This window comes from Dermochelys coriacea, chromosome 2, assembly GCF_009764565.3.
Source record: "Dermochelys coriacea isolate rDerCor1 chromosome 2, rDerCor1.pri.v4, whole genome shotgun sequence".
Classification (NCBI taxonomy): Eukaryota; Metazoa; Chordata; order Testudines; family Dermochelyidae; genus Dermochelys; species Dermochelys coriacea.
Genome location: NC_050069.1, coordinates 91,185,663 through 91,329,841, shown reverse-complemented (window position 1 = coordinate 91,329,841; position 144,179 = coordinate 91,185,663). Strand labels below are relative to the sequence as shown.

General features: G+C 41.8%; 1 long non-coding RNA gene across 3 annotated transcripts; it reads right to left on the bottom strand.

Annotated features, from left to right (window-relative positions):
- Window positions 1-51,917: 51,917 nt before the first annotated feature.
- On the bottom strand, window positions 51,918-104,646 carry LOC122458722. Of its 3 annotated transcripts, none has more exons than XR_006278912.1 (5): window positions 104,482-104,646; window positions 76,409-77,030; window positions 60,994-61,063; window positions 55,586-55,688; window positions 52,009-54,403 (listed from the first exon to the last, which is right to left on the bottom strand). It is a non-coding gene; the product is annotated as an uncharacterized LOC122458722 (long non-coding RNA). The 3 variants fall into 3 exon arrangements; XR_006278913.1 differs by lacking the exon at window positions 104,482-104,646 and adding an exon at window positions 84,555-84,598; XR_006278911.1 differs by lacking the exon at window positions 76,409-77,030 and having other exon boundaries at window positions 51,918-54,403.
- Between the last annotated feature and the right edge of the window lie 39,533 nt (window positions 104,647-144,179).

Below are 144,179 nucleotides of genomic sequence, written 5' to 3'. Positions count from 1 at the left end.
TTAGCTGCTAAAATAGATGGTTCCATCTTGAGTTAAAAGTGTTTCCAATGTTTTTTGAAGATAAAATCAATATCCTGCTTTCTTAGAACTATGTTATGACTTTGAGGGGATGAAATATATATATATACTTGGAGTGTATATAGCTGGAGAAAGAGCACATGCATCCAATGAAGTGAGCTGTAGCTCACGAAAGCTTATGCTCAAATAAATGTTAGTCTCTAAGGTTCCACAAGTACTCCTTTCCTTTTTGCTTTCTTATGGTCACACTGAGTTATTTACTCTTACCTGACAAGCTTCTGCTTACTAAAAGCTATATCAAGTGTACAATAAAGTCAAGTTAATATCCTGTTTTAGGATATTGATGAGTCAAATACCTCGGTAAGATTGACAAGAAGATTAGACACCTAGCAGAATAAGAATATTATCTTCATTTATGCTGGCCAGGATAAAAATGATAAGTTGGCGGGGGCATCAGTCTTCATGCTTCAGGGCATAAGCTGATCACCACCTGGGGTTAGGAAAGTATTTCCTTTGCCATGTTAAACTATAGCACAACTGGCTGGGTGCATCATGGATTTGGGTTCCTGACTCTGGAGCATCTATGATAGGTCACTGCCAAGTTGCAGAACACAGGTCTAGATGGAGGGTAGGTGTAATCTGGTGTACAAAGTCATATGTGCCTTTGCTTCTGTATTACTAATGTAACATTGCTTTTGTTCTTGATCAGGTTTTAACACATGCTTAGCTATCTCTAATGGCACCCACTGCGTTAGGTCACAGACCCATGAGGTGCTGAGAGCCTTCAGTTCCCATTGACTTCACTGGGATGGAGGGTGTTCAGAACCTTGCAAGATCAGGCTCTTAGTGATCCTGCTTGACTTAATCCTTGTTGTTTTGCTTGAGTAAAGACTGCAGAATTAGATCCAAAGAATGGTGGGGGGACAGAAGTTCTATAAGCACAGACCCAAAATAATTTTGAAATCAGTAAACAGCTGAGTGCTTCTGAGAAAAAAAAATTGAAAGACTACTCTAGAACAAAATGCCAAAGAAGGAGAATGTGCCAAGCACATTCAGAGAGGTTGAGGCTCTCAGTGTAGCTGTCTTGTGTGTGTTACCAGATCACACATCAAAAGAACAGAGAAGAGGACAAAAGCAGCTCATGCAACGGTGAGCTATACTTCAAAGTAAATAAATTAAATACAATGAAAAAGAGAATAAAGAAGGAATGGATAAAACTGCTCTGCTATCAAATAAAAAATGTGGAATGGCAACACTGCCTGAACCCACCAGTAAGCAAGTACTAACCCAGCAATCTGATATACCCTATAATTGAGTGTTAATAATGTAAAGGGGAAGCAACTACAAATTGTGTCACAATAATTCTCCTTATTATCTGCTACAGACCTACTGAAGTCCTTACTTAGGGTTCAACTGGGCCTGGTAAGCACAGGCCATAAAAACAGGGTGACCAGATAGCAAACGTGAAAAATCGGGACGGGGGTTCTTATTCTTAGTCTATGCACAATGTGCCTCAGGCGGCATGTGACAAGGATTCATCACCGAATTTGGTCCGCTGGTTGGATCATTAGCTTCCTCTGCCTACACTGGGTACTGACGAGGAGTGAGACATGAACACTGATCCATGCCCCACAATGTGGGGGGGGGCATTAATAGTTGCCTATATAAGACAAAGCCCCTAATATCGTGACATCTGGTCACCCTGCATAGATAGGTGTACTTGAGGACGCATCGGGGGCAGTCAATTCCTGTCTCCACAACAGACTTCCCGTATGACCTTGGACAAGTCACTTAATCTCTCTGGGTCAGATTTTAAAAGGTATTTAGACACCTAGTGGGATCTTCAAAAGCACTTGGGTCCCTAGCACCCATTAAAATCAATGGGAATCAGGAGCCTAGGTGCTTTTGAAAATCTGGCCTCCCGTGCCTCAGTTCCCCCTCTGTCAAATGGGGTAATATTCCTTTCCTACTTCACTAGTGATGCGAGGAAAAATACATTAAAGATTGTGAGACATTCAGATACTACAGCAGCAGCGGATGGGGGGTACAAGTATCTAAAATAGATTCTGCCCCAGCAAGTCTTCACTTGCACCCTTCAGGGAAAGACTTGATCTGTGGTGCCTTATCTACTATTGGACTTATGGTATGTTAACACCTCCAGCTAATATCATTGTATTTTACTCCACAGAGTTTTAGGGTAGGAATTTCAAAGCTGACTAAGGGATTGGGAGGCCATATTCCCATTATAATTCATGGGAATTGGACATCCAAATCCCTTAGTCTAACTGGTGAGTAGTATACATGATGAAGAGTTACAGTGTGAGTTTCAGTGTAACCTCCGCCACAGACTCATGAGGTATGGTAACACATGACCCCATTGCTATCTCAAAATTGCAAGAGTTAAGTCATCTGCACATGTCAGATTTTAGTTATCCACACTGAGAGCTGGATGTGCACATTCTAACACAGCACATGAGGACCTAGCAATACTAATTATGAATTTCAAATCATGCTGCACACTGGCATGTGTAATTCCTGCACCCTGTGATGAGAATATGCCTTTTAATTCGATAGTACATAGTTCAATTGAAAACTGTGAATGTGAGGCTTTGGGGCACATGGTTAGCAAGCTTAGCAAAGTGTGATCCCATAAAGGTCAGAAAATACGTGCAAGTACTCAGGCTAATCACAAGCATGTACAGCTCACAATCAACCAGCCCTCAATCATCCACTGAATTTCATTTTGTGCTGCTCCACTTTATTTTTAGAAACCTCTCCCTTCGTTAGCTAACACACAGATTGTGCATTCCATTTGCAATGGCCTTATACTTTCGCTTATTAGTACAAAGACAAAAGTAGGGCCCTAGAAAAGATTTGTTGCCACTAAAGGATAGGCTGAAAGCTTACCAGAGTGATTGTCGGGGGAAAAAAGAGGCCATGCCATTTTGGTTTGAAAAACTGAGTACTCTTGATATCTTTGGACCAGGACTAAGTCACCCCCTTCAGAGTGCAAAAGGGTGTGCAAGAGGAAAAGATATTCCAAAATGAGTCCACTCCAGGAAAGTGTAAACTGGACCCCCTCATTCCTGCAATTGTGTCAACATTTGCAATGGTCTAGAAGTGTTTCTCAACGACCGGTCCATGGACTGGCAGTGATCTCTGAGAGCTCCCTGACACAGTTTAGGAAGGCAGCAAGCCAGTCCCTGGTATCAAAAAGGTTGAGGAAACACTGACTATCCCTTTTGCACTAAAACCCAAGGAAGAGGCTTTGAAGGAGGAAATCTTATGCCATGTCTATACATACAGCTGCACCACTGCAGCATGTGTGGTGAAGATGCTCTATGCCAATGAGCTCTCCCATCAGCATAAAACACCCACCTCTGCAAGCAGCATGTCAAGAGGAGAAGCTGTCCCGCCAACATAGTGCTGTGTACATGAATGCTTATGTCGGTGTAACTTATGTCACTCAGGGAAGGTGGAATATTCACACCCCTGAGTGACATAAGTTTTGCCTACATAGGCTGTAGTGTAGACATAGCCCTAATGAGGAAACACTCTCAGACAATTCCTTCCTTATTGTTCCATTTGTGCTGAGTTGTCCCTTCATGGAATAGACCACAAAGCCTGTCTCCAAACCGTACCTATGCAGAGGCCCTGGAATAGACCTGTGTGGAGAACAATAATTTTGTTTCACTAGAGATGTTTGGAATTTAAAAATTCCCCCAAAAACAGAATGCAAAAAAACAACAACCCTGTTTTATAGAATTGAAATATTTTGATAATGTAGACATAAAATTCAGCTCAATGGGCTGAAGAGGATCCAGGAACCTGGAAGCACCATCACCAAGCTCCACGGCTCCTGGCTTAGCCGGGGCTTTCAGGGCTTCCAGCATCTCAGCTCCCTGTCAGTCTACCAGGCAGGTTGCCAAAGAACGGGGATCCTGGAAACCTGGCCTCCCCAGAAGCTCTCCAGATAGGCTGTCATGGAGCCAGGGAGGGGAGCTGGCAGGAAACCAGACAGGTTTCCAGCAGGAATCTGGCAGGTAGAGTTTTGTTGGAGCCCTGCCTGGGTTGCATCGGACCTTCGTTGAATAGAACCATCTCCGCAAAACATTTAGATTTAGAAGAATCTGCATTCTCTGCCAATAAACCTTTCAGTTGGATAATTTCCAACCAGTTCTACCCTGTACCTTTAGTCCACCTCTGGCCTGCAGCATCCCATCCAGCTTACTAGCAGCATGATTCCCTTGGAGCAACGCTACCAGGGATTTTCACTGACTATAATTTCTTCTGCAGAAGAGTTAATGCAGCTTGGGATGTATTATCTTTATTGGGAACATCCACTACCCAACCTACTCTCCCCAGTGCAATGTGTATGTTCTCTGGCTTGCCCACCATTCCCCAAACAACCTCCCCAGAGCAGACCCGCAAACCTCACAACATCCTATCGTTGGATCCAGAAAAGGGAGGAAAATGGTGCTGTGGAGATGGGTGATCTCTGACCCCAACCTCTTCTATGTGGAACAAGGAAGATCAGAGCATAAAGGTTCTGAAAATCTATGAAGGACGATTCACTTTGTGTGTGTGAGTTCACCAAGGAGACATTTGTTGTTTAATTAGGTAATATTGAGTGAAGCCCTGCGGACTTTACCTCGAGGAAAGCTCTCACTGACTTCTGTGGGAGTTTTGCTTGCGCAAGGAGTCCAGGATTCTGCAAAAGATTATATTAAAAGAGAAGCGTCCTGAGTGTCTTCTGTATCCCAAAGATTCAGTAACCCAGCAGGCCATGGCAGCATTCGATAAATAACATTTTCCTCCTAATTTGTTAACACATAAAAGCTATTAAACCAAAGTTCATTCTTTCCTTTTTGTTTCTGTTTTTATTTTAAATGATAGCAATGTCCGCAGCATTGAAACAATGAGGACCTTGAATCAAGTTCTGAAGGCTTTTCTCAGTTCTTACTCTGGCAAAGCTCCCATTGACACCAACAGACTCCGTAAGAACAGAGAAAGGACTTCTTGGGTTAGTCCTAAAAAAATCTAAACCAGGATTGCTTCAAAAGGTCTGTGATAAATGTATGTGTTATAGCTCAGGGCTGCTGGTTAAAATCCTACCCAGAGCAGTAGAGACCACAAGTTGTTACCATCTAATGGCTACTCAGTTCTCTGTGCAATGAGTTTGGTGACCTCAGTCCAACTGCCAATGGACATCTGTCTACATCACAAGTTCTATTAGCACCATTGTTGCTATTCTCAGCACAGAGACCAAGGGACGAATGGAAGTAGGGCCTGACCCTACTCTCATTGGAGTCAATGGCAAATTCCCATTTCCCATAAGATCAACTGTGGCTTTGTCACCAGTCCCAAGTAAGGCCCAGCTTGTGTGCTGCCCAGAAGCAGACCAGGAACTCAGAGAATCACAGTCTGGTCCCACCTTGCTCCTATATTTGGTACAGAGTCCTTCCCCTACCAACCTGGCTCAACTGCGCTGGCCAATACATTAGGTGGGGAGTTGAACCTACTCCCTGACTCCAGGCTCAGCCACTCCCAATCCACATATGTGGGAGGCTGCGCTACCTCCCTCTATTACGACCAAACATACGGATAGCAAATGCTGGGGAGAAAGTGAGCCCCTTGATCACAGTGGTACAGGATTGGGCCTATAAACACTATCCTCTCACCCCTAGAAATGATGCAACAGGGTTGGCTACAGAGGTTCTCTCAAGGGAAGAGGTGAGGCACTTTGGGATGCGGGGGCAACGGGATAATGGGGGAAGCCTGCACTATTGCTGCCCATTCTGTGCTTTGTGGATAAAGAGAATTTCAGGTCCAGATCCTCAAAGGATTTAGGTGCCTAACTCCTATTGATCTGGGTATCAGTCCCTTTGGGCAGTCATTCTAGCATTCTTCATGGACATTAAATTCACACCAAACAGTTGAGAGAGAGAGAGAGAGAGAGATCTTGCACAATGCTGAGGTCTCATTTTGTAACAATCCTTGGGAAAACATAAAAATTTTGGGCCCAGCTCTGTCCTCAGAAGTGCGCTTGTGGCTCCCATTGACTTTGCTGGGAGCCCTGCACATATATGATGGGGTCTGCATTAAGCTCACTGGGCACCTGCCACTTAAAGAATCACAATAATAAAGAAAGCCACTAATATCAATGTTCTCTCTTCTATCTTCATACAACAGTTGGTGCAAATCTGAAGATTTGCATTCATTAGAGAACTAAAATCATGAGGTAACTTGCTTCCAGCAGCACATTGGAACAAAACGTAATGCTAAAGAAAATGGTGAAAATGAAGTACTGGAACAAAACATGCCTCCCATCAAACAATCTTGATTGAAATTCATCTTATCTTTTAGTGTGAAAAAGTATCTCCCAGTTAACAAGCTTTTGTGCTAAATTCTGCTTCGGTAGCATCATGTAAATCTGGAGTACGTCCACTGAGTCACTGAAATCTGGAGTCACTTCACTGAGCCATTTGAGTCATGACAGAGCAAAACTGGTGTTAGGAAGATCAGAGTCAGGCTCACCCACCAGTGTGACACTGGTGTAACTACACTGATTTATAGAAGTTGTGTCAGATTTCATTGGCATTACTTCAGATTCACTTGTGTAATTGTGGTGAGAATCAGGCTTATTATTATAGTAATTCCTTGGGATGGACAGACATCAGGCAATATTGGTGTGATCTCTTTGTATTTCATGTGAGGAAAGCAAAAATGAATAATTTAACACACACCCCCGCACTATTAGCCAGTGTGTCTGAGAGAATCTTGCAGTTGTGTCTTATCTTTTCATAACTGCAAGTCAGCACATTTAAAATTTAATTATTTAGAGAAGGGGGAGGGGAAGGATGCCTTTTGAAGAAAGTCCCACAAGTTTCCAAACACTTCAATATTTCATCCTGGCAATCAGCCAGATGCCAAACAAAATGCTGGTTTCCAGCAGGGATCTGACAGGTGACCTTTCCAAAGTTTACATGCTAGAGTGAGAGCTGATGTTCTGCTGCTTATTTTTCTGCCTTTTAAGATATTCCTTTATTGGAACCAGACTGAAGATTTCTTTCCATGTAACGAAAGATAAGATCTCCCCCTGAATGTTTTGGGATTTTAGATGTGCTTTTCTTTTATCTATATTCATGTGGTGGATCATAATTCACACTTTCAGATGAAGAGATGTTGAGTGAGAGTGAGAGACATATATATATATATATATATATATATATATATATATATATATATATACATATATACACACACAGAGAGAGACTAAAGGTAAGCAATATAAAACAGCAATAATAACATAGAGCCGGACTGAACACACCTACAGGCCAGGAAACAATCCAAGGTTCCCCACAAGGAGTTTCCTCACCATTCTTCTGCTGAGAGTGGAATCCATCTCTGCAGAGGAAAGCAAAGGTCTGGCCCACAAAACCTGTGGATTCCCCACAGTGTGGCTCCATTGAAATTATATTACCTTGGACTTCCCAACCAGTATCTTTCTCTGGGACCCTCATTTAAGGGGGCAGGGAGCCTTCACCACAGAGACGGACTCCCGGGGAAGCAAATACAGGTTCTTGCTGTATTGAACTACCTTTATCTCTATTGGATACTGGATTCCCTCCTCACTTCCCTTGCCCCCTTCACATGTGGATTACCAGACCCACAGACAGCCCTCTGCAAGGTCTAGGAGACGAGGAGGGCAAAGCTGGAAATTCCTCTGTGGATGCAACTGACCCACACTTTCCATGCATAGGCTCAAAGGACACATTCTGCCCATAAGGTATGGAAACAAACATTTCCTAGCAGGGCTGGTTAGTCCTCATTTATGCCCAGGTGCAACTCTCCTTTTACACAGGTGTAACTCCCTGAAAGTTAGCGGTGTTACTCCTCTTATGCAACAGGCGAAATGAGAGGAGACTCAAACCCACTATACCTAATTGAGGATAAAAGATCTTTACTCAGGTTGCCAGATTCTTATCTCACTTGACACCAGTGTTGTAAATTGGACTAACTTCACTGAAGGCAATGGAGTTGCTCAGGAGGAGATACGCCCAGAGTAATGAGATCAGTGTCTGACTGAAGGTAATCAGGCACATAGAATCAAGTTCTGAGGCCAGCTTCTCCCAAAGCCAACAAAAGTTACTGTGTCTTCCTGCAGGAAATTAGGGTCCCTGCTCTGATTTGCAGCCCATTTGATCACAGTAGAGCTAACAGGATGGCAAGGGACATGAAAGTCAGGGCCAGATTTGCCCCGTTAATTTTTATAGCTCTGGGGGGAGATTTTGGCAGTTAGGCGCCTCTTGAAAATCTCCCCCATTGTCAACAAGAGGAACATACAATAGTTTAAAATCCTGTCTTTTTATTCTATTCTATATCTATTCTCTATAGGTTCTTATGCCACACTTGATACTCTTCCAGCAGTTCATAAAGCCACACAACTAACATTGTCACATGCTGTTTCTCCAATCATCCTCTTCCCAGGAGGAGAAGTGTGTGCAGTGGAATGTCTTGCTTGATAGGGTTTTATAAATATACCTGTAGATATGTATTTACATTAGACAAGGCACATTTCTTTGACCTTGCCTTGCACTTGGAGTGGAAGGTGGTGAGGTCTGAAGTGACCCTTCTTTCCAAGGGGCGTCCATTCCCCAGTCTTGGACTGGCCTGTTAGAAAGTTTTGTTTCCTGTCCAGATGAGCTTCACCCTTTGTGCAGAGTGTTCTGTTGTTTCAGAGGAGCAAAGTTTTTGGCCACAGTCTACATCCCTAGTTTTCTCTGCTGACATTGGGAGCCAACAGCATATTATAAATTAAGGCTCTTGCTCTGATATGATGGTAAAATATTCCTTCTCTGAAATCTGGGCTACACATTTTTTTGCGGTTACTGTCCTTACTCTCTTTAGGAAGCTCATGAAGTAGGCTATTATTATTTAGAGCTTCAGATATAAAGAAAAAGAATCTGACAGCCAGTCAGGAGACTTTGCAAATTAGGGCACTTTTACAGTGCCAGCATGGTGTGAAGGGACCTTAGTGTGAATGAGAATCAGGCCCAATGTCTTTTCATGTAGTTAAGTCAATGTGGAAAATGAATTTAGTAAATATGCTGTGACACACATTTACTTTATTGCTATATGTTCTGTATGTAGAGCCACATTTAAGGCACTAAACCCCAGTTCCCTCCCTAAAAGAGACTAAAGATTCTCTGCATCTCTTGTGAGTGTCATGGGTATAGGTATCTTCTTGGAAATTATATCTGGTTACCTGCTTCCTCCCTCCCTGCATCAGAAACACTAAGTTTTGTGGAAAAGTCTTTATCCTCCTGTACTATCCACCCCCATTTTTTGTGATCTGCCTCTGCCTTTTTCTCATAAAGGGTAAGCAGGGGTTGGGAAACATGCAGCTGGACATGTGTTTAGTATCAATAAAAGACCTCCCCAGGACTGCAGAGTGCAAGTACACTTTCATTTCCCATTGTCAGACGAAGCATGATCCTGCTTCCATTGATGTCAGGGGCAAAACCACCACTGACTTTAGTGGTGCAGATCAGGCCCATAATAAAATAAACAGAGAGTTATTTACAATTGTTAGCAACATTTTCTAATGCTGACAGCAGATGGAGAAATGCTTGAACTCTAATGTGAAAGGAAAATAAGCCAATGAGGTCTCTCTGAATCGCCTCTTACCCTTCTCCCATAAAAAACATTTTTAGAAAAGAAATGTAGTGAAAACAACTCAACAAAACAGCCAATTCTTAGGAATTATCTTCTATTCAACATCTCTTTCAAATTATCCAGCAAGTAAACCACAGCCCTCCACTGGGTCTTTTGCTCCTGCGTAACAACAGCAGACAGTGTTCTGCTCAGATAAAGAAATTGAAGGCAATGTATGCAGAGAAAAGTAAGCAATAAAACAATATCAATTGCGAGTGCCAAGCACGTGATTGTGCATCCAATAAAGGTAATTACAGGACCAAAAGATCAGTCCAGAGCTCTAATCTTCGCCAATTGTTGTTTATTTCTGCAGGGCAAAATGATTATGACAAAAGTAACAATAACAATTTTAATATTTGTTTTGCATATCGCACCAGACCTGAACAACCCACTTGAGATGTTTGAAACCTACATTCAGAGCCAAATGTTGCATCTTGGGCTCATTTCTAATTCTGAAAAAGTCTGATCCAGATCCCAAAGAAGGCAATGGGAAGACCCCATATAATCCAGGCCATTTTTCTAGTGCCCCAGATGTTTAGGACTCTTGTGATCTACTTCTTCAGTGTCACTGAACATCCTCACAAGCAGACATGGTGAATGTAAGGGCTAGGCTCTGAGGGTATCTGGAGAGCTGCATAAGTGCAAATAAACATAAAAGGAGATCATGTGTGTACTGCTCTTCAACTGTCATGGCGGTACAAGAGAAAACCCACTGTCTCACTGATATTCAGAGAAAGAGCATCTGGTCAACATTTATGGCAATGGCCATTAAATATCTTGGTTTTCCACCATCCAGACTCTGCAGGGAATGTGATCTGGTCACTGCCATGTGGATGGGTCCCCTCCACCAGGTCTAAGATAAAAAGGGTGAAGTGCTACAGCAGAAGAAGCTGTTCCCTTTCCATGTTGGGAGGGGGAATCTATGTGCAGAAGGCTCACAAATCCTTTGGAATATTATAGAATCAGAATCGTGGGACCTCAAGAGGTCATCTAATCCAATCCCTGCATTCATGGCAGGACTAAATATTATCTAGACCATCCCTGACAGGTGTTTTTCTAATCTGCTCTTAAAAATTTCCAATGATGGAGATTCCACAACCTCCCTAGACAACTTATTCCAGTGCTTAACTACCCTGACAGTTAGGGAGTTTTTCCTAATGTCCAACCTAACCCGCCCTTGCTACAATCTAAGCCCATTGCTTCTTGTCCTATCCTCAGAGGTTAAGGAGAATAACAAACTTTCATATACTTAAAAACTGTTAGGTCCCCTCTCAGTCTTCTCTTCTCCAGACTAAACAAACCCAATTTTTTTCAATCTTCTCTCATAGGTCATGTTTTCTAGACCTTTAATCATTTTTATTGCTCTTCTCTGGACTTTCACCAATTTGTCCATGTCTTTCCTGAAATATGGCCCCCAGAACTGGACACAATATTCCAGTTGAGGCCTAATGATCATGGAGTAGAACAGAAGAATTACTTCTTGTGTCTTGCTTACAACATTCCTGCTAATACATCCCAGAATGATGTTCGCTTTTTTTGCGTCAGTGTTACACTGATGACTCATAATTAGCTTGTGATCCACTGTGACCTCCAGTTCCCTTTCTGCAGTACTCCTTTCTAGGCAGTCATTTCCCATTTTGTATGGTGTGGAACTGATTATTCTTTCCTAAATGGAGTACTTTGCATTTGTTCATATTGAATTTCATCCTATTTTCTTCAGACCATTTCTCCAGTTTGTCCAGATGATTTTGAATTTTAATCCTATCCTCCAAAGCTCTTGCAACCCCTCCCAGCTTGGTATCATCTGCAAACTTTATAAGTGTACTCTCTGTGCCATTATCTATATCACTGATGAAGATATTGAACTGGACCTGGAACTGATCCCTGCGGGTCCCTACTCGATATGCCCTTCCAGCTTGACTATGAACCATTGATAACTACTCTCTGGGAATGATTTTCAAATCAGTTATATTCATACCTAAGAGGAGCTCCATCTAGGTTGCATTTCCCTAGTTTGTTTATGAGAAGGTCATGCGAGACATCATCAAAACCTTACTAAGCCGAGGGGCACTGGAGGTGCTGCTGAAACTCCTGGCTTGAAGTGGTTTCCATCATATACAGGGTTTATAGTCTGGTTCAATGACTCTCAGCACCCCCACTATGAAAGTTGTTCCTCACCCCTGTACTAAAGTCAAGATATACCACATGTACCACTTCCCCCTTATCCACAAGGCTTGTTACCCTGTCAAAGAAAGCTATTAGGTTGGTTTGAAATGATTTGTTTTTGACAAATCCATGCTGATCTTATCATCTTATTATCTTCTAGATGTTTGCAAATTGATTGCTTAATTATTTGCTCCATTATCTTTCTGGGTACTGAAGTTAAGATGATTGATCTGTAATTCCCTGGGTTGTTCTTATTTCCCTTTTTATAAATGGGCACTATATTTGCCCTTTTCTAGTCCTCTGGAATTTCTCCCATCTTCTAAGACTTTTCAAAGATAATCACTTTTACAGTGCAAGGGTGGTGATACCTCCTCATTCAGCTCCTTGAGTATTCTAGGATGTATTTCATCAGGCCTTGGTGACTTGAATAAATAATATGTGTCAATGATATCACTAAGCATATGTACAAAAATACATCAACAAAACACCCAGTTGCACATTGACCTCACTCCAGCTAAAGCATTCAGCCAAGAACCTCATTAAAGAAATTTACTAAATCCTTATCCCTGCAAGGACTTCAGCTTTCTCCAACCATCACTAAAGGAAAAGCCTGTACAAACAGATAGGCAGTCATTTATCACACATTCAATGCTTTTTTCAAATCTAATGCTCTCTATACCTTATGCCAGTGTTTGGAAAAATAAAACAAGTAGAAACCTGATTGATTTTACTGTTTTCAGTAGCTCTGGCTCTCAGGAATCAGACCTCAAATAAAAATCAGAATTGGGGATTAGTGTTATTACAGCAGCCTTGTATTAACAAATTTCTTGATAAAATTCAAGGGGTGAGCAGGTTTAGGGGAATCAGATTAGGATTATGCACTCTGAAGTTTGTATCTGTTCAGCAGTTATTTGGAAGAACAGGTCTATGAAATTAAAACAGTTTACCCAGCCTATCAAGGGGAGGTTCACAAGCCAATGAAAGCTCAAGCCAGGCTTGCACTGAATGCCTGGCTTAGGCTCCACTCTGCATTGGTGTGTCAGGCTGAGCCAAGGAAAGCCAAGCCAGCGAGAATATTCTGGCGTTGCTTCCTGGCGGTCACAGTGAACTCATATATCAATTATGTATTTTCTTTTTCATACTCTAGGTATTTAGTCAGCTTCATTAGCCTGAGTTATATCTTTGGCTTGCTTTGCTATGGCTTGGCTGCTCCCTCAAACTGTCTGGTTTACCCAGATCTAGTATCACTCAGTTTATAAAACAGCTTTATTTTCCTAATTGGACAATTATAGATTGGAACCCATTGATGAAGGTTTGTTGTTACCATTTCTTCCTGTGTGTAAGCCTTATTTATGTATCAAGCCATTCAGCTGGCTTGCTCCTTTTTTAAAGCTGAACACACAGCAGGAGCTGATCTAGGAATTTGCTTGGGGCTGAGCAGGAAGGAGCTGACTAATAGCATCATGACACCTAATTTAATCCCTCCTCAAAGAGTGCTCCTTCAATTACCCACACCGCACAGCAACAGGGCATATTTTCTCATGGGTTCATGACAGGTTTTACCCCACCCTTTCATTAGGGGTTACTAGTTTTCCTTCTGTATGGTAGTTGAGCCATGTCTCCATCAAACAACTCACACCCTGCTGCCTTGCCTCCACCTGAGAATACAAGCAACCGTGTTCATCTGAAATAATGGTCCTGGCTGCCCCGGAGATCAAATAATGAAAAGGAACAAGTACATTGGATACACCATCCCCTCCCTAGCCAAACTGATCACACCTCCCCTTCAGAAAGCCCAACTGCTCAACTTTCATAGCCAACCTCAACCCAACTGTCCATACATCTGAGACTAGCAGTTCCTTCTCAACCTGGATCTCCCGACTAGTCCCTCTGCACTGTTGTCTTATGAGATACTTACACTGAGGCAGTCTCCAGAGACCCTGATGAGAATTGCGACCCTAGCATGCCAGGCATTGTACAATCACAGAGGCAGACCACATTCCTACCCTAACTAGTCTGCAATCTAAGAGGTCCTGTCTCTTATTTCCACCTTTTCCTCTTCCCTTCCCTTCTCCAAATTTTCCCTTTCTCTGCCCTTCCTCCTTCTTCTCCTGCCTCTGTAGGTATCCTTCCCCAAGCCAAACTTCCAAATCTGATTCTTTCCACTTCCCTTCACCTCCTCTGTCATTTCACTTCCCATCTCCTAACAAGAGTCTTAACCTTTAATCACCCTTGGATAATGTGGAAGAAAGAGAAGGTACCTTTGGAAATTCTCAAACTCTGTAGGTGGCAAGGATGAGATCCTTGGCACATGACTTTATAACCTGCTCACAAAAGTAGCTGTTTATGCTCAACAGCAAGTCCAGATGAAAGGCTGGTGTGCAGCACATGTCAGGTAAGGAAATGAACCTTCTTTTGGATCGAATCACATAATACAGTGGAAAATGCTTCAAAGAGACAAATATTTGCTAAGATTTCTGTTGCCCTGTGATCCCAGTCTTAGGAGAAACTTTTTCCAGCTAAAAAAGCAGGAGCTGCAAAGAACTCTTCCACCCTAGAAATTTTTATTTCAAGGTTTTGTCAGGACTCTTTCAATGAAAAAAAAAATCCACTGGGCTAAGTTCTGCTCTCAGTTACACCTGTGCAGGTTCAAGACAGAATGAGTATAACTGAGAGACCTTTTCCAGGCCTGAAGAAGGGCTCTGTGTAGCTTGAAAGCTTGTCTCTCACCAACAGAAGTTGGTCCATTAAAATATATTACCTCACCCACCTTGTTTCTATAACTGAGAGACAAATGTTGCCCAACATATGTGTTTCAAACCCAAATGAGTGTATTCTTCTTAACTACCTGTGGGTTACTAGATTATCACGTAAACGGTTCCCAAATAGGCTTTGAAGTTATTACTGTTCACAGCCATTTAACTGCAGCTGGTTTTCTGCCAGGGTGAGATAACAGTGCAGCAGCACATTGTGACAGCTATCTCTGTAATGCCATAGGGCTGGTTTGTTTTGAAATGAAAGCTCAGATGTGGTGGAAGACATAATAAAACACAAAATCTTGGCAAATGCTATTGGACAGATCGTGAGAGGCCCAAGCTTGATCAGGCAGGAAACCTCTCCCCTTCCCTACAGAGTTGGGCAAAGGTCTTCCACAATAGCAGAGCCCGTATCCCTGTGGCACCGGGTGTGCAGGGGCTGCTCATTCCTGCTCACCCCCAAGGAACAGTACACCGAGAAGGGGGAGGGAAGAGGGACGCCTAAGTCTCCAGGCTTGTCCTAGGTCTCTGTGAACCAGCCATTGGGGCAGGCTACCAACCTGATATGAATCTTGCAGCACTAGATTTCAATTAATCAGTGGGGAAATCAGTGAGGTGGCCTGGGTGTAGGTTAATTTATTATTAGTGTTACAGTAGTGCTTAGAGGACACTCCAAGCTTGGGACCCTGTTGTACAAAGCACTGTACAGACATGTAGTAGGAGACAGTCCCCGGCCCAAAGACCTTAGAATCTAAATAGATAAGATCCAGCGGGGAAACAGAGGTGAAGTGACTCCCAGGGTCACACAGCAAGCCAGTAGCAATGCCAGGAATAGATTCATAGATTCCAAGAACAGATGGGGCCACTGTGATCTGCTAGCCTGACCTCCTGTATAACACAGGCCCAAGAACATCCCCCTAAATAATTCCTAGAGCAGTTCTTTTAGAAAAAACATACAATCTTGATTTGAAAATTGTCCATGATAAAAGATCCACCATGACCTTCCATAAATTGTTCCAACGGTTAATTACTCTCACTGTAAAAATGTACACCTTTTTTCCAGTCTGAATTTGTCTACCTTCAACCTCCAGCAGTTGGTTTGTGTTATAGCTTTCTCTGCTAATCTGAAGAGCCCATCATTAAATATTTATTCCTATGTTCTTCTTGCTTGTAATCAAGTCATTCCTTACCCTTCTCTTTGTTAAACTAAATAAATCTGTTGAGTCTTTCACCATAAAGCAGGGCGGGGCAAACTTTTTGGGCTGAGGACCACATCGGGGTTCCAAAACTGTATGGAGGGTTGGGTAGGGAAGGCTGTGCCTCTCGAAACCCTAACCCTATCTGCCCCCTCCCACTTTCCACCCCCCTCCAAACCCCTGACCCATCTAACCCCCCCTACTCCTTGTCTCCTGACCACCCCCTCCTGGGACCTCCTACCCCTAACCCCCTGCCCCGGGAGCCCATACCCTATCCAACCCCCCCCCGCTCCCTGACTGCCCCAACCCTTATCCACACCCCCACCCCCTGACATGCCTTCCGGCACCCCACCCCCTATTCAACCCCCCCACAAAGCCCCTTTCAGAATGCGGCCCTGCGATCATGGGCGGAGGACTCAGGAGGAGCAGGCGCAGCCGTGCAACCGGAGAGAAGTGGCAGTTTCCCCTTCAAAGCGCCGCTTCTCTCCGGCCGGCTGCGAGACCGCCCGGTGCTTCCCCTGAGTCCTCCACCCGTGTTCGCCACCCTCCCAGCACCCGCACCGCCCACCTGCTCCCCTGTGGCTGCAGGTGAGCCTCCCTCCCTGCTCTCCCCTGCCCCTGCGGTGCAGCCCCCTCCGACGCTGGTGGCACGGCAAGCTGAGGCTGCCAGGGAGGGGGGATGGCAGACGTGGGGCCGGGGGCTAGCCTCCCCGGCTGGGAGCTCAGGGGCTGGGCAGGATGGTCCTGCAGGCCGGATGTGGCCCACGGGCTGTAGTTTGCCCACCGCTGCCATAAGGCATGTTTTTTAGCCATTTAATCTTTCTCTTACCCTCTCCCATTTTTCAACTTCCTTCTTGAATTGTGGCCACCAGAACAGGACACAGTATTCCAGCAGTGGTCACACCAGTGCCAAATAAAGAGATAAAATAACCTCTCTAGTCCTACTCGAGATTCTCCTGTTTATGCATCCAAGGATTGCCTTGGCTATTTTGGCCACAGCCTCACACTGGGAGCTCATGTTCAGCTGATTGTTCGCTGCTTTCCAGGATAGAATCCCGTATCCAGTAAGTATGGCCTATATTCTTTGTTCCTAAATGTACACATTTACATTAAGCCATATTAAAACACACAATTTGCTTGTGCCCAGTTTACCAAGTGACCTAGGTATCCTGTATCCCAGTCCAGAGCCCTAACCACTGGATTACATTGCCTTGAAATAAGAAAGAATAATTTGGCCAATCCTATTTATAATCTCCTTCCCCTCTCTTCCTCCCCATTCCATCATCCTGATAGGTATTTGTGGGAGGAGACAAAACTGCAAGCAGTAAAACCAGTGAAAAAATTAAAGGTGTTTTTATTTGGTGGTTTATTCCTTTAAGAGTTGTCATTATAACTGAGAGGTAAATAAAATGGTGTGGGCTATAGAGGATTGATTTTGATAAACAGTTTGTTATTTTATCAATTTTTATAAACTGGCTTCATCCAACTGTCACAGCCTTCATGCCTACTACTGTACTGGTCCTATGCTGTGTCATAAATCAGAATGAACACTAACAAATCTCTGTATGAAACCATCTAAGTGTGTGCCATCTCATACCACACAGCAATGTTGGAAGGCAATTGCATAATAATGAAATAGCTTATTGAGAATGGACACCTTACTCTCCAACCACAGGATACATTTGTTGCTTTGTATGCAGAATTTCTGCCCAGAAAAAGAATGATCGAGCCAATTGACACTCCAATCAAGGGTTGACAACTGGTAAAACATATCCAGGGTCAAGACCACCAGCATTTCTCTGATCATTGCTATGCTGTTGATGAATAGTGTAGTGGGAGGAAGAAGACTGTCCAAATCAATTCCAAGTTTAAATAAAACATAAGGTCTTGCACACCTATGCCCAGTAATATTATGGATATGGAACATTTATTCAGCAGCTCACATGCTTCTCAATATACACCCAACAAAACACCTTAACATGTATATTTTGGGAAACAAGCCCTATAAAAATAGTAGGCAAAGAGATCTGCAGGAAGACTTGGCATGAGAAGAACACAAGGAATCTAGCTGAAATTTTTAATGATGGAATATTAATATCATATGAAGAATCCAGAAAAAATACCAAATTTGCTGTGAATTCTTTGATGTTAGATAAGTACACTAGGTGGCTCAGATGAGATCCAGGTAACTGTGCATCTAGCTCAGAGGTGGGGAAACGACGGCCTGTGAGCCACATCTGGCCCACGGGACCATCCTGCCCAGCCCCTGAGCTGCCAGCTGGGGAGGCTAGCCCCCGGTCCCTCCCCTGCTGTTCCCACTCCCCTGAAGCCTCAGTGTGCTGCACCACCACCACTCTGGCCCGCCGCTCCTGCTGGCAGCATGGTGGTGTGGCTGGCTCTAGCCAGGCAGCGGGGGCTGCAAGCTCCTGCAGCTCTGAGCGGCATGGTAATGGGGCAGGGAGTGGAGGGTGGGGTTGGATAAGGGGTAGGGGTCCCAGGGGCAGTCAGGGGACGGGGAGCAGGGGGTGGTTGGATAGGTGTGGGAGTCCCGGAGGGGCCATCAGGGGGCAGGGTGTGGACAAGGGTCAGGGCAGTCAGGGGACAGGGAGCAGGGGGGGTTGGATAGGGTGGAGCTTCTGGGCCAGCGGGGTCAGGGATGGGGAACGGGGGCGGGGTTGGATAGGCATGGGAGTCTCGGGGAGGGGCTGTCTGGGGGAAGGAGTGCGGATAGGGTTTGGGGCAGTCAGGGGACAGGGAACAGGGGGGTTGGATAGGGGATGGGGTCCCGGGGGGCAGTTCAGGGCAAGGGTCCTGGGAGGGGGTGGTCAGGAGACAAGGAGCAGGGAGGGTTGGATGGGTCAAGGGTTCTGGGGGGGGCAATCAGGGGATGGTAAGTGGGAGGGGGTGGATAGGGGGCAGGGACCAGACTGTTTGGGGAGGCACAGCCTTCCCTACCCGGCCCTCCATATAGTTTTGCAACCCTGATGTGGCCCTCGGGCTAAAACGTTTGCCCACCCCGATCTAGCTGCATTGTTTAGCCTTAAAAAATATGTATTTACTATTAATTTGAAACAAAGAATATTTGAGACAGGAAAATATTCTGTAACATGGATCTAATTTATTGTGTCATCCCATAACTGATTGGTAGCTTAGGAGAAGTGAGTTCGGTAGACTCATTTCCATGTGTATAGGAATCCACATCACACAAACTAATGTCAGTAGCAGAGTTGACATTAAATTTAAAACCTTGGGTGTGGCATCAGAAAAGCCAAATACAGTTCCTGCCAGGAGACAAAATTACCCACTCATGCTTAGCATGGTCCTTCTAGAACAGGGTTGAGGAACAGATGTCATCCTGTAGGGCTAAGATTTGACACTAACCCTACAAATACCAATCCTGATTTATGGATGAATGAAGGGCGTACCACACTGGGACAAGAATCTGGTACTTTTCAAAAGCACTAAATACACTTTTTAAAAAGCAGAAGGCTGATGTAAATGATGAATCATTACAGTTTTTTTCAAAGCAAGGTAAAAATGAACAGTAACTTTTTTTTGGTGGGGAGGGATCGTTTTGTTCTGTTTGTGCATACCTCATCGGAATGTTCCTTTAATAAGCACACCATAGATCATTGGCCTCCAAGATTGTTTTTTGTTCCAAAAGTATGGGGCTAAATGCTATCACTGATAGAATGAGAAGAGTGGTCATAATGTTCATTCTTACTGCAGTAATCCATTAATACATATGTGCAGCATTGAGTGGAATCAGCCTCTTCTGGAATTCAGGCAGTTAAGCCAGACCTAAGAGCAGTTTATCTTCTTTGATAATAAAGAGAAGAAAAATCTTTCTGCTGCTCCAGAAAGCCAAATGCAAGCATTGTATGAAGCAACATCATGAAAATTTGTTCCTATGTGCTATTTCTATGTTTCCTGATAAATATTTATTAGTACAATTGTGAATGGATTATTCACTGGTGGGGAGCAATGTTAGTTTGGAAACAGAAAAATAATGCCAAAAAGGAGGCTTTCTTCTTTGTAGTTTACTTAGAATCTGTGCTCAAATTAAATTTCAAAGCTGGTGAAATAACAATGAATAGAATGCCTGAAGTTTACAACCTAAACTTTCATCCTGCCATAAACCATATTCCTGTCATTTCAGAAAACAAATTGGGTCCGATTTTACAGACAACTAAATGATCACCATAACGAGTGTGTGCATTTGGGGCTGATCCACAGCCCCCTGAACAATTGCCCACCAGTCTCAATATAAAGATTCCCCATCAACTTCAACAGGTTTTTCATGCAAATCCACTAATTGCACATGCAGAATTCATTCTTCTATCTGCATAACTGCATGTAATTGCACCTGCATTTGCATAGCTAACAGTATGAAAAATTGAGCCTATTGTGTACTACAGTCTCATGGTGGTTGTGGTTGAGATGGTACATTCATTCTAAGCCCCTATGATTTCTGTTAAAATCATCTCCTTCTATCTAAGCATTTAGTCAGTGTCCAGATGTGATTTTTAAAGTTTTGTAAAATTTCATCTGGACATTTTTTAAATCATCCAAATGTGAAAAGGGACGCTTGATCTGTCTCGTGAATATTCAGTGGTCAGATAATTTAAAAAATAGTTCTGCTTTATAGCCTTAAATATTCCTAAATCTATCTAGGTTCTTATATGGCCCTCATAAATGAGGAATGCATGATTTGCTGAGTTACAAAATGTTGGTTAAGTAATAAAGTAGTTATAAAGTAGTGAAAATAGAAAACTGTTTTGTACGTAGTACATCATTTTCTTTATTGAGTCAGGGAAAGCTCTCACACAGCACCTTGAAATCAGTCTTACTGAGCTTATTTCAAGATGTTCACTCCGTGGGTTTTTTATTTGTTTAGTTTATTTTTGCTTTGTTTAACCAAGGAAATTAGATGAAAAAAACCCACCTCCATGTTAACGTGATATTCTGATTGAGATTTTAAATTTACAAAAGTAAAGAAATGCAAAGCACTGATCCTGCAATTGATTCCAGTTAGGCAGACCCCTACATCCTCATCTGTTTGCCTGTGTGCAGTTATTGAGCCTATCCTTGTAGAGAGGACAAAGTGTCTTGTGGTCAAGGCAATGGACTGAGACTCAGGAGATCTAGGTTCAGCCCCCTGAGGAGTAACTCAGTCTCAGTTCCCCCTCTCAAGGCCAGCTGTAACATTTCCTTTCTCCCACCCTTCATCGAGAGTGTAAGCTCTTCATGCCAGGGCCTGTCTCTTACTATGTATATACAATGGCTAGCACAAGGGGGCCCTGAGTCTGTTCGGGGCCTCTTGTCACTAATGTAATATAAATAAGAAACAAGACTAATAATGTTCTCATATCAGTCAAAGCTGTATATAAAAGAAACATCATCAGACAGCATAATTGAAAAAATCTGCATATGTGGAAGAGGACCATGTGGGCGTTAAAATATCCATCATAAATGCTACACTACATTTTATTCCCATTTAATTACAAGATAATGCAACTCTCCTGCCAGATGTTGTCAGCAGGAAGGGTCGGATTCAAAAGTCTCAGGGTTTTTCTTAAACTTAACTTTAACTCCTTCAGCTCAAACTCCCACCCAGAAAGCTGGGTAAAACTACATACCTTCCATGGGTATCCTGAATAGGCAATTCTTCCCCCATTCACAAGCACTGAGTCTGTATATAAAATAAGACAAACTTCACTGGGAACAAGACAACACCAGTCATCATCATCTTGGGAAAGCGCAGCGACGACACATAAATGAATGATAAGTAAAACCTCCATCCCTATAGCATATTTGGCAGTAGTCCCTTAGCTCAGTTCCCCACCCACTGGTAGGAATGTCCAACAAGCAAATGTCCCTTTAATATGTCATTCCCCCTCCTTCTCTGCTATAACCCACTCATGTTTGGTGTCAGTGGATAGCATAGTCCCAGAGTCTGTAAGGGCACCTGGGAAGGCCTGTCACCAGCCCCGAAGGGAAGAGCTGCTTGGTCTGGTCCTCGGCTCCACCACTTAACCCAGTTACAGTGATCTCAGATTTATGTTGCTTACCAGAGTTCACTCAGTGCTGTTGCTGCCCTCTGTGGCTTCAGCTAAGTAAGTGCCACCTCTTTGGTGTCTCTCACTGTGAAGCTACTTCTGCATCATCTTTCGCAGCTTGTGTGTCACCTTTTTGCACAATCTGCAGTGAAGGAGGATCCCTAGCCTATAAGACCCTTGAACAGAGTCCTTGTCAGGGGATCCTTTTCTTTCCCTCTCCTCACAGTTCCATCTCACTACCCAACCAAACTGGAGTTTGTATACAGCTCTGGTGATTCCCCAAAGTGTCATTTGGAGGATTTCTGTGTAGAAAGCTTATGCAAATGAAGCTGTCTCTGTAGCTGTACTTCCCCTGTTCACCAGTACAGGGTTGCAGAGAGCTCCTTCCTTATGGAGCTTCCGTTTATCTGGAGTTCTGGGTAAATAGCTGGGAAATCAAGCAACCCTCGGGCGTCTCCCCCCCACCTCCCCCCCGTTCACTAAAGATTGTGGTAGAGAGCTCCTTCCCATATGGAGCATCTCTCTGTTTACCCCTGTTCACCAACAGATGGTGGTAGGGAAGGCGCTGCCCTTGATAGCTTCAGGCTACAGGGTTTACAATAACATGAAGCAAAGATGATGCAGACTCTAAATAAAAGCAGTGAAACTTCCTGTTGGTGTAGCAGCAAAATGTAGATAACCCTTCTTTTCTGCAAACTACTGTGTCAAAGACTGTCGTCTTCGCAACAGTCACCACTGTATCCAGTTCAGAAGATTGTGTTTCCTTATTGTGACCTACAAGCTTAAGATATTAATTCACTTTCCCTCTGCTTAATATCCCATGTAAAATTAGTAGGAAAGAAAAAAAGAGAATGATGTGCTAGTTAACCACCCAGTCCTTCTCAGCGGGAGGATGTAAAAGTTGAAGGCAGAGATAATATTACCTCCCTTGGGCATTAGACGCTTTGGTTTGGAGCACATGCCTTTGATAATCAGCATCAGTATCTCTTTCATGTCACTGAACAGAAAATAGGGCCTCTTCAAAGAGACTAATTCAGAAAAGAAATCGTTGAACAGGCCTGAGTGGGCTGAGCAATACTGGAAATTAAGAACCCTGAAGGGCCAGGATTAGTGGGAAGGTCAGCACTTTTAGGCAGGGCAATGGAATAAATTAATAGGCCTCTGTGCTGCATCGGAAGCTCTGGTGGTTGTCACAGAATACCCATGTGTCTCTCCTTTTCTCTTACTCCATATGCTTCCATGATGATTAGAGTTCTGCCATCTTGTCAGACCACAGCATGTATTAGTTGGTGGCTAGGAGTTTATTGGCCTAAGCTTTTCAACTGCTCGGAGCTTCAGTTACACACCCTCACTGATTTTTTTTTAATCCTGACTTTTTCTTAATGTTAATCTGCTAGTAGATACTTGTCCTTTATCTGAGCCACCAGGGCGTCCAAAAAATACATATGAAAGAATGGGGCTTTGTTCTTTTGCCAGCAGGAATCTGGCCCAGTGTCTTTCACACAGGGAATTAGTTTATAATGATTGAGGTTTATTTGCTTTAACCCTCCAGAAGCAAGTAACCAGCTGATCTTGAAGTCCGTACATTTCTGACGTAGTATTATCTGAGAGAGAAATTAAAATGCAATCAACCTTTCCAAATCTCTTTAGAAAACCATCTATCATTTAGGGCTGGTGGTGTCAAAGGAACCTAAGGAAATCAGGCTCTAAGAAGCAAGATGCTTGATTCTCTCAGGCATCTTTGATAATCCCAGCCTTTCTGGATGCGAGGGGCAGTTTTGTCAAAAATTTCTATGGGGTGAGCAGGAAGAAGAGGAGGTGTCTCAGTGTTCTGGAAGAAGAAGAACAGTGACACCTCCCCAGTTGACCCCTAATGAAAGAAAAAACACAAGACCTTTTTGCTTAGATGATTTAGAGTCTGGTTATTAGGATCTGTGCACACTGGGTTCAGACTGTTTGCTTCAGAACCATTCTTATGTATTTCAGAGTAGCAGCCGTGTTAGTCTGTATTTGCAAAAAGAAAAGGAGTACTGGTGGCACCTTAGAGACTAACAAATTTATTAGAGCATAAGCTTTCGTGAGCTACAGCTCACTTCATCGGATGCATCCGATGAAGTGAGCTGTAGCTCACGAAAGCTTATGCTCTAATAAATTTGTTAGTCTCTAAGGTGCCACCAGTACTCCTTTTCTTTATTCTTATGTATGGTTCTTACTAGCAAGGTGCTAATTTCTGTCTACTGTGAAGATGTATGAAATACTTGTTATAACTATTCCGCTTAGACTTTGTAAAACAATTCATTCCAGTCTACGTTAGCCAAGGAAACCTTATTAGCTCTTTGCTAGCAAGCGCAGTATTGAAAAACAGTTCTGACTGACACAGTTTGAGTTCTAGTGTAGACACCTTCTGAAAGAGCCACTCTTCACCTATAGATGTCTGTGCATATGCTGATTGAATTGATCTTAGGCAATTCAAGGACTTCTTGAGTAGACAAGCAAAAGTGCAAACTCTTGAAAGTAAACCTTAGTGGAGTATGAAATGCTTTCTAAGGTTCCCAACTGTTTACTCTCTCTCTCTCCTTCTCTCTTCTGAATTATTTTGCACATTCTGTCTCCATTCTCCCAAACATCAATTATTTTGATTTATGCCAGGAGCACCTTCTTACTTATAACCACTCTCTTTGGTTTCCAAGATTCCAATAACCAATTATCAAGCTTTGTTCCAAAGAGGCTCTTAAAACCAAGAGGAAACATGTTTTAAAATAACAATAAAATAAGTTCTCCATAGGCTCACAAACCTGGTGAGGCTGCTGAAGAAGTGGAGAGCATATCACAGCTGGCAGGTTCTTTACAATGCTGTGCAAAATGCTATACACATAAAAGACTAAATCCCAGTTCCTATGCTTAGTGTAGGGGAGCTCCAGAGGAATTAGGAGAGACTGAATCCCCATCACAAGCCCTAGAGCAGCAGCAGTGCCACGCAACTGGGGAGGGAATTGGCTGGTGGATCTGCATGGCCCAGCTGCACTGGGGGGCTGCTGCAAGGCACAGTTTTGAGGTGTACATATGCGTGTGAAACCTCTGCATGGGCTTCCCTCCACTTGTTGCCTTGCTGCAGAGTGAGTGGCATGATTTCCCTCCTCAATTTATAGTTCATGTAATAAATACCCAATCTTTAAAATAATAAATATCTGTTTAGCACAGAAATATATTTGACACTTCTGCAGTGTCCTTTCACCTGAAGATCTCAAAGGGCTTTACAAACAAATAAGCCTCACAGCATCCATATGAAGTAGATAAGTACTCTATTTTACAGATGGGGAAACTGAGGCATGGTGAGGCTAAGTGACTTGCCCAAGACCACGCAGATGGTCGGTGGCAACACAAAGAACAGAGCTATCCTCATTTCCAGTCTACACCACTGTAACCATTAGAATCACTGGCCACCATAAAGCTCAAGAGATTTCCCAGTGAAATCTCGACAGTTGTTTTTTTTTATCCTGTCTAACATAACTGTGGAAGTTCTTCATTATCCATATACATATTTAATCCTTGTTTGAATCCCACTAAGGCTCAACGATCTATTATGGCTGTGGGTTCCATAGGTCTATTACTATGGACTACGAGGGTGTTTATTTTAATAAGGGCAAAGCAGCATGCAAAGTGCAGCAAATTCATCTAAAGTTCAAGAAAACGCCCACTGTATGCCTAAGCAATGCAATGCACCCCTGTGCAGAGGGCCAACACAAGACCTGTGCTCCAGATTATCCCTGGTTTCAGAGCATATGCGTAATGTAAGCAGTGCAGAGGACTTGTGCTAAGTTTCTACAAGGGTGAATTTAATCCAAAATGATGACTACTCATTTCTTTCTTATGTTACATGAAAGACATCCTGTTTAGGAGCCAGAAGAGCTATTAGGGGACTGGAGTCTGATGGGCCACCTGGCTTTGTTTTATCCTCTGCTCTGAAAGGAGACACTAGGGGGACAGCACTGTTCATTTTTTTCCTTCACAGCAGATCGCTTTAATTCACTATTGATGTCAAATCATAAATGTTCCAGAGCTCTATATGTTAATCTGCTGGCACAGTAACTTGAGTTCTTGCAGTACTTACTGGAATGCTGTTACAAAGAGGTGGGTATCACAGTCAAATTAGAAACACACAGGTACTCCAGCAAGTATTTTAATATTATCTGTCTCCTTTGTATAGCTTTAGATGGATCAAAAAGGCTTTTAAATAAAAAGAACAGGAGTACTTGTGGCACCTTAGAGACTAACAAATTTATTTGAGCATAAGGTGTCACAAGTACTCCTGTTCCTTTTGTGGATACAGACTAACATGGCAGCTACTCTGAAATCTTTAAATAAAAAGTTAGTTAATACAATTAATAGTTGCCCTCCCCTTCGTGATGCACTTGTTACAACAAATACCACCCATTTTGTGATGAGAGCTCTGTTTACAATGCCAGGTCTGAGTAACCAGGCAGACAGCACATACATTTCTATTATGTCTAGTTTACACGGGTTGTCATGCTTCTTCGACTGTCATTTGTCATTTTGCCTTGCGCAAGAACAGCAAACATTGTTCTCCCTTTAGTCTTCCCACCAATTTCTCCCTGAGGGGAAACAAAAGAAAAATGCATTGAGTAACTAGCATTTCTGAGTAAAGGGCTTCATGCCGATGAACTGGCCTGGAGTCCTTTGTCTTTAGGTCAAAAGTCCAGCACTTTTGTGCAGTGGTTTAAGAAGCTGTTTTAGCAGTGGTAATTCTGTGTTTTATATAAAGCGCATTGGAGTCATGACCCACTTGTGGAACACAGCCAGTTTTGGGGATTGCTGCGGGTAGTACTTAACTGTCCAAGGAGCCTTGATGCTACTGACATATTCACGAACCAGAATGTTGTTGGAAATGATCTGTTTCCAGCTATCATTGACTTTAAAAAAAAATTATATAAAAATATCTTCTCTTCTCAAACACAGTTGGCTGTTGGACATTACACTCAGATTCCTCACACAGTTATGGGAATTCACAGGCAGGAGATGTCAAATGTCACTAGTGTTATAGATATACAGTAGATCAGATCATCAAATGCAATAGACAAGATCCTCAGCTGTTTTCATATGGAGATTGACTTCAGTGGACTTATGCCAATTTACACCAGCTAAGGACTTGGTCCACAAAATCAGGCACTTTCTGTGTTATGGTTTCCAGTATATAAGAAAAGTGGTTTTAAAAACAGATTCTGCTAACACAGGTGACAAAGAATTTTATAAGAAGTTTTCAGATCTCCTTTAATAAAGTTATGCCCCATCCACACCACCTACTCATTCATGTCTTCAGGAACTGATTTTACAAACTGTACTTCAAAATGGAGTAACTGATATAGATGGGACATAAATATAAACTTAGGTCAAAGTGTGAACTCAGCCAGGGTCTGATAGGGAATGTTAGTCTAGCAGCCCATTATACTCCCACCAGGGCAAATTCTGCCCCTTTCTCAATCTGGTTCCATTTTACAGGGAGAAATACTTAGGCACCCAGTCTGACCTCAGATCTTCTAAGGCTCCCTGCATGGTGTTGGATAGCCAGTTGGGATTTGAAGGCAGGATAGGGACAGGATGGGAAGGGAGCAGGACTGGGGACAGTGGAGCTACAGATCCACCAGCCATTTGGCCTTCTGTAGGCAGTGCACAAGCAGTGTGGACGCTATTCCAACCCTGACCTGAAGTAGTGGCCGCAGAGCTCTGCAATCTGAAGAGGAAGACTCCTTTCTGTCGCCTCTTGGAAGGACTCCCCCATGCTGCTTCATCTGTGTGCTGAGGGGCAGGATTTTAATCAATGAGAGGCTGTGTTTGTTTGTCTTTATTGGGGGTGGTGTGAGTTAAGGAGCCGAAATCCAAAGGTGGAGGAACTGATTCTAGGCTAGATTCACAGCCCTGCCTCTTGCTCTTTGCACTGCTCAGCCAACACAAAGAGAACTGAAACCTCCCGTCATTAATCCCCTGCTGAGGATGCCCCCAGCATATATAGAGCTGGTTCCTATGGTGCTGTCTCCACAGACTTCAGTGCCAGGGGTGTATTGGGGTGGGGTAAGGGGTGGAAGGAGTTGGTGGAATGGTTCCCAGCTGATATATGGTCCCTAGGGGCACCATAGCCTGCTGGAATGGTTTACAGTCATGGAAGCTAGGTCCAGCTGAGAAACTGGACCTGTGTGTTAAAAGACCAGGACAGGTCCGAAATTTACTGAGGGAACTTCCTTCAAGTGAGTCAATGTAAATCATTTAATCTACCTGGTAAAAGTTCACCTAACAGGGGGCAATGTTCACAGTTGTCAAGAAAGAGAATCTACAGCCTTTCTCAGCTGACGGGTTTGTTGTACGGTAAATGCTGCTCTGCACCCAGCTGGCTGCAAAATGCTAGTGTTCAAAGGGTTAAAAATCAGAATGCTGCTGAAATCACAGCGCCTCCTACTGTCTGTCATTGCAGCATGATCCACGTATCCACCATCACTACCAAACCACAGCACTACTAGCACATCTGCACAAGGAAACGTACAGAGTGACTGAATCTATGGCTCAGTGTAAGCAAATCATGCTCTCTTCTTCTGAGACAGCCTGACTATACAATGCCTCTTAAACAGTGAAATCCCAGTACTTTTCCTTTTGGGGGTAGGGACTTCCCCTGTCCTCCACCCCCACTAACCCCTCTGCCAAAGTATACACACATGCACTAACATTGATGAAATAGTTCAAGTCCTACAAAGGACTAGAGCCATTCAGCCTAGCCCTCAAGGGCGAATTGACCCCGAAAAGGAATGCTAAGGGGTTCCAAGATAAATCTGTCCATGCAGCTTGCGAGGAGGATTTGGTGCCACAGTCTCTGTTCATCCTTACTTATTATTGCCTCTTAGAGCAGGATGAGTATCAGCACCGGGGGTGGTGGACCTTTGTCATGCACAAGGAATGTTAACATTATCCAGATTTAAATGGCTCTGTCTGAAGAGTGGCTGGCGTCCTGAAATTCATTTTTCATGTGTACATCCTGAGCTCTCAATAAAATCTTTTTAAAGCCTTCTTTGTTGTCTTCTGTTCCCCTACAGGGCTGTCTGCTGGCATTTTCCATCACTGTTGTTGCATGTGGATTAGGCCTTGAAGTTTATGGTACCAGCCCTACAAAATGAAAGGGACTAAAAAAACCCAAACCAAACAAAACAAAAAACCCAAAGAGAAGATTCATGTCTAATTCAAAAAAAGGCAAAAACATTCCAAGCAGCAACATAAAAAGAAGTGGGGACTTTTGATATTTTGTTGTTTTGTTTTTGTATTCCCTGCCTAATTATAGGGCATAGCACCGGATTTTTTAACACACCTTTTTCTAACTTTATTTAATTCAGTGATCCCTGTGTCCTGAGCAAGATTAACCAGGGCGGACGGGGAGGGGGTTGTTTTTTTTTCTTTAGTTGTTCCCTGACCTGTCCTTATTCTAAATTGTACTAAACCATTTTAGAAAGTGCTGGAGAGCAGAACTTCAGTGAACTCCAGCCATGCTCCTTGTCCCAGCACCACTCAGTGTGGGTCACCTTACGGGATGGCAGCCATTATTGGCAAGGACACCAGAGTCAATATCCCATCTCATGCAAAAAGCGCCATGGAATCTTCAAAGACTGGAAGAGGCCAGTGCCTGGATTTTACATCCCATCCAGGAGACTGATCTGGGGCACATTAAACAAAGTATTGTTCAAATCAGAAACAGAAAGCCTAATTCTAATCTCACATCATTTTAAATCAGTGTAACTCCTCCAAGACCCAATACTTTTAAAAACAGGCTTAGAACTGGAATGCTCTGACGCTTTGGAGGAGGCTGTGTTCTGCGGAGCATGTTATGGAGGGCTGGTTTGTGGGTCAGCTAAGCAACTGATAAAAAATGAGACCAAGTACCCATGAGCCACATGATAAAACGATTGTGAAACAAAGATCTTTGCTCTCGTCCCTCAGGTCCAGATTCTGCCACCTTTACTCACATTAAGTAGCAGTACCTTTGAAATCAATGGGACTTCTTCTAGAGTTAGGACTAATACCCAACACAGAAAGATGGCAGAATCTTGCACTCAGTTGGGTGGTCGTACCCAGCATTTTTGTTAAACTGTCTTTGGGCAGCTGCACCAAGTTCATGCATCTTCCCATCCTGTGAGATTTTTCTTCAAAACAGACATTTAAACAATATTGCTTGAAATTCATCCCCAGATCTCTTCTCCTCTTGAGTCCCACTTAAGTCCTATTACGAGGACCTAAGTGGAATTTAAGTGGTACATTAGCCACATGGGTGAATTTTACCCTTACAAACGTTACGTGCACATCTTTTTCCACTCTGATAACAGAAAGGCACGGTTCAGGAGAGAAGCAGCAATTAGCACAACAGAGGAGAAATGGCAGAGCCACAGCAAGGCAACTTCTGACACTGACCACCTCCTAAGAAAATTAAACTTTCCATTCACATATTTAATGGTTGCTGTATGTGAATGTTAGTTGGCCCACAAAATGTGTTTGCACACTGGTGAACATCAAACACCAAGAATATTCTGCCAACATAATGTAGCAGGTCATTTATATATCCTGGAAAAAACATTCTTCACATGAAACAAAAATGTTTGTTTTTTTAATTACAATATACCCTGGTTATTAAAAGGGAATTCCTCTGTTACAGGGACTCCCAAATTAATTCCCTTTACATTATTCTGTTAATCCTCGTACATATGAAGCCAGCCCCAGGAGTAGTAAACTCAAAAATAATGTTTAAACTGGGAAAATGCAACTAGAAATTCAATTAGACGTTGTCCAGAGAGCAGTCAGGGGGAAAAGGCCACACCTCAGTGTGCCAAATGGTCTTTATCTACCCTGGGAGATGTCTGCTGTACTTCCTTGAAGTCTCATAATCCAATTTACTGCTACACCCATCAGTACCTGATTATGCAACATGAGGATGGTTGGGCCTATTACTGGCATGTACCTGTATTCTTAGGACATTAATTCTTAGAACTCCCTCTAGCTTAACAGGAAACCCTACTGAGTGGCACACAATTTAATGAGGAGAGCACCCTGCCTTCCCTTTCCATAATCCTGGTCATGGTCCTGAAGTCTGGAAATGGAAGCCAGCAAATAGGCAAAACATCCAGTGTTGCTATGTTGTTTTTACCATTCGATTGAAGTGAAGAATCTAAATGATTAGATACTAGTCTGGTCTCATAATTATGTAACCTCTCATCCTGGAGGACTTTTTCCACACCCAGAGGTCTCCTGTCCTCTTAAATATCACTAGCTAACGCAAAGCTGATAACTACCAAATATGCATTAAAAATCCTTCCTCACACATTAAGAACAATCACAGCAAATTATTGAATAAACCAATTATATGTCCTTCCATTGCACTCTGCAGTGTAGGTTTATCACTGAGCATCCAAGGTGTAAAGCTTTTTTAAAAAAAAGCTTTCAGTGCATTTTGCTAGTGCATTCTCCTCCTATATATAAATGTAATCATTTGCCTTTGCTCCGAACTTTATCATAGAAAAATTATTATTTATTCATCTTTAGCTCCTGGAATGTGCTTAGGTGATTTCCAAGCAGACCAGAAGGACCAAAGAAGATTTTACTGCTTTATCTGCCCTAAATGGGAAACCTGCACCACTGGGCTGAGGTTGCTATGAATGGAAAACATCTCTTTTCACAGCACACATTTTTAGTTATGAAAAAATACATAGTCAAATTCTAGTCTTAAATTTAACTTCACTGAAATACTGTTGGCTGATAGAAAAAGAGCCAGTTTTAAGTTTCAAAAACCTAATGGGGATTGTTTCACAACCTGTGCCTGACCCAAAGGCAGAGTAGTTAATCAATGAGCAGGCTGGACATTTGAAATTGTCATACAGAATCATACTGGTGAAACGCAAACCGCGGCCAGTGGGAGCTGTGATTGGCCGCTGCGGACGCTGCGGGTAAATAAACCATCCCGGCCCCCCAGCGGATTTCCCTGATGGGCTGTGTGCCAAAGGTTGCCGATCCCTGGCCTAGGCTGTTTCATAGACAGATGTCTCTAGCTAACCTCTATAAACTTCTTAAACTAGACTGACTTGTGGACTGAGAATATTGCATGCTAATGATGTAGCTCTGTGCATGTCACTTGTAAGGTGACCTGATTGTCAGAGCTTCAAAGAGGGACAGGCAGTTCCAGGTGAAGGGAGGGAGGGATTGTTCCCTGTGAACTGCAAAACTCCCAAGGAACATGGGATTGTCTTTTATTGACACTAGAGGGTTTCCTTTTCTTTGGGCTCTTGCACCATGGTTACTTTTAGAACAACTCAATATGTATTTGTAAAGTATGTAAATAATACCCAGCTTTATCCCATCGCTGCAGCTGAATTCACTGCCTTGTTCTCACTCCAGCCTCACTGTGATCCTGCTGGTACAATGACTATATTGGGTTTTATTTGCAGTGGATCCAATTCAGTCTAATATATCTCAAAGGAATGGTAGATGCTTTTGAAACCCTGATTCAGCAAGATACTTACGCACATGCCTAACTTTGAGTATGTGTGGGACTACTCATGTGCTTAAAGTTAGACACATATTTAAGTAGCTTGCTGAAGCAGGTCCTTAAAGCAATATAACAAGAATTATGGTAGTCGTCAAAAGTCAGAACTGAACTGTTATGTTTTAGAAACCTAGACAGGGATGTGCTTTTTTTTTTTTTTTTTTTTTAAAGAGGGGTCTGTTATGCCTAAGTCTGGACATCTGGTCAACTTTATTTTAACAAGACAAAGATCCGTTTCTCTGTTATGTCTTTAATCTTTTTCCATACAAAAAAAATTTCTCGTTCTTATCGTACATTGGCATATCATAAAGATGTCTTTATCACCTCTTCCTTCTGATTAAAGGGCTCTGAGTAATGTCAGCCAATATCAATAATGATGCCCTAAAACTAACATTAATATCATACCACAATCTTACAGAGAATGTATCAGTAACCACATTTGAGTAATCCACACAGATTATTACAGAATTTTCAAAACAAATAATGAAGAGCAAAGCTCCTCAACTAAATAACATATCCAGAGTCGCATTTGTCTTTAACAGGCAGAATGATCTTTTTAAAATGTTGATCACATTGTTAAATTGCATAGACTTTAGGTATGCAAGCAATTTTGGAGGATAAACAAGAAAACTGTCCCATAAACTCATCCCAAACAGGAATCAAATAAGAATAATTTCTGAAGTACAGTAAACTTTTCAGATGTTTGAGTCCCTCATCATTTGCTGGTTTTGGCTCTAAGATACTGAAGTCATAGTAATACTTAGCACTTATATAGTACTTCACATCTTCAAAGCCCTGGTCAGACATTAGCAATTGATGTTTGCACAGGACTTTGAAGTTGCAAAGTGCTCCATATATGCTAAGACTTGGATAATTATTGGCCTTATTGTCAGGTAGTTAATAATACACATCAGCTATGGTCATCTCATTTTTCAGATGAGGACACAGATGTTAAGTGAGTCACACATGACTACACAGTAAGTCAGTGGCAGAGCTAGGAGCATTTGATACCCAGAGCTGGTCTCATTCCTCAAGATTATGCTGCTGGGATAACTTTAGAAAGTCTGTTCACACACACTTTACAATTTGACCCAAAGCTGTAAGTACACAAAATCTCACAAGACGAGGTTCAAATATATTTGAATAAATCCCTGAAATAAATTAAAATGCTGCATCTCTGGTTTGCCCTTTGTTAATAACCATTAGGCATGAGTACAGGTTCCAGCATTCAACCTGATTTAGGACCTGGCATATTTGGCATTCAGGGATTGGCAGTGGGTGAAGACAGCCTACTGCCAGGATTTGCTGGTCCTTCCTTTGCTGATACGTCCTGTTCTTTCTCCCCACCTCCACCCAGTGTCAGAAGATTGGAGATTCAGGACAGATGTAACACCAGAAGCTACTTTTAGCTCTTGTTTTAATTGACTAGATCTCAGTTGGCTATCGCCCTTTACAAATCTCCATCTACGACCTTAATAGGAATTTTGTCTGAATTAACATCTCTACATTGTAAGGCAAACAGAAAGGTGCTCCTCAATATGAGTAAGGGTCGTAGAATCTGATCACATGCAAGTAGTGACTTTCTTGGGGCCAGTCACATGAGTAAGCATTCCTTCTGTGAATAATGGGTGTTTGCATGATCAGACCCCCAGTTTTAACACTACTTTTTGTTTAATTTTAATGACTAAAATCAATGTTATATCATTATTGGAAATTTGAAATCACAAGCAACTGTCATCAAGAAGTAGCTAATCTGATAGCACTGTTTAAAGAGTCAGAACTTCCTGACTTTTGACATCAAGATCAGCTGCTGGAAAAAAGGCAGGAATTAAATCATATTAATAGTACACATATTCTGAATGTGTGAGCTGTTGGATTGAACCTTTGCTCTATGTTATTCAAGAAGTACTTTTTCCCAGATTAAGAAGTTGAACTTGACCTAATAATTCAATTTCACACTTTATTAATATACAAACAGATAATATACAAACACCGAAAGGAAATTTATGTTAGCATGTTATTAATTTATAAGGATAACCGCCTTAGAAATGTAGCTCAACTAATAATTAAATACACTGTGAACTATCTTAGGTTTTTCTATAGTGATCCAGGAAACCAAGATAACAAAAAATCAATAAAAAAATATTAGCTTGATTGCCAACAAGTTTAGGCTTGAAATTAGACGAAGGTTTCTAACCATCAGAGGAGTGACGTTCTGGAACAGCCTTCCAAGTGGAGAAGTGGTGGCAAAGAACATAACTGATTTCAAGATTGGGCTTGATAAATTTATAGAGGGGACGGTATGATGAGATGCCTACAATGGCATGTAGCCAGTCTGCGACAGCAAGTAACAAATATCTCCAACAGCTGGAGATGGGACATTAAGGGGGAGGGCTCTGAGTTACTGTAGAGAATTCTTTCCCAGATGTCTGGCTGGTGACATGTTCAGAGTCTAACTGATCACCATATTTGAGCTTGGGAAGGGTTTTCCCCCAGGTCAGATTGGCAGAGACCCTGAGGGTTTTTCACGTTCCTTTACAGCATGGGTCACTTACCGGTTTAAACTAGAGTAAATGGTGGCTTCTCTGTAACTTGAGGTCTTTAAATCTTGATTTGAGGACTTCAGTAACTCAGCCAGAGGTCCATTACAGGTGTGGATGAGTGAGGTTCTGTGGCCTGCAATATTCAGGAAGTCAGACTAGATGATCACAATGGTCCCTTCTGGCTTAAAGTCTATGGGTATGTCTACACAGCAGTTAAACACCCACGGCTGGCCCAGGTCAGATGACTCAGGTTCAGGCTGCAGGGCTGTAAAACTGCTGTGTAGACATTCAGGCTTGGCCTGGAGCCCAAGCTCTGGGATCTCTGTGAGGAGGAAGGGTTCCAGGGCCCGGACTCCAGCCCGAACCCAAATGTCTACACAGCAATTGTTAGCCACACAGCCCGAGCCCTGCGAGCCAGAGTTAGCTGATTTGGGCCAGCCCGGCAGTTCCACACATCTTTTATTCCAGTGTAGAGGTTTCCTACGAGTCTAAGAAGCATTCAAATTTTTAAACTGATGGTGAGACCTGAACATCTGGTCATGTTACTGCTATAGAAATCAATGGGAAAATAAAACACAGACATTCCACTGGGCACTAGGTATTAGAAAATAGTCCTATTAGCGTTTGCCTTTTCTTTAAGAAGGTTGTTTTAATAAGACTTTAGATTTTGACTTAGTAAAATGGTATATTCTGCCCATGCAGATGTTTTGTCATTGTTCTTCTGTGAAGGAGCTCTCCTAAAGAATCTTCAGTAGGCAAAATAATAGGCCAGGATTTACAGAGGTAAGTAGCGATATTCAATGCCTCAATTTTTTGTCACCCAACTTAAGTCACCTTAAATGGGACTGGTTTTTACAAAGGGCTAAAATGGAAAGTTGGTCAGGTAGAGTGTGAGACAGTCGAGGGGAAACTAAATTACTATCCACCACCCCTTTTAGACATCAATAGTGCCTGCCTCAGATACACTGGAAAACCTATTGCAAGATATGGTTGCATCTCAACAGCAGACTAAATGCTGAAGTTTCTCTGTTTCCAGACATGTGACCTTTAATCCATAACAACCTGGGCTGGATGTGATCAGGGAGTGAAGAGAATCTCACATCCTGTTGTGTTTCATATGTCATTGCACTCAAGCCATCTAAATGGGGGATTAACATAGAACTTCAGTTATATTCCTGACATACTCCTTTTTAGTGAGGAAAGCGAAGATGGGATAACCAGGCTTAGGATGTTGCAAAGATGAGGATCATCAGGTATTCCAATAGTCTCAGTGTTCCACTCTAGACATATATAAACCATTTAGCACCATTTGGACTGAATCAGTTTGTCAGTCTAGGGAGAGTCCTGTGGATCTGGCAGGTCCGAGCTATACCTTAGCCTCTACTGAGGTAATCCGTCTGCCAGTCCACTAAGGGACTGCCAGTTCGTAGTCTCATTAGATTCATTACTGCTCCTGGACACCAAAATAGCAGCAGTGCCCAAACACTTTTCCTCCCATCTTCAATTAGCCAAGGGATTTCGTCCCTTCTTTTCAGACACAGATCTAGCTGTATCCTCCGAGCATTCCTGGTGAAAGGCCCTCGGCAATGAAAATCCCTACTGCCAGAAAACAGACTGTGCTTGAATCCAACAAACTCTAAGACACAATTCAATACTAACCTCTTTGAGCAAGCCCTCCTCTCAGTAACAACAACAGGAAAATGGCCCAGAACTGCCTTCTCTGAACAGACAACCACCAAGTATTAACACTTAAGGGCCAATGCTGATACCCTTACTCACATTAAGTACTCCCTTACTAGAAGAGTAGTCTCCCTGAATTCAAAGATACTGCTCCATGTGAGTAAAAGTAACAGAATCTTGTCCTTAGAGCATGGCATAACACTATGGAAGGAACAGAGTATATTGCATTTTAGGAGAGAAATGATGCTGTCACTTAAGTTTACTGTATATAGTTTCTAGACAGGAGGAAGAATGGCAGACTAGAAATGAGAAATCATACCCAATGAATAGAGCAGAAATCTCCCAAAAATTACATGTATGCCCCTCCTCCGTCACCAAGCCACAACAATTCCATGTGATGGATTTCTGGCTCATCCAACTCCTTTTCTGAATCCACCATAGGTTTGGCATCTGTACAATGGGCTTTATGAACGCTGTTTGTTCAGCTATCAGGAACTGAATATGATGGCAAGATAAGCGTCTTTCCTCCTACATCACTTTTGTATGAATTGTTTGCAGTTCTCTGATCCCCCATGCTATTTTCTACAACACAGGAACATATGTGCTTGGAATACTTCTAGAGAGAATTTTTCCTAAACAATCAAGATCCCCTTTCTCTCCTCGAACTCCTAGTGTACGTCACCACGCAGCTGGAAAAATCAGTGACTGCATTGCACACTACTTCATCAGTAGTTGCTATTTCTTCCATGAAGGGAGGATGGAGTCCATGTTGCCAAAACCACATATCCAAACACCTAAATTAAAAGTGTGTGATCTAGTGGTTAGAAAATGTGAGTGGGAGTAAGGACTCCTGAGCCTATTCTTTGGCTTTCCCACTAACTGGCTGTGCAATTTTGGGTAAGTCACTTAACTTTTCTATGCCTCAGTTTCCCCATCTGCAAAATGTGGATACTATTCTAGTTACCCACCCTCCCTGGGGCAATAAGAGAATTAATTAAGTAATGTTTGTAAAGTACTTTGAGATTCCCAGATGAAAAGTGCTCTGTAAGGGCAAAGTAGTATTATTTCAGATGCTCCCTTACAAAAGATAATTGCCAAAGAAGGATTTCCAAATATTTTTAGATTAACTGTAATACTTTTTTTATGCAGAATGACTAGCAAAATACTTGCATGTGTAACCCAATTGTTTCACTTCTCTTGATTGTGCTAACACTTGGGACCACGGGGAAATGTCACACGTTGGCTTCATTAAACTTGAAGTGACTTTCTCTCCTGGGGACAATAGGTCTGCGGTTATTTGCAACATCTGATGTATCAAATACCGTTTCCAGAGCCACCATTGTTACTGTTGTGAAGAAATTATTGTAAACTGGGAATAGCTTCTGCTTTCATCATCCCATCTGTTGTGGGAAGCTGAGTGGAACTAGTTTATAGTGAAAATGTGTCTTCCAGAGAAAATGTCCAATGTCCGAAAAATTCTGAGACTAAAAGTGATAGCTTTCAGCTGTTGCTCAGTGAGTAGCCAATGTTCCTTCTCTTCAGGAAAGCTGATACTCCCTCTTCAGTGGAATTTAAATGCACAAAGTCAGAACGGGAAAGTACATGTATAACAGACCTAATGAGTTTGAAAGCAGTTCCTGTGATTCTCTCTGCATGAGATGTTTAACATCTTGTTAGCTGCCCACAACTACCACAAGTGGGTGGTGCCTGAACATGCCAGTGTTAATACATAGAGGAATATGTCATAGGAAAGTTCAATATAAGGACTTGAATATATATATATATATATATATATAGGATGGACTTGCCTCAATACTATGATTCAAATGGAAGGTAAACCAAGAAGGATCAATCAATCTTTAATGCAAAGCAGGAGGAGGAAGTTTAGAGCAAATTCTGCCATTCTTCCTGGAAAACATCCATGAGTTGTGGTTAGAAACAAAAGATATCTTCAAGGCTTCACTAGTATTCTCTAAAACCACATCAGATGGAAAACCCAGAACCACAGAAACATTGGAGTCAACCTTGAACTGGAATATGCTGTAACTTTATGAACTAATGAAAATAGCTCTACAGTGCTATGTGGGAAATTTTGCCCCATGTAACATGTGTAAGCACCTGAGGAGGTGGAGGTTGGTATGCCACTCCCCATATTTGGCAGGAGAATGGGGGATTTCAACCAAAAAGCCCTTCTATGCTGTGAAACAGAATAGGTGTTTTCTTCAGTTCTGACCTTTTGACTCTTCTAGCTGGCTGACAATTCTGTCCCATTCCTACAGTTTAATAAAGCAGTGCAAATAAAGGGCCAAATTCTATTCCCACTATGCACCCTATTGGGATTCAGTATAGTCCTTGGGCATGGATGCAAGGAGCAGCATCCTACTGCTAGTGAACCCATGGAGGAGCTGGTCAAAACCTCGACCTATGACCGGAACATTTGTAACCATTCCCACACATAACCTCCTCCCACCCACTCTCCTGCTGCTGCTGCTATGACCAGAAGTGCATGTTCCAAAGAGTATATTTTCTCCAGCCCATCATTCTATTTAAATGTCTTGCAGTATATCGGGAATCCAGCTGTGAAGCTCCTTCTAACGCACTAATAAATCAGTGAGCAGTCTATACAAAAATCTCACACTATGAAAGGGTTAATTTCTGGAATCTTCACAACATTTCAATACGACCAGAAAGTGACTTCTTCAAATGGGCCTTCTAGTTTGCAGTAGAAATAGGAAGACCATGAGGCAGATAAAGCGGCAATATTTTTAATCTTCTGTTTGCATTGCCTAAAGGGAGAATGTAGCCCACAAGCAGGGGAAGGGCACATTTTGCCTAAACCTACAGGTGTATTTTTAAAGAATTGGCTCCCTACTGCCCTGGATTTTTGTATGACATGCAGCAGCATTTTTTCACTTCTCTTTGGGCTTTAAGGTACGTTATTTAACCATTTAACCACAATCAGCCTACAGCATAGAGAACCTCTGGTTCCCCCCAAATAAACACGATTCTGACCCTGCTTTCCTCTTGCACCAAAGTACTCCCCACCCCCAGGCTGGCTGAGCTGCAGTGGCTGGTATGCTGGAAGGAGGGCCATGGAGCGACAGCTCTACTTGCTCCATGCTCATCTCCACCGACTCCTTGCCCTTCTGCTGAAGGTGGGGCGTAGCTGCTGTGCAGCACCCACTTCCCACTAATCATTCAGACCCAAGCCCCAGGAAGGCTGCCCAGGTGCGAGTATGGTGGGAGGGGGGGGTGTCTTACTGCCCATATGCCCCTGTTCATTTGCACAGTCTGGCCCTGATTGTGGCCCTTGTGCATTACCAATTTTTACAGCTTTTGTAACACCACATTGAAACTTAGGGCCCAATCCTGCTTTCCTCGCACTTGTACAGCTCTCATCAGTTGCTGTTATTGAGGGCCCAAGTCTGCCACCCTTACTCACACTAAGCTGTATTCTACTCTTCAGCTAGCACTAGGGCAGTCACATGGCTCTCAGACAGACTGATCCCAGGGCGTGGTAGTGCTCAACACGAGACGGCGGAGCAGGAGCAGGCCCTCAGAGCTTGGCATGCACAAAGGAATTCAGGACAAGGCTCTAAACAAGACTGGATACTTTTTGAAAGAATTTTTATAACTGCATTGAAGAAACTTCTTGCTGCCAAGTAAATTGTCTGCAGAGAGCTGGTGGGTGTTAGAACCGCACTGGCGACGATTTCAAACAGATTGTCTTATCTGACGACTTTCAGCTGAAGTTTTAGCTGTAAAGCGTGAAGATACCAATGAGAGAAAAAGACTCACTCGCCACTGATTTAGGCGGAGGAGGAGAAGGAGTGCTATGGAAACTATTGAAGCAATGGTGGGCCAGATTCTGATCTCAGTTACAGCAGCATAAATCTAGTGTAGCTCCTCTGAAGTAAATGGAGATACACAAGATATATGCTGGTGTAACAGAGCAGAGTTGGACCCAGTATAACTTTTCACTCTATGGGCTAGATTCCCAAAGGTACGTAGGTGCCTAAGTCCAGGTTTAAGCACTGAAGTCACAGTTTTAGGCTCCATTGTGATTCACAAAACTCCCATCAACCCTGTAGGCACCAAAATTCACTTGGTACCTAAGCTTCTGCCTCTGAGCATGTGCACTACTGCCTCCCTCTAGCTCTCTGGGTGCCTAGCTCCAGCTTGAGCCCCAGAGGGATTCATGAATAGGGGAAGATCGACATCCACACACAAATCTTGCCTGAGGGAACCAATTGGATAGATGAGCTCAGAGGTCACCTTCTGGATTGGGTCCCACTGAAAATCCAGTGGTGGTGGCGGCAATAGTATTGCTGACATCTATCCTATAACATTTAGCACAGTGGTTGGAGCACTTACCTGCAATGAGGAGACCCAGGTTCAATTCCCCCTGCATCTACCTCAGGAGATGAAAGGATTTGAACTGAGGTCCCCCATCTGTCAGAAGTGTGCTTTAGCCACTGGGCTACGGGTAAGGCTGCGATTCTTTTGTGAAAGTCACGGATTCTGTCACTTTCCATGACTTCCACAGCAGCTGGTGCAGCTGATTCCAGGCACTGCATGACCAGGGGCCAGTGCAGCTGGTCCTGGGGACTGTCCAAGCAGCAGTCCTGGGAGAAGCCCTGGGGAGCACCCGAGCAACGGTCCTGGAGATCACCCGAGCAGCAGCGGCCCCAGGCCATCCTGAGTGGTGCTGGGGAGCAGTCAACCCCCAACAAACAGGGCCCACCCACCCAGGGGACCCCAGAAGCAGAGATTTAGTCAGTGGTATTTTTGATAAAAATCATGGATAGGTCTCAGGGCCGTGAATTTTTATTTATTGCCCATGACCTGTCCGTGACTTTTACCAAAAATACCCGTGACTAGATCGTAGCCTTAGCTATGGGATATTCTGTGTTGGGCTCCCTCAATCTTTCCAGTTGAAGTTGTTCCACATTGGATTAAATAATCAAAAAGTCATTGGACTGGATCTCTCACCTCCTGGGTGGGTGTCCTCACCACCAGGCTACAGCAGCATTCTCACACTTTCTTGGTCTCTCTGGCCCACTACTATCACTTCCTCCTCCTGCTGTTTTGGGAGGAATGACCTGCCTAAGTCATTCTCCTGAGAAACACTTTCAGCACCTGAGCCACCTGACTCCAGGAGATGGATTTCTTGCTGTGGATCACTGGCAGAGACAGGCCTCCCTGCAGGCCAGACTATGTCACCTATCTCCGTAAGAGGGACTGGGTGAAGGAAACACCCCTATCATCAGCATCTTCCATTGGCTGGCTTAGCTGGCTCCCCACTGAGCAAGCTGGCTTTTGTGAATCACATTCTAAGGCACCTGGTCTCATTCATTGCATAGGGAAGCCTGAGTGCCTAACTCTTTTGATTCTCTTGATTTTCTAGGCACCTAATAGGCATCCTGACACTCAGAATCACAAAACCTAAGTCCCTTTGTGAATCTAGCCTCCATAACCTACTGTCCTGCCTCAACAAGGAGGGACATGTGAACGCAGTATGGTATGTCCTTAATTAGTGGAAAGAAAAGAGAAATAACCAGTCCCAAGAATTTGAGTTCGGGTGGTTGGATGTCCCTCTTTTCATGCAAAACTCCAGACAAACAAGTTAAATAATGCAGTCTGCAGGGAACAGTTTTTAGAATCAGTGCTCTGAATACTGTACTTTAAATAAAATGCACAGACCCTTTTAGGAGAATTGACCTCCAGCAGTTTGACATGTTACTGCCTTTGCATAGAAGTAAAAAAGATTGTTTTAATGAGATACTGTCATGACCTCAAGAAGTCTGTTTATTTTGTTTCCAGGACCCCCAGTTCAGCTGCTTCTACCTCCATTCTGTGCAGTATTACACATACACACAGACTGCAGTGTTACAACAACTTGGCTTCTTAATCATCTGCTGCCACAAATTTTTATTTGTCCTCCAGAGCTGATAAATACAAATAAAATTTGAATTTCATTTATTCATACATAGCAGATGGCTTACTGACTCCTGCCTCTAGCACACTGGATCACATTTGTTTGTTTCTTTTTTTTTTTTAAGGATGGTAAAAGATAATTCTCTAACACCCAAGAAAAGCTAGGTTCTGACACCCTTACTTATGTCAAGAGATACATAACTCCCTGAGTAGCTCCACTGCTACCAATGTAGACACTTGAGGAGTAAACTACTAATCAGTGTGAAGGAGTATCAGTATCTGGCCCTAAATGACTGAATGAAAAATGAAATCAAAATTGAACAATTTTATGCCAGACAAAAAAAATCCCCAGTAATCAACAAACAGTTTGAGATGATCTAATACAGCACCAATAACAGATAGAAAGGAACAACAGCAGATGGTTTCATTCTAGAATCTTTAATGGATCTCTCAAGTTTGTAGCTTTTCATGCTGTGGCCATCTTCCAAAACTATGAAGGAATTCCCAAAGCCCTTATGTTACAGTACTAACTAAAACTAAATATGGCATGTCTGATTCTTATTATGGTGGTTGGCACTATAAGCCCTGGTTTTAAAAAAACAGGAAGGGAAGGAATAAGGAAAAAGATGGAAATACAATAAAGGTTGGCACATTTTTTAAATTATGATTTCACCGTATCATTTTCTAACAAAAGGAAATGGGATGACGTGAACTCCTCACAACCCAAAAAGTATTTTGCCCTCTTGTATGGAATCCAGTGATCCAGAATGAGAACCCCTCACTTACTGATTGCAACAGGACCACTCAAGTGAGTAAAAAAGAAAAGGAGTACTTGTGGCACCTTAGAGACTAACAAATTTATTTGAGCATAAGCTTTTGTGAGCTACAGCTCACTTCACTGGATGCATGATGTAGCTCATGAAAGCTTATGCTCAAATAAATTTGTTAGTCTCTAAGGTGCCACAAGTACTCCTTTTCTTTTTTGCGAATACAGACTAACACAGCTGCTACTCTGAAACCTGTTATCAAGTGAGTAAGTGAAATCAATGGAAGTTAGGAGCCTAAATACATTTGTGATCTGGACTGACCTGCTTACCACTCTGAGAAAGGGGTTCATAATCTCACCCATCATAGACATTGTTCGTCTACAATTTTCTATGCTATGTGCTAGCGTTTGGAGGCCTTGGTAACATTGGTGAACACTTACACAAAGAGTCTCATACAACAACAAAGGGCTCACCAACATGAGAAAGGCCTCTACAGTCTGGCCCTAGGTAACAATATATTAACTGGTCACAATGTCATTTTGACAGAGATCCTACATTGCATCCAGACATCATAATCACGTATCCCTCCCACTTCTACCTCTCACCCACTCCCCCAAATTTTATTGTAAGTCAGAATAAATTTGGATCCATTGGCCAAGTTGCTCCAGCACTTTTCTTACTAACATTAGGGAAACCTCGTGTCCTGGTGTCAAGGGATGTGCAGCAAAAGTGACCATCAAATAATATCAAAGATGAACAATTAAATAGATTAGAGAAATAATCAAGCTTGATTTTAGGAAGGCTTTTGCCAGTCCCACATGACACTCTCCTAAGCAATCTAGGGAAATGTGGTTATATTAAATTACTATAAGGTAGGTGCATAACTGGTTGAAAAACTGAAATCAAATAATAGTTATCAATGGTTCACTGTCAAACTGGGAGGTTGTATTTAGCGGCTTCCCACAGGGATCTGTCCTGGATCTAGTACTATTCATTAATGCAAATATTGACTTGGATAATGGAGTGGAGAGTATGTTTATAAAATTTGCAGATGGTACAAAGCTGGGAGGGATTGCAAACACAAACACTTTGGAGGACAGGATTAGAATTCAAAATCAGTTGGTTAAATTGGAGAATTTGTCTGAAATTACCAAGATAAATTTCTATAAAAACAAGTGTAAAGTCTTTCACTTCGAAGGAAAAAATAAAATGCACAACTGCAAAATGGGGAATAACTGGCTAGGCAGCAGTACTGCAAAAAAGGTTCAGAGAGTTACAGTGGATCACAAATTGAATATGAGCCAACAATGTGATGCACTTGCAAAAAAGGCTAATAGCATTCTGGGGTGTATTAACAGAAGTGTCGTATATAAGACATGGGAGGTAATTGTCCCACGCTACTTAGCAGCTGAAACCTCACCAATGGAGACCTGTGTCCACTATTGAGCAGAACCCCTTAAGAAATATGTGAACAAACTGGAGAGAGTCCAGAGGAGAGCAACTAAAACGATAAAAGGTTTGGAAAACCTGGCCTAGGAGGAAAGGTTAAAACAACTGGGTTTGTGTAGTCTTGAGAAAAGAAGACTGAGGGGCATGGGTGGCGGGTCGCATAGGCAGGGGGAGGCATTGCCTCCCCAAACAGCCAGGCTTGACCCTGTCCCTTGCCATGCTGCTCCCTGCATGCAGCTGTGGCTCCAGTCCCCCGGCTCTCAGTCCAGCCTCGCAGCCCACCTTATATGGGCTGCACACCATCCACCTTCCCGCACTCTGGAGCTGGGGAGGCTGGGTCGCCCGCTTTTCTGCGCTCCAGGGCTGGGGAGGCTGGGGCCATGTGCCTCCCACCCTCCTGGCACTCCTTTGGCTGTGGGGGCTAGCCATGAGACTGGGCTGGTGGCCATGCGGGGGAGAGGGGAGGGGGAGACTTTGCTCCGGCGGGTTCCCCCAGCCAGCAGTTCACCTGCCACCCATGCTGAGGGAGAACCTGATAACAGTCTTTAAATATGTGAAGGGTTGTTATAAAGAGGAAGGTAATCAATTGTTTTTCATTTCCACTGAAATTAGGACAAGAATTAATAGGATTAATCTTCTGCAAGGGAGATTTAGGTTGCATGTTAGGAAAAGCTTTCTAACTACAAGGGTAGGTAAGCTTTAGAATAGGTTACCAAGGGAGGTTGTGGAATCCCCATCATTGGAGATTTTTAAGAATGGGTTAGGCAATCCCCTGTCAGAGATGGTCTAGGTATACTTGGTTCTGCCTCAGTGCAGGGTGATGGACTAGGTGACCTCCGAAGGTCCATTTCAGCTCTACATTTCTATTCCATGAGCTAGTTTTAAATGTCCTAAATACACATTTCTCACAGTCAAATCCAGGTTAACTCAAGGGCAGAGCCTGAGCTCATGGTGTTATCCTGGCATACCCTCTCAATCTGAACAGTGAGCAATCGTATCATTTTAGAGCCCAAGTAGTTAGCAGCAGGATTAGTAGTTCAGTAGTGTCCAGTCATTAGCGAGGCCTCATTGTGCAAAGCTCTATACAAACATAGAATAAAAGATAGATGGCAAGCACTTTGAGACAGGAGCTAACTAGAAGCGAGATGCAACAGGCTGAGGAATGAAATGGTGTGTGGGAGAGAACAGGGAAAAGGCTGCAGCAATGTGATCACATTTAGCTAAGGGTACAATTTGTTTTTTCAATAAAATAAATGGTCAAGAAATATTAATGCAGTTTACCATGAGCATGACAGCACAGGTGGATCTCAGGGATTAGGAGGAGGATGACAGATTAGTGGCTGTGGACTTGAGGAGGGCATTCCTGGTATAAGAAGCTGCATGGAAGAAGGTGCAAAAGTAGTGGGAGAAATGGATCGCTTTGGTTGGCTGAGCAAAGTGTGTGGGGGGGAAGGTCATGACATGGTGAGAGAGATGGGATAAGCAAGGAGGAGCTAAACTGGGAAGAGTCTTGAAGGTAAAGTCCAAAAGTCTGTGTCTGATGAAGCGAAGAACGGGAAGGCAGTGGTGGGACTTCAAGAAGTAGTGACATGATCAAAGGGAGGAGCTAGGCAGAGGTTTTGGCTGTAATGCAAACTGTCCTTGCATGGGCACCCAGCTCCCATTTAGTTCAATTTAAGATGTCTGTCCCAGGGGAGGCACTGGCCCAGGAGAGCTAAATGCCCGTTGAGATTAATGAGAAAAGTTTAATCTTTCTATTGGGTAAATGAAATTTAGAGGAAAGGGTGGCAGGAGATAAAGGCAGGGTCTCTCCAAAAGGTCATAATTCTCTTGTTTCAGAATTCATGGCCAGAGCTGCAGCTGGTGTAAATAGGCATAACACCACTGAAGTCAGGCTAAGGACCTGGTCCTAAGTTTTGAAATATGCTATACGTACTAATAAGGGGGCTTGTTCTGCTGTAGTTGTGGATAGGTTCAGTTACCTAATGAATCTTGTTCATCTAAAACTGCTGCTGGTCTGATTTTGCAGTCCTGTCTCTGGAAAATTTCCCATTGACTTCAGTAGGAGTTTTGTCAGAATAGAACTACAGGACCCAGCCGTAGGATGCTAAGCATATAGTGACTGCTGTTGTATAACAAGCTTGAACTTTACTAATATTTCATTCTCCTGTGGCTTTAGCGATGACAGCCAGAGTCAGTTTGCTCCACTTCTTCATGTCCAGTGCAGAACTTACATGTAAAAACATGGCTGCTAAGAAAACAGATTTCCATTTTCCATCACTCTCAACGCTCTTTACTACCTGTACAGTAGTTTACTGAATCAAAGCCCCAGAGATTTTCCCCAGCCTGGCCAGCTACACTCTGTTGCACCTCTGTGTGGGCAAAATCCCCTAACCTGATGTCATCTTAAGTGCTGAATGAACAGGCTCAGCTTTGTTTTGTTCACTGCAGGTTGAGTACCCCTTTGCAGTACCCCTACCTTGTTGGCATTTGATATCCTTCATATTTCCAAGTTTATTAATTAGTGCTGTGATGCATTGCAACAGCTGGGTCAACTGTTATTCCCTGCACTTCCTCTGTGGCTGTCTTTGCCAATTTCTCCTTTGCTGTAGATTTTTGGCTACTGTTCATCTTGAATGCTTTTCATGCTGGTATCCCTTTCTGCCAGAGAGCTTATTGGCAGAATTTCTGTTTCCAGACAAGTCCTAAATGTACAAGAAACCTGTAATGATTGATGTCCCCTGGTTTATAAATAATCTTTTAGGATGGCATTAATAAAAACATCTCAGGGAAAACTTTTCAAAGGCATCTAATTCACTTAAGAGCCAAAGTCCCCATTTAAAAAGTGAATTAGGCAGTTAGGAGCTTAAGCCCCAATGACCTTTACTGAGACTTAGGCCCAGAGCCCCAAAGGTATTTAGGCACTTAACTCTCATTCAAATTAGTGGGAGTTAGGCACCTAAATACCTTTGAAGATCTGAGTCTTAGGTCCTCTTTTGAAGGTCACTTTTGAAATTAGTACTTAAGCACATTTGTAAGTTTTACCCAGTAAAAAAAAAAAGTTTCAGAGGGGCATCAGAGTTCATTTAACAAATTAGATTGGTTACCAGAAAATAATTGGTTCCCTTTTACGCTGTTTTCTCATTGTTTTTATTTCCTTGCAAAAGCAAATCAGGTTCAATCAGTGTGCCATTTTCCAGAGTTCTTTAATTCTTCTGCTGCTGGGGTTTAACTTTCTAGTTCCCCAGGTACGTGTGGCTGACCGTCTCAAACCAGAGGTTTAGGGCCAAATTCTGCTCCCTTTACACCTATGTAACTCATAGGGAGCCACAGCTATGTAAGAGAGGACAGAAATAAGTCCTAAAAAACTTTTGTCCATTTCCACACCAAGAGCAGAACTGTCCTAACTACAACAGTGTTTAAACATGTTTTTGCTAGCATGGTTTCAAGGAGCAGCTATTTGATTCACTGTGTAATAGTGAGAGTAGTATAATTAAATTTAACATCTTCATGGGAGGAATTATACAGCAGCCTACCACTCAGTTACACCTGGGAAGCTCCATACAATGGGATTGCACAGGTGTAAGTGGGGGTAGAACATGGCCAATAGTAAATTAAGTCTAATTTGCATGAAGAGTTGCACGCATGAAGATTTTGTTATGAACTTGGGTGTAAACTTTGCTTGAACTCTGTCATCCTTGAGTTCAATTTATTAATTTCTTATGTGCATTTCTTAATATCTTTCTACCACATCTAGGACCAAGAGGGAACTTTCCTGTATTTAAAATCTAAGTCTAAGAATTAGTATTATAATGATAAGTAAATTCCATGGCTCTCATAAAATATTTTGAAGCCTGATGCATAAAATATACAGTTTCTGCTGCACTACTTCTGTAACGAGTTCAAATCTAGTTAAGGTAATATCATACTTTTATTGCAATAGCTATTAAGATTTTCCCAGAAATGTGATTATAGATCAAACATCAAAAGATACCTGATCCAGAATGTTTCCCAAGAAAAAGAATATTTTAATCATATAAATGTGTGATCTTATTTTAAATAAGCAAGTTGGGGAAAGTTTCAGCCATTCCCAAGGTTGTGTTAAACAGGCCACAGTAAATTCAAACTGGGTCCCTCCTCCTATGTTTCTTATTTATAAAGTCATATATGAGTATTTTGAATTGGCGGGAAGGGGAAACAAGTTAGCTCCAACTATGCCTTGTTATCTTGACCATTTAAACTACTACCTCTTGCTTATGTGGCTGGTTTTATAGGTATTACATCTTTATATGGCTCAACTGTTCTCTCTCTAAACTTTTCCACATGTGAAATGTTTTGGATCAGATATCGTAATAGCTATGGTCTCTTTGAAATACTCTCAGCAAAGTCTATATTGGGGCTTTCTCTGCAGACCCTGTAATTTTTAATGGTACTAAGGGTTTGTGGATATCTGATCACATAAACAGCAAAGTCTACTCAAGATGCAAATTTTCAACAAAGTCTCTTATATTTAAGCTAATATAAATCAATGAAAGTTTGTAGGTGGTCTCTGTAGCATCTATACTGAAATCAACATCTAAAATCCTGCCCAAAAGCACCAGCAAAATTACTATACGTGTATTTTTTATAGTCAAAAAGGTCTAGGAACTGGGGGTCTGATTCTGTACTTATTGCAAGATTTAATTCTTACTGCTGTAATTCCACTCACTTCCATGGGACTACTCACTGCAGTAACCATTGTGTGTTGTAGTAAGGGCCTGCAGAAGCAGAAATTCTGCTCTTGGATGCATATGCCAGAGGCTCTCTCTATCTTCAATGGGAACCCGTTCCCCAAATCTGGAAAGTCTCTCTATTCAGGAAAGCACTTAAGCATCTGAAGTCAAAAGGACTTAAACACATGCTTAAACATGCTCTTAAAGCCTTTCCCAAACTAGGGCACCACTGTGCACATCCCAGGGTAACATTTAGCCCAGAGTTAGGATTTCGGTGATGTGAAATATGAAAAGCTCAATTTTGCCCTCCCTTTGAGGCACTTATAAATGTACATATTTTTACTCAGGTATGCATCAGTGAAATGGTCTCATTTCCCCCCATTTTATATATACACATATATATATATAAAAAAATCACTTTCCATAAAAACAACATTACAAAAATATTTCTGGATTTCCGGACATATTTCTGAATTGCATAGCATGTCCCAATTAAGACAATGCCCAAAATATCTTCATCCCTTTTAAGTATTTTACAGATCATGATCTGTGGTACCTACCACCATTTCTACAAACCAAACAGTGGCCAAAACAATGAGACACCATGGTATCCATCAGTGTCCATCTAACTCAGAGAGAAAACTTCCCTCATAATATCAGTGTAAGGCATGTCATGATAGCCAAAGAGCAGGTGTTTCCTCTGTAGGTCATGCTGATATGATTCAGACTGATAGACTAAGGTCAAAGGGAAAATAGTGATCATCCAGTCTGATATCCTGCACATTGCAGGCCACAAAACCTCACCCACCCACTCCTGTAATACACCCCTAACCTCTGGCTGAGTTACTGAAGTCCTCAAATCATGATTTAAGGACTTCAGGTTACAGAGAGGACGGTGAAACAACACCCCCACTGCCCTCCCCAGCATCTCTGCCAATCTAACCCAGGGGAAAATTTCTTCCTGACAACAAATATGGCAGTCAGTTAGACCCTGAGAATGTGGGCAAGACCCACAAGGCAGATACCTGAGAAAGAATTCTCTGTGATCTGGAGTAGCTCAGCCTGATAGAAGGTGCCGTGTCCTTCTGAAGAGTCAATGCTTTGCTGTCAGACCCAAACAGAGAGATTCTCTCTCATTCCCAATAATTCCTTCTGTAGAAAAACAGTACAGGAAAGTAGTGTATTTTACTTGTCTGCATGGTGATGTATCAGATGGAATCAAGGTGAACCATATTCAGGTAACCAGGCAGTTTGTTGCAGATCACCAGTGTTCCCACAACTACAGACTGGGAACTTCTATATTAGAGGCTCAGCAGCAGTGAGACCTAATTGGATTCAGCCCTGCCCTTATCACAAAATAGAAGTCTAAATTCATCTCATTGTATTTCCCATTGTAGAGTCCTCCAAATTATCTGCTGTATTTAGTTCATAATAGGCTTCATTGGTGTTCTGTACCCCTACGAATCTGCTACCCACGTTAGATGTACTTTTCTCTTGAGTTTCCAGGAGCCAATGACTAATTCTTATCTCCTCTTGATACTCTCAGGACTGTTACTGGAATTGCCTCTAAAGTTGGTGCATCATTGCTAATATCATTTATCTTCTTTTCATAGGTGTGGAGATGGCCAATGGGGACCCATAAACCACACTCTTTGTATCTGTCTCCAGCACAGTATCTCATGTCTGAGCAGCCTTTGTTGTCAATGCTGATGTCAAGTGAATAATTCCACACTAATACCAGAGACTGTGTAATGATTGCCAGCATACCCTGGCTCAAAAAAAAAAAAAATCCAAGCCCTCCCAATACTATCAGAAGCCACTTTAGGCAACAGTTCAAAACATCAACCACCAACCTTTCCTCCCCAGATACTGCACAGGAAAACTATCACTTTCAATTATAGGTTAAAGAGGTTAAGAGATATGATTTCTTCTTAGTTCAGGAAAGTCCAGAGCATTTAAGTGTTAGGGAGTATTTTTTCTCAGCTGGACCAGACTTCAAAGTCCTCAGTAAGACCCTCAGTGAGGAATCAGGAAAATTCTCACTGATGTCAGTGTGAACTCTGAATAAAAATTGATGTCGGGATCATGAAAGTTTCTCTCATGTGGGTGAGCATTTACTCACTTGAGTATTCATCTAAACTGAGTAAATTCTCGGCATCGTGAGGGAGGCTTGCAGAGTCTAATCCTGAAGAACTACTTCAGGATTTGATTTGTTGTGATTTTGCTAAAATCAAATAGCATCATTCCCCTTAATTCTCTGATCAAAGACAGGAACGTAGGTGCCCCATCTCTGTGCCCCCTAAGAGCTAGAATCAGACCTTGATAATACCAAGCTAAAGCATCCAGTCTTATTGACTAAGTGAAACTCAGCACTGCTGTATAGCTAAATGACTCTTGCATTTTAAATTGCAATTAGATCCCAGTCATGCAAGATGATTGCAATAGTTGGTCAAGTAACAGAAAAAAAGAGTCTTTAATGCTAGTATTTGCTAAATAAATTATTTGTTCATTATATAGGATAATTAATATTAATAAAACTCTGAGTTCCTGTAGAATGCTTAGAGCATTTGATCAGCATAGAGAGCTGTCTGAATATGGCAAAACATAATTTGTCACAAAGTATTTTACGTAAATAAACAAAATTATCTGAATAATATATTTGACCAGCTGTTCTTGTAAAGTGCTCACTGCAGCTGTATGTGGGGGGTCCACGGCCACCTGGGTGAAAGAAAAGGGGTTGTTGCTTTTTTAATGGCTCCCTGGGCAAGTGGTAGCAGAGAGGTAGGAAGGGAAAAGTTTACCCAGACAGAGTGGGTAGAAGCAGGAAGCAGCTGGACCAGGTGCGGGGGGACTGCCCGTCCAGCTGACCAGAAAGGGGTGATGATAATTATACACAGTACAGCCCCAAAGAATTTCTCTCTTTCACCTGGACCGAGCTGCTGGAACCAGAGGGGGCAGAGGGGTTAGATTATACTGTCTCAATTTAGTACAACTAACTTGTGGAAGATGTCCAGTGCAGGTTCTCGTTATGGAAGGGATTTAATTATTGGTTAAAATAGATTGGAAAAGCATTTAAAGCAAAGCGTCCCTTAAGCAAGGGCTCAGGTAATGCCCAGGTTTACTGTATTTCACATATTAAAAATCTGGATTCTGAGCAATCTTTTGAGAAAGCCAAGTGCTGCCCAAATGAAGTTGACAGCTTAGACGCAGTTTTCAAAACAAGAGTTATTGGTTAGCATGCTGGAGTGAGTTTGCCCTGTGTTTACCATCTGTTTCCTGGAAGGTAAAGTGTAATCAGATGAATCAGCGTTCATGAAAAAAAACCACGGGCTTTAAAGTTTTTAGGGAGGGAGCATATGGGGGATTTCTTTATTCTTAGTTTGTGATGTGATTTGATGTGACAGCTGGTGGTACCCAGTTGGAACAACAGCTGGGAATGGTCATGTAATGTTTTCTGGACTGTATAACACAAGCCAGTAAACTTTGTCCATCAGCCATCAGTCACCTTTCCCATAATTAGTTTCATATGCACTGTCTAAGTACACGGAGAAGTCTCAAGAGTCGGACATTCTAAAATAAAACTTTCCTACATCCCAAGCGGAAATGGATTTGTCCTGTTTCTTGTTGCTCTATTTTATTGCTCTCCAAAGCTACAGCAATCTTTAATGACACTCAAGAAGCTATTTTCAGAACAAAAATGTTTGCATTTTGTGTCCGCTGACAGACCAGCAACAGAAGTTTCCGATTGTGTCAATTCTAAAGCCAAATCCTTCTCATTTTACTCAAGGACTTGTCTCGTATTCAATTAATAGTCTTGACTTCTGTCGCTATGTAGGGCTCTTGATGTATCTGAACTCTGGCTAAGGCCACTAGAACAGACAAACTCAAGGACAATTGTGCAGCATCCTATACTCGGCCTACTGGTAAACTGGTCTGAATTGGTGACTTAGTAGTCTGAGCAGAAGGTTTGGAATGGCTGGATTCCTTGGAATCACAGTTACAGATGCAAGATGGGTCAGTTCTTCCCTTCATTCTTCTAAGGTAGCTCTGTGCATCATCACCTCCTCTGCCACAGCAGTGCATGGATTCCACATTGGCAATGTAATAGTCTCATGACGCTCTCTCAGAGCTGTGGAACACTCTTAGAGGATTTCAGGGCAGCCAAACTCTAGCTGGGCTCAGGTGGAGCCACACTGCCAGGCTGCTCAGGAGAGAGGGGCTCTAAGCCAGTGCATGGGCACAGAATCTTCACCCTGATGGACCTGTACCTTCAGCATATTCCCTTAAGATCCATTCAGATCTCAGAAGATTAGAGGACCAAGACCCCAACCTCTTCTGCATCCCCTATTCCCAATGAAAGAACTCAAAGAAAGCCCTATCCCCTTTCCCAGGGTTCCTTCCTGTGGGATTTTATGCAGGAGGGGGAAACCTGCCCCACATGTTGCATCCCACACAAAGGGGTTTTGTGGTATAGCATTGGAAACAAGCATACATTATAAATGAACAATGTCTAGTGATTGCTGCTAAATTCAGGAAACATGTTCCCCATTTGACCTAGTACCTAGATGCCTTTGTATACCTCAGTCATGCCCCATGCCATGCAATGTGGGTGAAAGCCACATGAAAGCTTTAAATAACAACTTTGAGAAAAACACTTTGGAAAGGCTTTGTTTTGTCTGTTTTGGTGTACTTGATTAATTTGTTTGTTCCATGTATAATTTTTCCAGCCCCTAGCTGCTGACCACCATCATATTAACCAAATTGATGCCTCAATCTGAGGAGGCAGAAAGCAACTGTTCACTTTGGTTCCAAGTGGATGACCTTGAAAGAGGCAAAAACATAATAATATGAATGCCTTCAAAAACAAAGAGAGCACCACAGCTTCAGACCTACTGTATATACAACTTCAGTTATCTGTTCTACAAACACGATAAGGTTTCAAGAAGTCTAAATTGGCAAAAGCTTTGCTGCATAAAGTGGGATAAATTCTCAGCTGCTGTAAATCAGCGATATGCAAATTTACACCAGTTACGAATCTGCCCTGCTCAGCATTCCTGCTTCTGCTGATAAATCTTCAGAGAAACAAACCTTCTAACATTCCAAAGAAGAATGGGTTCAGTTAAAAATATGGGATACGTACCGAGCAGATACCAATGCAAGGAAAGTACATTTTAAAAAGCTATTTATTTGTTGTGATGGTTTACTAGATCTTGAGGTATCGTTCGATCCCATTTTAGCCAACATAAACATTTCTGTCCCCGGAGAAATCCAAGACTCATCAGTGAAGCAGTAAGACTTTTCTGGCGTTAATTTTCTTATAGTGAGGCACAAGGCTAAAGGCTGAGAGACTTCGGCTACTCAGGTACTTCAGAGAAATGAAACGCTCCAGGCAGTACATAACTGTTATGGAATAGACATTATAAACAAAACAAAGTAAAGGAAAAGGTCAGGCCCATGAATTTACGTGGGATTACTGTTACTGGTTTGACATCATTGCCACACATTAAACTCCATTTGTACTCAGAGTTCTAAGGCCATTTCACAATCTTAATAACACAGTATGAAATACAGCAAGACAGCTGTGCCACAGAGTATGTCACTGAACTAAAGAACTGGGACTCATATTAGAGTTTATGTTTCCACGGAAGCTGCACTTTTTACTGCTTCAAAGCAGGCTGAATGCCAGGCGGGAATTTTTTTCTGTTTGTTAAAGAAAAAAAAACATTAGCAATAAACAAATCTCTGTTTATCAAATAAAAATAAACAGAAAAGGAAAACTCCTTATTAGAGTTTTATGCTGTAAGCCCTTCTGCCATTTCCTCACACCACTCCTCCTCTTTCTCATTCTAGCCTGGTTGGCTGCCAGTAATTGATGAAGTCCTGAGTCTGGGTGAAGAGAACGTTAATGAATCACAAAAAAAAAAAGGGGGGGGGAAGAGACATGGGTGACTGTAGGGGTTGAGAAGATATAACCATGTTTTATAAAGCACACTTCCCCCGCACCCGCTTTTGCCTGACACACACAATCACTCATTCCAGCAGCAAACCTTCTCTTTCGAAGTCTTGGCCCTAGCAGCACTTGAATGAGCTGTTTCCATTTAAACACCTGAAAGGCAGCAATGAAACAAAACAACTGCACGTTTTATAGAAGTTCACCGATTGCTTAAAAAGCTTTTTGCCCCACCAATGTGACCTGGTTCTTTTATCTTGATGAGGATTTCCCCCTTCCTTCCCCAAAGTGAGATCAATGAGAGTTTATTGTCAAGGTCTTAATTTCTAGCAACTCATATCAAATGTAACACAGCAATAAACAACATGTGATTCTGAAGCCGCAGGGTAGGCTTTGCAAGAATGTATCAGATGTCTTTAAATGCAATATGAAGTAACCATCCTATACTTTGAATTTGCAATTGTGCTAGGGTTGTGTTGATGGAACTGGGATAGTAAAAATCAGATTGCGAAAATTAGCCTGGAAATTTTTCTCATCTGGGAAAAATTAAAGCCCCAAATATAGTCATTCTGAGGCCTCTGTTTTAATGAACATTGTCTTTAAAATGTGGAATATTATTCAGCAAAAAAACAGAAGCATCACATATCTGATTGTACCTCAAAATATGTGAAAAAGTAGGGCAACAGGATTTTCTGTCACATCATTTGCAAGCAAGAGCATTGATCAATCAGTGTGGGTTGCTTACTTAGAGCCTGCAAGATGCCTTCAATTCCTAAGTGACTTTGATGGAAGATGGGGCCAGATTCTGCTCATATTGAAGCAGAATTACTATGTAACAAAAATATCAGCCACGCTGATGATTTACTGGTTCAAAGCCACCAGAGGAGGAGAAGAAAATAAAAAACATAATTAAAAAGAAAAAGGAGTGATTGTTTTATTTTTAACTCTCTTTTTCTTGCACTTCCAGTAAACAATGCAGAGTCAAATGGTAACCATCAAATGCCAGAACCACAGCAAGGATTTATGAAAAAAGCATGTGACATTTTAAGCTTTCAACTAGACAGACAATAAAAGCTTGCTACTACCAGATTGACAACAAACATAGAAAACCAGAATGCACAACTTAACCAGAAACTTCCTTTTACAGGACTGGACATTCATAATGAATAGAGAAGCATAATAGGACTAGAATTGTTACAGAGATCTTGGTAAAATACAAAGTTGCCTTTTTTTAAAAATAGATCAGTACATCAAAGTTATGCATACTTACGGTATAAGAACATGACATATCATCAGTAATACCTAGCAGTTTCTTTATAATGAGTTTTTCATTTGTAGATCTCAAAGCACTTTACAAAAGGTAAGTTTACACCATTTTACAGATGGAGAAACTGAGGCAAAGAGTAGTTAAGTCTTGTTCAAGGTCACACAGCAAGTCAGTGACCGCGTGGAGTATGGAACTAAGGTATCCTGATTTCTAATCCACTGCCCAGCCTAGTCTACTGCTGATGTTATATTATCATACAAGCCAGCCAACTGCAAAAAAAATATAGCATAGTTGCAAAGCAATCAAAATAATAAACAAACACAGCAAGGAGCCAGTTCCAATACAACAAATATGTTGGAGACTTCAACAGTGACAAAATCTATTTTCTATCAATAGTTATGTTTTCAATATTTTACTGTAATTAACAGTATAACTTTACAGTGATTTGACTTCTGTTGGAAAATACAGCTTGTAGGCAAAATCAGCTTGTGTGCTGCTGGTATATATTTTAAAGCAACTGGATTCAGGAGTAGAGACCATAAAAGCCTGGGAAGTTATTTTCCTTATCTTCCACAACTGCTTGAAGTGCCTGTTTTCTTGACAATGCGTTGAAAGGAAATAACATGTCCTGAAAACTGAAACTGAAAACTAAGGGCTCAGTCCTGGAAATACTGAGGCTTACTACTATGAATAGTTCTTTTGGCTTCTGTGAGACTCCCACGGCAGTGATTCCTATGGCTGAACCCTGCTAGAGAAAGTACTCACACTTCACCAACAGGGAACCATTCTTTTTGGAGTGACAATCTACATGTACAGTGCACAAATCACATTGTAGACTCTCACATGTCGAGTCACATTCTGAATCTCAACCTGCTCCCATTGAAGTCAATGGGAGTTTTGCCACTGACTTCAAGTGGATCAGGAATCAGATCCTCCATTTTTTATTTTTTTTCTTTTGGTTTGGAGACCAGAAGGTACCGATGAACCAAACAAGAAACCACCATCACCACCAAGAAAACTAACCCAGCAATCACTCTTCCCTCAAACAAATAATCAATCCAAAATGAAAAATCAATCCAAACAATATCCCACTCCTCACAAAAATACCAGTCTTCGTATCCCTCCACAAATGCCTGAGGGAATAGACAGACTTTGCAGCAAGCCCAGAAGGTCAACAGATCTGCCCCCACAATACAAAAACCGGCCTGAAGTTCTTCTCAATCTCAGATATGTGTGGGCAGGCCTGGTTAATATGTCTGGGTTCCAGGTCCTGGACTGGGGTGTGCAGTCGACAGGTGGCAGGCTGGGGCATTGTCAGGGCTTGAGGGGTTGGGCCACATTCATGGTTCCATGTGGTAAGATGGATCAGACCACAGTCATCACTAAACTTGTCTGGGAGCAGGACCATCGGCACTCAGGAGTAAGAACTGGGGTTGCTGGTGATGCCGCCTTGGCTTGTAGGGCTGCATCCTGCACCTGCAGGGTGGACACCTGGACCTGCAAGTTCTGTATGCCACCCCCCTCCACTAACAGCTCTGACAGAGGGAAAATGGCCTGAGTGGGTCCATGCTAGTGATGTGGGACCCTAGTCTTTGTATTGGGCTGCTCAATCTATAGCTGATCAGGCCTAGTGGCAGAAGTGAGAGTTCAGCCTACCAGTTAGAGCTGGGTCCAGGGTTGGCAGAGTCCAGGAAACAAGCAGAGGGTCAGTAACAGAGGGACAGAAGCCAAATGCCAGTTCCCGGGGTAAACCAGAGTCAATAGCCAGAGGAAGAGTGATGGATCAGTACCAGAGAGACAGAAGTCAAATGCTACAACCAGAGAGTGAACCAGAGTCATAAGTCAGAAGTAGAGCCAGGGATCGAAGCTAGAAGTTTGAAGGCAGAGGGGAGCAGGGGCTAGAGCATAGCTGGAGCAGAAACCGGAACAAGGGCTGGAACAAGCAGGAATGGGACTGGAACAGGTTGGCCCAAGGCTGGAACAAAGCAGGAGCAGGGACTGGAAAAAGGGCAAGTGCAGCTGCAGGCATGGTAAGTTTTGAGAAGCCGCTGATCTGCTGTGGGCACCAGGCTCATAAGCAGGGCTGCTAAACCAGTGGCTGTGTCCGCTCTGTCAGTTCCAAGGCAGTGCCGCTGGACTCATTGGTTGTCTAGCAGCACAGTTAGTCAGGGAGCAGGCCAGCAGCTGATCCTAGTTGCTCTAATCCCCGACAAGGTGGCACACTGAAGTTTTGCCTCAGGCGGCAGATTGTCTTGAGCATCCTCTGAGTATCACATAGGGGAGAGAGACAGACTGTCAAACTGGCAGGTCCCAGGTCACTTATGACAATGCATTTTGGAAGGCAAAGGCAGCCAAGGGCTTGATTCAAAGGCTATTGGAGTCAACTGAAACACTCCCATTGACTTTAATGGGCTTTGGATCAGGTCCCTTGACCAAATAATGAAACTCTGGTGTCATGTGCTCCCAGGAAGATAACATGTAGCCCATCACATTTTGCACTAAGTGGTCTATCTTCAGCTACCCAGTGGACTTAAAGTTTAGTACCAAACAGAGTGTACTGTTGTAACCTAGTCTTAAAATGACAAAGGGATGGATTACAGTAGCCAGATCTGCATTGAAAGAAATGGTTGCAACATCCTAGCCAGAAGAAGAAGACGACAAACTGCTGCTGGTCACTGCTTCTATATGACTGTCTAAGAGCAGCTAGGGATCCAATGGTATCTCCAGATTGCAGACTCTAGTAATAAATGACAGAGACACCCCTCAATCAAAGGGGCTGATCTTCCTGTTGCTTTCCCAACATATCATTATTACCCCAGTCTTATCCAGACTGAGACCAATAGAAGGTAGCCCTCATGCATTTCTCTACACATACTCACACCCCAAATATTGTCATCTTTTCAACATTCAGAACCAAATATGCACAACTACAAATCTGGCATTCAGACACAAAGTTAAAATTTAAATAAATTCAGATTTAAAGTGCCATTTACAAACTAATACAGCGAAAGATGAAAATATCCCCAAGCTCTCTGCTAGTGCTTGCATTGCAAGAAAGAATCTGGACTGAAGCCTCCTGAAAAGTACAATCAAACCAAATCACCCCACAAGTGAGGAACAACTCATTACCTGGGTCATCTCTAATGTTGAAACTGAGCTGTTGCCCCGGACACTGTGCTTTTGGGGGCTCCTCATCTGACGATAACATTCCAACCCTTCCCTCCAAATCATGCCCACACCTGCTGCTGCTGCTGGCTCAGCACTGTGACCTAATCACCACTTTGAAAGTGAAATTTGAATCCCATCCCTCCCTGGTCCCTTCCAATGGTAGCAAGCTTTTGACCCAATTCACCTTCACAGCTGTCCAAACCTTTTTCCTTCTCAAAAGCTGACAACATGCCATCCATATCTGAACTGAAGATTTTTATCCTCAGATTTCCCCTGATGACAAGCACCTCAAACATGTTCATCTGTCAAATCTTTTTGATGCAAATGTGCTTGGCAGGTAACTGAAGTCCTCCTGCTTTCCATGTATCCTACTACACACTAGCCCTTGTAAAATGTAAGGCCAGCTATGCTCACTAATGAATATTAAGGGTAAAACTATTAAGGGGGAAATTATTCTAATAAAGAAATCATATGGACTGTAGGATTTAGAATTGGGTTGCACCAAGGAACCACTCTCTCCTCATTCAGCTCCCTCCTTAAAACTCACTTCTTCTGCAAAGCCTGGCAACACTATTCCATCACTATTACTGACCATCTAGGACACCTGGATAAATGTTTATAAAAAAGAGATTTTTTAAAAAGTTACTAACATTAAATCAATAAACCAAACAGCTTTTAACTCCCCTCTCCAGGAAACACTGTACTCCCAAAGGGTGGCATCCTCCTCTTTTTGTACACTATTGTCCTCCCTAACACACACTTATTGTCCACCATCCACTATATAGTTTTAGTGGACGGGGGTTGGCCTACTTTAAGGGGTGAATCCTACAAACATGAATGCACATAAGTAACTTTACCCACACAAACAGCCTTGCTGATGTCACTAAACTAAGTTTCTCCACCTGTGTCAGTATTTGAAGGATCAGGTCATTAGATTGTAAATCCTTTGGGGCAGATATGTTAGGCTTTATTCTGATCATGTTGGTGTCACTCAGAGGAATTCCCTTAAAGTTAGTCAATACATACCCATGTAAAACTGATGCAAGGTCACAATCGAGCCTCTCATCTTTTTAAAGTGCTGTGTACATCTGTGACACTATATAAAACAAAATACAAGAAACATTCAACATGAACAGTTTTGTAAAATTTCCAGTCTTTGACAAGAGGTTTACTGAAATAATGCTGCAAAGCTCCTCATGGCTACTGAAATAATGCTGCTACGCTCCTCATGGCAAGTGCATGAAACTGAACACATCAAATCTCAATTAACCAGCTTCCTTTTGACCCAAAGAGAAGGCCCATCTTGCAGTGTAGCAAAAAATGTTGCAAGGATTGAGATTTTACAGGCAGAGAAGAACTTTGAAATCAAAGCTATTTGGCTAGTACACATAGCAAATTGAAACCTCATCCCATTTTAGACCTTTCCCAGGCTCTCTGAAACCCACTTCTTTTAGTCCTAATTGTGTTTTGAAACAACAGTTTATGGTGAAGATGCCCAACACATATTACCAACTACTAACATATGTCCTGTGCTTGGCCAAACACAAGGAAATTTGGGGATAACATTCTGTGAATAATCAACACCATCATTAATAAGACAATCCCTACATCTTCTGTTTTTTGCTTACCAATACATTTTCCAAAAACAAGAGAATTTTCTTATGATAGTGCTAAATGGAACACATTAAACTGAATAATGGTTAAGAACATAACATTCCTGAAGGACAGTTTTGTCAGTGTGAGAATGAATCTTAGATCTTAACACAAACAGCTGCTTGTGAAAAAAAAGTCATCTATAGTACAGCGTCTAGCACAATGGGCCTTAAGGTACTGCTCTAATACAAAGAATAAATAATACTAGGATAGTTTGGAAAAATAAATAAGATACTTTGTTGAGATCTGGAAATCATTCATAAAATACTCAGTAAAAAGAGGTGGTCAGACTAAACTCCAAAAAGGATGAGGAAAAGGGGAGGGAGGGGAAAGATTTAGTCAGCTAACTTTTAACTGAACACGTCTTATGTGTACTTCATCATTTATGGCAGCATCTTATGAAGTGTGGGGCAGTGGTAGCTGGGGAATTGCAGACAGACTTAACTCAATTGTTCTGAGTCTCACTTCTCTCTCTCTCTGTATGTGTGTGAGCATGCATGTGCATGTGTAAGTAAAAATATGAATGTGAAAACATGACCCAAGTATAACCAGTGCAGTAATGTCTGCCTGAGTTTGCAGAGAGCCTGGAACAATAGCTCTGAGGCATAAACTACCCCGTTTATTTTAACTGGTGCTTATTCAGCTGCCAGTGTGGATATTTCAAATATCACATTGTTCATTTTTTAGCTGTTCATCAAAGCATGCAAGAAAGAGAGGAAATATCATAGTCTGAAACCAATTGCCCCTTCCCCACTTACTCCCACCATGTGGCATTAAAACTCTCCTCTACTCTGAATGACTGCTCATTTGGGGTTTCTTTTTCTTGAATGGGAGCTCAAAGTTTAGGAAATGGCAATTTCAGAGATAAAGCCCAAAAGGCAAGTACCAAAGGTGAAGCTGAGGATACTCCCAGCTCTTAATCAAATGTTATTCCTATTATAAAATGAAAACTTGTGTGGGGGGGTGCCTTTTGTTTGCTTTGACTTTTCAGACACAGCATGCAGGGATGTCATCAGCTAAACAAAAGTACACCATCCCCTCAACAATCAGCTCCATGGGGCCTATAGCCTTTGAATAGCAATTCCCTGTCATGAAGGAAGGGTGCCACACATCACATTTGGCCTTTTTGCAAAGCAGCTGGCAATGAATTTCTTACTCCCTCAATCCATGTCCTTCCTGCATCCTTGGGGATACTTCTTTTTAAGTTCACACTAGTGACCCTTATCTGAGATAAGAACCAATTATATTCTAATGAGAATTGTACCAATCAGAGAAGGGTGACAAGATAGAAGCAGTGAACCAAGATAGATGCAGAAGAGAACCTTGGTAGCAGAGAAATAATTTGAAAAATTATGCTTCATAACTACTAGGAAATAGACATATTAAAACATATTTGGTTAGTTTAGGGCATCTTCTCTGAAAACAATTAAGTACAATTTTCAACCGTCTCTAATTTAGTTCTGGTGATTTGGAATATTGTTCCTTCACTAGTGATGTCAAAATGAGTAGTTCCTATTAAGGTGCTGGTCCTGTGATTCACAGGCTCAGTAGAATGCATTCATGAACAATGCGTTGCAACATTGGAGCCTTCAGAACAGGGATGCTGTAGTTTGTGTTTAGTACAGCATGAGCCTATTGTTGATGCAAGAAGCAATGGTCTCAAGTTGCAGTGGGGGAGATCTAGGATGGATATTAGGAAACACTATTTCACTAGGAGGATGGTGAAGCACTGGAATGGGTTACCTAGGGAGGTGGTGGAATCTCCATCCTTAGAGGTTTTTAAGGCCCGGCTTGATAAAGCCCTGGCTCTGATGATTTAGTTGGGGTTGGACCTGCTTTGACCGGGGGGCTGGACTAGATGACCTCCTGAGGTCTCTTCCAACCCTAATATTCTATGATTCTATGATATATAAACAACAAATAATGATTCTTTAGAGTTGGACAATTAGCCCTTCAAAATAACTGCTCTCTTTTGAGATGACTTTTGGCTGCTTGATGAATGTTTACATTCCACACTGTCTGTATGCCATTCATTTCCCTGTACTTTCAGTCAAATTTTATACCCTGTTCATGAACTGTGTGAATCTATAATCTAAAAGAGCCTGGGGCTAATAAGAGGTGAAGAGCCACTTATCCTAATGCCCCTAAATAACAGTCTAATGGATTTCAAGAACATAATAGTGTATTTAGCTTTTGTTTGCTATATTACTACTTAAATTCCTCTTAAAGGCAAAAAGTTTATCCCATAAAAAGGAAAAAGATAAAGTACAACAAATGAACACCATTTCTTTTCATTTAAATTAAAGCAAATGGCCACACACTCCCCCTTTTAATATCTTTGGAGCAGCATTAACTGGTGTTTTATAATAATTTAGAGCCTGCTGCCCTTACTCACATGGGCAGTGCCAGCAAAGTGAGCTGGACTGCATGTGGGAGTGAGCACAGCAGAATAAGCCCATACTTCATTTATCAGGGGATTAGACAAAGCACATTTAATACATACAATGTTCAAATAATCTTTTGCCAATAAAAATGTTTTCTTTCTTTTTTCTCTCATTTTCCTCAAAATACTTGCTCTCATTTCTCAACTGATCAATAACAGATCTCATCCTAGATATCTCTGTCTAGGATTTATTGTCCACAGCTCCTTGTTTTCAACCATTTTCCTTTTACTTTTCACTTCGTCTCCTTTGTCTCTCTTTTGTTAGTCATGGTCCCTTTCTCTGGGAGCACACTGTTCCCACAACTTAATGAGTTACAGTTCTTGGCGGCACAGCCCTTGACATCAAATCAAATTCTGGTCATCTTAGCATTTGAACGTTGGACACTGCAACAGCCACTGAAGAAAACTGGGACCGTATATGTTACTTACTTGCTTTTATACACTATGGTATCAAATGAAGGTATTTCATTATATTACACAGGATATCAGTATGCTGCAAATATGCCTTCTGGTATTAATGGGAATATCTTTCAGCATTAGTTGCTTTTACTTCTGTTCTCTAATTCATTAGTTGTTTATTGCAGGCTATTAACAGCCTAAAGATTGGCTTTAATCCTTAGCCAGAGGATTTAAATAGCAGCCGCAGGTAATTACTCACTTTGAAATTTCTTCTCTTTTCTTCTTATCCTGTGAGGTGAAATTTAGGCTTCAAAGTACAGTAATAAATTATTTTTATCAAAGCATCAAAATTAGTAGTGAAAATGTCAAGAAGTTAATTTGCTTATTTTAAACACAAAAGATGGCAAGTACTTTTTCTTTTCTTTTTTAAACTTTTGACTCCAATTGCAGCCTTTGAAAGTTTGATACTGTTGCTACAAGATAGTTCAACAATTTATTTTTCAAAATTGTGTGTGTGAATTGAGCGGTACCGGAAGCTTCTTAGGCTTCTGTACCACCCAATGTGTGAGCCAATCCAAGATTGGTACTCTCTTCTGGTAGGACACACACACGAATCCGCACCTAGAAACTGACTGAAAAGCAGATCCTCTATTTTCAATAACTATTTAGAGTTTACTTACGCCATAGTAAGGTAGGGTGACCAGATGTCCCGATTTTATAGGGACAGTCCCGATATTTGGGGCTTTGTCTTATATAGGTACCTATTACCCCCCATCCCCTGTCCTGATTTTTCACCTTGCTATCTGGTCACCCTATAGTAAGGAGCATTTCTTACCTTTGGAGTGTCAAACTGATGGACAGTAAAGTGTTGCTCTGAGCACAATGGGCAGTTTTCTTTTAACTAAGCCAGAGGGCATACTTTTAAATGTATTCTACAACGCCTTTATTGTGATGTTTTCAGCTTCTAAACACACTGTCAAACAATTTCTCAGTAACATTTCATCATAAGTGGATATCAGGATTCAAATTATTTAGAGAGACCAACTCTTGTTACCAGTTTTCTCCATTTCACTCCCTTTGGCGGACACCTTTATGTTTGTTTGGATGAGTAACCTCTAACAAGGCTGTTGTTGAGACCATTTCTGGATTTGGCCAGCACTTTTGGTCTTCTCCCATCTGATCCCCGCTAGTAATAATCCAAAGTATGCAAATACTTGGGGCAGCTCTACACTACTGTTTAGTTAATTTAACTTACATCGCTCAGGGGTGTGAAAAAGACACACCCACACCCCCAAGTGATGCAAGTGACAGCAACCTAAGCACTGTCCACACTGGCGCTATGTCAGTGGGAGATGCGCTCCCGAGGACTACTACACATCTCGCAGAGGTGGAGTAATTATGCTGACAGGGGAGCGCTCTCCCATCATCACAGAGTGTCTTCACCAGTCACACTACAGTGTCACAGCTGCACCAATGTAGCACTTCTAGTGTAGACCTACCCTTGGGCACAAATCTTGCTCATCTTACTCACAAGAGTTATCCCATAGAATTCAGTTCAATGACTCGTGTGAATAAGGCAGTCAGTCTCCAGATTTAACTAATCTTATTGTTACAACTTCCCTAGGCGGTACTGCATGTACGCATTATTGTCACCATTTAGAGAAGACGACATTGTGACATAGAAGCTAAGGGTCAAATTTGCAGCCTGGCTTTAATCAGGTCTCCATTTTTAGAGGTGCAAATAATTCCACAAGCAGTTTTGCACACACAGATTAGGCCACTTACATAGGTAAATTCCTGATTCCACATCAAAACAATCTAAACTCGTAGAGGACAGGTGTGGTCCCAGGGGACTGGGGAAGGGCAACCATAGTATTAGCTTTAAAAAGGGGAGCAAAGAGGACCCAGTGAATTATAGACTGGTCATCCTAACTTCAATACCTGAAAAGATATTGAAATAACTTATTAAACAATCGATTTGCAAGCACCTAGAGGATAGGAGAGTTAAGGAATAGCCAGGATAGATTTGTCAAGGCCAAATCGTGCCAAACCAATCTAGTTTCCTTCTTTGACAGGGTCACTGGCAAAGTGGATTATGTGAAAAGGAGGGAGGAGCAATAGACATGATATATCTTGATTTTAATAAGGCTTTTGATACAGTCTCACCTAACATTCTCATAAGCAAACTAGGGAAATGCCATCTAGATGGCATTACAATAAATTGGGTGCACAACTAGTTGAAAGGCCATACTCAATGAGTAGTTATTAATGGCTAACTGTCAAACTGGGAGAGAGTATCTAGTGGGACCCCATGGGGTCAGTCCTAGGTCCAGTCCTATTTAATTCTATCATTAATGACTTGGATAATGGAGTGGAGAATACACTTAATATGCTTGTAAAATTTGCACATGACACTAAGTTGGGAGGAGTTGCAAGTGTTAGAATTCAAAAGGAGAATTCAACAAGATGAAATTCAATAAAGGTAAGTGCAAAGTATTTCACTTGAAAAGGAAAAATCAAATGCACAACTTCAAAATGCGGAATGACTCACGAGGCAGCACTACTGCTGAAAAGAATCTAGGGGTTATAGTGGATCACAAACTGAATACGAGCCCACAGTGTGATGCAGTTGCAAAAATGCCAATCTCATTCTGGAGTATATTAACTGGAGTATTGTACGTAAGACATGGGAGGTAATTGTTCTGCTCAATTCAGCACTGGTGAGGCTTCAGCTGGAGTACTTTGTTGAATTCTGGATGCCACACTTTAGAAAAGTGGAGAGAGTCCGGAGGAGAGCAACAAAAATGATAAAAGGTTTAAAAAATATGCCTTCTGGGAAAAGGTCAAACAAATGAGCATGGTTAGTCTTGAGAAAGGAAGACTGAGTGGGGACCTGATGGCAGTCTTCAAATATGCTAAGGGCTGTTATAAAGAGGATGGGGGTCAATTGTTCTCCATTTCCACTGAAGGTAGGACAAGCAGTAATCTGCAGCTTGGGGGATTTAGGGTAGATATTAGGAAAAACTTTCCAACTATAAAAGTAGTTAAACTCTGGAATAGGCTTCCAAGGGAGATTATGGAATCCCCATCACTGGAGATTTTTAAGAACAGGTTGGACAAACACCTGTCAAGGACTGTATAGGTGTTTTTGGTCCCACCTCAGCACCAGAGGCTGAACTTGATGACTTCTCTGCGTCCCAAACACTACATTTCTATGATTCTGTGATAAACTGAACCCACAGAAATGAATGTCTGAGAAACCAGCCCTCCATGACTTGCCCCAGGCCCCAGAGCAAGTAGACGGAGTCAGAGTCAAGAATTCCTGATTCCCCGTGCCTCTGCTTAATCTACTAGATCAAGTTGCCTCTCAGTTGGTGGGAAGCAGGCATAAAGGCTAAGACCCATTTGAGCAAGCCATCCCTATTAAGCAATGCAGTTAATCATATGATTAACCTTAAATGCATTCCTACATCCCATTGATTTCAATGGATGTTAAGCACATGCTTAAAGTTGAGCACATGCTTCAGTACTTTCTTGAAAAGGGGATATACTGAACCATATTCATAACTGAATCAGCGTCTGAAACTCAGCCATGTCAATGTTAATCTTTAACCTGAGTCTCATGCACAAAAGTGGCAACCACCAAATTATCACCTTTGCAGACATGCTTCACCCACATTTATTGTATAAAGGAATCCAAAACTCCATAAACAAAGAATTAGCAACAAAGAGTCAAATAATTAAAATAAAAAAGATGACAGTTAAAAAAGTACCTACTTGTTGGGAAGATCTAGAAGCCTCATAAGTGAACAGCAGTTGCTAAAAGCTTTATCTTTGTAAGCAATCAAAATAAGGTTATACATTTTATATGCTACAAAGACACTGTCTTCTACTCTCCACGCTGTCTATGATTTCTTTAGATTGAAGAAACCGGCTGGCTTGAGTTCTAAAACCCAGATGAAAGCTTTGATTTCTTAATTAAATTTTATTGCTATCTGCATTTGATATTTCAGCCAAATTGTATCAAGTGCTGCAGCAATAACAAAGATACATCAAAGAGGAGCTCCACCTTCATGACCTGTAATTACAGAATGTATTGCTCAATGACGCTCACTGTAAGATGCACCTGCCAGACAGTCCCTACTAACTACCTAGGCCTAAAACAAAGCCACTGCTCTGAACGGGGATGAATCAGTCTATTTCAAACAGATCTTTACTTTCAAACAAAAGAGCTATGTTTTGTCAAGGCCTGTCATGGAATATTGCTTGTATTAAGACTGCTATGAGATTCTGAAAATGAAAGCATGCTGTACAATTGCACTGGCTTCAGTATGAAGGATGGGACCAAAGATCAAAAGAAAAATTGGGAGAGAGAAAGAAAACCAGAATAAATGGGATAATGAAGGGGAGCAGGGGGAAAAGGTGGAACAAAAGAGGAATGGGGAGGGAAATGGAAAAAGGAAATTAATGGAGAAATTATTTTAATAGGGAGAAAAAAATTGTCAATTAAATGGCAAAAGGGCACTCAAAAATGGGGATAAAACAGCCAGACATAAAGGAAAGAAGTATTTGGAGGGAAGGAAGGAAGAGAAAGAAGAGACATACACATAAGTCAGTGTTAATTGAAAATTTGCAGGCAAATATTTCTCCTCTTAAATAGTTACACAAATTTATGCCAATAAAACTTTTGGTCTATACAGTCATCTATTCCATCTACTTGTGTATTTTGGAACAAGCCAAAACTTACGGAGACAAAAACTCACTATCTAGGCCTCACTAAACTTGGGAGCCTCTGTGGGAATCACAAAACTAATTACCTGTGCTCATGTCTAAGAAACAAAATACAAAGAGGAAGAATAAAATAGGATAGATCACAGGCTAGATATTAGAGCTGGTCAGAAATTTTTCCCCCAGAATGCCTGTTTCACAAAATAAAAAATTTCCATGGGAAAATTTCAACTTTATTGAAGAAAACTGAATTTCTTTAAGGAAAATCAAAATGACAGCTCCCTTGCTAGATCTACTAGAGATCAACAGTGATGATGTCAAGATTCTGGGGGTGAAATCCTGGCTTCATTGAAATTCAGTGGGAGTTTTGCCATTGACTTCAACAGGGATAAGATTTCACCCCTCATCTCTCCACGGCATCAGAAAATTCTGATTCCATTTTCTAAATCATGCTAAATAACCTAGTTGAAAAGAACAGATATAATAGAGACTCTATAGACATGTGAACATGTGAATGGAAAGGAATCTGCTATGGTGAGTGTGACCTGGGTTTTCAGGTCTGGAGCTCTGCCAGAGCATCCCTGATAACATCTGTGCTTCTGTACTTGAATCTATATTCTACCCAGTTCTACAATGCTATCTCATGCTGGCATATGGACCAAATTCCAGAGTCTGTAACTGGGCCAAATTCCCATTGAACCCAAATGGGTTTTTCCTCAATTATGGCAAAAGTTGGATCACAGACTTCAGTTGCATAGATATAAATGAGGACAGAGTTTGGCTCAGCATTTTTTAATCTTCTTCATTGTTATTAGTATTATAGTAGAGCCTAGAAGCTCCAACCAAGATCATGATCCCATTGTATTAGATCCTATATGTACACAGACTGAGAAACAGTCTCTCTCCTAAAGAGCTTACAATCTAAATAAATAAAGGATGGGAGGGAAAACAGACACAGAAAAGGAAAGCGACACTCTCAAGGTCACATAGCAGGCCAGTGCTAGGCTGGGAATAGCACTCGGGTCTCCTGACTCCCATTCCAGTTCCCTATCAACGAGACCGTGCTGCCAAATCTCATGGTTTAATCCTGAGTAACAGGACTGTAGTCCCTGCTCGAGCCAGTCTCCCAAAGACAGAAGTTCCAGCCCTCATGGGACTTCCAGCCCTAACCAGGAGAAACACTGGATGCCTTCCTCTTACTGGGTGCCTTCCCCACTTTCCCAACTCCTGGGGGAAGGCAGCCAACCAGAACTGCTGCAGAGCTCTGGCAAACGTTAGTTTTAACGTGAACTAAATCTCAGCAGATAAAAAGACAAAATGAATCAGCCAGAGACCAAAACAAATGATCACGTGGGCCCCTGAAAAATAACCCCCTTGAGTCTCATCTTGCTTCCATTTGATAAACATAATGGACAACAGATAGAATGATGTCCTGCTGTGGTAAATAACCGGTGGCTGCAGCTTTCATAGTGTTGATTAGGCATCTTCAGAGTGAGGACTATTGAACTATCCTTGTTCGGTGTATCTTCCAAGTGGAAACTTGGCACAAATCTCAGAGATGCTCGTACTCAAATATCCCTTGCTTCAAAGACTCCCCTCTCACTGCACAGCTCCCCCCTGTCCCACATCTCTCATTGCCACAGAGTCCACTACCATCTCCTCATCCAAGGCTCATAATCTTCCACACAGACCCTTAGTAGAAGCCATCACATATGTAAACACACAGAGCAGCAGATTCCTATTCAAGCAGATGGAGCCTAGGATCCTCCCTACCCAGTCAGCATCAGCTGCCTCGATGGTCTCCCTCTGACCCCCAACCCTTTGTCTGCATGAGCCTCCTTGGAGGCTCCCTGTCCAGCCCAGCCCCAGTCAGCACCAGCCACCGCAGGAATTTTGCCATCCAGCCCCTTCCCTTTTACCAGAGACCTCCCCATATCTGAAACACCCCCTTTCTATACCCCCCTCAGCCTCAGGACCCCCTTCACCACACCCTCAGCCTCAGAAAATTGCCTGTCACTACTACAGAATATTCACACACTTGTGGTAACACAAAACAATGCAATGAAGCACCACTGAAGGGTTTAACAGCACAAACATGAATAAGCAGGTGAGGTTTTCTATCAGGTCCTAGATCTACCTTTTAACTACAAAAGCAACAGTTGGTATTAAAATATTTGGCATATGTGCTTTGTTGCTGATCAGCTCATTCATTCAACAACAAAGGATAAAAATACTGGGGGAGGGGGCTCATTACACTTAGAGAAGGCTCCAAAGCCCTGCAAAGTCTGAGATAAAAATAAATTTACATGGTATAGCCAATGGCCATGTTAATGGTCTGTGGTGAAAAATGAGGATATATTAAAATGGCCTGGGTAGCTTAATCTGTGATTGATCTACCAACAATTATCCTTTTTTCGAAATCTCTATATCATTTAATGAGGTAATTTCAGTGTTCTAATAAAATGTGGCAGTGGAATGTTTCCAGATGTCCGGGGTACAAGCAAAAAGTAGGTTCTGTCCTAAAGCCATAATCCATGTACTAAACCAACCCGCATCATCTTCTCATTGAATTACTCTTCTCTTTCAATTAGAGTGAAAGAAATTGCCAAAAAACTCTTGAGTTTTTTGACAAATCCTTTCAAGTCACATCAGATCAGAGCAAGAGGGAAGAAAAATCTGCTGACTTTATTATATAAAGCACCTTCATCACTACTGATACATCACGATTTACTGCTTTTACAGCTGTACCCAAATATTGGTTGTTTAATTTCACCAGTATAACTGAGCAAGCATTTCAAATTGTGGCCCCTTACTTATGCCTTTACTCTGAGCTGTGCATGCACCAAAAAGAGGCTGACTTGGACAAGAGCTATAACCCTGGTTCTGGTACTAAAATTCAAGGCAGGAGGAAAGGCATGCTCAAAAATTCATCTGCACTAGGAACATAAAGGATGTCATACTAGCTGTACTTCCCAGCTATTCCTACCTTACAGTCTTTATTTATAATTTCAATGTTATATGAGACACAAATATTTAAAGTTTGATATGACAATGACATGCAGATAGGAATGAGCATCACTTGGTCACCATGTTCTCAAACACATTTTCAGTAAAGTGTGTCTAAAAGAACAAGCCTACCACTAAGCAGGCATGTTGGGGAAGAGGAAAAAATATTGCAGAGACAAGAATAATGGGGCTAGATAAGCAGCTGCTGAGCAACCCCATTATCACAGAGAGGGAAGGAGAAGATTCATTCTTCTAGGACCAGAGAAATACCCTGGGCATAGGTAAGTTATTCACTCTGTGTGGTTAGGTCAGGATTCAACCTGTAGGCAGTTTGTACTGCTCTATTATTTCAAGCTGTCTGCCAATTTAGGAAGACTGCATCGCATCAGGTACACTTCCAGGGTTTTCCTCATAACCCTAAGAGGTAGGTAATTCTGTCAATTTTGAGGTTCAACACAGACTAGTGAGAGGTTGTGTCGCTGCTTGTCCTGGAACCTTGAGTGCCTTAATATGCTCTGCTGTTGTAGATTCCTGTCTGGAAGTTCCCAGCCAGCATACAAGCACCCACTGTGTATCTATGCATTGAGTCACCCTGGTTCAGCAACTCTGACTCCCGTAAGCAGCATGTTACACCACAGCCACACTCTGGCACCAGCCTTGGTTACTACTAGCCAAGTGACACCAACACACTCCTAGTCCTGAATTTCCCCAAAATTGTCTGCCCTGATACGTCCAGCCCTCTCCTGGAACATTCAGAGGAGTGACATGGTCAACGGACATGGTCATGCTCCTTTAAAGGGACAAAAGCTTGTTGTGATTAATTATCACTTCATGGCGACCACTGTGCTGGATTGATTGAGAACGAAATTAAAACAAATATATTTAATCAAAAAAGAGAGGTTTTGTGTGAGTTCAGATATAAGATATAAAGTCAGAAATGGTTACAAACAAATAAAAATGAGAAGTGCTTTCTCATAACTAACATTTAATGCAACTAAGTGTTTGTTCCAGGTAAGATTCTTTCCACATCTGCTTCCAGCAAGATGGCTGACCATGCCTATGATCAGGATCTCCCACAAAGTCTAAAGCACCCTCTTGCATTAGGATGCTCTGAGGGTCACAACTTGAATTTTTTTAAAATGCTTAAATTCTGCAGAAGCTAAGGAATAAGCTTCCATTCACCTCCTACTTAACACTGGTGAACTGGCTGATTTGTCAAGCCCTGAGACCAGGCTTTGTATTCTATTACAAATAACTTGTTCTGTAAGCTGGGACTGTTAATAGTCCTACATGTGAACACTTTGGGCTGTACAAAGCAATTTAATACACTTTGGAAGTCCTGTACAAAAGTATCCCCCCCACACACAGACACACCAAAATAAAAGACCTGTGGCTTTAGACAGTGATACAAATAGTGTAGTACATCCCCAAACCTGTTTTTATTTAGCATACCCAAAGTCTGAACACACACCATTTTTTATTCTCCAGCTGAAAACAAATAGGTTCTATAAAAGTGAGCAAAACCCCAGCAGTCGAGGTCACTGTAAGTCTTGATTCAGTGTGCGCAAACAGTTCTTATAATAAAAGAAAAAGGGGAAAGAGTGGCCCACTTAACCCTCTCCATCCTGTAAATAGTTGTGTTAGCTTTCAGCTTTCACTTAAGGCATGGCGCAGATTACAGAGGGTAAATATTAGCTAGATATTGACTGCTGCTCCATTCATGGAATAGTAAGTAATGCAGTTTAGATATGAAAGTCTACACTGACTTTTCAAAGGTTACAGAGCAGGAAGGGGATCCTCTGAACGGCCAATAATTGCAAATGTGAAGATGGATGACAGGGTGATACCCACAGATTAGTACAGCCAAACTTTGGGGTTTATTTTGTTCCATATCTTTGTTTAACTGATAATGCAGGCAAACAAATGTGCACTCAAGTTTATTTTAGAAATGGTAAAAGTCTCTTCCTGACTTCATTATTTCAGGCTATTTTGTTGACACATTAAAGGCCCTCATAAGGGTAAATTGTGATGGATTACTGATTTTCAGCACTTTTCATAAAGTTTACAGAAGTGTTCTACTCCCCCTCCCCCGCCCCCAAGGTCTTCTCAGCTAAGAGGGCTCCAGAAGCCATTGTGAAAAGACAACATAGCCATTAGCATGCGGTATTCTTCTAGGAGAACTCTTACTTTAGTTGCCAGGTAAAGGGAATATTCCATGAGTTGAGTTAGGGAAGAAACAACAGTCAGTACATGGGGAATGGTGAACTGTTGGAAGTACCTAATGATGATGAATAGCAAGTTTTAACCACCCGAGACTGAGGGTTGTTCTTACTAACACCAGGAAATTATAAGATATACTAATGTAGATTGCTGAGTTAAGAATGTTGCCACAAGGGATGATTGCTAATGTATGGTCTTGATTTCCCTTCCCTGTAGGCAGGTATTATGATGTCATACGAAATTGTGAGGATCATAAAATACAAGGAGACTGTATGTGATTTTTTTAAGACATGGTGGTTTATAATTCTTCATTTCAAAGCCGTTGAATACCCAATAAATTCAGCATGTGACTAACTCCTAAATTCTCTTTCAAAATGAAAGTGTAGCAGCACAATATTCCTGCCTGCACCTCTATGGTAAAGAGAGGTATGGAACATAGCCAGGACATTTTTGTAATGAGAATGCACAAAGGGTGGATACTCTATGTTGTAACATACTGTTCATTTGGGGTGTTTATTCCAGGCACTGAGTGCTGCAAAAGAAAGGCAAGCATGTAATCTTTAATGCTTTTTCTGTGGCACAATATTGTCAGCACCTCTAGCCCGTGTTCACTGTGCAATCAGACATCTCCATCCATTCACTCTCCTTCCACTAACTTTGAGTAGAGTTGAGCAAGTATTTAACCAATAATGTATCTGTACATTTGAGGGACAAGGAGTGGGCGGGGGGGAGTGTAGAAAGTCTTTTCTTCTTCTTCTTCTCCTCCTCCTCCTCCTCCTCTAGGAAAGTCCATGCTAATGCTGGACTTTGATGATTTCCCCCCTCTATTAGCCAGAAGAATAAGCCTCTTATTAAAAAAGATAAAATGCATCAAGATGATGTTTTTGATTAGCCAGAGTCTCCCCTCCATCTTTTGTGATAAATCGGAGGCAAAACTGTTTGGTATGAAAAGAAGAACTCAGGCTCTGGAGCATGCTTATCTCCCTGGAACCCAGTGAGAACTAGTGTGTGGGAGCCCATGGGAAAGAACCTCTAGTGGTATTTGGGGGTGGAACTAAAGATGTGATGGGATCTGTTGGGAATATGGTTTTCCTGTTGGAAACCCGATAGGATTCCCTTCTGTGGCTGTGTCTTTGCAACCACAAGAATGACTTCTTCTGAAATCATGTTGCCTGGAGAAGGAATGTTAGCAAACAGTTACAAGGCCTCCATATGTCCCAATATGTGCAAAGATCTTGGACAGCCACTAGTTTAGAGGGTTGTCAAAACCCTGCCTGTTCCCCTGGAAAACCCCACTTCTCTGCCTGCTGCATTGACAATGAGGAGTGCAATGAGGAGGAAACTCCAAGTACCACAGCTGCACTGGTTGCAGACATTGCACCCATGTAAGCAAGGAGCTCAAATCCCAGGCCTGCTTATGGATATTGCAGGAGGCCCACATTTCTCTTGTTTCTAGCCATGGAATTCATCAATGACTTGGTGTGGAGACCAGCTCCCCACACCACCATCGCACTTCAGGCTACTACCACCATTCATGATCCAGAAAATGCTTCCACGTGCCTGGATTCCCATTTATCACTGTGAGGTCTTGCTCAGAAGACCCAGAACTGTGAGCCAATGTATTACCTTTCTACCCTGGCAACCGTGAGAGTTTCCTGACATGCTAGCAAGCTTGGCAAGGTTTAGACTGGCAGAGTCTCAACTTTCAGGTATAATCAGTGAACCCTAGTTCCCCAAAGACATCCCCCTACAATGTCCAATCCCTTTCACTGGACACTCTCAGATATTAAGTTTTCTGCCTCCCAAGAGAGTACGTCAGCCTATAAGATTAACTGAGACTCACTTCAATACACAGAACTGAGATGGCTCTGTAATAATATTAATAAAGAACAGATATTTAAGTGATACTGATCAAGACAGACAGACAGCTATGGTTACAGACAAAACACTTACTAATGATAGAACTGTATCTTAGCAAGTTACAGTCTTTACCTAAGCAATTTCCATTATTATGTCAAGTAACCAGTATCCCTAGCCCTCCAGACTAGGGAAATCCAGTTTTCCATAGGTTTGAAGACTGCGGTACCCTATATCCATCATGCAAGGGTCAACTAAAAGGTCTTTTTGCTCTCCGTATATAGCTCAAGGTCCACAGTTTATACCAAAAGCTTCCTGAGGTACAGATTCTGCCCCCCACTGTGATTGTTAAAGTGTCAGTCTTCTCCACTGCTTGTTTAGCTTGGTGGCTTTCTTTATCTTTCATTGTCCTCTGCCTGTAACCAACCCAGACAAACAGGGAAATCTACATTTCTTTGTCTAGGGCAGGCTGGATTTATGTGCTGCCTCCCAAATACATTTTAAGAACATAGATGTGTTAAAAGAGTTATAGTTCCAGTACAATCCATACATACAACACAATTGTCAGGACCAGCGTGTCACCAGTTTACATCTCTCTCAACGGTGTCATGTAAGGTATCATTATGACAGTGTTGGGGCAATGAGTGTGTCAGGCTTGACTGAGTTACAGTATACTGCCAGTTGGTACTGAGCAGCTCCAAGGGTCACAAGTGTACAGTGCAGAGAAAATGTGCCAAGCTTGATCTTCTCCAGCATCCTGAACAAAACCAATAGAGAAAACAAAACACCAGCGAGGGCAGGCATTCATACCTTCAAGCCAACATTTTTTAAAAATTAAGTGATAGAAATTATATTGGTTATCTTTATTTCTAGGTAATTTAAAGTGACATAAGGGTCCTGTAAAAAGATTGTTACATATGAAAAAAGAAAAGGAGTACTTGTGGCACCTTAGAGACTAACAAATTTATTAGAGCATAAGCTTTCGTGAGCTACAGCTCACTTCATGAGCTGTAGCTCACGAAAGCTTATGCTCTAATAAATTTGTTAGTCTCTAAGGTGCCACAAGTACTCCTTTTCTTTTTGCGAATACAGACTAACATGGCTGCTACTCTGAAACTTACATATGAAAGAAATTTAATATTCAAAGAACAAAAACAATAAGAAACATTAATGTCAAAAATGAGGTAATGCAGACTGAATGTAATTACCCATAAAATTATAGAACATGAATGTTTCAGGGAACCACCATTTGTGATGGTGCCCTTTTCCAAAATTTTAGGCATATGCAAGATTGGCTACACAAGTCAATCAATCAGAAGAAAACAATAATTGAAAGGATTAGCCTAATAGCACTTTTCATCTAACTTTGAGGTTTTCTATTAATGTAAAATTTTGCCTAGTCTCCTCTGTATTGGAACAATTATCACATCAGATACTACAGCAGAAAACGAAGGGGTTGTACTTCGGATGGATGTACATCCACAAAGCCTCTCCCACTATGTAGCCAGATAATTGGCCTTGGCCTCTTTCACAATGATACATTTTCAAGTAAGGAAGACAGATCTTACAATTTGTAATCAATGTAATAGGTGCTAAGCCTTGGGGATTGCATATCAGATTTTTTTTTTGCACCAAGAATGTAAATGTGCACACACCATGGTTCAGATTGTTGTGAATAAAATTTTGGTTTTCCTAACCTTCAGAACCTATGCAATGTAAGAGCTCTGAAGTTATCACACTGGTCCATTAGAGTTACATTTTCAATGGAATGTATAAAAAAAATCTATTTTTGTTTAAGTTTAAAATGTTAGAAAAGGTCAGAAATCAGGCCAAAATGTTTCATTTGACCTGAAAATAATTTTTTCATTTTCAATTTGTCAAGTGAACACATTGTTCTCCTTAACTTTTATTGTAAGGTCTGTTTGAAGACTCTCAATCACTCCTGAAGCTTTTCTCTGAGCCCTCAAAAATATTTCCTTTTTAAAAAATGAAGACACCAGGACAGGACACAGTATTCAGTGGCAGTCTCATCAATGCTATATGCAGAGGTAATATCCTATTTCTACTTGATATTCCCCTGTTTATATATCCAAGGATTGACTAGCACCTTTAGCCACAGCATCACTCTAGGAGTTCCTTTACAGTTGGTTATCTACCTAGTCTTTTTCAGAGTCACTATTTCCCTGGCTATGGCCTGTAAATATGGCCTATGTTCTTTGTTCCTAGATGTATGACCTTTCATTTGGGTGTATTAAAATGAATCTTTGAGTGCACCCAGTTTACCAAGTGATCCAGATCACACTTCATAAGTAGGCTTGGCAGGATTAGATTGTTAATTGGCAAGTGTCAATAAACATTGATTTCACTGTACTCAAAAACAAATGAAAAGAATGTCCATTAATAATTGAAGTTTGCCTATCTGTAAAGTAAGAAAAATCCTGATTGAGATCTTAGTTTTATGTAAAGATATTTACTTTTTATATTTTAACATGTGATGTTGACAGTTTGTGTTTTAACAGAAAGATTTAACTTTCTAAATTTCAATATCTTTCGACTGCCCCCATAATTTCCCACAACTGAAAATTAAAATTGATTTAAAAAAAGCTTAAAAATAAGCCAATTATCTGTCAAAGTTATAAAAAAAATCAAATTCTGCCAAGCTTATGTGTAAGTGACCTTTGCTTATCATTATTTACCAGTCTACCATTGTGGCATATGAAAATTTCAAAGCAGAAATTATTTCATATTTTCTTCTAGATCATTGATAAGAATATTGCATAGCATTGGTCTGAGAACACACACAATTGCAGGACCCCACTAGAAATACCCCACTCATTGAAGGATTCCTCATTACTAATTATTGTTAAACAATTTAAAGGTCTACAATTCAGTGAGTTGTTAATCCATTTACTATTTGCCAAAGTGATTTTGTATCATTGATTTAAAAAGAGCGCTATTCGTCAGAGCATCTCACTTTTTTAAAAGTGAATTTAGTTGAAAACATTCTTTTCAGGTAGGTGAGTATTAATAAACAGAGACACAAAAAAAGGTCCAACAACTTACCCACAGAAGGCCTTATAGAAAGTCAGTTGCAAAGCTGGAAATACAATGCAGAAATCCTGACTTGTTCCCAGACCCCTGTCTTCTAAACCAGTGCTTCTCAAGCTATCTGATGTGAGGGACCGGCAATTTTTTTTTCCAATGTGCGCGCAGACCAGCAGCCGATGGCTCGTGGACCGGCACCGGTCCGCGGACCACCACTTTGAGTAGCACTGCTCTAGACCACACTGACTCACGTGACTTATGGCTTGATAGCCCTGAACTACTAAGTGTGCAGCATGATTCAAACATCCACCCAAAATCTGAGCATTTTGATTCATGAATCTTCTATCTTATAGGGATAAGTCTGACCTGCAGATCTATACTAGAAGTGTGAATTATCTCATTGTTTGGAGACTTGTATTTAAGGCTCTGGCAGGGAGTTATCTGTATTAGAAATTAACGATGTGCAAGAGCTTAGGGGAAGAAAACCTCTCCCTGTCTACCGAAGGGTTTTGTTGGTGTTATTTAATCACAATGACCACAAATAAAAGACATGATTCCTGCCCCCAAGCTGCTTATACAAGCTATGATCAGATACAAAAGTAGCCAGTGGTTAACAAGAAAGTGGAGAGAAAGTTGAAGAGGGAAGATAAGGGTAAGAGTCAGTAAAATAATGTAGTAGCTCTCCAAAGACTGATGCACTGCACTACACAGTAGAGTTGTTGATTACAGAATAAAAACCAATCAATGTCTTAGCTGGCTTATTTCTTGTAAGCCTTGTGGAAAAAATGAATCGTAGGGGGAAAGGAGGACTTGAACAAGAAGTTAAGTTGGCAGACCAGCTCAAACAGTGTGCCAAATGTAGAGGGAAGCATGGGAGAATTATCAGGGGACTAACAAGACTACAATACCATCGTAGAGGCAGCTGTGGTATTTTAAAAATCTTTAAGAGTTCTATGTGTTTTTTTTTTTCAACACTGGACAATTAAGCAAGAACGGATTATATGAGAGAGGAGGAAAAAAAATCAGACTGACTTTTGAAAGGGTCCTAATTCATTTTATGTACCATTCCCCTGGAATATTCATTATTTTAATTTATGACGAATGCATTTTGTCATCCCTTACAGCCCACATACAGCAGGACATTCTCCCAGCACAGAGAACCTGGAGATTCTCAACTGCTTTCAACAAGAGAGGGGAAAAGTTGGTCCATGGACATTTGCTGACAGCTGCTCAGTTACTTCACCATCTCCAGAAATCTATGCAGACAGTCATTTTAGTATCTAACTACTAGTTTGTACATGTATTTTCCAGATTAGCATATGCATTTGCAACAGACAGGTGCATGTGAGCATGGGTGTGCACAAACAGGAGTCAGCCTTTGAAAAAGTTGGGCCCCAATTGAAAGTATTTCTACCATAACATTTTTACTTGCTCATATGATGCATTCCTGTGGTTTGTAGGCCTTGTGCTTGGCCATAGTGGCAGATGTTTCCCAAGCTCCAAGATGGTTTTGCATTAGAGAGGACGCCAAACTAAAGCCCCAGGTCCAAAACATGCTTAAACTTCAGGCAAGTTTTTATTCAAATCTGGATACAAACTCTGTGGCTTGGCACCTTTTCCACTTTATACACTAGCTTTTTCCTCAGACATTGTGTGCTTCTGTAATCAGTTCCTGGGTGTACTTGGGATCTATTTCACCAGTTACCAAAAATATGCTAAAGATACAGTAAACACAGAGTCAGAACAAAATGGCTAGACAGTATCAATGAGAGTGAGTATAATTATGTCTGCATCTGTAATTTTTACTCCATGCATCTGAAGAAGTGGGGTTTTTAACCACGAAAGTTATGCTCAAAAAAATCTCTTAGTCTTTAAGGTGCCACCAGCCTCCTTGTTGTTTTAATGAGAATGAGATCACTCTTTGCAAGATAAGATTTGCTTCAGAAATTGAGAGAGTCTAAAACAAAGAGGTTCCTTATCGTTTACACTTTACTACGTAAGTGTAATCCCACATACTTCTAACCATCTAAAGGAGCATTACTTTAAATGCATCCACTGGGCCATCTTGAACAAACAAGGACGTGTATAAGTGTGTGTTGGGGAGAGGGAGGGAAACCAACTCCAAGAGGAGTTGTCCATATTGTTGGCAGACAGACATTTTGTTGAAGAAAATATGGTGGTTAAAAATACTAATTCTTAGCACTTTATATTTTCAAAGTGTTGTGCAAACAATCCTCAAAAATGTGACAAGAGGAAATTAGTTTGCATGAATTAAGAATCTCCACCATGAACCTTCATTTATAGTTCAAACTGAACTGCAACTGAATCTGGAAATCCAGTCAATCTGAAGTCAAAGGAGTATTTTTTAAAAAAGTGTCCCCATAGCCATTTTGAGGGTTTTACAACCACATTTTCATATTTTAAAAAAAATTCCCTCCCCCACCACCTTTTGTTGTATGAAAGGCCCACAAAAATGAAGAGGGAACTGACAATGCAGGGAAAACAAGGAAAGGGTGGACAGAGTGAAAGAAAGGTGGGGAGGGGGGATTTTCCTCTAGCCCAAGTGTTCGCAAGATTGGGGCCAAGTTAAACACACTTGAGTGTTTGCAGGATCAGGGCCCTAATCTCTTTCATTTTCAGTAACTTTATAAGATACTTGTAACAAGAGCAGGCAAGATATGCAATTGTTACATTAATGGCGTCCCTTCAGCTATTAACAGAAGTGCCAAGATACCACAAGAAAGATATTGTGAGATCAAAAGCAGGAATTTGGGTAATCTTCCCAAAAAGAGCCTGTTCTTATGAGATTTTTAGCTCAGCTGCTTAACCCGCTCCATTCCACAGAGTAAACTAAGACAGCCTACGCTGATTTAGTCACAAAGTGGGCCAAACCACAGTGATGCACGTTACCAGTGAATGGGTGAGGGAATTTGTTACTATCATTAAAGGGATATTGATACTCACTGATTGGGCTGCAAGAAGGTTTAAGTTACAACAACTTAGACTCAGCCCTATGATCCTTCCTGGTCGTTTTGAGTGCATGCCTTCTCAGGTCTCTAAGTGTCATCTGACTCGGAGTGGAATCACATTCTTCTCTTATTCTCAGACTGGGCTTTGCCTGCCATCCCCTGTGTATCAATCATGATTACCTCAGCAGATCTGACTATGTCCAGACCAAGCAATTTTGTTCCCTTCAGAAGCAATGCCATTGGTATCCAGCAACCCAACCACCTTCTTAAAGCAAAATATTATTTATTAGAACAAAAGCACTTAAGAGAAACTAGGTCTTAAGACAATAAAACATACTATGCATGGCTAGTTTACCAAGTGTCTACCCATCTTTCACATGGGAACAAAGCTTCCTATAGTCTCCCCCTCAGTACCCCAAGTTCTCTATGGTCTGTTTAGCATAGTCCAGTCCCTTAACTCAAACCATGGTTCCCCGCTGCTTCAGGAGAGGTCTCCTTTAAAAGCTGCCCAGTCTTTTTGATCTCCAAGAGGCAAAATAAAGCTTGCCTCTTTCATGGAGATAGGATTTGAAAATCTCAATGCTTGAAAGACCAGGGGGTTAGCATGTGCCTGGCTGTTCTTATCTGGGACCATTGTGTTGCTTTCCTATTTGTGCTTCTCACAACCCTCACTGAATTCAAGCATTCTAGGTATATCCTCGTTCATAAGCCGAATATTTTTGGTAAAAAAGTGACGCATCAAAGAGCGGGGGTTGGCTTATAAATGGGTCTACACCAAAATTTGATGATTTTAAACTCTATGGAATCATTGAATTGAATATCTAATACATTGTTGTTTGTTTACCTGGAGTGTCCATAGGCATGGAGCCCCTCAGTTCCCTGTGGCTGCGGTTTGCCGTTCCCAGCCAATGGGAGCTGCGAGAAGTGACACCACTTCCCACAGCTCCCATTGGCTGGGAACGGTGAACCGCAGCCACAGGGAGCTGAGGGGCTCCATGCCTGCAGACGCTCCAGGTAAACAAAACGCCCTGACCCGCCAGCGGCTTACCCTGATGGGCCAGGAGCCAAAGTTTGCCAACCCCTGAAATATAGGTTCGGTTTATGAAAGGGTCATACAGTTTTTGCTATTTTTACCTAACCATCTTGTGTGGGAGGGGGTCAGCTTATAAATGAACGGGCTAATGAACGAGTATATACAGTAGTTAATATTCCACTATCCCTGAGTTATATAATTTCTCAATACTAGGTTACATATTGGTATTCTTAGATTTTTACTTAGCAACTTCATAACTGTCACACATACATGTACTACATGCCCAGCAGCAGGACAGCTTCTATGCATTGTTTCATTCTTGTTCTGCAGGAACCACCTCTGGGGGTGGAGGAAAAATGGGTACGTCAGTGTCTAGCCCCATTCAATCCCTGGTTTCTCTCCTGAAACTGCCCTACTCATTTCTAAACATAGTACATTGAAGAGATGAAATTCCAATGGCCATTTCTACTAAGAGCTTTCAACAGCAATTACTGAAGGAATTTTGAAACAGGTTCCCACTTTTGCTTTTCTTATCATACTACTTAAAATATACATCAATTCCATAAAAAAAGAAACTCACAGATGAAGTCCCGTATATCCTTTTTGTGTTTAAATTAGTTCTGTTTAAACCCTGTGTCTGTAAGTATGGTTTAAGGGAAAAGAGCTTCATTGGCTACTCACTAGCACTCCCATCACATCCTCTCCCCTGCCTCCAGTCAAGTAAATTGCAGTAGGCAGGCTAAGCAGCGTTGAGAGAAGCAGGAGTGGACACAAGGCACATATAACTATGTTTATCTTGAGACTGATTTAGTTAATGAAACAGGCCAAATTTGGGACAGAGTATTGGACAGAAACATGTGCCAAGCGGATGATTAATGTGCTCCTTCAGCAGAGCTGAATGAATGTTCACTTTTCTAATTGAGAGGGATGGGCTCACATTACACAGAGAAATTAAAAGTTGACCCTTATGCTTGCAGAACTATTTCCTTTGCCCATTTTCTTATTTCCAACCATCTTCCTAGAAATGATCTCAAAAGAAAGCCACAGTTTTTCTTTACCCACATGACAAATACATAATATTTTACCTCCTTTCTTTACTTCTCCATCATTCCTTTCTATAGCAATTGAACTTTCCTTGATACAGTGATTTACCTGAAGAACTCTATTCATAGTCCTATGTTTCTATGACTTGCAGATTTCTATTCCATTTTGTAGTGTGCATAGACCTGCTCACCTGCCTTTAGATCTCTGTGCTTGCCTGTAGATCTCATCAGCTACTGGCCATTGACAAAAACAAAACAAAACAAAGCAAGAACAACGTCAATATGGAAGAGAGACAATATTGTGTCAACAGCAACAAAAGCATTATAGTTGTCACAGGAACATGTATTTAGAGTGCCATTTAAGTCTAGAACAAAGTGATCTTTGGAAATGCTACCAAAATCTTAGACATAATCAGATGGTAGGCTCAATACACAGGCTTGTCTAAAGAAGAAAGGGGGGGGGGGCGTAAATTGTTTTACACATCCTTCCCATATCAGTTGGTGCATAAGGTAGAAGCTAGTGTCTTTCATGCCTGTCATTTGTTGCTGCTTTAATCTGCTCTGTGGTGTTGAGATTGTTCTGCCCTCCCTGTTAAGGGTTTTTAAGGTTTCACTTGGGCACCCTCATTTCCTCACAGCAGTTGGTTTTCACTGGACCAGTTTCATATGAGAACCTGTGTGATGACATCCAGAGAACATGCCCCCAAAAATGTCCAGCACTTGGTTGTGTTTCTGGTGGGTGATTTCTCAGATCTTTGTTGGTGATGAAGTCTGTCCAACCAGAATCCTTTGTAGGTACTTATTTTTGGAAGGGGTCTAGTTTTCTGTTTAACATTCTGATAGACCTCTAGCTCTTGCAGCCACGTTAGCACTGAGACTAGGTTTGAAATGAAAATTCGGGGGGGGGTGTTTCCCCTGGAGCTGTAGATTTTTGATTTTTGTATATTGTTGAGTTTAATAAACATTGTGGCTGCCTTTCCTATGATGCCACTGTGATGGATTGGGTCATAGAAACACCCTTGGGAACTGCCACCTGATGTGCTGGGACTACCTCTACATCCATTTTCCCTGGCAGCTTGGGACTTGAGAGCCATGCCTGGTTGCAGCAGACATGCTAGCCTGCTACAAACAGACCCAGATCTGAACCACGTCCCCCCAAAAGCTACAGGCTTAACTGAAAACATCTTAAGAAGTATTCCTGTCTCCAGCACTCAGATACCCAACTCCCAATGGGGTCCAAACCCCAAATAAATCTCTTTTGCCCTGTATAAAGTTCATACAGGGTAAACTCAAATTGTTCACCCTCTATAACACTGATGGAGAGATATGCACTGCTGTTCTCCCCCCCCCCCCATATTAATACATACTCTGGGTTAATTCATAAGTAAAAAGTGATTTTATTAAATACAAAAAGTACGGTTTAAGTGGTTCCAAGTAATAACAGACAGAACAAAGTGAATTACCAATCAAAATAAAATAAAACATGCAAGTCTAAGCCTAATACAGTAAGAAAGTGATTACAGATGAAATCTCACCCTCAGAGCTGTTCCAATAAGCTTCTTTGACAGACTAGCCTCCTTCTAGTCTGGGTCCAATAATCACTCACACCCCTACTCTCCTTTGTTCCAGTCTCTTTCAGGTATCCTTTGGGGGTAGAGGGGCTACTTCTTGAGCCAGCTAAAGACCAAAAATGGACGGGTTTTCCCAGGGGCATATATAGTCTCTCTTGTGGGTGGAAAACTCTCTCCCTCCCTGTGTAGAATCCAACTACAAAATGGAGTTTTGGAGTCACATGGGCAAGCCACATGTCCATGCATGACTCAGTTTTCTACAGGACATTCCCAGGAAAGCTCAGATGTGGATTGGTGTCTATCAAGGTTCATAGTTAGCCAAGTACTCCCAATTACTTGAATAACCCCTTCACACTATATTGAACAAATCTGTCTTAGGTGCTTTCTACAGCGAACACTTTAAATACAAGCATAGAGCCAATGCTCATAACTTCAGATATAAAAATGATACATGCATACAAATAGGATGAATACATGCAGAAGAACATAACCTTTGCAAAGATATGTTACATGGCATATCTAGCATAAAACATATTCCAGTTATGTCATATTTACACTACAAAGCATATTTCTATAAAGCATCATGGGGTACAACGTCACAGCTACTTCCTTCCTGAGGTCTCTGTTGGTCAATATGGTGCTACTTGATATTTTGTTCTTCTAGTGTGACGTTACTGTTTGACAGCTGCATTTCAAGGATAGCTGTTTTAGCACAACTAATTTTGAGCCCTGCTTGGCCTGCTATTTTCACCAGATGTTGGTTAGTTTGCAACTGTTTGCAGGTGTTGCTCAGTAGCACATCAAAGTCTAGGTCTTCTAGGCATCTGCCATCTATCCATGCTACACCAGCATTTATGTTGCTAATACATTTCTTCATGATAAAGTTGCATTTATTTTAACCAGTGCAAAAGGCAGTGTAGACAAACTTAGTGTGGCTTAAAACAGGAACATTTTGGTTTAGCTTATGTCTGAATACATTTCAGCTAAACTGAAGTAAGCCACTCACACCAAATAAGTGTCCACAATGGATTAACTGGATCAGTTTAAAACCCCATTTAAATTAAACTGATGGAACTTCATGATGTAGTCCAGGCCTATGTTTTCAGCAAATGAAGGGGCCTGCAAGGTCAATGCAATGATTATGATGGATTTTGACTGCAATACCCAGTTACTGTGTGTGTGGCATAGAGAGGGTTTGACTTAGGGTTATGATTATGGTATGGGCAATCTCATACGTTAGTTAATTATCTTAATTTTTGCATGGACTATTAGCATTTTAATTATTGGGCAGACAGGCACAATAAAATTTAAATGCACAAATAAAGTAGTAGAGAACATGTTTTTGACAGAAGAATAGAGCACCCTCTTTAAACAGTATACTTAACTGTTAGCAGAAATCAGAGTTTGTGACCTAATCATTGGAAGCCAGTCTGGAATGATAAATTGAAGTTGAAGTGAAGCTAGGATTTAAATGACAAAAGCAGTATGTGGCCATCAATTTTTGAGCAGAACTTTTCAATTAAAGCAGTTGAAATTTTCCCTTAAAAGCTGGTGGCACAACACTGCCGATTAATAGGTATTAATGCTATCAAAAGTCTCCAATAATCAAACAATAGACGTTAGAAAAGCAATCACTGAGAAGATGAGAAATGACAAAGACAAAAAAAGATTGGCAAGGGGGAAAAAATATATTTGTATCTGGATGTCAGCAAACAAACAACAGAAAAAATATGGGAAATATTTAACAAAACTGCAGAAGCCACAAACTAAATTAATGTTAGAACACTTAAGGAACCAAAACAATTAACAGATATCCTCCAGATCTGGGGTTCCAACCTATATCTGTGATAAAGTGGGAACTATATAATATTTGGAAACAAAAGCATTTTGCAGTCCTTAAAGTGAAGAGCTGAATATTGATGAGATTACGTCTAGGTAATCAGTCAAGGTTTGTGATGAAAAGAAATGTACCCAATAAACTATATTTTAGACCCAGAATATCTAGATAAGACTAGAAATAGAGGCTATCATCCCCAGTGGAAACCAATGTACTTGGTTTTGACAAAGAATTGCAGGTCCATATTAAAAAGATATTTTTTCTGAGGTGCAAGTAACTCACCTATTTCTGAAATTACTTTCAAATATGTATTTAAATGTTTAAAGATTGATCAATTCCATTGTCTGGAAAAGACAGTAGGAAAATGAAGATTTAAAATGTTTTAATTTTCTTCCCAGGTTATTTCATGTCTGCACAATGTACCATTATCACAAATGGTAGATGACTAAGCCTGTAAGAGACATATTATAATTAGATATTTTTGTGTTTCAGAAAGTTATCCCCAAACCATGTTTATATTACTAAATTTTTCTCCAGCCTCTTAATTTAAAACTTTACTATTCCATGTTAGTTCTTTGCTAACCTAAGTTACTTAAAAATGGGAAAGACTGGAACTTTGAGTTCCAATTACATACTTTCAAAAATAGAGTCAGCATTAGCTATTAGTATTCTGCTGCTCACACAAACACATACAACAGCACACTGTAAATGGAAACATGTGTTTGAAGCATGTATTTGGCATGACACACGCTTTCATGAGGTCATCACAGTCAGCAAAGATGCAATTCTTCCTGCCAACAAGTGATTTCATATCCAGAGAAATGAAGGAGTTGGTTTACTACAAACAGAGATTCCAGACAGGTTTCTGAACTGAATCAGGCCTTTAGATGCCAGATTCCTGAACCAGAAAATGGATCTGGCTCCTGGTCTACAGGAAGCACATAGCAGATGAGGGATGAGTAAAATAATTTGCACTTAACAGAAAGACACAGGCATGTTGCCTATCAGGATCTGGCCTGAATGTCAGACAATTGCTTGCTTTCTTGAGCAAAAAATAATGTCTGTTTTCTCTTCTTTTTTTTTAATCCTACCAGCCATATAGCTATCACTTGCTGACATATTGATCAATCCCCACAAGAACTGATTACAACTCATATCACAAATTCCTGATTCTAGCAACTTTTAGAAGGGTGGGGATGAGTGGAAAGAAGTGTATTGAAATGCCTATTATACTGTTTTGTGATTTGGCTCCAGAAAAGTGGTTTGGGAGACTGAGGCAGAGGAAGGATGTTAGTTGCTCTGCCATTTATATCTATTAGCTTGTGAATAGTGAACTAGAATTATTGCCATTAACTACAATGGGAATCTTTCAAGACTTGTCAACAAGTCCATCTTTAAGGACCTGTTTTTGTTTCACAAGATGTACAACACTGACTTGTATGGAATGGACATGAGATTAAAATGAAGAGTCTTATTTTTATGAGAGAAAGTCTAAATAAATTTAATTTCCTGCAGCATTTGTTGACCTGACCTGAGAAACCTTTAAATTAGAGTCAAATACTCTACCCTCTTGTGTATTGGTATGGAAGTGGTCTTAGAGCAGTATGTAATATGACATGGCATATATTTATCTTGATCATTGGGGAACAGTGATAGCTCTAAAACAGAGCCTTAGGCCCCACTCATCCCCTTTGCAATGTGCAATGGGCTATAAGTGAGTGGGACTCCAACAGCTTTGAGTCAAAAGGAGCAGAAGGGAGGAGAGCAGCGCCAAAGTGACATTCCCCCCTCCCCATTCCTCTCCAATTCTGTGGGAGCTATTCTGTATGAAAGCTACAGGGTTAGGATTCTGAAATAGGCTGGGATCCTGCTGAGGAGGAAGAAAGGGCTAAGAAACAGTCATTTTATGTGGCATCATCTGACAAGTTTGCGGGGAATTCCTTCAGGAGTTAGTCCTCTATCCAAAAGCCACTTCAACTCATCAGAATTTTTTATCAACTTCCATGGGCTTGGGATTGAGCCTTTCATGCTAACTATTGAGCTGCATAATCCACAATTGAACCAGGAGCATATTCCTTCACTGAAAGACATCTCCTACACCAACCCCTTTATTATTTTGTACAGTAAAAGTTAAATTATTAGTCCATGGAGGGATTGAAAAAGGGCTACCATATTCCCTCCAAGGCTTTCATCTTGCTGGATCAGACAATCCAGATTCTTGTTCAAAGTTTTCCTAACGTATCTGATAAGATGGAGAAAAACTCCTGGAAAATGAAATGAAAGACCAGGTTAAGCAATCTCTCGCAAACAGCAGTGTTCTATATGCCCTGTTGGAGTCCAGCTAGCATGTCACCAGCTAAAAAGAGTAATATTCTTTGTTTAACTCAAATTCAACCCCCCACACTGGTGAGACAGTCCCCCAAGAGACCATGAGCTCAGAGACTCTGGGTGTGTCTGGTATAGAGCTAGAAAGGTGTACATTCCAGCTCAAGGATTGATACACAGAATAGCAGTGTAGCCACTGTTGTGTGAGGGGCTAGCTGTCAGAGGACATACCTACAGTCACACAGAAGGAGCACAGGTCTACACTCAAAGCCGCAGCAGTGTGAGGGATTAGTCACCCCAGCTATATTTCTGTTTTTAGTGTGCCCCAGCTTGATCAGAGTGAAAGTGGGTATGTCTCATGCCGGCAGAATTTGTATCTTCCAGGTCTAGTGCAGACCTACCATCTGAACACAGGGAATCTGCTCTGCTCATGTTCAAGAGGCCTTGGGTAGCTTTTTACTAGTGGCAACATAGACAACACATATGGTTCAGAGAGAAACACATTATCAGAAAGGAAACCATTTCCTTTTCTTTAAGTTATCTTTTCACTGGTCCCAATGCACAGCTCCCTTCTTCTCTATGCTGACAGTGTATATTATCTATCCTAGCCACTCTAGTGTATATTCTCAGAGACCTCCCCAGGACCAACTTGCTTCTTATGCAGCAACTGTGCTATTTGTAAGTTATTTGTTTTTGTGGTAAAACTCATAGGCCAGATCAGGAATTGGGGCCCTACTGTGCTAGGCTCTGTACAAAAGAGTAAAGCAAAAGCAGCCAGAGCTCCAGACAGCTTACAAGCTATGATCATGACCGGATGCAGTATGTGAACAAACAGATAAATGGAGGTGGGAGGCCAAAACCATAAAGATGGGTGGAGCTGGCACAAGTCAGTAATCTCAGTCCTCACCACTAAATAGTCTCAAACTCTTCTGGCTTCAAGTAACCTGGGTCATGGTTCCCTCATCTAGGAAATGAATATTTAGACCTTAAACAGGAACAATTTCTGCTCTATTAAAATGAGGGTCCCAAGTAATATTAAGATCCTATTTATAGCTAGTTTAAAAAGGATTAGTAAATGGTTAATAAATCATCAAGTCCAACCAGTTGTAATTATTGGGGTTACTCTGTTCCCCAGATCTCCAGGGTGCCAGAGTGCCACATCTCAGAGGCATGCACAGTAAGTGCATCAGCCTCTAGGCCTTGTAGGCGTTAACCCAGTAACCGCTCAGTACACATGGTTAAGGGTAAGGTTTTTATTAGGGCTAGCAGGAAAGGGAAAGGCTGCAGATAACCTAAATACAGAGGCTTAAATAGTTCCAGTTTGAAGTGAGCAGGAGCAGTTCCTGTTTGGGTCCTTGGGGGCAGTCCAATCAAGAATTAGGCAGGGCTCTTCCTGCCTAGCGCCTGGGGAGCACTCCCCAGTCCAGTCTCTATTCAACCAAGCAAGCATTTGTGGGTTTCCAGACCAGGCTCAGCTAGTGTATCATTGGAGCCCCACTGCAATGGTTCCATGCCTATCTCCTGCTGATCGCCCATAAGTCCCACACAGACCTGCACTTGACAGTTAGAGGCTGTGCCACCGGTGGCTCTGTCCACAGCTCCTGGAGTTTTTCCTCTATCTCCCTGCTGCCATACAGCTCCCACTGCCAAACAGAGCCTGGCCATTTCCTCCTTCACAACCTTTTCCCCTACCTGGCCAGGGAAGTCCAACCGGGAGGGAGCCTTCCAGACCTGAATCTTTGAGGCTGGTTCTGCAGGTAGGTTAGAAGTACAGTCTGGAAAAGTAGCTAACTTTCTAGTTCCAAGACATTTCTCAAACCAACAGAAAATGAGAGTAGAGTTAGCAGCAAGATACTGAGACGATGTCACTAGAGATGGGCTCAAGCCACTCAGATCTAGATTTTGGAGTGGGGTGTGTGAGAGATTATGCTTCAGATCTGGATTTCTGGTTCAGCCCATTATAAAGGCAAGCCTGAGTTGCCAAGCATAGATCTGGAAGTGGACCCAAAGTCTCTTCAGGATTGAGGATTTAGTTTGTTTTTTTAAACAAAAAGCTGGAAACACCTCACCTCTCTGGCAACAAAACAGGTTTGTTCTATTATGATTCCCACTCTTTATTCCTGCCCCTTTTATTTTCATGCCTCTCCATGCCTCCCCCCTCCCCCATGCTCTCGTCCCCACCACTTACTAACCTCCTTTACTTAGGCAAGAGGGAACAAAGTCAGCATTTCATTTGAGTTGGCAATTCAGAATGAGATTTCTGCAGCATCAGAAGCCACATTGTCTGTAGATGCCAGGTGTGTTCACACAGCAGCCTTTTCCTGACTGTCGCCACCCTGCCACCATCAGATTCGCTGACCATTCACCAGCCCAAGATGACAGGCCATGGAAACAAGCTCGGGGGGGCGGGGGGAAACGGGACGGGACGAATATTTCAGCTCCCTGAAGAGAAAGACCAATGTTATTTTTTGCACAGAACAGCCATACCAGCAGCACTACCGTATTATCCTGGTATTCATGGAGGAGGAGTATCTGAACTGGCCTGAAAAGTATCACAGACCTGAAAGTAGTATCACAGACCTGAAAACCTCACAAACAGAAGAAGCTGGGCAGGAGTTTAGTCATAGGCATTGACTCTCTGGGTGCTCCAGGGCTCAAGCAACCACCAAAAAAAGAGGGTGGGGGAGGTCTCACAACCTGCAAGGCCATATTAATCTTTTGTGGGCCCTGGTGCCTGGACTGTGGTCCTGCCCCCCGCACCCCCGACACCCTGCTCACCACTCTACCTCTCCCCACCCCGAGACCCCACCTGTCTCTCGCCCGGGGAGGAGAGGAGCATGGGCAGGGCCTTCTGTGTGTGGTCGCAGTGTCATGGTGCCATTGTAAACCCAATACTGAGTACCCACAAGCCAGTTTCATTCAGAAATCTACAGTGAGATATAATGTCTTTAAAATGGGAAGTTAGTGAAGACAGCTTGTAGGTGAGTGCAATGATTTTAATATACTGTAATTCATGATAGTGTAATTATGTAGTTCAATACTATTTTAATAATGATTACATTGTTAAGATTCCAATGATAGGCATTTAATAATTAGAATATGAAAGAAGTATATAAGTATGCTGAAAATAGCCACCCCAAAACTGGCACAGCCCCCAACCCTTCTAGCACACACACAGACTCACCTCTAAAAAAAAGCAAAACAAAACAAACAAAAAACCCACTGGCAAAACAAAAGTCAGCACCTGTGGTTCTAGAAATTTGCTCAACAGGGGGAATGGTTTGGCCAAAGTACAATTCTGGCTGCAATTATTATTTTACTTTTGAGTCGGGGGGATTGGTACACTTTAAGAGGCTCCATTTCAATAGGAACAGGAAGTTACAGCATATACAAACACCCATGTAGTATGTAAAATCAAACATTCATCTCTATTACAGTAAAAACAATGAATGAAAGCACTGAAATCCCAAACTATAAATAGAGCAAATGGTGAGGATAAATATTGATCTAGTAGGCAAGTTCCTGTTTCTAATTAGACCTTAACAGCATGTCTTATGGGGTTACTATACCATTGTCTTCCATTCAGATGTAGCAGTACTGTCCTTTTATTTATAAGCTTGAAATTGAGCAGTGTGTGTCAGTGTAGAGCCTTGAAGGCAGACGCATTCTTTTAATATTACCCCCTAGAAATGGCACTGCAAACTTGAATCATTTGAGGGCAGAACACAGTATGCTTGTTGTGTGTGTTTCCGTTCAAAATATTTGGAGAACTCTAACAGGTCATAGACCTCTGGTAGATAGAAATTCTGTTAGTTGAAGTGGTGATAACCCAGACTGAATAAAAATACCTGCCTAATAAAAATAAAACTTCACTTTTATAAAAACTTCCATCTTAGGATCTCAAAGGATTTTGTAAATAAGAATAAGTTAGGGCTGAGAGATAGTTAAGATAGGGAAATTGAGGCAGGCTAATTGAGTGCTTTGCCCAAATTCAAACTGGAAGTCTTTAGTACAGCCAGGAATACAGGCCATATTCCCTGTGGTTTAGCACATGACTAGCCTTCTTCCCTGTTTGTTTGGTCCCCGAGCAGATAGGTGGGATCCCAGGTCAGCACTGCTCGTGCCTGCAAGAAATGCCTTGGGTGCCTAAGCTGCCTGACTCCAGGCAGCAGCTTCCTGTTTGTGGATCACTAAACCAGAGATGCTGGAACTAGAGGGGCTGGGAATGCTGCCACACCCCCTGGCCGGAAGTGGTTTCCATCATACACAGGGTTTACAGTTTGGTTCAATGGCTCTCAGCACCCCTGCCCTAAGTAGAGCTAGGCACCTCCTGCAGCCTGGATTTAGGTGCCTATCTCCTCTGAGAGAGGTGGGGCAAAGGACACTCCCTTCTCTTAATCTCTCCCAGGGCTTAATTTGTGTCAGGACTTGGCAGTTCATAGTCCCGGCAACTCTGGGCATGAGTTAGGCACCTGCCTCACTCCACACCCATACCAGCCAGAAGAAGTGGTGGAGGTCAGAGGGGTACCTGCCTTATAATTTTTAGCCAGTGATTGGAACACTTGCTGAAGATGTGGGTTCAATTCTCCCCTTGTCCCCAACAGGAGAGAGGATTTGAATAGGGCTCTCCCACTCCACAGGAGCATGCTCTAGCTACTGAGCCATGGGATATTTTGATGTGGGGATCCCTTAGTCTCTTCCATTGAATAAGAATAAATAGAGAGTCATTGGGCCAGAGAAAGAGAGACTGACTCAATAGTCAGGAAAAAAGAAAAGGAGTACTTGTGGCACCTTAGAGACTAACAAATTTATTTGAGCATAAGCTTTCGTGAGCTACAGCTCACTTCATCGGATGCCAGTAGTCCGGGTATCCTTTTAGCAGACAGGAGATCCCAAGACTAGTGCCCCTGCTCCAGTCACTCATTTATCCACAGTGGAGCAATCTTCAACAGGAGAGACTGGGGGTTGAGGGGGTGGCCACAACAGAACATCCCCCAGTTCTGTGGGTAGAGCACTCTCCTGAGAAGTGGGAGGCCCCTGTTCAAGTTCTGGCTCCCCATCTAAAAGAGGAAGAATTAAACCTGGATCTCCTACGGTCCCAGGTGAGTGCTCCAGCCGCTGGGCTAATGGTTTTAAGGTGGGCATTGCCTCTTCCGCTGGCTGCCGGGTTTTGAATGGGACCCAATCCAGTAGGCGTGCTCAGAGGCCACCTCACAGATCAGGCCCCACACCTGAAATAAGCAGCTAAATACTTATCTTCCCCTGGTTTGTGGTGCTTAGGTGGGAGATTGAGCATCTGGATGTCTGAGGGAGGCAGCAGTGCACATGCTCACGCAGAAACTTAGGTGCAAAGGGAACTTTTCCCCTGAAAACCTAGGCACCTACAGGTTTGGTGGGATTGCACTGGAGCCAAAACTGGGACTTCAGCACCTAAGTCTGGGGTTTAGGCATCTAGATACCTTTGTGGATCCCACCCACAATAGCTATCTAGAAAGAGCATCCAGTTTCTCTTCCCATCTTTTGTATAGTGGTGTTATTGGCGAGTAGTTAATAGTTGTCCAGGGGCCATGCAATGTTGAGTGGGATAAGAGAGGGGGGGAAAAAAGGACAATAGGCTTTGCAAGAGCACAATGCATAGCACACAAAGCTGGTTCAGTATACCAGACAGCTGCTCAGACTCAAACGGGAGCAGTCCTGAACTACTCACTCAGGCACGACTCACAGTGACTTCAGCAGGAGTTTTACCAAAAAGAGTTCAAGATTGTTCCCATAGCCAGGAATAATCTAGCATGTGGCACACTGACGTGCCTCTTGGAAAGAGAGTCTTAATGCTGGCTGAGCAGGAAGCTTCTCAGAGAATCCCCAGGGTGATCAGTGGACGGGATGCTGGCAGCTGAAGTGAAACAGTTTCATTATGGTGCAGTGAACTGAAAGGGGAAATGAGTCCTGGTTTGTCTAAGTCTCAAACAATATAACTCACATTATTTGTCTGATGTAAGAATTCTTTAGTGTTATTCAAAACCTTAGTTGTTTGCCTTTGTTTTTGTATAGGGAGCATATCTCACACAGATATCCAAAGGGCGGGGGGACCTAGAAATAATATTTACATTAATTTTAAAAGAGAAGAGTTCCAAGGCAATAGTAATCCAGATCTTTTAACTCCAGGGAACAGAGAGTTAAAGTTAATAAAGGACTCAAAGAAACAATACCAAAAGAAAGCTTCATTCGACTCTTGCTTACATCAGTTGCATGGCAGTGTAACTCCACTGACTTGAATGCAATTACTCCTTATTTAAACTACTGTGAGAACAGAAGCAGGCCCAGATGGCATTTGAAGTAACTTGTATAGACAACCCCCATTACTGTGAATTCAGAGCATCAGTTTAAGCATTTATTGGCATGTTTTCAAAACTCATTGGCATAATGAAAAAATGGGGGTGGGGAACGGCCACCTCACTGAATTTACACTGTAGTGATCAGTAAGAGGTTTAGGTAATACAGTGGCTAGCTGTAGATTAGCTCCAAAAATATTCCTGACCTCACTGTGGATGCTCTAAGCCAGGGATACTCAGACTGAGGTTCACGAGCCACAAGTGGCTCTTTAATGTGTTTCCTGTGGCTCTGTGTGATTTAATTATTAATCAATCAGGATTTTTTTACTATGTTATTAACCAATTGTCGAATACTTGGTCAGTCATTTTGTTGTGAGAATTAAAATAGTAAATGAAACAATGAATTCACACAACTGTGGCTCTTTTGTTGATCGCTAATTTGGCTCCTGAACCACAGAGGTCTGAGTATCACTGCTTTAAACCAATGGCAACCACTGTTCTGTTTTGACTTTATTCCCAGATGAGCAGCTTCTAGAAGAGTGAAACTGCAGTCTCATCCCACAAAACATCACTTTCAGGGATTGTCTATTCACAGCAAGCCTTAAGCACAAGCAAAGCAAACCCTAGATGTGGGCCCTGTTCTTTTGGAAGCTGGGTGATGCATTACGAGCTTCGCAACTCATTGTCACCCTTGGTCTTCAGGGCCAGAGAGAATCATAGAATAGAATCATAAAAGATTAGGGTTGGAAGAGACCTCAGGAGGTCATCTAGTCAACCCCCTGCTCAAGCAGGACCAACCCCAACTAAATAATCCCAGCCGGGGCTTTGTCAAGCCGGGCCTTAAAAACCTCTAAGGATGGAGATTCCACCACCTCCTTAGGTAACCCATTCCAGTGCTTCACCACCCTCCTAGTGAAATAGTGTTTTCTAATATCCAATCTAGACCTCCCCCACTGCAACTTGAGACCATTGCTTCTTGTTCTGTCATCTGCCACCACTGAGAACAGCCTAGCTCCATCCTCTTTGGAACCCCCCTTCAGGTAGTTGAAGGCTGCTATCAAATCCTCTATCTAAGCCTCTCCTCATAAGTCATGTGCCACAACCCCCTAATTATTTTCGTTGCCCTTTGCTGGACTCTCTCCAATTTGTCCACATCCCTTCTGTAGTGGGTGGGAGACCAAAACTGGCCTCACCAATGCCGAAGAGAGGGGAATAATCACTTCCCTCAATCTGCTGGCAATGCTCCTACTAATACAGCCCAATAAGCAACTCAGGACCCTACTTATCTGAGATTTCCCTCTCTGTGGGGAAACTATAGTGATTTTAGACCCAAAGACTTTGGAAGACAAACTGTACCGTACTAGCCTGCCTACCCCCATCAATCTCTGAATCCCATCCCCTCTGTTTAGGTATCCCTACACATTGCCAAACCACTCAGCTTTTCTCCCCTCTACTTCTGCCATGGTTGTCTGGCTGATAAGTCTCCATCCTTATCCTTAGGATCATAGAATATCAGGGTTGGAAGGGACCTCAGGAGATCATCTATCCAACCCCCTGCTCAATGCAGGACCAATCCCCAATTTTTGCCCCAGATCCCTAAATGGCCCCCTCAAGGACTGAACTTACAACAACCCTGGGTTTAGCAGGCCAATGCTCAAACCACTGAGCTATCCCTCCCAATCCTTCTCCCACCCCACCTGTGAGTTAAGATTAAGGGCAACCTGCAGGGACATAGCTTCAAGATGTATTCAATTATGGGGATTTCACAAAGTTATACTTCAAGGCCTGTGCTGAACTTGGGAATCTCACAAGGCATCCTAAGAGCACTAATGGCAAGTACCACATTTACAGCATGCAAGCAGATGACAGAATGGGATTGTGAGGTCCCTGACAACAGTTTGGTAATGGATTCATCTGAAGGTAGCCACATGCACTTGCTTAAATATAAAGGTTTGATTTCCTTTTTCCCCCCACTAAAAACTCAAAAGCCAAGGTGTTATATATATAGCATGCTTTCTATATTTATGTGGCCTGCATAATGTTCAGGTTTTAAATAATTTGTTTAAGTAAGTTCCTAAACAGCAGGGTTAGAAAGAACCTTCCAAATGTTAACTCAATGCAGTGATATCTTCCTGAGTCTGCAGTCAGCCTAACACAATAGCTCCAAGAACTTCCTCTTCTTTCTGCACCTCATTCATCTCACTGCTATGATAACATGTCATCATTGGGTTTTAGAATTAAGCATTGACAAGAACTATTTAATTGCTGATCATTTAAAGATACCAGCACAGGGGGACAGGGGAAGCCCATGGAAGAAAGGAGTGTTATTGCAGAGAAATACAGGAGTCTCAGAGAGAGCGAGGAGAATGGGGAAGAAGGGGGGGGGCAAACAAACAAAAACAAAAACAGAAATAAATGAAACATTTTTCTGTTAATGACTCAGTATGATAAGGTACTGAACAAATAATGTAACTACATTGAGAATATAATCAGGCCTTCATATTTGTACAAACCTCTCATTGAGATCTCTGGAATTCTGCTGTGCAGTGAGAAAGTTAAGGAGTCCTGAATCTATACCATGGCCTACAGACCATTAAATATAGAATTTGGCTCCCTCCACAGAGTGAATTTGACACACAAACACACCCCGCCCCCATGCTATCCCTATTGAAGCAAGTATGTTTCTAGGTTTTTCCTAAAAGTTTAGGTTTGCATGTTAGGAACCCCTCAGATCATTCTTAGTAGTGGCAGCTATTTCAACATCTGCGTACCTCCCCCTGAAACCTGGTTTCTATCCCTTACTTTTATTAGGTGCTGTAGTTGACTGCAGTTACCTTCCTCCCATTGACCTTTGTTTCAAATGCTTCGTTGGTTTGCGGGTTCATTTCAAGGGGCTGATGGTTCCACATGGGAAAGGTTTCATCAGACAAACATTAGCTCCAAACAAAGATATGCAATATTTCTCAAAAACCACAGCTGTCACTGTTATTTTACAGGTTGCTTAGCAAATCCAGTGTTATGGTCTCAAAACATTTTGAGGAAAGAAGAGTAGTGACTTGTGTCATTCTGACAAGCTCTGACCTTTCAGTTTCTAGCTCTGGTCTGTCACACACATAATGACTTTCCATGGCTGGAATTATTACCCTGGCTAAGGGGCAGCATTCCAGTGCTACCGTGTGCAACAAGTTGATTATAGCATTATGGGATACTAAATCAAAGTGCCAAAGGTTAGCGTTTGAGAACCAGTTGCCTTAATGGTAAGTGCAGTTTTTTGTAATACAAATATTATCCCTATTAAATAATGGTGTAATTCCACCTAATACATTCAAACTCAGAGGGACAAAAATAGGCCAGCATTTGTATAAGACAGGAAAGGCAACAAGTGGGAAATAACTTTGAGATAAAAATTTAACATTGACCACTAAGACTCAAGTAAATCAATGTAATTTCAGCATGATGGGCTGGGAGTATGGAGCATTTAGGGACAGTTTTGACATATATATGAGAGTGTTCAGTTACCACTTTTATCTCAGAGCACTAATGGTGCTGATTTGGCAAGCCTCAAAATATTTTTATTTTGGCTGGGTGACTTTTTGTGGGGAAAAAGAATCCACATTATTTGTCAGATGCCTGAATTGGCTTACACAACCTTTTCTTTTACTTAGCACAGTTTAAACAAATCTTGAACTAGGAGTTTACAATATAAAAAAAAAAGCAGACAGGGAAAAAAGTTTAACTGCAAAAGAGTCACAGATGGTAAGTTTAACAGCTGGCCAAGGTTCCCCATCATTGTATCATTTTATGACTATTCTCATAGAAGATAGCAAAAAGAAAACATTTGAACTTCATGAAACTCTTCAAGTCTCCCTGTACAGCAAATTTGATTGCACTAACAATGCTGCTGCAGAGATACATTTTTGTTTATTTTTACCCAACTAGGGCTCTCATTGTTGAGATCTCTGCCCTATTCAGTGCCTCTAATCTACAGGAAAACCCATCCACAACTTGCAGAAATCATGAGTCTTCCCGTAGAAACGGTATTTTTAATTTCCAATATCAAAACAAGTTTAGAAGTTTGTTCTGGAAAAATAGGTAGCTGTGAAGGACTGAAGTTTTGTTGTGATTGTTAGGGAACTTCACATTGCCAGCAATGCTGGCTATATTTAAAGGGCCATGTTGATTCTGGATGCAGAGTATAGGGTTACAATGGTGAAGTGAGAAGAGTGCCTGGAAAACATGTGCCAAAGCTCATATGAAGAGATCTGATTCTAAGAGTTATGTTCCTCCCATTAGGGAATAATACCATGTGACCTGCGAGTCCAGTCACAACTATCCAGCACAGCTCAAAGATCAGCTTTCAGAAACTGAATAAAGAGCTGCTTATGAATAACCTACAAACCAAGAAGCATTTGTTAAGTTTTGCTGGTGAAGAATTTCAAATAGCAAACAAATCTGGAACATCCCCACCCATCCACACCCCAAAACTGCTTGGGAACGATTCACAGAAAACAAGCCTGAGGTTTATGGGTTTGTTTGCTTTTTAAACTAAGCAATCAGCTACAAATTATTTTCTTGCTCCCAAGAAAAAGTTGTTTTCTGTGCTTAGGAAATCAAATAGGACATTGATTTCCTCAACTGAATGATCACCAATCAAAGTAGTACCAAGCTTCAGGGGGTATCTTCACTGTGCCTAGACTCACAGCCTGCATCAATAGCTTTCCTGGCCAGCCAAAAATGGGAGAAACTATGCCCTTTCCTCTAGGATGAGAGCCTTGTCACTGTGACCCACATGTTCGTCACCTCATCTCTGAACTAGACTACTGCAAATTGCTCTATTTGGAGGTGAACATATCCACCAATAAATTAAAACTCACATGGCCTGCAACAGAAAACCTTCTAAGGAACAAATATACACATAATACCAGCATTTCACAAGCTCCACTACGTCTCTCTCCTTGGGTTAAATTATTCTTCTATTGGTCTGTAGGGATCTTAACAAGCAGGGTCTGAGCTATCTCATAAGAGCATAAGAATGGCATACTGGGTCAGACCAACGGTCCATCTAGCCTCATATCCTGTCTTCAAACAATGGCTGGTGCCAGATGCTTCAGAGGGAATTAACAGAACAGGGCAATTATCAAGTGATCCATCCCCTGTCACCCATTCCCAGCTTCTGGCAAACACAGGCCAGCGTCACCATCCCTACCCATCCTGGCTAATAGCTATTGATGGCCTTATCCTCCATGAACTTATCTAGTTCTTTTTTGAACCCCATTCTAGTCCAACCTTGAAGAGAGAAACAGGAATATTAAATTATGAAATGAGACAAGAAAAGAAATGGAACAAGAAAAAAAAAAGCAAGAACACAAACTTATGGCTAGAAAGGGTTGGTTTGTTTTTTTACAGTGGTTTTACTCTAACAGAACAGAGGAAGCTGAAAGGAAGGCCCTGATAATTGACCTGGGCAGGAACCGGTATTCTCATGTTGCTGATGACCTAGTTGTTTGGAGCAGCCAAGTACACCAGCATTCCTTTTTTTTTTCCAGTTTCAGCCCTGCCTGAGATCGTTTTAGTGGAATCGTTTGGGGACAGCGTTGGTTGGATTATGGGACAGGCAGTCAGCCCAAGCCTAGGGCTGAGCTCCTGGAGCCACCTATTACATACAACTCTCAGTTTCTCTCTTTAAATGGAAGTGTCTAGCCCTCATGGTTACAAACAAAAGTGTGAACATTTGAACTGCCATACCACAATGATGTCTGCCATCAGCCTGAAACAATACCTGAGGGAAGGGAACTGTCCCATGCATCTGAAAGGATGTTAATGCCAAGACCCATTATTCTGGGTGCTCCGACTGATATCAAACCAGCCAAGATTTTTTTTTGTGACAGGAGGAGAGTACAGGCAGTCCTCAGATTTACGACACAATTGGTTCCTTACAATTGCATCATAAGTCAGAACTTCGGAACTCGGAACCACAATCTACTCCATTGCAGGACTGAGCATCATATACTTGAAACCTATAGTCATAAGTCAAATCAGGGTGTCAATGTAGAAGTGTTTGTGAGTGCCATTCATCATAACTCGGGTATTGTAAAGTCGAGGACTGCCTGTACTCTAGGCCTAGCCACACCCACCTAAGTAGATTACACCAGCTGATGGGATAGGTATAGGGGATTCCTGCTGCCATCCCTGCCTCTATAGGGGTAGGGAAAGAAGTGACTTATGGAGCTGCCTCTGCTGATCACAAAAGGAGAGAGGCCTCTTCGGCTGCTCCAAAGGGAAAGAAGGGGACCCCATGCTGCCACCTTTGCCTCTGTGGAAAGGGAAAGGGCTCTGTTTGCACCATCAGTCCAGATGTTGGTGGGGCCATGGAGGTGGAGTTATGTGGACCCCATGTTGCAGGATGCCATGGGCTCCAGCCCTGTTTGATGTTGTCAGGATGGCCAGTTCCCTCATTCTGAATCGGCAGGACCTGGTAGTTCCTTCCCTCTCACTCTGTTCCCACAAAAAGCACCTATTCATTCAATGGAATCGATTCCTCCCATGCAGTTTACAATTTTAAAAGGCAGGGCAGTGGGAGTTGTTAGAGAAGCTACATGTTCTCACTGTTCTAGAATGAGACAACTGGCCCCCCAGTCACCTTCACAAGACTACACTTGAGTGGATTTGGAAGGAGTGAACTTCTTCAAGACCCAGTGGGTCTTCTTGAAGACCCAGACTGCAGAGGCTGGGCTAGTAGACCATGGTGTAAAACACCAGAAATGGAAAGTAAGACTGCCAAGCTGCCTCTTACAGATGAAGAGGCTAGAAGGTGTGTGGGCCACCTGGCTGTCTCCCCGAAACGACATGCAAACTTTAGGGAAGGGGAGCTTGCTGCGTAGGGTTCTCTCCACTCCCAAATGCCTGCCTGGCATGAAGCACGGAGAGTCAGAATGGTGATAGACCACCAGACTCATTGTTTCTTTTGCCTTTTTTTTTTTTTAAATGAAAACATTATTTTAATTAAATATATAAAATTAATCTGAGCCTAGTGAAAGTGAAACCACTAATCTAAAGATACTCACCAATGGCCTGACACAGGAGGGGCTGAGCGTCCTCTGCTAGAACTGAGGACACGCAGGCCTGAGAAGGAGCAAGCCTCAGTGAAGCATAACATTCTAGGTGTCCTGCCAGAGCAAGCTCTGGGACTGTGTTTATATTTTTGAATATTAATATAGTACATAAGAACTCAGGATTCTTCCTGAGGATTAGGAGTGGAAGAAGCCATACATTGAAGCTCACTGACAGTCTTTTTTAATTAGCAAAAAGTGATGGGGGAAGGGGCACAAGAGAGAGAGAATTATATTTCAGTACAATGAGTCTGCTAACTATTACATAGCTCAGGGCACTGAGTCAGATTTCCAGCATCTAGTAATTATTTTCGTGGCTGTACTAAGATAAATTAATGAAATTTGGCAGTTGGACACAGTATGTACATTAGCATTTTCCCACCTCAAAATTGCAGTCTTCAATTAAGGGCTACACATGGATCTCCAGTGTATTGCTCAACTGCATACAGATAGGATGCCAGAATTCAACCAGTACTTTATATGACGATAGGATTATTATTGTAATAAGTTAAACATACATATACAAAAAACTTCTAAAAGCAGCTAAGATTGTTAGGGCAAACCCCACCCAACTCAAAACCAACAAAACCAGGAAATACAGAATAAAGCAATAAAACATATTCATCACCTTCCTATACTACAATCTCTAATCTACAGTTCTTTACAGTAATCAGGAAGGTGCCACCCAGACAACCTTAACTCTGCCCTCTGCAGGATAAAAAGGTGAGATGCTTCTGTATTTCCTTGTTTGCAGGGGTTTGAATTGCTTGCTATTGTCTCTTTACAGCTTTCACATTTTTCCAGGGAGAGTTTTTGTAATATTCGTGTTACAGGGCAGGGCTTCTCCCCAGCACCCAGCCAGGCACTGCCTCACCCACTTTCCTTTAAATGGGTTTATTATCCAAACATAAGTAAAACAAGACACTAAAAGTTCCTCAGCTTACCCTTCTGAGCCAGTCCTTATTCAGCCAGCTCTGCTCACCACCAGCTGTTACTCTTCTGAAACAGGCAGATCCAGAGCAACCTTCCTAGGCTCCAAGCTCCCATCACAAGACTTAACACCACTTCACTATTACACCTCTCCCCAGGCACCGGCTACCCCAATTACTCCTGCCCTTCCTGCCCTCTGACAGGTCATTATAGCTCACACGTAGCCCCACCCTGTCCCTTTAAGTATCTCAATTAGGCCACCTGCCTTGACAGAGAGGCACTGGGCATGGTCTACTCACAAGGACACCAGTGACAACTGGATTTGTTAACTATATTATATATTGTTATTAGTAAGGAGAGTTGATATATGGTTTGTAGAGTAATTGTTTTGGGTGATTTTTAGGTCAGGGAGAGGTTCAGTAAATTTGTGAGTTTTGAACAGTTCTGTTTTCCTGTATTGAAACAAATGTTGATAAATACACCATTTCACAGTTAATGTTCTTTGAAACATGAACAACAGACCATTTCATTAAAACTGCTCCATGCTGGGAATGTACGCTAGTAGTTGGAACTGCAGATTTGCGTTCTGTTCCTGCCTCATTGTTTGACCTTGAGAAAATCCCTGAAATGCTTGGTGTTTCAGTTTAACCATCTGAACAAGGTATAATAATTGTGTAACTCTCCCCTGTCCCTTCAGAGAGGGGGCACATGTCTGGGCTATGCAGGTTGTCTTCACACTGCAAGAGAAATCAGTGATTCAGAGTCTGGATTTATTCTTAGGGTATGCCTCAAGAATTGATCCAGTTGGAGGTTAAGGCAGAGAGCAAGCTCCCCTGCCATTTGCAACAGCTCTCCCAAAAAGAAACTGAATCACAAAACTGACAATACTTCTTCAAAGACCGACCAGTGCTCTCACACTAAAATAACAACTTGTAAAACAATGAGTAACGGCACCATCTGAGGGCTCCTGCCATAACAATATCCCCATCTCACAGGTGGTGTTTGGAGTATTAATTTTCTAATGGGGATTTGAAGACCTTGGATGAAAAGTGCCACCGAAACATTAAGTGTGGTTAATTTTTAACTAAGGCCCTGGTGAAAAATTTCCAACCAGTTCTAATTAATTCATTTAATATTATTGTTAGCCCATGAATTCTATCACTCTCTGGCTGCAAAAGTGGGCACAGAATCAGACTCTTACATGAAATTAGCAGGAAACCCCACAAAGCAATTTCTCCACACCACTTGCCAATATGTAAGCAAATTGACATTGCAAGTGTGCTCTGAATATTGACTTCAGTGTGAATATTTCCATTGTCTTCAGTGGGAGTTGAACTTGGCTCTTGAGTCATTGGAACACATGAGCGATGGTCACTAAGGACCTTCAGGTAGGGCGGAAAACCACCTCCTTCCAAGAGAGAAGCTGCAGCCAACCTACCTCAGGAGGGGAAGAGAAGTAGACACAGGACCACTGTGAGAGAAGCCAAAGCAGCCAGGTCAACCCCAAGCATAGGAAGAAGAGATAAACACAATGGACAAAATTCAGAGGTGATATAAGTTATTATTTGTTTTATGGTAGTGCTCAGGGCCCCCAACAAGATAGGAGATCATTGTGGTAGGTGCTGTACAGCCCAGACTCACAGAATTTACAGCCGTAAGCCACATATTAGTAAACATGAATTGGGGAAGAGAAGCAGGAAAAGAATCTCAGTACTGCCACCCCTAAGCATTCAAAAATCATGAATCAGGCCCCAAACTATCATAATTGGCTTACAAACCATGAGATTTTTAAAAATAAGAAAGACTGGGTTTTTTTTATTTGCCTTGTGGTTTTGGAGCCTTGAGTCACATTTTCAAGTTTTTTTCTGTATACATGTGGGCAAGAAACTTACTTGTTTTTTTAATGAAAGATGAGATTTTCCCATTATCAGAGGATTCCAGAAGCTAGGGCTCTAAGAAAAACACCAAATATTATGAGACTTGTGATAAAATTGGAAGAATTGGCAACACTGTTAACTCCTGAATACATTCTCTGATAATAGCTTTTTCTGCAACACTTCCCTCTTCAACCCTCTCCTCTATCCCCAGCCTGTAAGTTACACCATTTGAGCGTTACTTACTGAGATTTAAATTTACTCCATCATTACATCACCTTTGAATTTAACTACAGGGAGAAGAAATTCAGGTAAGAAAATAAAAGATTCTGAATAGCGAGAGAGGAAAAGAGGAGAAACTTAAGGTGCCACAAGTACTCCTTTTCTTCTTTCCTGCAGTAAACAATTCACTACATTCCTTCCCTAAAGAGTCTCACTCTGACACTCCTCTCCTTTTGTGCTGTCAAAGCCTCACATCCAATATGAAGTGGATCCAATATTTCCATCTTTTTGCAGCTGGAGTTGCAACATGCTGATCTTAATTAGGAACAAGATCCCCTTATTTCTGAAGTCCATCAGTACTGAATTCTCCTGTAACTTGCCGTTTCTATGGCACTGTAATGTTTAAAACAGAGCTTTCTCTAAATAGTCTAATGAATAATTCAATCAGTATGATCAAATCCATTTTGCAGCGTTACAGAAATGGTAATCCCCTGAGCAATTCTGTGGTCTTCCACAGAACTTAGAATTTACATCAGAATTCCGCTCCAAGGATATCACCAAATACAATGGGCCTTGATTGTATTACATTATGCAAACAATGTCAAACACACAACAAACTTGTCTGTCACTTCAGACTCCCTCTTAATTCTCTTGCTAGACTTCATTGCCATGTTGGCAGATCAATGGTGTTCTGGCAGAAGATCATTAGCACTGAGAAGTTGAAGAGTTGAAGTGTAAGGACAGAGCAGCTCACACTACACTGTTTATATGTTGTAATGGTTGGAATTTTCAAAAGCAATGATCTTATCTGTTTATCTATCTTAGATATTGATAAGGATCCTGTCAGCACAGAATCTAAGATCTTGCTGGTTAATTATTTATGTCTGATTTAACATATTATTGTACAAAAAATGGATTCACACTGGAAACAAACCGAACTTGGACTTAATTTGGGTTGAGGGAACTCTGTTGGGGGTAGTTCGAACTATGGACCTGAACATTGAATCCAAATTTGTCAGGTATTTCTCTAAAAGCCATGGAACAAATACCCAAGATCCACACACCTCTGGACCTGAACCTGGATCTGAATTATAGATATCATCTCTATAATGATTTCAAACAGTTTAGTTCCACATATCTGTCCATTCAAATACGTTGTGTCTCTGCTTTCCTTGTGCAGTAAACTAAATAGCACAAATGAGGCTTCAAACAAAATGATATATTTTATATATTCCTGTTAGACTACAAGATCATATGTTTTAACTCATATTGTCCAAATACATAGAGTAGTATGAGCTGGGGGGAAGTAATTGGGTTTTAAATGAAAAGCTTTAAAATGATTTGTAAATGGTGCAAATTCTTGCACAAAGGATCTCATCCATATTATCAGTGGACAGTTATTGGATGGTTCTGTTTATTGAATTTAATTCTGCAGTGGCATAAATACTCAATCCCACCTCTGCCCCCGAGTTCCTACTGAAAGAAATTCAAACACAGAGTCTGGACAAAAAGTTTTCTAAGATCAGTAGAAATAATCTGAATTAATTGTTTTCTCCCTCCTGCTTGCCTGTTTATTTGGTTTTCCTCTTCTTTGTAGAAGCATATTTAAACTTCAGTTTAAACACCAGTTTAAACAGTATTTAAACACCAACGATTCACAACCTTGGGGAAAAGTTGATTGGGACTAAATGCCCATGCAGGGATTAAAGACCTTCTTACTCCCGTTCATGGGCTATGCGGATCTTGAATCCAGGCACACATCAATAACCATGGTTACTTGTACTCATAACCCCTCCCAGAGTAAGTGGACAGGGAGTGGGCAGAGAACAGCTGTAGCTCACTACCCAGAATGGCTACGCCAGTCTGAGGTGGCTAGTAATGAGTGGATACATGCCAGTGGTAAATTACTAAGGTTATGTTTACACTACGCACCTTTTAGCAACACAGCCGTGCCACTAGAAGGCGCGCAATGTAGCCACTGTTTTTCGTCAGGAGAGAGCTCTCCTGCCAACAAAAATCTTCCACTCCCAACAAGTGGTTGGTAGCTTTGTCAACAGGAGAGCTCTTTTCCACACCCCTGAACAGCAAAAGTTTTGTCTTTCAAGTTTCCAATGTAAACAAAGCCTAAACCACTGCACCCTCCAGAGCAAAGAGCAAGTAAGGGAGGAATTCTAACTCAGAGGTGTATCTGTCAAGCTCAGTGCTTTCTGGCTCTACCCCAAAAGAAAACCTGAAGAGGTGTTAATTCTAAAAGCCAACTCATCAGGGTGGAGAGGCGAGGGAAGGCAGTTTACAAGTTATCTTCTCAAGGCAAATGCAATTAGCATTGAAACTTGAAAGCAGTAAAAATGGAGTTACAATTAAACTGAATTGTAAAGGGAATTAAGCTGAAATGGAAGGGGAAATAGCTTAGAAATTCAATTTCCACCCTATGAATGTGACCATGATGGTGGTGGGTATATCTGAACGTTTTTATGCTTTGGCTCCTCACAACCTGAATTCACAGCAAAGATTTCTTCAGGAAGTTCTGGATAGGAAGATCTGTTTTCTTTTGCAGCTGAATGAAAGTCTGCCGGAAGTTTACAAGCATGGGAATATTCTATTTATTTTTATAGTGTGGTCATCATTTTTCTCATTATGTGGTTCCAGCAATCTTTAGGGTCTTTTCACTCCTCCAGTCACTGGATAATGGTTGTCACAGCTCATGCTGACGTTTGCTTGTTCCCCACAGTATCCCTCCATGATCTTTCCTTCAGACGAGGCTACTGCTATGTTCTGTTTCATACAATCCCAGGCCACAGTCAGGAAATGACAACCAGGAAACTGTAAAACTCAACTGTCAATTGTCCCCTTAGTCTCTGTGACTAAACAATGAATACCATCTGCAGTGTTTAATAGAACTGGACAAACCTCAGAAAGGTTAGCTCTCGGACCCTAATGTTGTTGAGTCCTTATGAAGTGGATATGGCTTATCTTCTTTAGTTCCAGGCCCCAGAGTCAGTAGTTAAAAGAAATGCTGTAAATTGATTAGTCCTAGAGATTAGCAGGAGTATCCCGTGTTGAAAGGCCTGAGTTTTCTCTCTCTAGAGACTAGAGGATTTTCTAGGGACCTGTATTTTCACTACATTTTACAACAGCTCTCACACAACACTGGCTTAACAAGTCATGGCATCCCTAACGCACTCTGCACAGCAATGGAATTCACCATGAATTGTTCTTTCTTGGTAAGTAGCTTGGAAAGCCTGGGTGAGAGAAACAGGTGCAATGTTTTTGTATCCTTCGCAGTAGTCTGTTTGATTTAAATTAATTATGATCAAGTTCACTTCCTAGGGTGACTAGGAGATAGGCCTGATATTCAACTGCCTATAGTACCCCAAAAAACAGGTACAGTGTTACATAACTGCTTTATTGTGTTCGTGAGGAGCTCCAGATGTTGGTTTAAGGGTGTCCTTAAAACAAAATGTTCTGTTTGAAAACACGGCCATTTTATACAGAAATAAACTCAACTATATAAGCGGGTGTTATCACACTAGGCATCTTTTGGCTGGATTGCTGGTGAAAATTACCTATTCAGTCAGACTCTACTCCCCATCAACGGATGTCCAGCAAACTCAGTCCAAGAGTTTCTTCTTCTCCTGCAGTTTCTCTTTTACCTAGTTTAATCTATAACTGACAACATTTTATAGCTTCACAAAAGTCCCAGTGAATACTACAATATTATACTCTTAAAGCTTCTTGTTGATCACAGCACTCTACCTGATGTGAGATTTCCATATCATGACTCTGAAACACATTGGAGCTCAATTTAATCACCTTCCCAAACAGCACAATGTGCTGAGCAACAAAAGTCAAAATGTATTTATTATTCTAGATAAAATCTAGGGCCTGCTTTTCAGATCCCCACCTTCAATCCTCCATGCATAATATTGTGTCTGCATGCACCAGAGTAAATTCTTAATCAGCACTAACAACTATTCACACAAGTTATAGAATTTTCACACACAAATGCCATTTGCCTAAGGCTTGGTCTACATTACATACTTGCTGCGGTATTATTACATCACTCAGAGATGTGAAAAATCCACATCCCTGAGCAACATAGTTATAATGACCTTAACCCCTGCCCCTCATGTAGCCAGCACTATGTCGGCAGGAGAGCTTCTCCTGCCGCCTCTTGCGGAGTGGAGTTATTAAGTGAAGGGGAGAGCTCTCTTCCATCGGCTTATAGTGTCTTCACCAGGCACTACAGCAGCACAGCTGCATCGGTGCAGCTGTGCCAATCTAAATTTGTAGCATAGACCTGTCCTAAATATATACAGTGTAGCTGTAGCCATGTCAGTTCCAGGATATGAGAGAAATAAAGTGGGTGAGGTAATATCTTTTACTGGACCAACTTCTGTTGATGAGACAAAGACAAGCTTTTGAGCCACACAGAGCTCTTCTTCCAGTCTGGGAAAGGTACTCCTAGCATCATAGCATCATTCAAGGTGGAACAGATGCTTTAGTGAGCACATATTGAAAGGGACCAGTCATCTCATATATTTTAACCGCAAGTTTTGACCAGCAAAACTGATAGAAATTGTATCTTATTCTGTGTGCAATTCATCTATGAACAGCTTACAATTATCTCAAATGTATTAATTATTCAAAATCACTAGCTGAATCAATTTTGCACATAGTTATTGTCTAGGTCACAGGATAATTTTACTGTTCTCTGGTTGGAGAACAATAATCCTAAGAAACAAGTTTCTTAGACAAATACTAGCATTTACAAATTCAAAATGAGCTTGCCATGAACAATTTTCCATAAAGGGGTTTTTTGGTTGTTTTTTTTTTTTGCTTGTATTTCTGTCAGTCCCGTCATTTCCTAGAGCAAAGTAAACTTTCCAGCAATTTCCTAGCTCTAGCAATTACATATATTAAATAGACAAAAATATTGTGTGATGTGGGTATTTTTTTTATTTTTCCATGCTAAGACTTTTTGTTCAGGCTTTCAAAGGAATAAATATTTCATAGGAACACGTAATATTACATTGCCACAAAGGAAATGAAATAGAAAAATATTAATTGAATAAAATAACTGAATATAAAACACTGGGTGGGTTTAAAAAGACAAACTTATATTTTGATTTATGTTCAGATTAAGTCTAGGCATGTAGACCACACAATGTGTCAATGTTTGTTCTGTACATATAGAGGCTGGACCACCGGAGAATTTTAATCTTGTACTAGAGGTGGAAATACTAGTGCTGCATTGAGAGAGACTTTGCAAATGAATTAATCAAAATGGCACATTACCTTACCCATGATAATAGAATGCCTCTTCACACTCCTAGCTCAGATGCAGGGAGTTTTATTTTATATTATTTTGCTCATATGCCTGATAAGCAACTAGAGTTATCAATACATCGTTTAATAAAACCTGTTTATCTTAGCGAATTAGAGACACTTTAAGAACCAGTTGCAAACTTTATAATAAAAAGAAAAGGAGTACTTGTGGCACCTTAGAGACTAACAAATTTATTAGAGCATAAGCTTTCGTGAGCTACAGCTCACTTCATCGGATGAGCTGTAGCTCACGAAAGCTTATGCTCTAATAAATTTGTTAGTCTCTAAGGTGCCACAAGTACTCCTTTTCTTTTTGCGAATACAGACTAACACGGCTGCTACTCTGAAACTTTATAATGTATGTCTCCTGATACTTTTAACTGTGGTGTTTTTTCCAAGTGCTGAAGATGAAATTATGGGTCTGCACAAAAAGGGAAAGGAGCTTTATTTCCAAGGTGAATATACCTTTTTCAAATCTGAGTAAAGCATAGTATCTCAAAATGGAAAGAACCATTTGTCTCTGGTAAGAGTTAGTTTGAGTGGAGGAGCAAAGGTGGCAATTTCTGTAATTCCCAACAGAACCAAAGCTCATCTAGGTAAGGATGTGGATGAATTTTCTATGAATATACCAAAGCCACAATGCTCTCTTACAGAGTCCATAAAGCAACCAGTTGAACTTTGGATTCTGACAGTGACCAATCTGATTCTGAGGCTCATACTTAGGCCACATCTACACTACAAACTTTGGTCGACAAGTTATATTGGTGTACTGCCGCTAAAATTTGTATATACTCAGGCATGTGCATACATGGCTGCATGCATCACCGCTGCACAAACTCATCAGGAGTGCATGTGTCAATGCAAAGCATGGTGTACCATGAGTAAGTATCTCAGTGTGTCATACGCTGCTTTCTGGTGCAAGGCCTCATGGGAAATTTTCACATTGTGTTGTGAGATAAAAATGACTCGCCCAGAGCTCTCTGGAAGCTAGAGGTCAAGTTCCCAGCATGCAGCTTTCTCCATCCCATAATGCCATCCATATCCCATAATTTCTGCACCATTTAAAAAAAAAGCCCACAAACCCTCACAACACATTTCAGTGTCTCCCGTCTCTCACAGGAGCATGGAGCCCGCCACATCTCTACACTATTCTTATGAACTTTGCAAACACAGATGCATGAGTCTCCTGTATTTGCAGACCCACAGAAAGTACTGCAACAATGGGGAACGTGATGATTTCTTTAAGAACAGTTTGCTAAGAAACATAGTAAAAAGCAGTTTAAGGTTGTTGATGGTGTTCACAGAGCAGCTGCAGACAGTGGAGTTCCACTTCTGAGCCTGTGAAATGAGCACGGACTTCATCGTAATGCAGGTTGGGGGTGACAAGCAGTGGCTGCAGAGCTTTCAGATGCAAAAGGCCACATTGCTGTAGCTGTGTGCTGAGCTTTCCCCAGCCCTCCAGCACAGGAACCCCAAAATGAGTTGCACTGACACTGGAGAAGTGAAGGGCAATTGCACGGTGGAAACCTATAATTCCAACCAGTCAGCGGGGAAATGATTTTGGAGTTGTAAAATCCACAGTGGGGGCCATTGTCATTGAATCCTGTTGGGCCATTAATCATCTTCTGTTACGCAGTGCTGCGACTCTTGGCAATGAGCAGGACATAGTACATGGATTTGCAGCAATGGGGTTCCCGAACCGCGGTGGGGAAATAGATAGCATGCATATCCCTATTTTGGCACCAGCCCACCTTGCCATAGAGTACATCAACAGAAACTTACATCTTTAAGAACACAGGACTGTTCAGAAAACTGCAGACAGGGCCATTCTTTCCTGACCAGCAAATTATTATTGGCAATATTGAAATGCCAGTAGTGATTCTGGAGGACCCAACCTATGCTTTGCTCCCCTGACTCATGAAGCCATACACCAGCCTCCTCAACAGCACCAAGGAAAGATTCAACTACCCTCTCAACAAATGCACGATAGTTCAATCTACTGAAAGTACATTCAAGGGACACTGGCCGTGTTCACTTACTAGATTGGATCTCAGGCTATGTCTACACTTACCAGGGATCAACGCTGCTGCAATCAATGCAGCGGGGGTCGATTTAGCGAAGACCCACTAAAGTGCTCGCAGAATGCTCTCCGGTCAACTCTGGTACTTCACCGGAATGAAAGGAGTAAGATAGGTTGACAGGAGAGCATCTCCCATCAACGAAGCACGGTGTGGACACCGCAGTAAGTCGACCTAAGCTATGTTGACTCCAGCTATGTTATTCATATAGCTGGAGTAGCGTAACTTAGGTCGACTTACCCCGGGTAGTGTAGACAAGGCCTCAGTGTGAAAAATATCCCCGTAGTTATAGCTGGCTGTTGTGTCCTACATAATATCTCTGAGGAAAAGGAGGAAAAGCTGCCGCCAAGGTGGAGCAGCCATTACAAGAGCTCAGGATGGAGCTATACAGCTGCAGAAGGCTTTGAAAGAGCACTTTAATGGTCAACCACAGTAGTGGTCTATGTTGAACTGTTTTCTGGGCCTGAAACTTTGGGTGCTGTTAGGAATCATACTTGCTGTACCTTTCTAAAGATGACTGGGTGTTTTTCTGAACTTGAGGTCTGTCTGGGTTGCTGCAGATTTAGTTTTAGAGGCTGCAGAAATTTATGATGAATATGTTAAATAGAGTGCCTCCAGAGGAGGGGGGGCACAAATCCCAACGGAAGGGAAATCCCCATGTCACCACAGTTAAGAGGAAAGAGGGGACTGGAAATAAACCTAACCCCAACTTTGATTAAAAATAAAAAACACCAAGGGAGCCTAGGGTTTAAAACCCCCCATCAAAAGGGAAGACAAATAATCTGCCATTACTGTGGGGCTCCCAACCATATAAAACCACACAACCCAGAGTTTAAGGTTGTTAAAACCACAATCCACATCTCCAGCTGTCAAAGCCAATGATACATCAGGAGAAAACCCTAGTAACAGTTATATTAGATACATCAGGAGAAAACCCTAGTTATCTCGGGACTGAGCTTTGGGAGGGTACTGAAGAATTTATTAAAATGCTAAGGTCAATGGCATAGATTGTAAGGGCTGGAGTGATACTGTTCCCCAAGTCACTTTGGTCAAGCAAAGTTTGCTAAGTGAGGAAGACAGACTTGCTGGTAAAAGCTGGAGTATTTTAGCTTTGGCCAAATTCCCTATCTTTGTACCTTTGTGTGATGGGGGAACACTCACCTCCCATGAGTGCCTCCAGTGGCCTGGGTGTGATGCTGCAATCTCTTTTTCTCCTGGCTGCCCCCCTGTAACTTGTCATCCTCATGACTGGGATGGTGGTAGCTCAGCCCTCCGGCTAAGTCATCCAAGTTAATAGATGAATGCCTTCTGGAGTAACAAAGTTTGACAAATGGTTGGCCCTCAACAGGGTCTTCAGCCCCATCTTTTTAAATCTCATCCCCTTTCTTGGGCTTTTAGTAAAGAGTCTTGTCCCCTTTGTGAGACTTAAACCACTTCACACTCAGGCCCAGGGAGGTGGAGGTGAGCTGGGGCGGGGGGGGCGTGAAGAGGGCCGCCCGTGCCGCAGCAGGTAACCCGGGGGTTGGCGCAGGAGAATCGCTCCCCACCCCAGCTCACCTCTGCCTCCCTGGGCCTGAGCGGGAAGCCACCACCAGCTTCTCAGTCTGCCCCAGCATACCGCCGAACAGCTGATTCGCGGGAAGCCGCGGAGGGGGCGGAGAAGCAGAGCTGGGCAACGCATTCAGCAGAGGAAGCAGAGCGGAGGTGAGGTGATCTGGAGCCAGGCGTGGGTTGGGGAGCTGCCAATGGGTGCTCTGCACCCACCAAATTTTCCCATTTAGTGCTCCAGCCCCGGAGCACCAAGGGAGTCGGCACCTAAGGCACCACTTTTGATGTGATCAGTGGGGGAGTGGCCACTCCCCCTGCTCCCCCCCAGCTATGTTCCCCTGCCCCTAGGAGCCAGAGGGACCTGCCGGATGCTTCCTGGGAGCTGCCCTGGGTAAGCATCGCCAGGATTCCCCACCTTGCCCCCGGCAGGTGTCTCTGGCTCTTAGGGGTGGGGTGGGCACCCACTACGGTGGCCCACGAGATCCTCCTGCCTGGTTCTGGGGGCAGTCAGGGGACAGGGGAGGGGGTGCATGGGGCAGAGGTCCTGGGGGGGGCATCAAGGACACAGGGGGGTTGGATGGGGCAGGAGTCCTGGGGGGCAGGGGTGGGCAACGACCCCCTCGTGGGGTGAGGAGGGAACCAGTTTTTAAGATTTTGGCAGCTCATCACTGACTATCAGGGTTGGAAGGGACCTCAGGAAGTCATCTAGTCCAACCCCCTGCTCAAAGCAGGACCAATCCCCAACTAAATCATCCCAGCCAGGGCTTTATCAAGCCTGACTTAAAAACCTCAAAGGAAGGAGATTCCACCACCTCCCTAAGTAACATATTCCAGTGGTTCAGCACTCTCCTGGTGAAAAGGTTTTTCCTAATGTCCAACCTAAACCTCCCCCACTGCAACTTGAGACCATTTCTCCTTGTTCTGTCATCTGCTACCATTGCGAACAGTCTAGATCCATCCTCTTTGGAACCCCCTTTCAGGTAGTTGAAAGCAGCTATCAAATCCCCCCTCACTATTCTCTGCTGCAGACTAAACAATCCCAGTTCCCTCATCCTCTCCTCATAAGTCATGTGTTCCAGTCCCCTAATCATTTTTGTTGCCCTCCACTGGACGCTTTCCAGTTTTTCCACATCCTTCTTGTAGAGTTGGGCCCCAAACTGGACACAGTACTCCAGATGAGGCCTCACCAATGTCGAATAGAGGGGAATGATCATGTCCCTCGATCTGCTGGCAATGCCCCTACTTATACAGACCAAAATGCTGTTAGCCTTCATGGCAAAAAGGGCACACTGTTGACTCATATCCAGCTTCTCATCCACTGTAACCCTTAGGTCCTTTTCTGTAGAACTGCTGCCTAGCCATTCAGTCCCTAGTCTGTAACAATGCATGGGATTCTTCCGTCCTAACTGCAGGACTCTGCACTTGTCTTTGTTGAACCTCATCAGAGGTGATAAGTGAAGTATCACAAGCTGAGTACGTAATTTTCAGAGCAGATCTCAATGGACATGTGGGAGAACACAGTCAGGGCTATGATAAGGCTTTGGTACCAGGAATGAAGTTAGTTAGGATATCTTAGAGTTAGCCAGAGTCCATGGCCTGATTGTTGCTAATACACACTTTGTAAAGAGGAAGGAGCACTTAATTACATACATGTGGTGGTGCCAATAGGACCCAGACTGACTACTTCCTGACAAGAGGAAGAGATCTAGAAAAGAGTGAAAGAGTGTAAAATGCACCGAGAGAGCAGAGTGCAGAATAATATAGATTCCTTGGAATAGATTTCTGGGTAAAAAGGCTAGGTTGGCCGGGGCGGGGGACACAAAAAGAAATTGTGGAACAAAGGATAAAGTGGTGGAAGTTCACAAATAGAGCAGTTAGTCTGAGATTTAAGGGTGAGGGTCTATGGAGATTGAACAATGCCCAAACCGACCTCAATGATAGCAATGAAGCTTGCAGGGAAATATCCAAACATGTTACAGAAAGTGCAAAAGCTGTCTAAATCATTTTAGATTTAGATGTGGCCAAGTGAACAGAGGGAAATTTCCTTGCAAAAAGGCATGGTGGTGGCCAAAAGATGTGCAGGGGGCAGTAAAGAAGAAAGGATTAAATGATGGCAGAAAGAAAGAATGGTGGTGTGAAGGGGTGCTACCCATGGATCAGGTGCTGCCCAGGGATCAGGTGAGGGAATGGCAGGCATTTTTCTGTCTTGGCACCCCCTGTTGACAGCCATCCCTGCCTTGCAGCAGTCTATCCCTTTCTGTGACTCAGCCATCCTGCTGGGCCACAAGTTGTGTCCATGCTTTCCAGGATATATAGAGTCCAACAAAGGTTAGTTCCATTGACTGGCAACAGGCTTCAAGCCTCAGCTAGGCAAAGACCCAGAGTAGGGACTCTCCAGGATATGGGGTCATCCTAGTTCTGAATATCTGGTGCCAGGGATAGGCTTTTCACTTCCAGCCCTGATAGGGAGTGTGTAGGGGGTCCAGGGATTTCTCTCTTCACCGCATTCTGATGCAAGACCCAGAGGTAGGCAGCTAAGTCCCGTACCCTGGCGTGCTTTGCTTCCCCAGATCACTTCCTACTGGCCTTCCCATGCAAGAGTGAACAGCAAAGACATGTAAACAAAATAAATAAAAAAATAAGTCTCCGACCTTGCAAATGTCCAAAGTCCTTTTCCCTCAGCAGGTCTGGTAGACCATCAACAATCGGGGCCCTGGCAACTGGGTCTCCCATAATGCTCCTTTTGCAGATCATAGGTCTGCTCACCTCCATTGGACGCTTGCAAGTGAGCTGCTCAGCCTGTACATGCATTGCAGTTCTGGTGGAGCAGAGCTATCTTGGCCCAGATCAGCTCCTTAACTCCAGTCTGGAGTTTGTACATTCCACCACAGGTGAAATGTCATGAGGAATATAAGTTGGTATAGTAAAGAAAACAGCAAAAAAAAGTGTTTGCAGATGCTAAGGGCCAAGTGCTTTTAGAGCCTTATATTCACAACTACTTACAAAAGAAGGAGAAAAAGAAAAATTCAAATTAGCACCAAGAACCTGGGAGCTGTGAAGAGCTTCAGAATGAAAATAGAGCAGTACTGTGGAAGATGGCCAAGTCATTAAGAGGTGGGCAAGGTTTTATGAGAAATTGCTCAGTGAAGAAAATCTGAGGAAACCATTGAGGAAAGCCTGTGGAAGCAACAGCCGCACAAGACCTATCACCATGGTGGAGACACAAACAGCGCTGAAGTTGCTGGAACATGGGAAGGCCAATGCAGTGTACGATTGGAGGCATTTAAAGCATTGGATCATGAGGGAGTGGTGTTGATAAACTTCTTCCACTTAATTCTCTATATTAGAAAAATGCCAGATAAGTGGAGGAAGAGCACATTGGTCCCTATCTTTAAGCATAAAGGGGATGTGCAAGAATGTAGTAACAACTGATTCATCAAGTTAATGAGTCACATGATTAAATGGCTGAAAAGAATTACCGAGAAAAGACTCCACGAGGAACTGGAGCACCAAGTAATCAACAACCAAATCGGATTTATGCCAGGAAGGTCTACATTGAATGCAGCGTTTGCAGCGCGAATATCGCAGGAGAAATATATGGAGAAATGCAAAGAATTGGGTTTAGTGTAGGTGGACTTTAAGACGGTTTATGACATAGTTCCTAGAAAACTGATAATGGTGGTGCCTGTGGTCATGCAATCTGCTGGTGACAGATGTTCAGACAATAGCACAATAGTAGTAAAGCACTGTGGCTATAGTGAGTCATTCACTGTGACAGTATGTCTGCACCAAGGATCAGCTTACGCCCATTCCTATTTGTGAATGTAATGGACACCTTGACACAAACGATCAGGAGAGAGGCTCTATGAAGCATGTTTTCCACCATGAATGTTATGTTGTCCCACACAGATAAATATGAACTGGAAAGGTCATCTAGTACAATGGAGGGCTGTATGAGGAAAAAATTGTTTATGAGTCAGTTGACAAAAAACAGAATAGATGCAATGCTTCACTGAGAGGGACAATGAGAAGCCAGTAAAACTAGATGATATTGAGTTAAAGTATGTGCAACAATTCAGATACCTAGGTTCAGTGTTGAGCCTTGATGGGAATACGAATGCAGATATTAGGAGACACATGAAGAACACTTGGTACAAATGGAAGGAGTTAGCATATTCTGGCTGAGGATTTCTGACAAGTAAACTAAAAAGCAAAGCATATAAGACTATGATGAGGCCAGCTCTGACATATGGGTCAGAGTACTTGCCAGTGAGGAAGAGAGAAGAACAACTACTTCATGCCGCTGAAATGAGAATGCTCAGGTGGATGCTGGGTAAGACAATACCTGATAGGCTATGTAATGAGACAGTACAACTGCAGGTAGACACCATCACAGAAAAGGTGAGGGAGCATCGATTGAGATGGCTGGATTTTTGGGACAACAAGATGCGGGATATACTGGCCAGATTGTTCCATGACTACTAGCTCTTGTACTATGACCATGAGGAAGTCTCAGAAAAAGGAGGGTGGAGACACTGAAGGAGGATATGAAGAAGGGTGGTGTCAGCTGGGAAGAGGCACTTGACAAGAACACTCTGAGATGAAGAAAAAGAATTGCTGACACCAATTGATGGGATCAGGCAAACACAAAGAAGAAGGAGGAGGTAGTCTTCATTTTAAATCTGACATGCTTTTATTGTTAAAACAACTATTTGGCTCTGAAAGCAGCCTTTTGCTTTTAACAAATCTTTGAAGCAAGAATGAAAAACGTTTGGGCCCAATTCTTCTCTCAGTTACACAATGGAGAACAGAACTCAGATTGACTGCACCAGAGTTATTCTGTAGGTACCCTGAACCAATGTCAGTATAACTGACAGCAGATTTTTGACTCTGATTTTGTGTGATAAGACCCAAAAGCTATGAAAGAAGAAAGCAACTGTTTGAATGCACATTTTTAATTATTGGAAGTTTTGACATTTAAACATACTTGTCGGTAGTTTTGATAGCATTCTGCAATAGTATTTATTAGTTTTGCATGCTACTGTGGGTAAAGGCCAAAATCTGCCTTTACTACATCCTGTGCAACTTCTTCAACATCAAAAATGAGAGATGGAGAATATTATAGTCTGGAGAAAAAGAAAACATACTTCCAATCTTGGAATCATATCAATAGCCTTACCTGCACATCTACATCTGTTGGTGGATTCTTTGTTTTATTACATTTTACCATGTATAGCTCACGTTAATAGATACGCCAACAATCTATTAGAAATAATAGTACAATAACCTTTTACTTGCCAATTTTATTAGCGAACAGATCACGCGTTAGCTTTCAGCCCCAGAGGGTTTTAAACGTTTATTCTAGTTGGAAACTCTGACAGTCAGGCTTTTTCTGAAAAGGGATCACTTTATTGTACTGAAAGATTTAAGTTTTCAACAATTTAAGTATTCTGTGTCTTCCCCTTCTGAACATGTGTTGGCGGTTCTGTGAATTATGACTGTGTTTAATAATACCATTGACATCCAAAACCAGCTGTCTGGGAATCAAATTGAAGAAAGTACAGTTAGATATTTTTACCATGTATGATGCGTAACCCACAACACACCAGGCCGATAAGAGGGCTATGGATGGCATCCAGCAAAAACTGTTTTTACAGCTATTTCAGAACTTCAGCTGTCATCCAGGTTTTTCATATTCTATTTTCTTTTGATCACACAAAAGCAGCATTCCTGTAGGCAGAGCTCTGCGTGTTCTATTCCATTCTGCAGCTAATAGCCAGGAAATAAAACTGAGAATGTAAATGAATAATCCTCCCCAGTTATGATGCTTGACTTGGCTTGAACTCATCTGTCGGCAGTAAACATGGGGGGAAACATTGCAGTCCTCATAGGAAATCAGTAAGGCCTTATGCACTAGCAAATCATGACAGCTCCATGTTCATGACTCATAGTAAAAGTGAATGAGAAGGTAGAGGGCAGCTTTGGGCCAGAGAATTACACTGGGATTCAGAGTTCCAAATAAGCTATCCCAAAAACATTTTCCCAAGAAACAGCGATTGTAGAATTATCTCCAGAAGCCAGGAGTTCCCCAGCACTAAAAATGTTTCTTTGAAACTGGCTTGCAATTTTCAAATTCTGGGTGCATTGCTGGCTCACCTGAGATGAGGCTGAAAATGAAAATTGCTCTCCCATTTCAGTTTCCTCGTAGACACCACAGGATAGCAGAGGAAGTAAATGATAACAGTTTTCAAGTACATAAAAGGTTGTTACAAGGAGGAGGGAGAAAAATTGTTCTTCTTAACCACTGAGGATAGGACAAGAGGCAATAGGCTTAAATTGCAGCAAGGGAGGTTTAGGTTGGACATTAGAAAAAACTTCCTAACAGTCCAAGTGGTTAAACACTGGAATAAATTGCTTAGGGAGGTTGTGGAATCTCCATTGTTGGGGATTTTTAAGAGCAGGTGAGACAAACACTTGTCAGGGATGGTCTAGATAATACTTAGTCCTGCCATGGGTGCAGGGGACCGGACTAGATGACCTCTCAAGGTCCCTTCCAGTCCTATGATTCGCCTATTCAGTCTCTATAACTCACTAAATTTCCTCCAGATGCTCCTCAGCGAGTTTTATCCCATACTAATTCTACACTCTTGTGAGAGTGTCCATGGCTAATATTGGTCCTGTTTGGTCCACTTAAGTCAATGGAGTTATATTGGTTTAAAATTAGTGTGAGATCAGAATTAGACCTATTGTAAGCACTCTATCTGCCCAAGGTGCAGAATGGGAACAACTCTTCTGTAGTAACATTTACAGGAGACCAATTAGAACCACTAATGCAAACAAACAATCACATGAAGAAATCATAACACAATCTAAAATACCTAAATCATATCCATAGACATCAGATACAGCTATATAAAAATTGATCTTCAGTTTGCAGGACATGTTACGCAAGATGAGAACTCCACTGAGAGACCAGTTAGTCCCCAGTCAGTCCCAATCTGTGGAAAGTCTGCAAAATGACAAGATGTCTTTCTGAAAGAAAAGTTCAACCCCAAGTTATTGATCTTGATGCAGGAATTACTTATCACCTTTGTTAATCAGAAGGTCAGACTAAGTTGTCAGAATTGTCCCTTTTCTGGCCTTAAAATCTGTGAATCATCACACTGCTTTTTGCTTCACCTCCACCAGTCACAATTCACCAGCAGGTTTCAGAGTAGCAGCCGTGTTAGTCTGTATTCGCAAAAAGAAAAGGAGTACTTGTGGCACCTTAGAGACTAACAAATTTATTAGAGCATAAGCTTTCGTGAGCTACAGCTCACTTCATCGGATGCATTTGGTGGAAAAAGCAGAGGAGAGATTTATATACACACACACAGAGAACATGAAACAATTGTTTCATGTTCTCTGTGTGTGTGTATATAAATCTCTCCTCTGCTTTTTCCACCAAATGCATCCGATGAAGTGAGCTGTAGCTCACGAAAGCTTATGCTCTAATAAATTTGTTAGTCTCTAAGGTGCCACAAGTACTCCTTTTCAATTCACCAGCAGTTTCTCTAATTCCTTTCATTTCCTCAGTGTCAACAAGGGAAAATGCAGCACTTAATGACAAAATGGCAACCCCCCTTTAGAACGTTAATCCCACTTAGAGAGCAAGAAAAAGAAAAATGATCCACAAATTCCCCAACAGTTGAAATTTGGAATGAGTGTGCAGCTGAAAGGATTCACCATAGCTTTGCCTCCTCCCTTTCTCCAGGGTGTAATGAAACTTCCTCAGCTTTGACCATAACTCCTCCCTCAGATGCCATAATGGAACTGTGGCCGTACTAAAGCATAGGATTCCCCTGGCGAGGAATACTGAGAACAGTCCATGTCCCTGTTAGTTACCAATGTGTTAAGCCAACTCTGCTCTTTCTCCTCAAGCAATTCACAAACGTAGTGCCCATTTCTATCTGAGCTCCTTTCACTGCGCTAGTTTGAAAATAAAAGAGAAAAGAACAATCACATATGCCATTTCAGTTATTTTTAAATGAGGTGAATACCCTCTTATTTACTTAAGAAAACATATGCACTCTTACCACAATGTTCAAATTTGGGGCCACATCCCTCAGTCTGGTACAAGTGCTTTGGTGCCTCACCACTGATGGATTCTGGGTATAGACTCATGCATATCTCTGGGAAGATCAATCCAGTGAAAGGAGCACAACCACTATTATCTCACCTCCTCTCTGCGGCTCAAGTAGGTCTGATTAGGGGCAAGGGACTTAACAGAGTTGCCTCTATGCTGAACTGAAATTTACACTGAGGGCCCTGAGCAGCACTCAATGGCACCAGGATCAGGAGAGTAGAAAGGCGAGTATGGTTTTGCTCAATGCGGCACACTTCTTGATGATGCACATTGATTTATCTTAGTCAACTAACATGCTGTCTGGCCACCTTACACATAGTCTCCATTCTTTCCAGGATAGTCAGTTGTCTGGCTGATGGGAAGGATGTGGGGCATCAGAAGGAAATAGAGTGAGAAAACAGTGAGGGGGCAGGGTGCCATAGAGTGATGGGTCCCTTTAAAGGGAGATGCAGCCAGCCACATCTGTGCCACAATTAATTAGCTGCTTCCCAGCCTGACGGTATGGGATTAAGGTGTGTCAGGTGATAGTTAATGGACATTTGAGCCTTTTAAAAAGGGCTGCATGGAAGGCTCTGAGTCAGGGTCTGCAAGAGGCTGTATAGTCCAGGGGAATCAGACACAGGTAGTGTGCCCAATCCCAGAACCAGAAAGTCTCTCACAGATAGTCCAGAAAGGGGCTGGGAACAGGTCCCAGAAGGCAGCCTTTTCATTTGATGGGACTCTTTAGTTGGACTTCTTGCACCCTGGAAGGGCTTAGGTTTGTGTGTGACTTGACCAGATGATTAAGCCACATCTCCAGCCCCCACCAGTGTGTGGAGAGCTGAGGAGACCTACCTTGGGGAAAGAAACTGAGGCAGGGAGTGGCAGCAGTCCCACACTCAGCCAGCAGATGGGGCTACAGAGCCAGCAGAGAGACAAGGAATAGGGTCAGGAGAGCAAGCCAAGAGTATTCACCACATGGACCCTTTTCTAAGCAGCACAGATTGTCCGTCCCTAATGTGTCAGTTTTAGTAAAGCAGAACTATAAAGTGTTACAAATTCCATCAGCCTAGAAGGAGGCAGCATGTTATGTACTTATACTTGGGGCATGTATTTGGGAAAAATACAGAGCCAATGGCAGAAAGTGTCTCATTCTTGGTCTCTTTGAAATAAATACATGTGATAAGCCTTCATACATTCATTCACCAACTGCCAGTCATGCTCATCAAACTTGAAATAGCACCTGTCCAGCCAAATCAAATATTTCATTTGAAAAGCAACTTTCCCTTTTTCAAAGGCACTAGGAGAAGTTCTGGTGAAGACCAGAATTTCCATAGCTAAGACTGAGGGTTTCATTCATTATTCAATTCACCTGCCATATTTGGTAAAAACCCTTATTGCTTTATTCCCTTGGTCTATCTACCAAGGGAATAAAATGGTAATGAAATAGGGACTTTGAGTCTTAAGTAATTGGCAAAAAGAAAAGGAGTACTTGTGGCACCTTAGAGACTAACAAATTTATTTGAGCATAAGCTTTCGTGAGCTACAGCTCACTTCATCGGATGCATTTGGTGAAAAATACAGTGGGGAGATTTATATACACACACAGAGAACATGAAACAATGGGTTTTATCATACACACTGTAAGGAGAGTGATCACTTAAGATGAGCCATCACCAGCAGCGGGGGGGGGAAAGGAGGAAAACCTTTCATGGTGACAAGCAAGGTAGGCTATTTCCAGCAGTTAACAAGAACATCTGAGGAACTGTGGGGGGTGGGGTAGGGGGGAGAAATACCATGGGGAAATAGTTTTACTTTGTGTAATGACTCATCCATTCCCAGTTTCTATTCAAGCCTAAGTTAATTGTATCCAGTTTGCAAATTAATTCCAATTCAGCAGTCTCTCGTTAGAGTCTGTTTTTGAAGTTTTTTTGTTGAAGGATAGCCACCCTCAGGTCTATAATCGAGTGACCGGAGAGATTGAATTGTTCTCCGACTGGTTTTTGAATGTTATAATTCTTGACGTCTGATTTGTGTCCATTTATTCTTTTACGTAGAGACTATCCAGTTTGACCAATGTACATGGCAGAGGGGCATTGATGGCACATGATGGCATATATCACATCGGTAGATGCGCAGGTGAATGAGCCTCAGATAGTGTGGCTGATGTGATTAGGCCCTATGATGGTGTCCCCTAAATAGATATGTGGACAGAGTTGGCAACGGGCTTTGTTGTAAGGATAGGTTCCTGGGTTAAAAGAAAAGGAGTACTTGTGGCACCTTAGAGACTAACAAATTTATTTGAGCATAAGCTTTCGTGAGCTACAGCTCACTTCATGCATCCGATGAAGTGAGCTGTAGCTCACGAAAGCTTATGCTCAAATAAATTTGTTAGTCTGCATTCGCAAAAAGAAAAGGAGTACTTGTGCACCTTAGAGACTAACACGGCTGCTACTCTGGTTCCTGGGTTAGTGGTTCTGGTGTGTGGTTGCTGGTGAGTATTTGCTTCAGGTTGGGGGGCTGTCTGTAAGCAAGGACTGGCCTGTCTCCCAAGATCTGTGAGAGTGAAGGGTCGTTCTTCAGGATAGGTTGTAGATCCTTGATGATGCGTTGGAGAGGTTTTAGTTGGGGGCTGAAGGTGATGGCTAGTGGCGTTCTGTTATTTTCTTTGTTGGGCCTGTCCTGTAGTAGGTGACTTCTAGGTACTCTTCTGGCTCTGTCAATCGGTTTCTTCACTTCAGCAGGTGGGTATTGTAGTTGTAAGAATGCATGATAGAGATCTTGTAGGAGATCTACAAGCTAGAGGCATGTAGGCCTGAGGAGGGAGTCTACATAGCCAGACAATCCTGCAAATTAATTGGTCAGGGTGCCAATGCCTGAGATGATGGGGCATCCAGGATTTCCAGGTTTATGGATCTTGGGTAGTAGATAGAATACCCCAGGTCGGGGTTCTAGGGGTGTGTCTGTGCGGATTTGTTCTTACGCTTTTTCAGGGAGTTTCTTGAGCAAATGCTGTAGTTTCTTTTGGTAACTCTCAGTGGGATCAGAGGGTAATGGCTTGTAGAAAGTGGTGTTGGAGAGCTGCCTAGTAGCCTCTTGTTCATATTCTGACTAATTCATGATGACGACAGCACCTCCTTTGTCATCTTAAGTGATCACTCTCCTTACAGTGTGTATGATAAAACGCATTGTTTCATGTTCTCTGTGTGTGTATATAAATCTCCCCACTGTATTTTCCACCAAATGCATCCGATGAAGTGAGCTGTAGCTCACGAAAGCTTATGCTCAAATAAATTTGTTAGTCTCTAAGGTGCCACAAGTACTCCTTTTCTTTTTGCGAATACAGACTAACACGGCTGCTACTCTGAAACCTGTCATTAAGTAATTGGCTCAGCCATGCCAAGTATAAGTATACACTTTGGTTTCAAGTACATTTTATCATTTATATTTGGTGAGAGCTGCTTGTCACCCTGGGAATATACAGGTGACAGCACTGCAGGAAAATGCTGCTATTTTTCTTTAAAGCTCCTCCCTTGTCAAAATAAATCTTGCCAACATGTTGTACAAAGCGATTTCACAGTCTCCAATAGGCCAGCTCCTAACAAGGTCATTAGTGTCCTGCAACTTCTCCTTCAAGAACAAGGTGCTCTCAAGTCATTCGATGTCAGGGTGCAAAATCAGAATTGATCTTTCTCCTCCATGAATTCTGTGTTTTCACTTTCCTTGGTGCTGTGGTTATGACAGCATGAGTGGGTAGCATGGGCTTTTCAAAAATGCTCAGCATTGCCTTGATATTACTCCCTATTAAGCCAATGGGAAATTCACCATTGGCTTCACTGAGAGCAGCATTAGGGCAACTCTGAGTGCTTTTGAAATCCCACACTCAAAGCCTTGTCATACATACATACAGGCTTTAGAAGGCTCATGTGGTTTCTGTAGTGTTTTATTGTAATGAGAAAATGAGAATGTCTATGGTGATTTAAAATGACAGCTGTTTTTCTGTATACTACTACTTCATGTTTCCATAGCATCTTTCATCAGATGAGCTCAAACTGCTTCAAAAGCACTAGTGGAGTCTCACAAATGCCCACCTGAGGTAGCTAAGCATTATTATATCCATTTTATAGTTAAGGAAATGGAGGCACAGAAGAGGAAGGGGACCTGTCCAAGTCATGTAGCTAAGTTGGTGGTTCAGTTAAGTCCAGAATACAGGAGTCCTGAACCCCTGTCCATTGCTCTAGACACTGTAGGCTACACTCCTACAAAATAACTTGTGATCGTATAAAACACATGAACAGTACAGGGAGATACAGAACACTGGCTGGCTTTGCTTTGCAGCTTCTCTGTTCTAGCAAAGCAAATGTGTATTGCTTATACACTGGACACAGTTATGCTTTCTCCTTTAGGTAACTATTTATTAATCATTGAACTATAAGTTATATATTTGAATCTCGAGGCTGGGGAGTTACCTGGTGGGCTTAAATGACTATTTGCTTTTCCCTCTCTACTTTTTGTTTATACAATACCCTGAGGCAACATAATAGGCAGACAGAGTCAATACTTCTCTTCTTGAGTTGTGTGTGCAGCAGCCAGGCTGGTATATACGTTTACCTTGCTCTTCAAAAAGAAACGAAGGAACTAGAAGTTTGTTTCATTCACTAGCTCTTCAATACTTGGGATGAATTATACTGTAGTATAATGTGCCGTATGTGTCCAGTGCACTTCTAAACAATAGCTATCCCAGAAAGGTACTGTATGCTCTCTGCTGTGACACCAGACAAAATGCATCATCAACTACTTTTGACAGGAAGTACAAAATAAAAAGACCTGCTTCTATTAGTGAATAAGGGGCGGTCCACAGTCTGGCCTTCAGTTAACATTTGGCCATTCATGGATATTTTGAAGTGGGAGAACAGCTTTAAATTTTGTGTTACAGAAAAGCTTTAAAAAAATAAAAGGAAAATCCAAGCACACACACACACTCTCTCTCTCTCTCTCTCTCTCTCTCTCTCTCTCTCACACACACACACACACACACACACACAAGAAGTGGGGGAAATGCTCAATAGTGAATAAAGTAAGATGTATAGTCTTTATTGGAGTCCCATGTACAAATTCAGGTTCTCAGATACCATGATAACAAGCACAGTATAACAAGTTGACTAGAAGGGAGGTTCTATATTTTGTTGAAGATCCAAACAGATCTTTTTTAGCAGTCTCCACCACCCCTCAAAAAAAAGAGAGGGGATAAGCACCTCTATCTTTCAACCATTTGTCCACTGAAAAAAATACAAGCATTCTACCTATCTATTTGTCTGAGAGCTCATATTGCCCCGTTACTGTAATATCTGAATGCCAATAGCTTCCACGGAAAATCCTAGATGTGGAGGTTATTTTGTACTTAGTTAGACCAAGTCCCAGTGATTATTGGGTAAAGTCCCCGAGGCTAATAAATATTTAGAATTAGTAAAGTGGCTTCAAGAAGTTTTAGAAACTTGGTCCAAAACCTTCCCACATTACGTGCAAACACTTCTTATAGCCACCTTGCCATTTTTTACAGTGTTATGTATTTATTGTATTAATCAGAGTTGTGTTTGTATAGAATTTTTAAGTATTCTGTACCTTGTTGGGAAATTTTGACCTTGTATGATTAAATGAATTTAACTCCCCCCCCATTAAAAAAAAACAAACAGCATGATTTCACTCAACAGCACTCAGTATGAAGGAAGAATAATTTCATTATCAGTCCACAGAAACTGCACTTCTAATATGATTATTCTGAGACTGCATAGACAATGTTGAAAAACACATACCACCATCATTTCAGTTAAAGTTCAGCTTTCTCAAACTATTGTTCTTCCACTGTGTAGAAATAACAAGTCATGGACGTTCTTAAATGTTTGTTCATTTTATTTTATCTGAAGTACATTTTCCAAGCCATTGTTTAATTGGACAGCTACATTCTATCCTGTTTTATTCATATGAAACAAGTCAATTAAACTGTGTAACAGAGAAATGAGATTGGGTTTTGCAGAGGCTAAATACACTTACATGTCACTTGTGGAGATGCATGTGCCAACCTGACGTTAGTTATCAATTGGTGTCAAAGCTAGTGGGTATTTGTCCATATCACAAAGTTCCCAGAATAGTTTAGCTTACTAGCCAAATGTGACCTAGCTCTAAAGGTAGTTTCATAGTAGCTGGAACAGAGGAATCAAGATGGAATTTCTAAGTTTTATTCCCAGCTCTGCCACTAACTTGCTGAGTTACTATGGAAAGGTCACAAACCTATCAGAGTATGTCTACACTACAACATAAGCCCATGGTTGAATCTGGGCTCAAGCTTAACTTCCCTTGCATCTACACTGCAACTGCGCTAACCCAGGGTCTCATGACCCTGCAAGGATGGAGGGTCCAAGCTTGAGCTAAGCAGGGACCAAGGGTCTAAGTCCTATTGCTTTGTAATGTAGACACAGCCTGACATGGGGCCCAGCTGTCAGTCAGAAGTATACCCCTATTCCATGGGAAAACTTCCATAGTCCTCTCTATCCCAACAATCTGCAATCTACTTTGTTGAAAACCCCTTTGCAAATGGCAGCAGCTCAGGTCAGCATTAATCTATTCTCTTCTGATCACTGATCTGCAAGCACACAGTCAGTGAACCTCCTGGGTTTGCAATGGAAAGAAAACCGATCAAGCCTTTGCAAAATGAGCTGCTGCCTGATACTGCCTCCCCTGCACGTTAGTAAAGTTTTCCCACGCTGCACCATAGTCTTATGGCTAGAGCAGCTAGGTGAAGGTGGGGGCACGAGGGACTCTGGGATATGGTTATTTCGACTCAGATCCATGCACTGCAGTGTGGACACCACAGCATTGGTTAGAAAAGTCTTAACAGGGGATTAAAATATCATGTAGATGCTCAAGCCCAGGGTTCCCTCACATAGGTCAGCTGGCTCGAGCCCCACGAACCCTGCAGTGTAGTTACATTGCCGTGTAGACATACTCTCAATGCCTTAGTCAACTCATTGTAAAGTCAGTGCAACAGTCCTTAACTATTCTCTCACAGGGTTGCTATGACACTCTGTCAATTGTTTTTAAAACGCTTTGAGAGCTACTGCTGAAAGATGCAATATGAAGGGGTACATACGAACTAAAAGAGCTTCATGGAGAAGTCAGTACAACACTGGCTTGGCTTTAGTGTGGGCTCTCAGTCTTTCCCATTTACAAGCAATGCATTCACCCATGAATTGTTTAAAAACTGAAAACTATATATTGAACTGTGTCCAGGGAATAGCATCCTTTGTTATATTTGGTGTGGATAAGTCAACAGGTTGCAGACAGCACAGCTCTCTAGTTATTTTTATTTGCAAGAAGCACAGCGTGGAATTAAGTATTATGCTAGTCCCAGTTATATGCAGTAATGTACCCCATATACACAAAATTACAGCATGGGATAGGGAAAGAGCCAGTCTGAATGAGAGAGAAAAGACTAAGTGGGCGGGGAGGCGGGGGGGGAGGGACACAGGGAAAACCAACCAAGACATTTAAAATAAAACTTCTAAAGCCCCTTTGAATTGTAACATCTTGAGTAAACAAAAGCCTGAATTATGTAAAAACTGTCAGGGAGCGAACATCTGGCCAAGCTAAGATTGTTTTGTAAGCAGGCAGTTTTCACTCTGCCTGCAGACCTGTGTCCATCAGTGGAGAGAATAACGAAGCTGAAGATGTACATAGTCCCTAGCTGCCCAAAGGATACCCTGGGCTTTGAGTGAAAATTTTCTGTCATTTGATCTCCTAAAACAGCCAGCTGAGATGAGTTATGTACCCCTGCCAGGAACCTCGAAAGAATTGTTCAAACCATGTGCTCATTCCTGCTGAATTGGAAACAAATGCCATGGCTTCATTGGCAGGCTTTGAAATCAAATTCTCTCCAGCTCTTCCCAAAGTTCTTAGGAGGAAACAAAAAACGCTTTCCTGTGTCTGCCCCTTAAGTCTCTGGAGAAACCGCCTTCCCCTCCATTGCAGTCTTGGGTGGGGGGGGGGGGGTGGATGAAGAGGGATGGGGGCAATCTGTCATTCCAGAAAGCCACATCACAAACTTGTCCCATGTGTTAACTATCTTCTGTTTGCTGCCATTAGGCCTTGCCATTGCCAGCACCAATGGGAGTCATTTAATTGAGTCCAGAGTACTGAAGAATAACTAGGCCATTCAGGATGGCACAAACCCAACTGCTGCTTCTCCCAGCTTTTTTTTTTTTTTTTTTTAAAAGAGGGAAAAATCCCAGCCTTTGGCCGTCCCCTGCTCTTGCTCACCTGTAAACCCCATAGCAGAGTTTAATACGTTAGAAAAAATATATGCTTTATGAAACTCAATTCGGCACAAATAGAATTTTTTTTAAAAGGCCAAAAAAAAAAAAAAAATAGAAAATCTGCCAAGTAGGTTTGGAATCAGTCTAACTCAACTCCAAAGGCCTAGAGTTTACTCTGGAAAGATGAAACAACAGCAGTGGCAAATTAGGTTGAATGGCTCAAAAAAAGGGAAGGATGCTGTGGTGTATGTGGTTGTGAGTTTATATGCAACACATCAGCATACAGCGGAGGAAGAAAAGGGTCTTGAAGGCCATTCTCTTAGCAACCAGAGCAGTGTCTGGTATGATTTAGTTTTATTCCAGTCTTCATAATAAGCCACAGTTGGTTCCTGTTAAGTCAACAACAGTTGAATCACTTCTCAGATATTTAACTTTAGTAGTATCCTTGATGACATCTCTGCATGTGTGCTTTATTTCTAAATGCCTGGCTGCCTTTCCCCTCACCATCCCCCCTTCCCCAAAAGAATCTTCTGCATATACAGGGATTTATAATTTCACAGCTATATCACTGCAAATCTAACACTCACCTGTTGAATAAACTTACCCACCATATTAAAGACGTATGCTCAATTTTCTTATTTGACTTCTAGTTTTCATTTCCTAGAGAGATGCTGCTAGAGATCCAAAACAAAGCTGTAAAATCACCAAAGATGTACAACAGCAGTAACTGGCAACCACTAACTGGCATCTATAAATAATATGCATATTCACTTTGTATTAGATTAGTAAATATTAACATAAAAGCAACAGATTTGGACTAAAATATATGATGACATTTCCCCTCCCCCCATCCGATTCTTTTTATCAGCTTTATTCCTTGTTCCTTTACAAGTTTTACACCACCATGTTAGGCATACAAGATTTTGTTTTGATAGTGCATTTTAATGAATCCATGCAAACCTCTTTTTTGTGGTGCCCCCTGAATATTTACTGCAGCGACAAAAAAGAATGTCCTACTCAACACTAGGGTCTCTGGCAAGACTTTCAAAGAATTCTGTACAAGCCATGGGAAGAATTTCCTTTTAGGCAATACACATGAGCCCAGCAGAAATGTGCCACAGCATGGAGGGAGGCTGATGCTAGATCTACGTTTATGGCAGCAAGTAGAGTGCATACCCATACTACTTGTGTGTGCAGTGTATCAATAGCAGAGTAGACTGTGTGAGGTGCTACTTAGACAAGTAAAAGTGTGCTAGAACCTTAGGGTACATACCCTACATGGCGTTCTACTTGCCCAAACACCCCCATCTAGCATCCTGCTGCCAGAGCCTTTCCCCATTGCAGTGAAAGATTCTGGCAGCAGGGAGGCAGTGGAGAGAAGGGTCTGCTAGATCCTCATTGCTGGAGACTGTCCCTGCTGCCTCTCCCCTGCCACAGCCTTTCACTGTGGAGTGTAGTTACACCCGCAGGTGCTGCCTTTTCAAAACTGCCAAGGATGCTCCACCCCTGGCTCTGCCCCAGGCCCCCCCCCCACTCTACCCCTTCCCCCAAGGCCCTACCCCAGCCCTACCTCTTACCACCCAGTTCCCCCAAGCATGCCTTGTCTCTGCTCTTCCCTGCTCCCTCCCAGCATGCTGCGAAACAGCTGTTTGAGGCAGGCAGGAGGCACTGATCTGTGAGGCTGCTGGCAGACAGCGGCGTATTATCGCCTAGGCTGACAAATTTTTAATAGCAGCATTTTTGTAATCGCAGCATCAGTGACGCACACCACGATTCTACCACTCATAGTGCATATTGAATCCACCCATGACGGGGCGCTGCAATGCAACACCATTTAGTAAAGAACATGCTCGCAACAATCCTAAGCATTAACAATATGACCGGAAGGAAGAAATTAACCGGGACTCAGTTAAAAAAAATTAAAAAAAAAAATTAAAAAAAAACGCTATACAAAAGAAAGGGAAAAGGAAATGATAGCAAAAATGCGCAAAATGGATTTTTTTATTATATCAGGTTTCAGAGTAGCAGCCGTGTTAGTCTGTATTCGCAAAAAGAAAAGGAGTACTTGTGGCACCTTAGAGACTAACAAATTTATTTGAGCATAAGCTTTCGTGAGCTACAGCTTTCTTTTTTGTTGTATCCGTTAGTGCAGACGGTGAGACAGAAAAAATACTTGAAAGTAGTAGTGAAGTAAAAATATTGGTGTAGATATTGAAAATATTAATGTGATTAAAGTACATAGTGAAACTAAGAAAGAAATTCCGGCTGCAGTTAGTGTTGAAGAAAATGCTTCAAATACTAGCATATCAGAGACTACCAGGAATCATGTTGATCTGGATATCTTTGACAATACTGCAGAGATTTGTGAATCATATCAATCAGACACTGAAATAATCTACAATAAGCGATGACCCGGCCCAATGGATATTGAATGATGCTACAATTGAGTATTTATCAATGCATGATATTAAACAAAATAGTGATAGTGATTTTACCAACTCAAGAAGACAATATACTGATAAAATGAGTGTTCTAACAAAAAAAAGTGTTTGAACGACAACTTTTAAACGGTGAAGTAAAACCACGGCAATATCTTGTATATTTGGAGAGCAAAGGAGCCGCGTTTTGTGCCCCATGTCGATTATTCGGAGGGATCTCTAGTCTGGCAACGAGTGGATACCATGACTGGGAAAACATATCAGCTCGACTACGTGAACATGAAAATTCGACTGAACATAACACATGTGTACTGACAATGGTGAAGAGAGGCGAGAGATCCAGAAGAATTGATACGAATTTAAAATTTCAAATGGAAGAAATGAACATTTATTGGAGAACTATGTTGAAGAGGATTGTAGCAATGGTAAAGAAACTGTCAAGCAGAGGACTTGCATTAGAGGTAGGGTGGAAAAATTTGGATCACCTTATAATGGCAATTATATGATGGCCCTTGAGCTTGTTGTAGAATTCGATCCATTTCTAGCAAATCACATTGCACATTACGTTACCTCGTCCTTCATTTCCATATCTTATCTTTCATCCTATATATGTAATGAATTTATAAAATTGATGGCTTCAAATGTGATCTCAAATATTCACATAAAAGCAGTCAAATATTTCTCAGTAAGTGTTGACTCAACTCCCGACATCTCATGTTGATCAATTGGCTTTTATACTGAGATATGTAAATGATGGCATACCAGTAGAGAGGTTTCTTTGTTTTGTTTTTTTTAAAACCAAACACTGGCCACAAATTGGAACAGTTAGCTGATGCTGTACTTTCAACTTTGAATTGTTATGGATTAGATATCACAAACTGCCGTGGGCAGTCGTACGACAATGCCACTAACATGTCTGGTGTATATAGCGGGTTGCAAGCAAGAATAAAGAATATAAATTCTTATGCTGTGTATGTGCCTTGTTCTCACATTCTTTAAATCTGGTTGGAGAATGTGCAGCAGAAAGTTGTCAAGAAGCATGTTCATTTTTCTCAACTGTCCAACATCTTTATTCATTTTTTCTGCCTCTACTCACCCGTGGGAGGTTTTACTATCTAATTTGAAGACAGGCAGTAAAGTAATAAAAACACTTTCTGAGATTTGATGGTCATCAAGTGGAAGCTTGTCATAATTTGAGTGAAAAATTGGAATGCTATAATTAAAGCCTTAAATACAATAAAGGAAGATGCTACTGAGAAACCTGTTACACGTAATGAAGCTGCAGGCCTGCAGCGAAAACTCCATAGACTTGAGGCAGCTTTTATGGCTGTATTTTGGAGTTCACTCTTGGAAAGATTTCATATAACTAGCTAAAAACTGCAAAAATGTTTATATTGATATACAGACAGCTGTAGAACTCTACAACTCACTAATAGGATACATTAACTCTATATGGGACTTGTTTTAAATGTACAAAGAGACAGCCAAAGAAAAATCTGAAATTGAAGACTACGAATTTGACAAGGCGAAAAAGAAAGCGTAAACTTCAATCTGTTGAGACGTGAAGTTGAAGTGGAAATGTGTGGTAGAGATAAATTTAAAGTAGATACCTTTTTAACAATATTAGACCTTGTATGCTCTGAATTAAAACGCAGAAGTAATATGTATCAAGAAATTTATGGCAGATTTCAGTTTCTCTCTAACATTACCAATACTTCAACAACAGTGTATCCCTTCAATACAGGTCACGCTAAAAAATTACAGCTATGCTACCAAGGAGATTTAGAAGAATTATTCATGAATAAGTGTCTACATTTTCGATCATATTTGGAAGGTGTAGAAATTCCTGAAAATGAAAAGTCAATTTTAAGATATTGCAGCCTTCTTTGAAATTGAAACATTCATTCAGTATATCCAAATATTGATATTGCCTTCCGAATGTTCATTTGCACACCTGCTACAAACTGTTCAGCAGAATGATCATTTTCTGCATTAAAAAAGGGTGAAAAAACTATTTGAGGGATAATCTCAGTGAAGAAAAAAGTAAACTCCCTTTCTCTCCTGACAATTGAAAAGGATCTAACTTCTCTGGATTATACAGAATTAATTAACAAGTTTGCTGCTCAAAGGTGTAGGTGTAAACAAATGTAATTACTTACTATTCACATACTTTTATTGGATCTACATAAAATTTAAAAATATATATTTGATATACACAGGACCCCCGCTTGAACGTGGGGTTTTGGATCCATGTGCAATCCCGCGCTATAAATGAAATCATGCTATACAGATGTGCGTTCAAGCGAGGGTCTGCTGTACTTGTAATTTTCTTTAAAATAAAACTTGTAAGTGTTCAATTTTAATGATATTTAGATTCATTTTAGTTCAAATGAATTTGTTAAAAAAAAAAAAAAAAAAAAAAGGAAAAAAGTTCATATGTGGGGGACAGCAATTATTTCAGGGCCTAGGGGTGGCAAAATCATTAATCCACCACTGCTGGCAGGTGGGAGGCACCATGGGTTGGGCAGCAGCTGATGAGTGCTGATCACCCACCGGCAGCCCCCGACCATTTTTCCCCTTTGGATGCTCCAGCCCCAGAGCACTCACATAGTCAGCACCTATGGCTACACACGCACAGCGTGGACACAGCCTGCTTTTCGTTGTGGTGTGTAGCTACACGTACCCTCCACATTATTGCCAGTGCAGACAAGGCCTTGGTTTTCATTTTGTTTTATAGAAACATCTAATTTGTCTCTGAATCTAGGTTCTTACCCATCTCATCCATACACAAAAGCTAGTAACTCAGTTTGCATGTATTCAGGAGTGTGGAGGGTTCTAAGGACAAGTGAGTTGGTTGTTTACAAATGGATTTGTGCACCCCCCCCCCAGGTGCACAAAGGAAGAAGAGGGCAAAGGAGATGGTGTTCCTTGGCAATCACATGCAAGGGGTGGGCACAACAGAAAACAGGAGTTGTGCGTCTGAAAACAGAACTCTTAGCAGCAAGTTAAAGTGAGGGAAAGACCCCCAAAAACCCCACACACCACATCACTCTGCATTCTTTTGGAATCCAGTGGGCAGCTGTATCTCTTTGAAATTCAGTGTTTGTGCTCTCAGTAGTGATAGCAAATCAAGGCAAAGACTTACCAAAGGAAGAAAGCATCAGGAAAACTCAACCACACACTTAGAGCTAGGCAAATGCTTCACAACAATTTTCCTTGGCTCTTCACTCTAATTGTATTCACACCCCTTCTGTGCTCTCTTCAAATACTCTAGGAGTTTACAGGCAGGAAAAAATGGGATACAAATCTGAAATTCACTTTTGGGAGTAACTGCAGTAGTTCAAACCAGAGGTCTGATACTAAGACTTGTGCTCAACTAGACAGGAAAGAAATGTATACATAGGTCACATGCTACAACCAAAACAGCTTGATTTTCAAATCTTGAATATTCCCTCATCCAAATCAAAACTTCTCAGGGATAAGCAACAGAGAAAAATTAGTCTCAGGAATTATTCAACAAGTAATTTCAAACAAGCACATTTAGGAATAATCAGACTGTGGTTGTTTCTGGATTTTTTAAAAAGGCAAAGTTTATTGAATAAATTTTTACAAGTTATTTGTCCACTTCTATCCAGACAATTTCTGCTATTTAGAAAACCAAATAATTTATATTTATATTATAAATTGGGGGTAAAATGATGAATTTTGCTGGTTTACCCAAAAAGGAAAGCCTGGCACTCACACCATTTAACGGAGACATGGTCAATCATGGAGATGGCAATTTCAGCTGTGAAAGAAGTAGTAGACTTATTGGAGCCACATTATACTGCAAACACCGGAGAGTCTCCTTTCACTTCAGAGATGCCTTGGTTGTTACTAGGACTTATGCTACTTACTCCATGAACCTAGTAGTTATCTCTGCAGGTCACTGCATTCAGGAATCATCATTTCAACAGTTTAAAGAGCAGGTTGTCCAAGCAGCACATTAAATTAAAAAAAAATAAAGATTTGAAGGTCAGATCAAGCTTCTGTTCTGTGATAAATTTATGCTCTGAAAATTCAGAGTCTGCTTTCTGCACACTGCTGTATTGTAATGCATGCCCCCTTGTAAAGTCAGACCCAGAAGTCACATTCACTGAAAAGGTTCAGGTGTTCCATTAAAAACATATTTTGATAGTGGAATATTTTAATAGGAAATCACTAATCCTATGTTTATGGTTTTCAAAATCCCTTCAATACATGTAGCTCTTCCCAATATGAACCCTCAGTAACTTAAGACAAACGTTTATTTTTTTTAAATTACTGAGAGAATTTAACAAACACTCACCTAGTGAGCAACAAGGTCTCCTTTAAGAGAGCTGTACAAGTTATGAAGAGCTCATGCAATAGGGAATTCTCATTACTATTGCTCAAATACTGCCTTATCTGTGGGGGGGGGGTAGGAGTGGAATTCAAGACAGATGGGGATTCTCTCTTTTTATTCCCTTCAATTTCCTTTAGGCTGTGTGAGAAAGTAAGAGTTGAAAACTCAATACAATACAGCATGTTTGGTTCCCCCCGCCCCATGTTGTATAGAGTATTCACCCATCACTACTCTATAAACTGAAGGGAATCTCAAGTATTGTAAATTTCAGTTCAAGGGAAAACTTGAAAGTAGAAACATTAATGTAGAGCCCCAAATCCACAAACTAATCTGAAATGGAACAAAGAAATTATTTTTTGAAGATTCCCATGAATAGGAATTTCAAAACTTTGGAAAAATCTAAAAGACATTTAATTTGCTAGGAGCCCAGCTACCCTTGCTTCCGAGGACTTCTAAGCTTGAGGAAGCTCCCAGGGTTTCGAGGCTCCCTGCCTGGTTTCTTAGTAATTTAGTTGAGATCAACACATTCCCATGGAACATTTCAATTGCAAGGAATCCCTATTTTCCAAAAGAAAAAAAAGTATTCCATCAGAAAATTGCAGCCAGCTCTAATGGTTATGTGATTTGTTGAAATGCAGTTAGTCTTTGGATGCGTCTTTCTTTCGGTTCAAGATTTGCCTATGAAAGAGCATGATTTTTCATAAATGTGTTTGTTATTAGCTATTTGTTTATTTGCATGTGGGCTGATGGGTTCCTTCACTGTTCATAGCAAGTACTCCAGCAATCACTATTCAATGCTCTGATTTGGCAGTGTGACTGGTTAATTAAGTCACAAGGTATAGTTTTGGTTCTCTGATTAGATGGCATAAGGCTAGTATATTTGTATGAATAGAAGTTCCTGCCCAAACATTTATGTGAACAAAATATAGCCACACAAAATTTCCCTGAACAGACAAAGGATATAAATATGATACTGGCTCAATCTGAATTGCAGCTTGAGCCAGCATGTTTAAAATACTCCCCCCCCCTCCCCCCGCTGCCATCACTATTTGCCCGGGTCTTCATACAATTGTCTGAGACCCTTCTACTGTGAATGGATCATGCAAGGCTCAGTTTACGCAACTAATGCAAAGTGAACCTTGCAGGGTTCACACAGACCTAATAAGCATCTGCAATTCTGTATGCTTATCTGAACCACATCCAAACTCTCCAGAACTCAAATCTATTAAATTGGGCTTGAACCCCCCATGAGAATAAGCTCTCTAGACGTTTCACATGATTCTTGCTGTCAGCCAGGCCAGAAGCATAGATTTTCTTCAGCATTCCTTCTTTGGCCCTGCCTGAAGACAGGAAAGGTGCCAAAAGGCTTTCATTGCACCTTTGCTCCCAAAGTTACTCTGTTAACAGCCATCCCTCCATGGATATTTTACAATGGCTCAGAATGCTTAACATCCTCAGCTCCCACAAATGGGGTGGCAATGAGGACATATGCCATGACAGCATTGCTTCTTTTGCTTTCCTACTGTACATTGTGTTCCTAAAGTGCTAAAGTTTGAGATTGTTTTTTAAACTGTCTCCCCTCTGCTTTGCCACTGGCTTAGTGATTAATATTAATGTGGAAAAATTTTAACATAAAAGTTAAACACCATCTTCTGATGTTAAATCATAAATGCCACAAGAAAAAAAAGTTCCTTAGTAGATTTTTATTTTCTGGCACCACAAATGATATCAACTTTTCAGCAAAATGGCTACCAAGATGACATGAAAAAAGTGGGGGTGGATTTAAATGTAGTGTCTGATTTTGCAGGATTAATTCTACCCCAGAATGTTATGAACTGTGTCACTAATTAATTGTGAGCACAATACTTACACATCCTGCCTGGGATTTTCAAAGGAGCTTAACAGAATAGGTGCCAACACTATCAACTCCTTTTCAAATTTCAGATTCCTGCTCTGGGTAGGGCTGGCAATTAATTGAGGCTTCAAAATTACAGATGCAGAATGAGACACCACTTTTTTTAATTAGACTCTTTATTTCCAAATATGTTTTCAAGTTTATACAGGGCAAGAAGCATTGAGTGAGATGAGTAGTTTTCTTTCAATTAAAATTTAGTGCGAGAAGGATGTTGTCTAGTGACAGGCTGGCTTGAGTCTCAAAATTCCTAGATGCCTATATTCCCAGCTTTGCCTAACTCCCCTCAGGTTTGTGATGGGCTTTAATTAGCATTTGGAATGTATGTTAGAACCCTTGAAAGAAAGACAATCTGAGAGAAGATTATTGTTATTTAACTAATGACCTGGACTTTGGAACAGTAGTCTGTGATAAATTCATAGATACTAAGGTCAGAAGGGACCATTCTGATCTAGTCTGACCTCCTGCACAACGCAGGCCACAGAATCTCACCCACCCACTCTTACGAAAAACCTCACCTATGTCTGAGCTATTGAAGTCCTCAAATCATGGTTTAAAGACTTCAAGGAGCAGAGAATCCTCCCTCAAGTGACCCGTGCCCCATGCTATAGAGGAAGGTGAAAAACCTCCAGGGCCTCTTCCAATCTGCCCTGGAGGAAAATTCCTTCCTGATCCCAAATATGGCGATCAGCTAAACCTTGAGCATATGGGCAAGGTTCACCAGCCAGATATTACAGAAAATTCTTTCCTGGATAACTCAGATCCCATCCATCTAATATCCAATCTCAGGGGATTAGGCCTATTTACCCTGAATATTTAAAGATCAATTAATTACCAAAAAATCATAGATTCATAGATACTAAGGTCAGAAGGGACCATTCTGATCATCTAGTCCGACCTCCTGCACAGAGCAGGCCACAGAATGTCACCCACCCACTCCTATGAAAAACCTCACCCATGTCTGAGCTATTGAAGTCCTTAAATCATGGTTCAAAACTTCAAGGAGCAGAGAAGCCTCCCTCCAGTCAACCATGCCCCATGCTACAGAGGAAGGCAAAAAAAACCTCCAGGGCCTCTCCAATCTGCCCTGGAGGAAAATTCCTTCCTGACCCCAAATATGGCAATCAGCTAAACCCTGAGCACATGGGCAAGATTCACCAGCCAGATACCCAGGAAAGAATTTTCTATAGTAAATCAGATCCCATCCATCTAATATCCCATCTCAGGGGATTTGGCCTATTTACCCTGAATATTTAAAGATCAAATATTCAGGGTAAATAGGTAAATCACATTATCCCATCATACCATCTCCCCCATAAACTTATCGAGTAGAATCTTAAAGCCAAGTTTTTATCGGATAATGAAGCTGTTTGTGAAGATAGTCTGTTCATTTTCGCAGACTGCAATCACATTTCAATAAGAAACTTCAGAGCAGATTTTTTGGAAACATTCCCAAGGGAGTATGTCATACTAGGAAACCTGTTCTGGATAATGTTATAAAATTGCTCACCTTAAGTCAGATGCCAAATCCTGCTTTATCAAACAACAATGTATGCATACTCTGGTGCCTGCCAAAAAACTGTTGAACGAAAGCCACAACTTCATCCCTTCTAAAGCAGAAATCAAAATGGTGTGATGTACCAATACAGTATATGGACAAATTAGATAGGATGTAACTTCTACCTCAATCTGTTCAAATATCTGGATACCATGAGCCAGATTCTGCCATCCTTACTCTAAGTAGTACCTTACTCCTTGAGCAATCCCATCGATTTCAGTAGGACTATTTGCAGAGTAGAGTATCACACAGTATGAGCAAAGTGTCAGTCTGGGTTTGTAGGATTAAAATTTGATGCTCCACATTCATTTTCATGCAATGTAGTCATTTTTATTTTTAAATCAGGTGTTTCATACAACAGCCCATAAATAAGTCAGAGTAACTAAAAAACTCATTGGGGGCCCATAGTCCTCACCCTCTAAAAATCCAATAACCCCTATTAGAATATGTCAAGGAAAAGCAGAACTCTGAACAATTCCCAGCAATGTGTATGCCAGGAAAGTGTCTGAGAAACATCAAATGTGGGTTCCGAAAGAGCTAGTAGTAAAAGCCAACAAAAATCCAAATTGCACTGAAAGCCAAGTGTCTGGGACCTCTTCTTAGTTTTCAGAGTATTAAATACCCATAGAAAACAGCAGGCAAAATTCTGCTGTCATTTATTCCTACTGCAGTCCATCAATTTGCATGCAATTGCTCATGTACCACAGTGATGCATATCACAAAAATAAAATAAATAAAATAAATTAGCTAGAGATAACTTCAGTTAGCCTGGGAGGGTGTAAATGAGAGCATAACATGCCCCATTTTGTCATCTCTCAACACAAACAAGCTGCTGGACTGGCTACTTGAAGGTTAAATCAAAGTGTTATTCTGTTAATTTTCAATAAAGCAGGAGTAGATTAAGGTCATGCCTACACTTAAGCCACTACAGGGCTCTAGGTATAACACAAAATTGCTCCACCCCCTACTTGGAAGGGCAGAGAGTCCCCTCCTGTCCTAGAGAGGCAGTGGCATGAGGTCCTCTCTCCTCCTTCCTCTCCCTAAACCCCATCCAGGGGAAGGGGCCCCTCCCTCTTCTAGAAACAAGAGTGGGCCCTTTCTCCTCTCCCACCATCCCAGAGAGACAGCCCTGACCCCTCCCAGTACTTACCCCACAACCAGAGTGTATCTGATGGGTGGGAGGGGCAGGCACAATACACTTTTCTCCTCTTGTCACAGCATCCTCTCCTGGGGTGGTGGGGTGTGACCCCCACCTTGCAGTTAACACTACATTCAAATGAATGATGCAGCTGACACCCCTCAGAGCTATTGTTTCAGGGTCTCTCTGCCTCAGTTATACCTGGGTCAAGTTTTCAAAGTTTTCCATTACTGGTTGGGCTAGAAACTTTGTTTTTGTTTTTAAATTTTTTTATTTAAAAAAAAAACCACAAAACAAAAAAACCCCACGATTCTGATGTAATCATGCGAGTTGGGTCTGTAGACCCAGGCCTGAAGTGACAACACCTTAATCCAGTCCCGATTTAAAAGTAAATTGGGACCTCTGTATGGCTCCCATATTTACAGAAATAATGGTATGAGGTCAGGGAGAAAATGTGACATGAAAAATGAACACCGATAGCAACCACAGTGTAGTCATTATGTATTTTGTTTGAGATCTGGAAAATGTCAGATGCTGACAGTTTCACATTTAAGTAGGGTGACCAGACAACAAGTGTGAAAAATCAGGATGGGGGTGGGGGAGGTAATAGGAGCCTATATAAGAAAAAGACCCCAAAAATCAGGACTGTATCTATAAAATTTGGACATCTGATCACCATACATTTAAGTGACTAGTTAGGATAACTCAACTTCTCCTCTGAAAACAAGAGACACGCTGTTATTTGTTGAGCACTAATTCAACTTAAGTACAAGGAAGGAAGTGAAAAAACAAAAGAGGGGAAGGTTTTTCTACTGCAATTTTTCTCAACTAAGTTACACA